At 46.7% G+C, this 127,752-nt stretch overlaps 2 protein-coding genes and 1 long non-coding RNA gene across 9 annotated transcripts; 1 reads left to right on the forward strand and 2 right to left on the reverse strand.

Moving 5' to 3' along the window:
• Window positions 1-2,991: 2,991 nt before the first annotated feature.
• On the reverse strand, window positions 2,992-37,529 carry LOC144158598 (uncharacterized). Of its 4 annotated transcripts, none has more exons than XR_013320143.1 (6): window positions 37,098-37,529; window positions 33,060-33,107; window positions 25,513-25,654; window positions 25,384-25,446; window positions 15,820-15,943; window positions 2,992-3,847 (listed from the first exon to the last, which is right to left on the reverse strand). It is a non-coding gene; the product is annotated as an uncharacterized LOC144158598 (long non-coding RNA). The 4 variants fall into 4 exon arrangements; XR_013320142.1 differs by lacking the exons at window positions 33,060-33,107; window positions 37,098-37,529 and adding exons at window positions 25,873-25,966; window positions 36,912-37,083; XR_013320140.1 differs by lacking the exon at window positions 33,060-33,107 and having other exon boundaries at window positions 37,098-37,526.
• A 627-nt stretch (window positions 37,530-38,156) lies between these two features.
• On the forward strand, window positions 38,157-94,858 carry LOC144158584 (uncharacterized). Of its 3 annotated transcripts, none has more exons than XM_077689569.1 (6): window positions 38,157-38,565; window positions 73,061-73,151; window positions 73,920-74,066; window positions 74,131-74,193; window positions 80,612-80,732; window positions 92,976-94,858. In XM_077689569.1, exons 3-6 carry the CDS (start codon window positions 73,979-73,981, stop codon window positions 94,441-94,443), a joined length of 1,740 nt encoding a protein of 579 aa, XP_077545695.1. In that variant the 5' UTR covers window positions 38,157-38,565; window positions 73,061-73,151; window positions 73,920-73,978; the 3' UTR covers window positions 94,444-94,858. The 3 variants fall into 3 exon arrangements, with proteins under 3 accessions (XP_077545695.1, XP_077545694.1, XP_077545696.1); XM_077689568.1 differs by lacking the exon at window positions 38,157-38,565 and adding an exon at window positions 71,130-71,414; XM_077689570.1 differs by lacking the exons at window positions 38,157-38,565; window positions 73,061-73,151 and adding an exon at window positions 71,130-71,414.
• LOC144158589 (uncharacterized) lies at window positions 42,181-70,915 on the reverse strand. 2 transcript variants are annotated; one of them, XM_077689590.1, is made up of 6 exons: window positions 69,768-70,915; window positions 68,665-68,787; window positions 62,854-62,995; window positions 62,731-62,793; window positions 53,109-53,232; window positions 42,181-47,735 (listed from the first exon to the last, which is right to left on the reverse strand). In XM_077689590.1, the coding sequence occupies exons 3-6, from the start codon at window positions 62,936-62,938 to the stop codon at window positions 46,532-46,534; spliced, it is 1,476 nt and encodes a 491-aa protein (XP_077545716.1). In that variant the 5' UTR covers window positions 62,939-62,995; window positions 68,665-68,787; window positions 69,768-70,915; the 3' UTR covers window positions 42,181-46,531. The 2 variants fall into 2 exon arrangements, 1 of the variants encoding a protein (XP_077545716.1); XR_013320132.1 differs by lacking the exon at window positions 42,181-47,735 and adding an exon at window positions 49,754-50,359 and having other exon boundaries at window positions 69,768-70,317.
• Window positions 94,859-127,752: the final 32,894 nt, after the last annotated feature.

Below are 127,752 nucleotides of genomic sequence, written 5' to 3' on the forward strand. Positions count from 1 at the left end.
CATCTGCTTTGTGCACCGGCATGTGGAAACCTTGTTGCTGGCATATTTGTGGCACCATCTCTTACAATGACATTGATTCTGTGCATAGGAACAAGATACTGCTGAAAATCCCTCCAATTGACTTTTTCGCGACTCTAACTGGCCGGTGTAGGAATTGCTTCTCTTCTATCGATAAAGTTGTACTATTGTGCATCTGCATATTACATTTTTACCAATGCAGTGTTCACGGCTGCAGCTAGCCACTTCTTAGAGTGCAGCTCTTAAGCGCTGCTCCTGTAATTTCATGTCGTTTCTCACAAATTTACCGTGCTGCAATCGCAAGAATGAAAAGGAAACCAAAGATAGAGTGAGTTGGAAAGCAGGGAGGAAAGAAGGGAAAAGTGTAATGGGGAGGGCAGTATGCAGAGAGTGGCATCGAAACGTGCCTCCGTGGTGGCGACAAGCTACGAAATAACGTCAGAGTAGCGTGCAACATTGCGCGTTCGTGATGACACGATGACTTTCCGAGACGAAGGGCTACCTGCGCCGATGCTCAGTACCACCAATGCCAGAATCCAGAGGTGTGCAATGCCAAATGGGCAGCTATGTGCCGTTGCTGAGAAGACTGCAGTTTGTGTTGCACTCATATAGGGAGTATCGTAATCGTTGGCGAACGTTTTTGGAACTATTTGAACTTTTGCTTGAAAAGGTAAAATCCCCATTTGCACATGCCTGTTTGTCGCCTTCAGAAAGAGCATTGTGAAGACTAACACTGAACAGATGAGCACTGCAGTTCACATAGAAAAATGCCGATTAAAATACTTGCCTTTTTTCATCGTACATGTTCGAACATTCAATTAGTGTATTTTCATGCTTGACCAGTTTTACTTACTAAAACGGTACTGTGCAAACGGATGGAGTACAGGATGGGTGCTGTTGGAACCCATTCTGCAATTTCTTTCTCTATCCCTACCCTTTGTGCTGTGCCACTTTAACATTCAAGCCCAGCAACTCACCCAACCTTCCATATATATACTTTATGTATACCCTTTTCAGGCAACTGCTGCAGGCAGCTTTTCACTCATGTCCACTCTTCTATGAATAAGTATTTTTAAGCGAAATTTTCTATGCCTCACTGGTTCACTGGTGGTGTTCAATGCAAAAACACTGCAGGAAAGCCCATTTTACACTATGGAAGGGCACATAACGATGATGATAATAACCGTCTTCGGAAACAAAAAAAATGCTTCCTACAGTTGCAGACAAACCCAAGTTCTTTGTGTTACGAAGCTGGCGTCTACCTAATTACAACAGTTGACACAGTCGAAACAGTTTGGATTTTAAACCAATGCTTTAGAGTCTTCAACAATGCCGTTGTGTGCCAATACACACTGGAAGAAAGCCAACTTGTTCTGACAATGACTATGATTGATCGTGGGTGAATTAAAAAAAAAACACCTTTTCCGTGGCCGGACTCGAAGCGGGTGGATCCATCGCATTATGAAGCCAGCATCTATTCGATTGCTCCACTTCGACATGGTCGAAGGGAACGCCAGGCAGCAGGTTCCGATTCCCGCCGTACACCCCAAACCGAAACTCTAGGCCTACGGAGTGCACACCCAAGAGTTGCCGTGCCTATTCTACAAAAGCGGTGCGTACCTCCAGAGTAGCACATACTTGCAGTGTGGGATTGGCCAACCAATGAATCCACCACGGGCAAGCTTCGCGTTTAACCATTGTTTTCGTTAGACTGAGGGGTGCAAGATTGTTTTTGAACTTTGACTTTAGCTCAGGTTGCATAGGAGAAAGCTTCACCTTTTAACCAACCTTCTTTTAATGTAAAAAGGTGGCTTGGATTTCAGGTTTATGAATTTTTGCGGTCTTGCAGATTTTGCCTACAGAAGGCATTTTACGAGTGTCTGTAATTGTTCCCACTTAGTTATAGCTTTAGTAGCTCTGCTTTTTTAACTAATGACACAGACCTAAAGTCTGCTGCTGGAGTGTAGTCTTTCATGATAGGCTTGCCCAGTTTGTAAGCATAGCACTTTGAGGCGATACCACAAAGACCATCATTGTTCAAGGTCAAGTATGGCTAGGGTAGGCATTTGAGTAAATCATTTGTGAAAAAAGCACTGGTTTCATAGCAGTGTGCATTGTTTGTAAGAGTGCAATCTGTGTGCCAGCACGCATTGTCAGTTTTTTTATGCAATTGCACAGTCTATCTTTATTTACCAATCACTTTCTGGCAAACACTTTTTGATAGATTATGAGCAGGACAAATGCAGTTTCACGTTTAACAAAAGATTGTGAAGAAAGGTTTTCTGGCAGACACATGAAACATGAGGCCCTTAGCAGCCTGCAGTCTTTGATGATTAACAAGCTGTGCAAAAAAAAAGAAAAAGCTGTTTTGACAAATGTGGCACACGTGGAATGTTTCTGAAGAGCAATATCCCAGGGCAAAGTGCACTTCCGGACAGACCTTATAACTGACCGGCAGCTTTTCACTATACAATGTCTTAGGATTCACTGGCGTTCATCCCAAAGTAAAACCTTTTCCAACAGACATCACAGAGATAGGGATTTTACTAGCATGGGATTGCTCATGCCCAATCAAGTTGTGTTTTCCAACAAAGGTTTTCTGTCCAGCATTGCTGATGACAGGTTTCTCACTTAAGTGCAACCGCTCATGCCTACTAGGCTGGCTCTCTGAGTAAAGCTTTTCTGACAAATGCTACACATGTAAGGCTTCTCACCACAGTGCACTCTCTCATGAGCAACTAGGTTGCTCTTCTTCGTAAAGCTCCTCTGACAAGTGCTACACACGTAGGCACATTTGCCAGAGTGCAACCGTTCATGTCTAACCAGCCTGGCTTCATGAGTAAAGCTCTTCTGACAAATGCTTCAGACGTAAGGCCTCTCGCCAAAGTGCACTCTTTCATGAGTAACCAGGTGACTTTTTTTCATGAAGTTTTCCTGACAGATGCTACAAGTATAGGGGCAATTGCCAGAGTGCAATCTTTCATGCCTAACCAGGCTGTCTCTTCGAGTAAAGCTCTTGTCACAGGCACCACATACGTAGGGCCTCTCATCAGTGTGCAACCTTTCATGACCAACCAAAAGGCCTTTTTTGTTAAAGCTCTTCTGACAGAAGCGACACAAGTAAGGCCTCTCGCCAGAGTGCAATCTTTCATGACTAACCAGATGCGCCTTTTGAGTAAACCTCTTCTGACAGGTGCCACACACATAGGGCAGGACACCAGAGTGCAATCTTTTATGAGTAACCAGGTTGCCCCTACAAGTACAGCTTTTTTCACAGGTGCTACACACGGGGCTTTCACCTGAGTGCAATCTTCCATGTCTAACCAAGTGGGTTCTACCAGTAAACCTTTTTTGACAGGTGCTACACACATAGGGGCTCTCGCCAGAGTGCAATCTTTCATGAACAACCAAATTGTGCTTTCTAGTAAACCCCTTGTGACAAATGTTACAGACGTAAGGCCTCTCTCCAGAGTGCAGCCGTTCATGAGAAACCAAGTGGGCTTTTTGAGTAAAGCTTTTTTGACATATGCTACACATGTAGGGCATTTTGCCAGAGTGCAATCTTTTATGAATAAACAGGTGACCTCTTTGAGCAAAGCTCTTTTGACAGATGGTACAAAGGTAGGGCCTCTCGCCAGTGTGCACTCTCATGTGGATGTTTAGGTCATGTTTTTTACGGAAGGCTTTTTGGCAAACAGTACAGACATTAGGCTTCTTGCTGGCACATACTTTTAGGTGAGCAGTCTGGTCGTCGTTGCATTGTCGACAGGACAAGTAAGAATAAATGTGGCCTTGTAACTTGCTTTCTTTGCTGCCATTGAAGAAGCTCCTGAGTGAAGAGAACAAAACACAACACTAGTCAAAATACAAAAAACTTTTGCTAGCAACAATCCAAGTGGTGACTGCACGACTTCACCAATCAGTTTTCTGCCCAATCATTACATTGATTGAAGGGTTTAACACACCGATGCAGCGCAGGTGATGAGTTGCGCCATAGTGGAGGGCTCCGGATTAATTTTGACCACCTGGGGATCTTAACGTGCATCGAAATCTCATACATGCGGGCGTTTTTGCTTCTTGCCTGGCAACTATTCTACATTGCTATTGCAAACACCCTCAGATGCCAGATGAGCAAATGACTAAATGACTGCAAATGACTAAAATGTCTGCAAAGTAAGTTTTTTCCATACCATCTTTACTATAATTTCCTCACAGACAATTTCAAAAAACTGCTTTAGCGGGTGGTTGGGTATAAATATATCTCTTCCAACAAATTTACTGCCACCCTATTATGTATTGGAAGTCCAGTCTCCAGAACTTAAAAAACGTTTTCGAGTAATCAAGTTTAGTGTTGACATTAAATTGTACTCTAACGATCACTCCGCATACCTATGATGTACAAGAGGGTATAAGTGCAATAAAAATGTATCAGTGCACTCTTCTACTGAGCCTTTTCGGATCTCAATAAATAAGAGGAACATCGCTTTATTATATTGATCTGACAAAAGATACCTCATACAAAATAGAGCATTGGAACACATGCGACTAGTAAAAATTCCAGTTAATTATTATAGCAAAAAAAATTGTAATCTGGTTGCTGGCTACCCATGCTAGTGGAAATTGTGAAGGCAGCTTATTAAGGCATTAATATGCAGACCCCAAAAGTGATTAGTGGTTATTGGCTGCCAGTCAGTGTCACCTGACCCAAGCAGAAAGAAGGGACATCAGCTGGCACATGAAACTCATTAATCATTCATTCACAATACGAGACACAAGCACAAAAAGCTAACATGACCAATAAGCACTTAAAGACTGAAACTAACCAAACCCAGTAGCCTGACTGCACGCACATAACTAACCAAGTACAATTGTCTTTGAAACGTATATGGGCCAGCCCACATAAAAAAGTCATGTAGATCCTCCATACTTGTCTAGTTGGCTTCTGGTATGGCATTGCCATGCCACGCTGTCAGTGCTCTGTTGGACAAGGTGATGCACCATCATCGCACAAAGAGCGGAGACAGCACAAGGGTTGTTGCGGTTGCCATCGTGTATAGGTTTGCACAGATCGTATGAACATTGCCCATCTTTGAGCCCTCGTCACGGAAGCTGACACAGATGTATGTATGTATGTTTGTGTTTATTGGCGCAAGGGTAACTAGGACCAAAGAGCGCCAAACTATGTTAAGTGGTCCGTCAATAGTCAGGTTTGAGCTTAAAATATGTATGAAATGAGTATGATATATCCTAAAATACTGTATATATGGGTGTAGAGGGCCCATAGACTAAAAAATGGAGATGTTCATAATGGCGGATGAAAGGGATTGTGAATGGAACGCGACTGTAGCTCGAGCCGAAGAGCACGCTACGGCAGCGGGCCCCTCGTGCGAACAATGAAAACATGAAGGCTTTGCTCAATGCTTGTAGGCTCTGAGGTCACGCACTGTACGAAATGAGCTTTAAAAACTTGACATCTGCAAGATAACTTAAAAGGGACTTGTTTGTGAACATAGGTTCATCTCCTAAGAACAGTGACGGGTGTAGCGGAATGTTGAAAGTATAGATTTTAGGGAAATGCCGTTTTCTGGCCTCATTGCAGGATGCGCACTCAATTAATACATGGAGGACGGAGAGCCGGTCCCCACACTTATCACAAACCGGTGGGGGTGTGCCATTTAAAAGATATGCGTGCGTAGCGTAAGTGTGGCCGATGCGTAGTCTGCAAATCGATACTTCAATGAATCTGTTTTGTTTTTCTGTTGTGTATCTTCCTAGGTGGGGTTTTATTGAGTGGAGCTTGTTTTCTGTGTGTGTGTCCCACGTGTCCTGCCAGCGTTTACGGATTCCCCTTCGGATCACTGGCTTCAGATCGAGGTAAGGGATTTCCGCGACGTCAACACCACTATGGAGGGCCGCCAAAGTGGCGTTCTGGTCGGCAATTTCATTGCCTAGAATGCCACTGTGTCCAGGGATCCAGCAAACAAGTATTTTTAGTTGTAATTTATGAGCAGTCACGAGAGCTTTAAAAAGGTGATTGAGGACAACATTTTTTGTAGGTTTAAAGGAACCTAGTGCCGTAACGACACTTAAGGAGTCTGTGTAGATAACTGATTCTTGTATTTTGTTCTGTGTAATGTGCTCCACTGTGATTTATATATAATAAGCTTCTGCTGTAAAGATACTGGTATTTTTGTTCAAGGTCCTCGTGCTGGCGAAATCCGGGCCATGTGCAGCACACGACACAGCGGAAGCACACTTCGAGGCATCCGTGTAAAATGAGGTGTATGGATATGTGTGTTGTAGTTGTAAAAAATGCTGGGAGATCAGCTCACGAGGTGCACGGCGCTTATCAATGCGTTTAAAGGATGTGTCACAACGAATCGTTGACATTTCCCAAGGCGGGACTTCGTCGGCGATGGAAGTCTTCATGCCCTCATCGAAAGACACCCCTATTTCCTCTGCAAGGCCTTTGACACGTAAGGATAAAGGGGCAAGGATCGAAGAGCGCGCTAAATACAAATGGGCAGATGAGACGTCATTCAGAAATGAACTGCACGGGTGATTCTTCACAGACATTGTCCTAGTAGCATAGAGCAGTGCTGTATAAGCACGCTGGTGCTCTAGGCACCAGTGGTCACATTCTACATAGAGACTTTGAATTGGACTTGTCCTGAAGGCTCCCGAGGCAAGGCGAAGGCCCAAATGTAGCACTGGGTCCAACATTTTTAGGGCAGTTTTAGATGCAGACCCGTATGTTACGCTTCCGTAGTCTATACGGGACCTAACTAAACTGATAAAGAGGCGTAAAAGGCAATCTTTATCAGCACCGTAAGACTGATGCGACAAAACTTTTAAAATGTTTATGGTGTTTAGGCATTTCTGTTTGAGTGTTTTTATGTGCCGTATGAATGTTAGCTTTTCGTCAAGTATAACACCTAAAAACTTGTGTTCTTTTTTGACGGGAATCCGTTCTCCGTTCAGCGTAATGTCAGGTTCCGGATGGATTCCACGCTGTCTTGTGAATAAAACACATGTACTTTTCTGAGGATTCAGTTTAAAACCATTTTCCTCTGTCCATTTCCGGAGCCTGTTTACACCTAACTGTATTTGCCTTTCACAGATGGACAGGTTGGAAGACCTAAAGCTAATATGAACATCATCAACATACAGTGAGTAGGAGATTGTGGGTGGCAAGGATTTTCCAAGCGAATTCATTTTAACTACAAATAGAGTACAGCTTAATACTCCACCTTGGGGAACACCATTTTCTTGTATGTACGTTCTGGATACAACTGTCCCTATTCTTACCTTAAACATTCGCTGTGACAAATAACTTTCAATAGTGTTTAACATACGCCCAGACACACCGAAAGCCTTGAGATCAAGCAGTATGCCGTGGCGCCAAGTTGTGTCATATGCTTTTTCTATGTCAAAGAAAACAGAAAGACAGTGCTGTTTGTGGATGAAAGCATCTTTGACATATGACTCGAAGGCTACCAGCTGGTCAGTTGTGCTTCGACCTGATCGAAAACCCGCCTGACAACTGTCCAGGATGCCATTATATTCAAGAAAATACATTAGCCTCTTATTTACCATTTTTTCAAAAAGCTTTCCCAAGCAACTTGTTAAAGCTATTGGTCGGTAACTGGCAGGTAGTGAGGCATCTTTCCCTTCTTTCAGTACGGCAACTACAACAGCTTCTCTCCAAGCTCTCGGAAAGTATCCTGCCGCCCAAATTTTATTGAAAAAGTGCAAAAGTGTTTGGAGAGTTTCTGTGTGCAGATGTTGTATCATTGCATAGGATATCCTATCTGCCCCCGGTGCTGAAGCCTTACATGTTCCTAGGGCAACCAAAAGCTCTGTTGAAGAAAAATCCGAGTTGTATGGTTCATCGGATGTTCTGTTATCTCTAATCGGTTTTTTCTCCATGGATGATTTGTGTCGTAAAAAAGTATTCGTGTAGTGAGTAGAACTCGAAATATATTGAAAGTGTTTTGCAAGTGCGTTGGCCTGGTCCTCCAGGGTGTCGCCCACACTGCTAATCAAGGGTAGGCTGTGTGTTTTATGTCCATTAAGCTTTTTAATTCTATTCCATACCTTGCCTGTATCTGTGTATGAATTGATAGAAGTCACAAAAGAGCGCCAGCTCTCCCTTTTGGCTTGCTGGCGAATGCGCCTTCCTTGTGCTTTCGCGCGTTTGAAGGAAATTAGGTTTTCAGAAGTGGGATACCTGCGGAGGACACCCCATGCCTTATTTTGCGCCTTCCGTGCATGCCGACACTCGTCATTCCACCACGGCCTCCTAGCGTTAGGTGTGGCACCAGATGTTTGTGGAATTGAGCACTCAGCGGCATGAAGTATATGGGCCGTAATCAGTTCACAGGCTTCATCAATGCCCAAATGGCTTAAAGATGTGTATGAAAGCTGAGATAGTTGTTTAAATTTCAGCCAATCTGCAGCAGATTCCCTAAACCTTTTATAGGAGTTGAAGCTGTTAGGGATTTTGTCAATGCTTTTCAGGATGACTGGGAAGTGGTCGCTCCCATAAGGATTATTGTCAACTCCCCATTCAACAGATGGAAAGAGGACAGAAGAGCCGATTGCCAGGTCTATGTGTGAGTATGTGTTGTGTGTAGTGTTGTAGTATGTCGGCTGTTTTTTATTGAGTAGACAAGCTCCGGAAGAAAATAAAAACTTTTCTAGCAAGCGGCCCGGGCATCTGTCCGTTGAGACCCCCAGAGTTCACTGTGAGCATTAAAGTCGCCTACCAATAAGAAGGGTTCCGGGAGCTCATCTATGAGGGACTCGAATTCTGAGCTCGATAGACGGTAATCCGGGGGAACGTATAAAGAGCAAACTGTTATTAACCTATTAAAGAGGATTGCTCGGACTGCCACAGCTTCGAGGGCAGTGAGCAACTGAAGAGGTGAGCAGGGGACAGACTTTTGCAAGACAATCGCTACACCACCAGAGGAGTGAGTGTAGCAGTCCCTGTCTCTCCTGAATACCGAGTATTGTTTGAGAAAGTTGGTTTGTGTAGGTTTTAAGTGTGTTTCTTGTAGGCATAGGATATTTGGATGGTACTTATTAAGGATTTCGTAGACATCATCGAGGTTTCTAATTAATCCCCTACAGTTCCATTGGATAATGCTTTGAACTGCCATAAAAGGTTAGAAGAAAGGTGCTGAGCATACATTTTGTTTAGATGGAGATCCCTATGTCACTGAGCCCGAATCAGGGCCAATGACTCGGGGAGCTTGTGATTTTTTGCCGCGGCCAAAACTACCGCGCTGGTCTTTAGATGACTGCGATGCAGGCCGGGATGGCGTGACATCCATGTCCTCGTCCGGGTTTTGGGGCATTGACGGGAGGGAGGTTTTACGACGCCCATCCCGCAACGCGTTTGATGGGATGGCAGAAGATTCAGCCACCACCTTTTTTGATGTGTTGGACATGGCTGCAAAAGAGGCGCCTCCTGTACCCACATCCATTGCCACCGCAGTTTCGGCGGTCGGGGTCTGTCGAGGAGCGACAGCAACGCCACTCCCAGAGCAATTCTGGTCAGGTGCAACGCCTGCGGGCACTGCTGGCGATGCACGAGTTGTTTGGCCTGCCAGGGGCAGCACCTCGAGGGGTGTGTGCGCCACTAAGTCAGTTTCACTATACTGAGTGGCCGCAGAAACCAGACGCCGCCCCACCCCCCGGCGGGCAGCGCTGGCGTAGCTCCCTGAAGGAAGCAGAGCGTAACGCTTACGGGCTTCTGGAAATGAAAGATTTTGCGTCACTTTTAGGTTGATGATTTCTTTTTCTTTCTTAAACTCCTGGCAAGAGCGAGAGTATGCTCCATGGGGTCCTCCACAGTTGCTGCACTTTAGTTGTGTGCTTTTGCAGTCGTCAGCATAATGGTCCTGCTCAGAGCACTTTGCACACGTTTGTTTTCCTCGGCACGAATTGCTGCCGTGCCCATACCTCTGGCAGATGAAACAACGTCGCGGGTTTGGTATGTATACTCTGGTCTTACAGCGCAGAAACCCTGCGTTTACGTACTCTGGCAAAGTGCATCGATCAAAGGTCAGTATTATGTGCTTCGTCTTAATTTCGTTTCCGTCCCGTCTAATGGTGATGCGTCGCACAGCGGTTACCCCCTGCTCGCGCAAACCTTCGAGCAGGTCAAAGTCTGTTTCGTTGATCAGTTCTGATTCGGAGATGACACCCTGGCAGCTGTTAAGGGTACGGTGGGGAGTTACTGTGATCTCAAGGTCGGCTAGCTTGGTTTGCTTCAAAAGAGTGTTGGACTGCTCTCTACTCTTGACTTCGATCATCAGGTCTCCAGAACTGAGCTTTTTCGCTTCATAGTTTTTTCCTATCAAACCTTCAATAAATTTTGCAACCAAAAATACAGATTTGCTGGTAACGGGAGTTTCTTTATCAGCTGACTGCATCACTAGGAAGCGTGGGAAGTTGTCAGGGTTGTTGAAGGCGAGGTTAGAAATCGGTTTGAAAATTTCTTCGGTGCGGCCTCGTTTCGGAGGCCGATCAGTTCGTTTGGATGGAATGGAGAAGGAAGCCATAAACTATGGAATGAATTCGGTGGCAAGGCCAGTCACCCACCACGGAGCCCAACAAGGGAACGTGGCTTTGCAGCGCACGCTAACTGTACGTTGCCACTATAACCCTATGCTCGGGATCTAGGTTGAAGCCTTCGCACAGGGTTAACCCTCGCCGCCTGGGGAAAACGTAGAAATGAAGAAAAGAGAAGATGACAGGACAGGGTTAGGAAGGACAATAGGAAAGCAAAAGAATGGAGAGGAGGACAGGAAAAGGCGACTGGCTGATTTCCCCCAGGTCGGGTCAGACTGGGGGCACCGTCTACGGGAAGCGGGGGCCGAAGTGGTGTGTTGCCTCTGCCAGGGGGCCATAAAGGTCCAAAACAACCCTGGCTTTGGCTCAACCACCAGGATGCCCTTTTCCCCGGACACGGCAAAGCCACGCACAGCCAAGGGCGTGGGTGGGTCCAACCCACATGGGCTCGGGGTCCGCGGTGTCGCCACTACCGTCACCTTGAATAGACAAGGCGCCCCTGCGGGCAAGCTGACACAGAGGCGTGAACGCCTCGGCACTCTTCATGGCATGGGTTTGCAAGCCTTGTGTAATGAAACAGGTGGGCATGGCACCGAAGACAAGAGACCGCAGCGGTGACAGATAAAAAAACGGAATAAAGGAAGAAGAGGAAGAAGCTGGAGATTAAGATGAAGAAGATGGCACACAACACATAGGGGAAAGCACGGAACACAAGAAAAAAAAATCGGCCATCGGAATTCCACTCACAAGAACACTGCGGCAGTCGCATGAACTGCCAGTGCTCAGGGCTGAAGCCACCGCCACTCATCAAGTACAGCCTGCGTAAATGGGGATGGGGCATCAACCCAGTCCTCCGTGTCTGCACGTCAGACATGGCTGCAGCACCGTTGCTGTTGCCAGCTGCTGCTGTTCTGCCACAGTTATGCTGCCTGCTCTCGGTCACCGCTGCCATCACCCACCAAGTCTGTGCCTTTCCGCAAAGAACTGTGAGACTTTTTTTCTACCCTTCCTTTAATTTCAAGTGACATAAACCGTTTGACGCATTTCACCCATGGTCCATCTCACTTGAAGATCTCGCGACATGATGAAGGTCCAAGGATCCTGCTGATAACATCTCATTTGGCGTCCATGACCAGATGGCAGGATTCTGTGTTAACAATTAGAAGAGTTGGACCTGAGCAATGACAGCAGATCTAAGAGTGGAAAGCGACATGGGGATCAAGAAATTGGTAAAATTTATTGCTGACGGAATTGAATCAGGATTGAAGTTTGGAACTTCACTAGTGGGTTGACAGCGAGGGTGCCATATTGAAAGAGCAGCGTGAAGCAGGAGAAAAATTAGAAGCATAGAGCAAGGTGGCTGAAGGGCAGCCATCAAGGGGTGCTCACGAAAAGGAGCTTGAAGAGCTGAAGAAGCAGTTAGGAGGCCTGGAGAACTTGTTTAAGACAAGGGAGGCATAGGCACCTTTAGTTACCGACGCTAAGGCATGATGTAACAACGCAGAGGGTCTTGGCCTAAGAACAAGGTGGCTTCATCTACCCAGATGGGACGTCATTGGGAGCGCATCCCACAGAGCCTTTCCAAGTGACTTCCGACTGGAGAGCTGAATAATGCCCAATGAGGATCGTTTAAGAACAGAAAACAGAGTTAGGAGTTCCGAAGCAAAATAACACCTCAAAACATTGAAGCACAGCTTGCTGAAAGCAGTTGCTGCTTGTTGGTGGCTCAGTTCCATCGGATATCATGGTGAAAGAAGCTGAAGGTCTAGGCGCACCCAGCACCCAATCCGAAATGTCGCCTTTCAGTGCTTACAAAGAAAATGAAGATACCAGAAATGAGTACTATGAGCTGGAATCAAAAGGGGCCCAGAGGGGGCCCAAACTTTCTCCAGAGGTGAGAAAAATGCACAAGCGCAAACACAAGCCCAAGAAAGAGAAGAGGCCTTGCTTGACCACGGGTACCAAAAATTGAAAGACATTTGAAGGAAAGCCCGATTCCATGATAACGGACAGCTAAAAGACGCCTGGTTAGAAGTTTCAGGCCATTCGGTAACCAATCGCTCTGATGCCAGAGGAAACCAGATGCAGAAGAACCAAAGAACTGCCCCGAACTACAGAAATTTTATTATGGCCAAAAATGTATGTATCCGGGGAACCCACAGTACCAAAAAGACAGACAGGTTACGGATGAGTTCGTGACGTCTCAAGCTTCCTTTTCAGCTCCATTGGAAGTACAGAAGGAAGGAAGAACGCAAACTTTTCTCACCCTGGCCTCGTATGCTCTCATCTGTTTATTCACTATTTAACGACCGCTATATGAAGATACACAAACTTATCTGCTGTTTCTTCCATATGTGGATGAACTTTAGTTTTTATTGCACTGACTTGAACATTTTAGTTCCTATACTTCCTAATGACTGTAATGTAATAGTGTTTAGTGTAACTGTGTGTGTGTCTCTTTTTTTGCCTTCTCAGGTATAGTTCTATGCTTATTCTTCCCTTTTTTTCAGTGTGCGTTCCCGCTCATGCAACTTTCTTGTGTGGGGGTAGTGTAATAAACAGGTGGGCATGGCGCCGAAGACAAGAGACAGCAGCGGCGACAGATAAAAAAAAGACAACCAAAGGAAGAAGAGAAAGATGAAGGTGGAGATGAAGATGAAACACAGCACATAGGGGAAGGCACGGAAGAGGAGAAAGAAGACATGGGTCGTTGAAATTCCGGTCCCTGTCGGACGCCCAATTCGAGGGACAAGAACACTGCAGCAGTCGAACAGACTGCCAGTGCTCAAGGCCGATGCCACTGCCACTTATCAAGTACAGCCTTTGCGAATAGGGCATCGACACAGTCCTCCGTGTCTGCATGTGAGGCACGGCTGAAGCACGGCTGAAGCGTTGCTGTCGCCGGCTGCTGCTGTTGTGCCGCACTGATGCTGCCTGCTCTTGGTCGTCGCTGCCATCATCCACCAAGTCTGTGCCTTTCCACAAGGAACTGTGAGACTGTCTTTCGACCGTTCCTTGAATTTTGTGTAACAAACCGTTTGACGCATTTCACCCATGGTTCATCTTACATCAAGATCTCGCGACACCATGAATGTCCAAAAATCCTGGCAATAACATCACACCTTGTAATCCTGATTTGTGTTATCAGTATCATGTGGACAGCTTCTGTCATTTTAGCAGGACTGGGTGAGTCTAACATAAACCCTTGTCCTGAACTATGGGAGCACGGGCCCACGATGAGCCAACGAGCCAGGAAGGACCGGACTAGATTCTACGGATGCCACTGTTGAGACCGTGAGAACAGTAGCCCACAATGCACTGAAGATTTCGGAATACAGAGCGCTGGCAGCCCGTTTTCATTCCTCCAAATAACTGCTTTTGAACCTTCAGCTTTCCAGATGACTTTAATGGTGCAACCGACCACCTCAGCACCATCCAAATTTGTTGATCACTCACTTCTTTAACTAAGCACTGCCATTTTAGTTATATTTTCTTCGTTGTGGGACGTTATCTATTTGGAAGGACTAGCCCAACAACCTACAGCTCCCTCCAATGGGGAGGAGTTCGCGATAAGTCAAAAATGGAAAACATAGTGGAACATTTCTGCAGTTTTTATGAAATTACTGGGTTCTGCAGGGTCCTTTTGATAGCTAAATATAGCATTGTAAAGTGTACTAGATAAGGAGCGATGACAAACTCGTCTAGGTTTCCACACAGATAAAACTTTCTCCACTTGAAGGCACCAATACCACACCCTTGGTGGAGACAGTTCCTAAACAGCTTACCGTATAATGCGGAATATAGGTCGAGATTGTTTACAGAAACATTTGCCGAAATGTCACCCCTCGACCTATATTGCAGTCACTGGCAGTTGTCATCTGGCGACCGGACAGCCCATCGAGCCCATCCAAACCCCAAAGGCACCATCGCCACCACCATCAATCGGACGCGACGCCATCTTTGTTTTGTTGCTTCTCTCGCTGTCGGCGAATGTGTGCGTGCAATTTTCTTCTTGCTCAAAATAAGTTTAGGCACTTGGTGCCAGGTTACAGCAGCATTTAAAAAAAAGTTGGGGGTTTTCCAAGGCCAATGACGTGTCCGCCTTGCGCCAGTTCGGTATCAGCAAAAGAAGTTTTGCTAGCGGCGTTAGCTTAAGGGGCAGCTCTCGGTATGCAACGCCCGGAAGGCCTCGTTTCATGGGCGCTGCTCTGTGCACCTGGGCTGCTGTACAAAGGGGCAAATTTTGTCCGCTACCGTTTTGCGATGTCTCTACGAATGGATACCCCAAGATGTTTGCTGACCGCCTGCACAGACTGGCTGTCGCTTCGATCTGCACACGATTGTCCCTTGCTTTGCGCTCGCTTCACGATGACATCGTATTGCGCATGTTGAAAAAGTGCTGCATAAGCAATTCCCTGGACTGCACCGAGGACAACCTGCTGTGTGGGCGACAGCGAGCCAGAAGCGGTTTTAAATGAGTAATCTGAGATGAAACAAGTTATAGTCTCAATAAAACAATGGTTGGTACCTAATTATTCTTTTTGCATTTTTCGGCTACAAGGTAAGAGGGCCGACCTTTATTCTGCATTATACGGTACATTGATCCCGCACTTGCGAGTAGCAATCTTATCATCCTCATACATTTATGACACACATGCCTCAGCAAAACCTAGCATCTCAATTTTTAAAATATGGGCAGTCTTAGGGCAGTTAGAAATAGAACTGGTGCAATGTCATTACATGTGAGGTGCCCCTGTGCAGAAGGTTGGAAGTGACTGCTCTATAATAGCACTGTCAGTGTTGTAAGAAAGGTTCAGAGGCTTAAAAGTGGAACTAATTTTTCATTACTTCTTTCTGAGGTGTTAATGACATTTATAAAAGTACGACTCATGGTTTTCCCTTTTTCTTGTTCTTTGCTCCAAGAGGTCACTTTGCAGACATTTTGATAGAAACTTTTATATGCAGAAAAAATCAGTTTTTTTTATTTTGTCCTGTAAAAATCTTGGTTGGGATTAGTTATATCTGTATTTGGTTGTACATAGGATCTTCCTGTATTCCGCAGGCAACTGCCACTCTAATTCTACAGAAAAACCCTTGACAAGATTTCCTGCACCATATCTCTCAATGAATTGAACAAAATAAGCTCCTTTTTTGAGCCTGGGATCTGCAGCATTTGTGCTCTACAAGTAACAGAATTGCAAGCATTGCCTTCAAACCTACCCAGTGTTGCTCGACTGTGCGTGGCAGGAGCAGGTGTGAGGAGCAGCCTCTGCTCTAACGTCTGTTCCATCTTGTGAAGGGCATTTTTTCAAGGCACCAGCTTGGCTATCATCCACCTCCACAACTGAAAAAAAATCAAAGGTCCGGGCAGCTAAAGGCAATGTGTTACAGAAATCCTCAGACACGAATTTAAAATTGCATGCACATAGTGCTTTTGCCTCCAAGTCCATCTTGGTGATGCCTGAAGCATTAAAAACACTTAGGGAAAGCTTAATGATACAGCATTAAAGGGATTTGCTGGCTGGAGACATTTTGTGATATATATAACCTAGCAGAATGAAGCTCTGGTTGGTAACAATTTTTTGTGCCAGTCTCAAATGTCTAATACCGATTTCAAATATATAATTACATTTGATGTGTGTTGCCTAGTTTTCCTGTGGCACTAAGGCATGTAATTCAGGCATTTTCCCTTTTCGCTACTAAGCAGAAACCGCACACAAAACTTTCTACCGGAGCTACATAAGTAGTATCCTGAGACTGTTCCGACCCCAGGAAATGCTACTTGAAATTTGTATCAATATCTAAGCAATACTGAGGTTTTATAGAGATAAAGGTAGTGCTCCTGCCTTGAAGGATCCCATGTGGGCAAAATTTCATCAAGATATAAGCATGAAAACTAATACAAGTTCGTCTAGCTCGAAAAGTTGAAAAAAAAAGAAGGCACTTGTAAAGTTCAAAGTTCTGTTTTTACAAAATGGGCTGAACTGCATTAAAATGCACCCAAAGAAAAAGCGTCCATTAAGCAGCCACTGAAAACGGCCGGGCAATAAGTTTGCTTCTCAGACTTCTTTCAAGTGCACTCCTCTATACAGCGCAGCTCCCATGTGTATTAAACAGAAGATCCAGGTGTCTAGAATTGACGGAAACCACTGTTGATGAGAGAAGTTGAGGACGCGAATATTATGGTAGCACGCCCATCAATGGGTGATGCTAAATTGATGTTGAAATGTATTGGCTAATCCCACCTTGAAATTCAGAGGTGTTTACCGGCAAGGATAACAGAAAGAACTCACAGCTTCCATGAGAAAAAGCAACCGGAGTGGCAGCGCGTTTAGAGAATTCTAGGGGTTTCAGGCTAGGTGGCAGTAGCGAAGTTCATTGCAGTAGTTAACTGTCCGCCTTGGGGTTAACCCTAGTTTAACAAAAATAACAGAATAAGATACCAAAATGTTTTTTCCACAGTTTAGAAACTGGCTCGGACAGCTTCAAGGTCAGCCGTGGCAGCTTTCACACAAAGGCTGAAAACAAGAGTGGTTCTATGACAGCTTCAAGACCACCCTCGGCGGCTGATGCGAAGACCAAAAACAAATGTAGCAACCGTGGAGGCATGATTGTGCCATCCAAACGTGGAATGTGTGGTAGCCACGTCTTAAACAAAAGTGGATGGTGGAGCGCCATCCAGTTAAATTTCGCTGTTTTTGCAGTCAGTCAACTGTCACGCGAGACTGTTTCAAGTCAAGAACAAAATAACATGCATAAAATGCGGGAGCACAGTGAACTCTGGCCTAAACATTTGGCTACCAAAGAAGACATCGATTGAACAGACACAGACTAGCCAGTGACAGCAAAAAAAGTTGTCATCTTGTCCCATTTAAACATCACCTCAAGACAACAGGTGACCGGTAAAAAGCACGAAGGCTCATGGGTACATTGTCTGCTCCCGCGGAGTCTCGCCATTTCTGGTTCAAGAGCTCTCCTGGCATCCCATACACCTGTCGGCTTTCGCGTACGTGTGAGTGTTGTTTACCTGCTTCCACCAACAAAAAACGCTCATGCATCGCGCATTCAATGAATAAAAATGATCAATCCTATTAGGGGCTTCCCTGAAAGGTAAGCACTCTGTGATAAACAAAGAACACGCACACATGCACGTGGAAGCTGCCGGTGTACAGAAGGGCAGGAGCTATCTTGAACTGGAAGCGGTGGGAGCACACGACGTACCCATAAGCCTTTGTGCATTTTATCGGTCACCTATTTGAAATCAAGGCTTATCACAGAAAATGTTGCACCAACATCAACCAGGGCCATTCATGGAATACCATTGGTTAACACTTCCACTTTGTTTCATACCATAAACACAAGCGAAGCGAGTTCTATTTGAGGCTGTCGGTAAGAGGTATGCTAAACGGCGTTTGTCTTGGAGCCTAACCTCTGTTGTCTGCACATGATAGTGTCCTAGCGGCTGTAACTGATGCCATGGTGCGGGTGAACATCAGTGGCCTCCAGTAGGCTTTGCAAGACTGCAGTCTGAAGCTGGTCGAATCACGGCTATTATGGCTGCTCTTTGGAAGAGCCAGTGAGCCTCGCAGCATGGCCAGCGAGCCTCGCAGCGAAAATTGCGAGTGGTGGAGAGGTGCCGTATGGGCTACTGTTGCTCACATCGTGCTGCTTCACAACGATGGTGGCAGAAAAGAGAAATTTGTCCCGGAAGACCACAACTGTAGCAGACGAGGCCTTTTTGCTCACTGACAGTGGAGTGCTCATCGTAGACATCGCCAGAGCATCTGAAACACTCAGGATGGTGACAAAACTGCTCAAAGTCGATTCGGTCTTTTGTTGTTCTGCAGACGGCAACAAGCTGAGGCTTTTCATCAAAGGATGAAAAGCTCCTTTCCAGAAGTGAGCACTCAAAGTTAAAACGACGTCGGCCCATACATCTTCCAGCCGGTAACAGTCAGGAATGTGCATGACCCTACCAGCATGACGAAAAGGCTGCCAATGCTGGCTACAATGTTTACACTAGACAAACGTTGCAATATTGTTGTGGTGCGGCGAATATCCAGTGACTGAAAAGGAACGGCAGTGCTGGATGATGTCTCCTGACTCGTGAGACTTATTAAGAAATGGTAGATATCTTCTGCGATCTTTTAACAATTTGATGACTTCATCCTCTTCTGCCATGCTCAAATCAATAAACCTACACAGCTTTTGCGCCTATGTAAGTGATTTCGTTTCACCTGGGTCTGGTGTACATTGTAGCAAAGTCTGTAGTGCCTACTTTGTGGTGGAATCACCAAAGCCACTTGAAATTCCATCTCCGAAAAGATTCCATGTTGTACACATCTCCGTGCTTCTTGAACCACATTAGTCCCCACTAAAAATATGACAGCAAGTTAAGCAGCACCGTTCCAGTGATTGTAGCGGCTTAACCACTGGCAGTGAGTCGACCGTCCATAGCAGTGTTTCCAGCAAAAGTCTAGGGCTCTTGTACACGGTGGCTCCCAACAATGGTTGTTGCTTGCACAGGATGATCGTCCTCGGGCATCGTGGGGCAAAAGACCTGCTATACATCAGCTCTGCCGAAAATATTTCGATATCCGTTGTTGGCAATACCCTGGCTCCTCAAACAAACTTGCATGACAGTTTTATTATTTACAGGATGAGGCAAAATGGTAAAGGCCAAAAATGAAATGACAGTTCGCTGGCTGACAGACAGCGCATAGAACAGCCTCGTCCTCTTGTTTCCTTCAGTCTCGCTGATAAAGTGGTCAGCCAAGCTATTGCGGGTGGACCATTGGGTGTGTAACGGTGTTTCACTGGCACTTTTATCAGAGTTCCGTGTCTGAGATATCTTTTCACAGAAAATCACTTGAGGCACCGTCAAGAGGATTTGAGATTCCAAATTCTCAGAAAAACAATTGATGAGCTCTTCCTGCTGGCTCAACGGGGAAACGTCCAGCTATATTGTCTGAGATATCCCTTTATAGAAAATCACCTGAAGCACCGGCTTTGAGATGCGAATTTTTTTTAAAAAGAGCCAGTGATTCCTGCCACCTCAAATGGGCCCAATCCAGCTATAAATAACCTCTGGAGAATTGTGTTACAGCGGTCTGTGCACCCATACTTTTGAGTCTTTCAATCAAATTTGATCCAATCTTTAAAAGGCTTGTTATGCAGACCTCTAGCATTTACAACCAGAATATCCTTCAAGCATGACGACATTGGTTTGTTATCCACGCAGCAGCTGGCCATGTGACTGTAAAAAGCATGCACTGGTAGTGGTGGCAGAAACTCCAGCAGTGGTCGAGGCTGCTGACGCAAGACAAAGTTAACATCTAACATTAGTGCTCCATCTATCACCTTTGGTTCTTGCACTGCACATTTTTGTATCCTCGATTTTTGGACCCATATTCATTAAATGCTATGCAGAATGACAGTTTGCAACCATCCGCCATAGAAGGCAACACTACAATAACCCACGTGTTCTTGTTACCACTTCAGTTCATGCCAACTGGTTGGTTGGAGCATGTTTTCTAAACTCTGAGTGCCAAAAACAGGTCAGAGTGCACTAGCATTTCATCAGCTTTGCAATCTGGCACAGCAAAAAGTCAACAATCTTTATTACCCATCCAATGCAACTTAAAATCCTCAAGCTGTTTTTAATAGTTCTGGGAGAATCTGCTGATATTAACATCAACTACCATAAAAATTGTGCATTATGCATATGACGTCAACCCGTTTTTTTGTCTTTCTGTCGTTTGACGGAATGCCTTCCACAAGAGATTTCTCGTGCCTTTGCTCGTAGCGACTTGAGTGTCACAGCCAGGTGTGAAGCCAATTGACATCAAAGAAAGGTAGTGAGCTGCTGTTCAATCTCGCCTCTAGAAAACTTCCAAGGCTGCTGGCAAACAAAAATGTCCCCTTTTTCTTCCTTTCACTGTGAACGCTGACATCAGTGACACAAAACTACTCCCTGCAGAATGCTTTGCGATGGTCTTGGCAGATATAACTTATAATTTAATGCAGCTGGATGCTGCTTTCACGGGCCCAAGATAGTGCAGACGAACTTTTGGCGAACGTGCCATTGCTGATGCAAGTGCATTGCAAAGTTGGCACGACAAAACGGCACGGACGAACACGCAGTCTGCTTGCACCACCAATAGAAGATGCTTCCTCACATATGCGTCTTCTGAATCATGGCAGCACTGAGCTACAATAAAATTGGAACTACAAATTTTGGGGATCAAAACATTGGGACCTCAATATTGCAACCAGGGGACAAAAAAGCAAGCAGTGGGACGTGATCCTGAGGTTCCAGCCCCAATGACAACGAAGAAGGTAAGGGTGGCTGCTGCCTGCACCAACTCTCTTATGGTTGCCTTGTAAATAATGTATAAAAAAATGAAGAGGGGTTCACAATAACGTGCCAGACTGGAAGGTGGCTTAGCTGTACACAACCTTCACAACCATTACAAAGGTCTAAGTCCGCGACTGCAGCCGATATGCTTCTTCGCAGTCGCAATGTCCTTTACTCCATCATTGTTGCTATAAGTCTGAGCTTCCTTTATTTTTTGGACGTGATAATCATTGGACATCACCTTGAGCGACGTACGCTATGACGTATCTTGCTTGTTCCCAGCAAGTGTTGCCACGTTTACGGAGAATGCTGGAGTTCTTTCTTTTTTTTCGGCCAATCTTGGACAATATCCCAAGTGGGTATGCTTGGCTTGACAAACATGTGCCGGTCACACTAGGTGGTCGTGATGAGGCATGCACACACGAGCGCTCGGCATTGTCTTGGTTTTTAAAACTGCCAGGCAGTCGCAGCAATCAAGGCCAATCCCCCTAATGCTTGGCTTGACAAATGTGTGCAGGGGATGCTGAGTGGTTGCCCCGCACAAGCGAGCACTCGGCATTTTATTGGTTTTTTAACTGGAGGCGGTCGCCACAGTCGTGGCAAATCTCCCGAAGTGGGTATGCTTGGCTTGAGAAATGTGCACAGGGAATGCTGGGCAATCGTTGTGTGATACGCACACACTAGCGCAAGGTACCTTCTTGGTTTTGTTAACTGCCAAGCGGTCGCCACGAGGCCCTCTCTCACGTACGCGTGCTTGGCAATATCTTGGTATTTTTAAATGCGGACACGAAAAATTATGATTTGCTAACCAGCTTCACTATAAAAATTGATCATCCTCAACTATAGTTCATCTCATCTGTTGTGCCACCGCATACAATATACCACCAGGCAGAAATTTCATGTGGCAAAGCCTAGAACAACTTCATTTTATACACGTGGGTTTTCGTGGTAATTCAAGGTTACCAGAGAGAAATTTCACCTCGCAGTGACTAAGAAAAGCACAGACATAAATATGGTCACAGTGGGGTGTTGGCAAACTGAATGCTATAGCATTTACTCTGCATACATTTATCTTCTGCAGTGCTCTACAAAGGTACAAACCAATTGCAGATCGGGATAACTGCTGATAAAACTAGAACAGCCGAGGTAAGTAATGAACAAATTACTCTCTCTCCCGCCAACCACATAGTTGGGTGTGGCTACTTTGGACGTTACTTTAAGGGGGCACTGACACAAAAATTTTACTTCTCGGTTTTTTTGTTGGGATAAGTAGTTAATGACCTACTCATCATGTGGGGAAACCTCATTTGCTTCAGCATGCGACAGTGGTTTAATTAGAGGCATTATTAATGCGGCGAGTTGCAGTTTCGGTTTCAGCGGGTGCAGTGAAACATCGGATTTGTATATACAAAGCTGTCCACGTGACCTTTGGATGAATATCAGACAGCAGAGCTGTCGTGGCAATCTCGATTCCGCGTCATTGGCAGTTTCTGTAAATATCCCTAAGTACTGATCTGGTCAGCCGCTTAATTGAATATAAAGCACTTCCACTCAACGTAAAAGCTGTTGGAAGTGCAGAGCAGTGATTCGCCATAATGGGCTGTACCGCCGTTATCTGTCACTACTACCACCCAATGCAACTCAAATTTCCTGCCTTCGCAGTGCTCGCGTGACCCCTGCCTGAAACAGCGCGAGCGGGAGTTCTGTTCTTTTTGTGCTTCTTTTGCTCTCACACGTGCCAGCGTTGCACTGCCGCTTTTCTTCAGTTACTATCATAAAAACCAACCCAATGAGCGTTCCTGACTAAATGAACGCAGGCACTGCCGGTTAATTACGTATATTTTGCCTCACATGTGCCCACAGTTTTCTTTGCGCTAAGCAACGGGGAGATGTATGACAAGCGCTAGCGGTTCACGAGTTTTGAAGGCTTATGACTATATACCGCTTGGATTTCAAAGCCTATGGGTTATGCCGCGACGACACCCGCTACGACGGAAAAGTATGTGGCTCTACTTGGGTCCACCGAGTGAGCTACGACGACAAGGTGAGCCCATAAAGTGCTTTGCACTTAAAAGCGGCCGTGGACGTGACGCAGGCGCTGCGAGTGCAAATTGCTGCCGCGGCTACAGAACGACACGTGATGCTCGAGACAGTGGGTGGGGAGACACGCTGGGAGCAGCCGGCTGGTCTGCCTACAGGTCCGTCTAGAAATGTGTTAGGCTTAACACTGCGGCGGATTTTCGATTGCCGCTTTCGTAAGCGGTGCAGATGACGATTTTTAATGCAATTCGCTCTCGCATAACTAACTCGTTTTTCGTATGTGCTGCCTTGTTTGGGACTTAAGTCCAATTTCGTTGAGTGGTAGTAAGCTGCCTGCACCAACCTGCACCACACTTCACGGCCATGGCTGCTGCCTGCACAGCAGCCAAGCGGGTTGCTCAGTGCACTTTTCGTGTCCCCGGCACATTTTCGCATCCGGTGTAATAAAAAGCAATAAGAAAAGAGTGCCTCGAATCCCTGTAGAACTTAGGTCGCGGCCAGCTGCCCGATGAGCCAATGAATGAATTGTTCGTTGAGCTGGCGAGACATGCCAGCAGTGCGGAACCGGCCAGCACAAACTCGTGACGTGTTTGGATGTTTATTCAGTCAACATCCAGGGAATGTCCATTGCACCAAGTTCTCCGCTGGCTAATCGGTTGGCGTTTTCCTCACTTTAAAATTGATAATAAATATGTTCTAGGCTGTATTTGCAGCTGATATTATGCAGATGATGTATCTGTGTTCACACCAATCCATCTCTGAAGTTACCTCGCCTTCAAAATTTTGTGTCAGTACCCCTTTAAATAAGATCCAATTTGAGAAAATCACTGCAGCTAGGCACTGACAATAAAAAAAACAGTGGCTCACAAAGGATGGTTTGTTGCAATATCTTAATACAGATTTTCCATTCAGAAAAAGCAAGGTAAAGTAGACGTAAATTTCCTTTCACATCATGAAATGGCAGGCCGAAAGCCTCACATAACAAAGGCAAATAGCAACAGATTGTAAAATCCAGCAAGTCCACGGAAAGTCTTACACTGGCAAATGGTTGACTTTTACGTGTGTCCACAAGTAAAAAAACAATGTTTCAGAATTCAAACACAAAGGCTCTAAAACCTATATAAATCTGTTATACATTTCGATACAAAATTTATAATATTAGAAATCCTGATTAATGATCGAGCACAATATTATTTGGGAAAGATAAAAAATGCGGCCTTTGAAACACTGGCACAGCCACAATGCAGTCAGTGTTCCCGCCAGACTTAGAAACACTGGCACAGCCACAATGCAGTCAGTGTTCCCGCCAGACTTAGAAACACTGGCACAGCCACAATGCAGTCAGTGTTCCTGCCAGACTTAGTTTCTTTACCCGCATGCTAGATAAAGCCTCAGGCTAGATAAATATATTGGCTGTAACTCAATGTCAGCATAGCAAAAACAAAAACTCTTATGGCTTCAGAGTACCACAACAGTCAAACGCCACTACAATGAATGCTCCTACTACGAAATAGCCGGTACAACGAAGCATGCCATATGGCCTGGCCAAATCCCTCTTTCCTATGTATTGTGAATGCCACTATAGTGAAAGCCACTACAGTGAATTTGCCTGTTTAACGAAGAAGTTAATGCTATTGCAATCACAGAATTGTTGTTTGATAACGAACTCGCCTAGCTGCACACGTGGTAATGCACAGGTGGTAGGTATGCCAATGAACGTGAATCAACCAGTTTGGCCACGCAGCTGCAGGAATCGATTAACATGTACAGTGTGTGTTGAAGCGCAGCATAGGTTGTGACAGCAGACGATTATGTCTCAGCATACGACCAGGTACTAGTGCGTTCTGACCTGACAATTGACGACATCGTAGAAGCCATAATAAAGAGAGACGCCACAAATAATCAGGCGAGCAGTAATGATGAGCTTGCAGAGGAGCTAAACACTAGACCACCCCGAAGCTGTAGTGGCACTTGACACGCTACAGATATATAATTCATCTCTCCGTGACCTGGCACCGTAGCAAGCCATGAACCTCGACAGCATCAGGTGGGTGGTGGTTGCACATTCAGTAGGTGATACTACTATGCAAAAGAAAATTGTAGACTTTTTTTGCCTGTTGCAGTTTAGGTCTGATGATAGTTTCTATCAGTATGCCTATATGCTATAAAGGGGGTAATTAAGGTGAGCGACGCATATAATGAAGTGACCTGTATAACGAACAATAATCGCGGTGCTACACACTTCCTTATACAGGCGTCTCTGCAAAGCAAAAGAAAAGTATGTCAAAAATGATTTGCAATGCATGTTGCAATAATGACTGCTTTTTTCGGCAGTATTAACCTCTTCATTCCAAAATGCTGAGACAAAAAAAAACCTGAATTCGAACCTGGAATTTTCTCTTCTGTTTGGGAGCTTGTGCTGATGACTGACAGAAGCGCGCACTGAGTACCTGCAAAAAAATTGCATACTTAGTAATGTAGAAGGACAACCACTCAGAATAGAAGGATGGGATTACCTATGGTACTAGTGATAATGGATGTCTGTGTTTTTTGGCTGCAGGATAACTTCCAGCTGCAAACCACACCCGTACACATGGTCATGACGCAGCCCTCAGGAGTGCTGTTGTTGGTTGCTTGCTGTCACTGGTGTAGTGCCTTCTGAAAGTGGAAAAGAAATACTACAGAAAACTTGTACAACCATGCTGTATACCAAAAAAACTAGTAAACGCCAATTTCCAGTCTTATACAGAGCACAAAATGGCCCACAGAATATTTATTCACCAGACATGCCTTCTGAGACCAGGCAAACGGTTAAGGGATTAGACCAGATTATGGGGATTAATGTGCTGAGGCTACACCCAGGCTACGAGACATACCATGGTGGAGGGTCCCGGATTAATTTTCACCCCCTGGGAATCTATACATGCGCTGAAAACGCCACAGATGGCTGTTTTCACTTTTCGCCTCCATCTGAAATGTAACCACCATGGCCGTGATCAAACCGATGTCCTAGGGCCCAGCAGAAGAACGCCTCAGTCACTGAGCCACCGCGATTGACAGGCCAAGGGAGTAGCTTCCCTGCTGTGCAAAGCAACTCATTGTGGACTAGACTGGTTTGCAGAAGCTACCAGAAAGTATTGGTCTCTGAGTGCAGACACATTTTGCCTGTTTTGTTTTCTCGCAGGCATAGACTATTTATTTTTCTCGGTACCTTTACGATTATAACACAACTAATACCCGTGCCACACGTACACAAAAAATGGCATTAAAGGGGTCCTGAAATACCTTCCGCCGATGCATGGATGTACATGTAACCAAATAAGACAATGTATTAGCAATCTCATCCCGCAAGAATTTTGTTAAAGCGATGAGTATTAGCTGAGATCGTAAATCAAAAACTGCGCATGACCGTCGCGCCGCGTTTCCTCCTCCTTTCAACTTACTCTCCGCTGTTGACGGCGCGCGAGCCTTCCCTCCCATGATGCTGTGCTCCTCGGCGGTGACGTACTTCCGCGCTGCTCATACTGCCGTCTGCTACGGGCAAGCTTTGTTGACACCTTGAATCCCTCACTCCGCTCAAGGCTTGAAAAGCGAACGAAAAATCTGGCCGCATTTGTGTGGCGGCCTGGCCTTGCCCTTTCGCGGTGTGCGTTGCTGCAGGGCAGCACGTGACTTTTAATCGGCGGCGAACTCGCAGCCGCTCGGGGAGGATCGTGCGCTCGGTCCCTCATGCACCGCGCACTGTTTATCCAAAAAGCGCCGTATCAGATGTGGCCCCACTGGTGCCGGGTGTTATTTTGCGGTGGTGGTAATTCCTGGCGGCGGCATGTGAAAAAGACATTTTAAACCGATACAGAACCCGTGCACAAAACGCTTCAATCATGTGACCAGTTCAGCTTGGGGCGACGCGTGGTGGAGACCGGCAACATTGGCAAAACATGCTCCGGCGTGGCTCTGAGCTTTCTAGCGCTGGAGCGAGCACTATTTCTTTGACAATCTCAAACATCGGTTGCCTTGGCAACAAGGCACAAACCGCCCCAGAAGTCAGTTACGGTTGCGTGATCCCGGTTCAGCTCGGGGCCCCACCTCGCGACATGTGGGCACTGCAGGCGTACCACTCAGTCCCATTGGAAAGTGTGAGATGCGTTTGGCATTACAGGAGGCGATGGTGTGTGTGTTGTGAACGCCTTTGTTTCCCGATGAAATGCGACGTTGTGCTTCTGCGGGTGGATAGTGCTTCCCATGGTCTGGATTATCTTTCTCGAGCGACGTACGACTCAACCTCGCATGGGGTATGTGCAGTGTGCGTGGCTAAAAGCCATCTCGGCTTGTGCGCCATAGTTGACTTGCTGTTCGTCCCCGCAAACTGCGCGCGAGGTGAGTGCCGAATTTACGACGGGCAGGAGGAGGCGACCCATCGTCTGTCAATCACTGTTCAGACTTGCAACGCATGTTGTGACAGTGTGTTTGTTCGAAACGCATCTCTGGATTGTTTTGAAGTTGAATAAAAAGGTGTGCGTCAAATCCGGGCATTCGGCTCAGGGCATTCTCTGCGATTGCACGAAAGAAGTGCCACGGGGCTTCAACGCTTTCTTTATGGAACGTACTCAGGTAAGAGAATATCCATGTCGTGTTATGGCCCTATTACATTCAATACAAATGGTTAAGCGTTTGTTTACACTTGTTTCGTTTGTCGTGAAATGTCCAAGCACTCCGGCACTCCGCTGGCAGATCAGCCGGCGAGCCGACGCTGAGCAGACGACTCATCTCTTTGCCGGAAGTGCGTGAAAAAGCCGCCCAATAGCAGGATGTCTAGCTCATGACGAACATCTGGGAATCGTTGACGTAGACATGTGAAGATGGCGGCGTCCAAAAACACGAAGGAAAGGGTGAGAAAAAAGCGACAAACTTTGCAACAAAAGTGTGAGCTTTCTGCTGCGCGTAAAAGAGTAATACTTGGTCCAGATGACCTTGACAACTCAATCTAACGATTGCGCTACTTCATTTAGTGTGCTCAAAACGCCTTTCAGGGCCCCTTTAAGTGCTGAAGGCCTTATGATGCCAAATGACATTAACTGGTCAGGCCGTGCTACACGCGAAACCACAAAGGCATTAAATGTGTTAGGTATGATGGTGATCATGACCAAAAAGAGAAATTCACTCGTATTTTAGAAGTCTTTAACGTAGAAAAAAACATCTTACAAGAGTTACAAATGTTCGTTTGTGAAAGAAAACCTTATGAGAAACAGTTTTTTCTCAAAAATGGTGTGAGCCATTTCTAAAAGTGGCTTCATCAGCTGCCATCGCCTGCCAGTGGTAGCCAAATCCGAAAAATTTAGCACGAGTGATACGATGTTTTGTTTTTTGCCGCTGTTTTAGTGAACTTCGTCTTCTTCAAAACTTCGCCACCAAGGGTGCACAAAAAAAATCGCCTTATTTCGAAGTTCAGCTACGTTTCCGCATCAACACTCTGGTGCTGACAGTTTCGTTGGTTTCATTTGGTGCTCATCGTGTTACAAACATGCTGATTTTAATTTACGCGTTTCCCCTAAAACACAAGTCAATGAAATTTTACTGTAAATCATTCTTTCACTATTATTTCCTGTTTCAAGGGCCTGCCGATGTGGCTACCACACAAGGTGCAATACATCAGAACAGTTGATGCGGGCGCATGATTTGCAGCACAAACATGCACTCTTCATATTGGCAATAACGGATAATACTCATCCTCTGCCTTGGAGCTCGTGGCAGGCATCTAATAATCACCAAATAAACCACGCACAATGGCTCGGCGGTGCATCATGCTTTTCCGTTCTATTAATGTGTGTGAAAACACCACTTCCACGAATGTCTCTCCTTGACCGGTCACCAAGGGGCAGAAACCTGCTTTTCAGAGTGAACACACACATTTACAAGGAGTTGCCCGGGTGGTTTCTTTCGAAGAAGCTTGAAGTTTTGACTGCAAGGGCCAACCCTTTCACCTCGGTCTTCATGCTTGATCTATGCCCCGCACCCAAACACGAGCCGACATGCTGCGGGAGAGAACTCTACATTGTAACAGTGATGTTCGGCGTGGGGAATTTTCCTTTTTTTGGGGGGAATTTTCGGCTGCAATTTTAGTCAAAATGGAACCTTTACTAGATGCAGGGAATTCTAGGAGTCGTGGAGTAAAATAGAAAAATAATGTCGTTAAAGTGGACCTCGCATCATTCATTACTTTGTTTTTCTTTAAAAAGGTTCCCCTAATACTTCGTTGGATCCATGTTCAAAATTCAGAGTTGTCGTATTCTTTAAAAAGGTTCCCGTAACACATTGTCAGAATTACGTCCAAAAATTCGCAGCCGTATTCCCCCAAGCGACAAGCTTCCAAGACCGCTTCTAACCAGTTCGAAAAGCAGGAGAGCATAGAGGAAAGAATACTCCACGAGTCAGAGCTAGCAAAGTGCGGAACGGTGGCGGCTGAAGAGCTGAAGCCTGTTCACATGAATCCCTGCGCAATATACAAAACCTTATTGTTGGTGCCTTTAGTCCATGTGCTGCAACAAGAGATTGCTTCAGCAGTCCCAACGCTGAGCTAAAACCGCCCCAATTACCCAACAATTCCTTCTTTTTCCTACGAGCAGTTTTAACTAGAGCTTTAGTTTACGAAGTAAGCATGCTGTTTGGTAAAAAACTTGAAATGCATCGTCAAATGTTCCTGAACAGCAGATGTAGTAAAAATTAGTTCACACTGAAACTCTGATACTCTGAACGGCATCTGTGTCCGAAAGGCCCCATAAAGTAGACATAGGTGGCGCTGGATAATGCCCAAAAACAAACAACAATCCATGAAAAAATCCACCAGCTGCAAAAGGAGAACACAGGAAAATTTGCGTGAAATTTTCGACAAACCTGCGGGGAAAAAGTGCTAAAAATAGGGACTTTTTGAACCTTCAAATGGGGATTTTTCTTCCCAGTACATAACATCACTGCATGCTTATCTTTCGATGCCTCGCGTCTGCTCACTTTCTTTGAACACCACACAGACAGAAATAACTACTGCGGCCTAGTGCTCTTGAGCTCTCTACTTTGCCACCTTTTTTGAGAACAAAAATTTCAGTCACTTTAGTTTGCTCACATGACCTGAAGGCAAAAGCCAAAAAGCCAGAGATTATTAGACTTCGCTGCTGCATCCTGTTTGCTTCTCTTTCATATTACTATGTTTTGACGCGAGGTGAATAGCCGCAGCAAGCAGACTAGCCACACTTCCTGCAGCAGCTTCCCTACAGTGAGAGCTCTCCTCTTCTAACTACGCCTGTTCTATGCACCTCCTCTACGTACACGTGTTCTATGCTCATGCCATCACGTTCACCTGTCACGAGGCACGCATCTGGGTGATTCTTGTTCCATTCTGGCATGGTGCCAGTTTAGCTCTGTGGTTAGCACACTTTGCTGCCACGCCGGTAACATGGCTTCGAATCCCACATGACCGAAAATGTGCATTTATTTATTTTTCTCTTCACAGCAGTGGCCATTTTGCTGCCATTTGTGTTGGGTGAAGACAACTACATTCACTTTTGCGTTTGCTGAGACAAGTCCCACTGCATATGGAAGACTTGCGCCTGTCCCCTCTGGCTTGAATTCGCTAGCAGAGCTACCCCACGCTCAGTGGGATGGGTCACAGCCATCTCTGGTACGTGTGTGCCTGCAGAAGAGTGCCAGCGATAAACAGCTGGCATATTACTTCGCTTCCCAGTTAAAGGGAAATAAGAGACCCTATGGGATCAAGGAAAACTATTTTCGGTGCATGCCTATGCATGACAGCGGCTAAGATTCCGAAGCCAAAAAATGCTGCACATTTAAAGGCAGCCACCGGGGATGGGTTCTGCCTATCATTTTTCTTCATGATTTCCATTGCCTGAGTTCATTGATTGATTGATTGGGGGGTTTAATGCGCCGACGCAACGCAGGCGATGAGGCGCGCCGTAGTGGAGGGCTCCGGATTAATTTTGACCACCTGGGGATCTTTAACGTGCGCCGAAATCTCGTACACACGGGCGTTTTTGCTTTTCGCCTCCATCAGAAAAGCGGCCACCGCGGCCAGGAATCGAACCCGCGACCTCGTGCTCAGCAGCGCAACGCCTTAGCCACTGAGCCACCACGGCGGGTCATTGCCTGAGTTCATAGGTGCGGCTAAAATGCGAGTACTTACAGTATGTTGTGATTTGCCAGTGATGACGAGGGGCCCAGCCAATAAGTGAACATCCAGTGTTAATAAACAGATTGTTTAAGCTCTTGCTCTCAATTCTTTTCTGGTCGTCCAAATCAGCTGCACACCCAAATCAATATGGTAAGCAAGACAAACAGTTGACAGACACGTACAAATGTCTGTGTGGCAACCCAGATGTGTGTGCCACCTCTTACAAGAGACGTCACAGCTAAACTTGCCGCTGGCTGATGACGATAAAGATTAGGTGTAATTCCACTCCATGAAGGTGGAAGACCAGCAAAGCTTGTGTAGCACACCTCTGGCGAAAAGCATGAGCAAATTTTACTTCTCTCCAGCATTGATGGAATTCACCCCTAAGAAAGAGTTTGGCGTCTCGGACAAAGTGCACGCATAAAACTGTGCCTATAAATTTTGCCTTGTGTTAACGGAGTTATTAAAACAAGTAGGCTTATGTATCTTCATTTTGGCCCGTCACAGTACATGCTGCACCAAGGGATAGTTTTTACGGGAAAATTGTTTTACTCAAACACATAAATCAACAGGGCTCTACAAGCCCACTGCATCTGACAAATCCCTCCTATTTGTTTTCTAAATAAGCAGGTAAGTGCTGTTCTCGCTCTTGAAGTTACAGAAAATACACCACACAACGGAACCTTCGAGTAATGTTTCAGAGCGAACGAAGGATTGGTTTGCCCAGGAAAATTGTTTGAAAACGCTTGTTTATCGAGTCACGCTCGCCAAAATGGTTACCCCGGACAAACACGAGCGACAGCGACGGCCCGTCGGTCTCGGCGCTCAGGCGGCCTGCGTATAATTTTTGGGAGTGGATATATTGCTGGCTGCCGGCATGTTATTGTCACCGGATAAGTTGCCGCCACTCGCGTCCCATTGGCTGTCGCTACTGCGGCACTGCTGCCAAGAAATTCTTTCTTTCTTATATCAGGTTTCTGTACTTAAAAACAGCTTAGTTTACTACCATTAGTTTTATTATTTTGTAGGTAAAATTTACGGTATCCTTGCTTGTATAAAATTAGTAGCATCCACCTCTCACCGGAGCTAAGCTGCGTCCGGGAAGTCCGGCCGCCATTTCCCAGTGCGCGCGCATAGCCTGTCGTTTCTCCGTTCCCTATTCGTGCATATGTTTTTCACGTGTTGGTGGTGAGGCGTGCTCAGAAACGCATTTTGTCGGCACTGTAGTGGCGCCTGATAGACAATGTCGGACGACGACGATTTCGTAGAGACACCGCCGTCATCGGAGCAGGAAGGGCCCTCGTCGACGCAACAAGCAGCACCCTCCCCGGCATGGACTGGGCTCACGGATACCCCAGAGCTTACTTTCCGCTTAGGCGATCAGTTCTCAAGCTTTGCTGAACTCGAGAAGAAGGTGACAGCATATAGTTCTGCCCATTTTGTTCAGCTGTGGAAGAGAGATGCGCGCACGATTGAAGCCGCAAAAATGCGAGTCGGAAAGATCACCAGCAAGATGTCGGACGAGCTCAAATATCACAGCGTGAAGTACTGCTGCGTTAACGGAGGAAAAAAGTTCGCGACGAAAGCATCAACAAGAACGTCCCCGTGAGTAAAACTGGTGTCTTTGCAAGCAGTGAAAGCGAGTGAATTGTATTCGGGAAATTCTAATGCTTATTGCGCTTGGTCGCGATCGAAAGTTCCTCGTCTGATCCGGCTATAATGTCGCGCGCTATGTCGTATTAAGTCTGTAGGGAGCCTAAATCGCAGCTCTAAATTTTTAGAAAATTCGGCATCCACTACTAAGTGCTATTAATGCTCACACCCCATTTCATATCTCATTGCAGGACCCTCAAACACAAACAAGACTGTGGGTTCCACATGTACCTTGTGGCCACCCAAGATGGTAGCAGTCTGGAGGTCCGGAGCTTGCCTCTGGAACATAACAACCACACCACATCAGAGGCACTTTTCCGGCATCTGCCTCAGCAACGAAGGCTGCCACCTGAACTGCAAGCAGAAGCTGTGGCCATGCTACGGCTTCACCCTGATAAGAAACTTCTGAGGGAGCCCTTGGAGAGCTGCACCAGGAAGGTCGTGACACTGCGGGACCTTTCAAACCTTGCAGCCAAGAGTAAAAAGGACAACCCGAGGAATAACCTGCAAGCCGCTGTTAAAATGCTTCAGGACAATTATAAAGCCACAGTGAGGCTGCTAAGTGATGAAAATAATGAGCTCAGGGCACTGTTTCTTCAAGATGAAGCAATGAAGAAATCTTTTGGGGATTACCCTGAAATCATCTTTATTGATACAACATACAAACTTCTAGAGACGCGAATGTCATGTTTCCTAGTAATAGTAGAAGACGGAAACGGTGAAAGCGAAATAGTTGCAGCTGGGTTGTTTGCGACTGAGGATGGAGACAGCCTCCGGTGGTTCTTTGATATTTTTAAGGAACTGAATCCAAGCTGGGATGCCATCAGAATTGTCATGGCCGACAAAGACTGGAAGGAGCGGAAAGTTGCGAATGAGCTTCTCCCGCAAGCTTCTCTGCACATCTGTGCATTCCATATGTTACAAACGTTTCGACGGGAGGTCAGCGTGCGAAAGCTTGGGATATCGAAACCAGAGCAAGAGATGGCATTGGATCTTCTGCAGCGCATGGTCTACGCTCAAAATGAGGATGAATATCTGCAGCTGTATGAAGTTTTTAAGTCGTCAGCACCGAAGCAAGTTCTTGACTACTTTGATTTGAACTGGCACAATATCCGCCATGAATGGGTCATGCGATTGAAGTGGTCTTGCAGTAACTTTCTTAATTCTACAAATAACCGGGCTGAGAGCATGAACGCAAAACTGAAAGACATTGTCATGAGGTATAGCTCCTTGGAAAATTTTGTCACTGATTTTTTCTGCTTTGTGCACACGACCAGGAAAGAACGCAGCCATAAGGGTGCTACCCTTCTCCAGAAAAAAAGGATACTAAAAACAACCGATGAAGACTACAGTCGATACTGCAATTTGTTGACACCTTACGCTTTTCAGGACGTGAAGCGCCAGCTTGATCGCTCCGCTGATATGACTGTAGACACCAGCAATGGTGCACTTGTGACAGGTGCCTGTACCTGTGCCTTCAGAGTGGCAATGCTGCTGCCATGCTGCCACGTACTTGCTGCTCGGCGTCAGCTTGGATTAAGCAGTTTGATGGTAGTCTTTGTGCACCACGGTGGTTGCTGGAGCACTACATGGAAAGCCGAGAAGAGCTACTTCTGCAAGAAAGTAGACAACCAGAAGCAGTCCGTGTTGACCGAAGAGAACAGCAGCCAGCCCTGTCAAGCCACCAAAAATTCCGCAAGGCCTCGGTTCTCACAGGGAGAATTGCTGGGGTTCTCTCGGAAGTGTCGACAGCAAAGTTTCACAACAGAATGGCAGTGCTTGAAGCCCTTCTGCAGCACTGGATGAATGATGAAGAGGTGCAGCTGACTACAGAAGAGTACTCACTTGCCCCCCAAGAGAAAACTGGCAGTGCCATGGGTAATGGTGAAAGTGGCATACTCTGTGCTTTGACACCAATTGGGTTCAAAGAAGCTGCTGTAATTCCGTCTAGTGCTCTGCCAAGCAACAGTGCTGCTGCCTGTGCTTCTGCACAAATGCTGGAAAGCATATCACAAGCACAAATAGCTGTGTCTATTGCACCTGACAATGCAGACTGCACTGTTACTAACAGCGAGTTTCAAGTGAAAGCAACTGAAGCTACATGTGGGGACTGTCCAAACCCACCGCCCGCTACACTATCCATTGCTGATGTAAAAGATATCAAGCTGCCCCAACCTATGCGGAAATGTGGGCGCCCGAAAGGCCACAGCCTAACGGTGATAGGCGTGCCTAAAAAACGAAAGCGAAATGCTGACCGTGGACCTTTCAGATCTCTCCCAATTTCAGAGAAAAAGAATGCTGTCCTGACTTGGTTGGTGGGATCGGCAGCTGCAGCTAGTGCACTGAATGGGCGGCTGCTTGAAGAACATGAAGTAGAAGTAAACCCTGCACTGCTTCACTGTGCGATTCTAGACGAGAGTGTAGATATAAATATTGCACAAAGCTACTTCACGGATGACGGATGGCTTGCCGTGTGTAACACAGTAAGCATGAAAAGGGCTGGCCACCAGTGGCAGTGTGAGGCATGTCATGTTGATTTGGAGGAATTAGACTCCATCTTGTGTGACTGGTGTCTTGCCTGGTTCCATCTCCCATGCGTGTCCCTTCAAAGGCAACCAAAAAAGAAGCTGTGGAAGTGCCCTTCATGTCAGTAGCTCATGCCTACTTCTGTAAGCTCAAAATCATCCATTTGCAGAATATACCTAGCTGCAACAAAGAACGTGACATGTTTAATAAAGTCCTGTTTGTACTTATTTCTATACATCCAAGGTGTGTCATGTCCTAGTACATCCAGTTGCCTGCTGCGCAGTGATTTTGATCTTTGGTATGATTCGCGCTATATGCCTGGTAAAATTACGGCTAAGTTGAATAGCACATAAGTTTCACCTGTCTGCAGTTTGGCTGCCAGCTGTTGGATATGTGCACGAGAATCATCTGCTCGGTTTTTGTGCGCTTGCATTATTCAGGAAAAAATCGAGACGCCGAAGTGTTACATGAACAATGCCAAGAGCCTGTAATGGACAAGCAACAGTTTTTATGGGTGATTGGCCCATGCACAGGGTCACAGTAACAAGGTATGCCGCTGTGGCTACTCACGAGTTTAGAAATAAAGTTGTAGCGTGCAAACATGCGAATTACTATAATACAGAAGTATTTTCCAAGAAAAATAGTACTGAGCATGAAAGTTGAACTAACACCTTGGGGCGATCAAGAAGGAATTTTTTACACCACCACCAAAGGAAGTCTGGCGTTTTGAGGCCCCACAAGGTTGCTCAAGGATAAAAACCTATGTGAAAAACACTGCGTAGGATGAAGCATGTGTATGCTGTTGATAAAGTACAGCTATGGAATGCCAAGTTATCAATCCAAATTAAATGGAAAAGTCCACCCTCCAGGGTGGGGTTTCACCGGTGAGGAAAGCTGTATTTGGTTTTCTGTGGATATTAGTAAAAAGCGACTAGAGTATTGGTGGAAAAAAGGCAGGTAAGGGCCGATCAGAGGCCGTCCCAATAACCACAGGAACCCTTTTAGTCTTCTCCATCGCAGCCATAGCACAATCATTTGGACGGCACCACGAAACAAAAATTTCCTCTGCCGGCCTATCGTCGGTTATGAAATTTGGTGGAAGAAAGGAAAGGAAAGTGCACTGGGGATATTATTGAGCTCATTAGGGAGCTCACCTGCACCAGCAAACTGTTTGGAAATGGTAAAATGCCGCTTGTCGGCACAAAAAGCTAAAATGCCGGCTGCCGGCAAAATATTCAGGAGAAATAAGTGGCCGGCTGCCGGCACAATATCAGCGACAGATGAAGTGCCGGTTGCCGGCACAATATCCGGGAGGGGGTAAATTGCCGGCTGCCGGCACAATATCCACGCCCAATAATTTTTTTCGCTCGTCGCCCACACTGCTGCTTACTGTACCTATTGAGTAACATGTTTCGCGTCACTCGTCGCTGCCTGTGTTCACCCCTTAAAAGTGTGCGACGAACAACTGTCATGACGCAAGCAAACTTTCCAGCCTTGATCTTTTCCCGCTTCATTTAAACGGAACGGATCATTCGTTACTTTCGAATCCCCACTTACCTCGCCTACTTTTGTCACGTACTGATCAGTGTGTCTACAGTTCTATTCCGGCGTCGCTTGTAGTCCTAACTCTTGGTCTAATCCGGTTACCGCGCTGACCACTTCACGAACGCTCAGTGTATCAGTCCCGAAAGCGAACGTCAATAAATTGCAGCCGGTTTTGTGGCAACGAGCGCGCTAACTCACTTGAACACTTCTCGGACGTGAGTTCGGATGGAACAGGCGACAGCGTTCTCCAAACAGGGCTCGTAGGGTGCTGCTGACAGGCACTGCTACAAACCCGACCGAAAACAACTGCGAGCGTCAGGTAGAAGGCGAAGCACAGACCGCAGACCAGAAGACACGCTAACGACGACGACCGAAGACGGAGGCGTCCTTCTCAAAAGCAGCGGTGAGGCTACCCACGAGATATCCCGAACTTTTCCCCAGCCACACACGCATTTCAATGCAGTTTGGTGCGCACACAACGTTCGTCAGCACGAAAATGACACGCGCAGTAGAACGATGCAGTACGGCAGCGAGAATTCCTCATTTAACAAAAGGCAGAGTCCAGGTTTCGAGCCCAGGCTCTTTGTGCTACACAGAGAGCCTCTTGTGCAGTATGTGAACCAGCGGAGGATTTTATTATTAGGCATTGGAGTGCCGTCTAAGACCGGAGGCGCTGAGAGCGGGTAGCCTACTGCAATTAGACGGTGATTTACCTAGCCGTTATAGCGACGTCTAAGAACATTCTGTTGCGTTTTGCGAGGGGGGCATCTGGATAAACATGGGATAAACCACACCGTGGTGCACCAGGGCGCGTTTTCATCCTCGATAAACCTTTAGATGCATCATCTATGACAGTGGGCAGCGCTCTAGTACATTAGAACAGCTTTTCGAATCACATACAACCTTACGAAAACGGAGGAAAGTACAGAGGCGGACCACCAAACCACGGGTTATATCTCAATATAAACTGTGCGTAATACATGTCAAGTTACTTTACATGTCAAGTTACTTTACAGCGCGGCCGTTCGCGCACGCGGGAGGCATGAAGATGGCATGAAGGTTGTAACTCCATGCAACTGCGGCGGACGTCACTATTGCAGTGACCCCTATATACACGTGAGGCATCTTTAAACATACGCTTGCGGCGCCTCAGAGCGGGGTTAATATTCCGCAACCCCGCAAGGCGACCATCGTGAGGCTCTCCACACCAAGCTCTCTCTTGTCTGAAATCGCAGTCGTGGTTCTGCTCTAGTTCTGCTGTGCATTGCGCTATTCTGTGCACTGTTTTGATTGATTGTGAGGTTTAACGTGCCGACGCAACCCAGGCGATGAGGCGCGCCGCAGTGGAGGGCTCCGGATTAATTTTGACTACCTGGGGATCTTTAACGTGCGCCGAAATCTCGCACACACGGGCGTTGTGCATTGTTTTCATGCTGACGATCAGGCGCGCTTGGTCAGTGCAGCTCGTGCCAGCGCGGAGGCGATCGTTGTGGCAGTCAAGACGTGCTGGGGATCTCGTGGGCTTCGGCGGAAACGTCTGCCCAGCAGCTTCCCAAAAGATCTGTCTGCTTTCGACCGTTGTGTCTGCCGTGTCTGTCCCCGACCGTTGTTCACGGACCGGGCTGTCGTGCTCTGCTTCAATCAGACGACCGGCTGGCTTTGTTAGGTGGGCGGACATTTCCTCTGCTGGCCGTCCTCCGACGTTATCTCATAGAAGTCGGTTGCGCAGTGGTGTAGCCTATTCGGTTTGCACTCTCTTCCGCGGAGTCAGGCGAGTTTACTTGAACCGTGTTCATAAACCCAGAGCAGTTGTTTTGACGACCGCTGTCGCAAAATACCTCTCAGCGCGTCCCGATGTTACCGGCGGATAGAACTTCCACCGTTAGGCTACAATGCAGACGGAACCGTGCTTGCGCGCCTACTAGCAGAACTGCGCGATCTCGTAGCTCCCCTAAAATCATTGGTGCCCCTTGCGGTTTTGACGATTTCGGGAGGCGTTTGGCAGTGGCGCGAAGCAGCCGGGCTGCAGTCTGTTCAGAAGCTCTTACCCGACATCTCCATTGAAGTCTAGCCAGCAGTTACAAGCATAGAGCGAGCGCATCTTATACCTGCGCGACAAGATTGTTTGAAAGTACATTTCAGCCCAATGACCTCCGAAATTTCAAATGCCATTCGAACTAGGAGTTTCGCCGATCTACACGACAATTCTCAAAGGCAGTTGAAAGTTTCCGCATTTGCCCGCCATGGCCCATTCACACTTGCGACGAAGCAATGCGACAAAACGACGAAGGCGAAAGCGAGCGCCACCCTTTCTGTTCACACTTGCACGCGACATCGAGTGACCGGCGACGACTATTTTTTGCTTTTCTTGTTATTGTCTCGCGCTTGGAGTGAGACTTCACGGGAGCTTTGCCGCTTGTGGAGACAGCTGCATCCGGGTGCTTTGGCAGGATATGACGTCAGGAAGTCTCGCCTCCTGCTTCCGCTTCAAAAGCGATGGCGCGACGGAGGCGACAAAATTTGGTCGAGACCGATCGCTTTCGTCGCGTGACGAAAGCGATGAAAGGCAACGAAAGCGACAGAAATTTCCGTCGCTTTCATCGCTTTTGCTCGCTTTCGTCGCTAGTGTGAACGGGCCTTTAGAGTCGCCACTGCTGTCCTGTTTCATTCTTGACAAAAATTGAATTTTAGAGTTAAAATGAGCAAAAAAAAAAAAAACAGTGATTAGCGAACAATTTGATAACAATCTGCAAACATCCGCTGACAGCCAGTTGTTTTCTTTTTTTTCGCAGCGCCGGTGTTGTGAGTACAAGTTACGTTGTGATAGTAGAGGGAGTGATAGAAAACAAGAACGATTGAGACATTATGAAGATTGTGCACTTTAAACTGCTATGTTTACTCGTAAAGTACTTTTTGTAATTATGGCATTAGAACTGCCTCCGAGAGTACGACCATTAGCGTTTCAAAGCCCTTTGAGGACCTCAAAGGTCATTGGTGGTGCTTTTGACTGAAATGGCATTTTAATCAAATGCCTTTGAAAAACGTCGCATAGCAGCTCAAAGGTATCATTTGGGTCAAGTGACATTCGACTCAAAAGCGTCAGAAACTCTCGTGTAGCACGGACATCATTGCCCCCAGAATGTGCTCCCCTTCACTGGGAGGACCAGTTGCGATTGGGGCACACTAACCAGCATAGGTTTATTAACCGGTCGCTGTTCGATTCTGGACTCCATTCGAGAAATGGCGGTGAACCTTCTCACGGCCCCATTGACCAGACAAAGCCAGAAAAGTTTTCATCATGGAACAACCTGTTTATTGGCACCGGATCTTTACTTTTTGGCCTGGACACCTCTTCATCACTCGCGAATCAAAACAAGCTGTATGCACTCGCATGTGAGACATGCCTTTTAACCTAGCTCACGAAGGCCTCGTATGCACTGTGAAATCCCCTTCCACCCCCCGCACTTACACTTACAATTCCACTGACACGAAATCAGTGAAGCATCATAACACCAATATACTGTTTGCATAAGCGCTAATGTTGAGTTATTATCGCTGCACAAATTAAAAAAAATGGAGTCACAGTCTTCAAGACACAGATATTGCTTCAGATTGAGCTCTAATTCGTGATCGACCTCTGATGCCCCGTTTGCGGTTCGGTGAGCCGCAAAGTAGCTGTAGTCAAATGAATCCACAAAACTAAGCATTATAAGAATTGTTAGAGGAAATTCGCAAGGAGAAGGTGGAAGTGGAACAGCCTTTTTGAATTTATTTTTCTGTTAAATAAATTCACGTGAATGCACCCAGAATACCGTATTTACTCGCATAATGAACCCACTGCGTAATGAACCGTCCCCCCACTTTTTTTTGTTGAGAATTTACTTTTTTGTCACTGAATAAAAAATGTGGTGGTAATATGTTTTTATTTTAAGCTTGGTTGCTGATGCTGTAGGCGATCGCAGTAACTTGATATCGTGCTACAGTTCGCGCAGAAATGCTAAAAATGCAATCCAAGAAAAACAATCTCATCAGTAGCCAGAGACATGAGCGCGAGTGCCGTGGATTAGAATTTAAAAATTGCGCGTTTGCGGTGCGCCACTTGATGAATGCAAAACAAACGTTGCGCCATAAAAACGTTGCAGCGTGCAAACAAAGCACCAAACGTACTCCGCACTCCTGTGCTCTTGCTGTTACGCAACTTTGCCATTACGCTCTGTGGTTTTGTTGTTCAGCTGTGTTCCAACCTTTTTTTGTGGTCCTGCTGCACGCCGTTTCAAACTACGGTGGCGGAACATGCGCTGCACATGGAAGTGGTGCAGCTGTGTGGCACTTCAGTGTTGACCCAGTGCGTGTAGGCTACGGGCGAAAACGAGCGTGATGACTCATACCCGTGCCACACGTACACGAAAAATGACTTTAAATGCTTAATGCCTTAAGTTTTAATGCCATTAATTTGCTGCCACACGCAAAAATCTAATGCCATTCGCTTTAATGTCATTTTGGTTTAAGGAGTTCCGCACAACTCATTTACCTTCGCGAACACCTTAAATCTGCCTACTCTCGAACGCGATGAGCACCAAATGAAGCCACCGAAACTCTCAGCACCAGAGTGTTGACGCGAAAATGTCGCTAAACTTCGAAATATGGCGATTTTTTGTGCACAATTTGTGGCGAAGTTTTGAAGAAGACGAAGTTCACTAGAACAGAGGCAAAAGTAAGAACATCGCGTTACTCTTCGTGTTAAATTTTTCGGATTTGGCTACCGCTGGCCGGCGACGGCATGCTGAAGCCACTTTTAGAAACGGCTCCCACCATTTTTAAGAAAACACCATTTCTCATTATATTTTCTTTCCTAAAATACAGTTTTAACGCTTCTAAGGCGTTTTTCTCTACATTAAAGACTTCTAAAATATGAGTGAATTTGATCTTTTTGGTCATGATCACCATCATGCCTAACACATTTAATGCCTTTGCGTTTTCGCGTGTAGCACGGCCCGCCCAATTAATGACATTTGTGATATTAAGGCCTTAAACACTTAATGTCATTTTTTGTGTACGTGTGGCACGGGTATCATTCATGGTGGCACTCAAGGGATGCAGGAAATTTGTGGAGCGAATAGACTCCGCACTTGCAGGCGCTTCTTTTGTCGTGGTGCACTTCAGACGTTTGTTGTATGAGCACTTTGCGCTTATGATGATTGTTGTTGCAGCCAACAATGGCGTAGTGAAACCCGGACGAGTAGATTCTTTACATCGAAAGTAAAGGCAATGACGGCAACCTGGCCAGATTTAAGAAAACAAACATCCATTGGTGATAAAAAGTCGTGCGTCCGCGTGGCGCAGCAAAACGTAGCGAGGACAAAGCATGCGTAGGCTGGCATGCCGCCTTAGCGGGTTGAGAACGGAATTTATGGGCAAACCTGACAGCTCTTGGACACTTTGAACGTTCTCCTTAAAGCACTGTTAAACTTCGCGCTGCTGACATAAAGAATAAATGACACTTACCGATTTTTGATGCTGCTGAGATGTCTGACATCCACGCACAGCACCGAACAACAGCATGTGACTGTAGTGTAAGTTGTAAGTGTATGACAGTAATGTAAAAGTCTAGCCTCCTTTGCTGCAAAAAATGATTTCACGTGCATTTTTATGCCTGTCTTTACTGTTTTAGTGATATCTGTATTCCCTCTTGCATGTGCTGTACATGGCTCCCAAAAATGGCCTCAGCAAAGTCATGTGTGCATGCCCTGACTACCACTGACATGATCGAAGCATTATAAAATCAGCGACCAATATTTTTACATTTTGCAGGCACTACTAGGTATCTTTTAATATGGCTAGGCAGATGTGGAAACTTTATTATTCACAGATGGTGCATTACGGCAATTCCCACAGCTCTGCTTTGCCTCTGTTGCCAGTCAACTTATGCAGTTCGAAAGTTCACTATGCTGGTGATGGGAACATACAAGGAGATAACTGGTGTAGTGCCTGCAATCTGCGGCAGTGCGTTTTACGACATGGCAGCTAACTGTGGAAATCGGCAGCACACGTACCATTATATAAACGTTTTGAGGGCATTTGTCTTGTAGAAACAAGTGGTGTATACATAACAAGTGAGGAAAAAACAAAATTTTGATGACCAGCATGACAAGTCCATTTATTATGCAAACAAGTTCAAACAGAAGAGCATGAGAGCAAATACCATACCAGCTAACATTAAGGTCGGCTTCCATATATATAGTTTATGTATACTCTTTTCAGGCAACTGCTGCTGACAGCTTTTCACTCATGTCCACTCTTCTATGAATAACAAGTATTTTTAAGCAAAATTTTCTATGCCTCACTGGTTCACGGGTGGTGCTCAGTGCAAAAACACTGCAGGAAAGCCCATTTTACACTATGGAAGGGCACATAACGATGATAATAACCGTCTTCGGAAACAAAAAAAATGCTTCCTACAGTTGCAGCCAAACCCAAGTTCTTTGTGTTACGAAGCTGGTGTCTACCTAATTACAACAGTTGACAAAGTCGAAACAGTTTAGATTTTTAAAGCAATGCTTTAGAATCTTCACCAATGCTGTTGTATGCCAATGCACCCTGCAGGAAAGCCAACTTGTTCTGACAATGACCATGATTGATCGTTGGTGAATTAAAAGAAAAACACCCTTTCTGTGGCCGGACTCGAAGCGGGGTTCATCGCATTATGAAGCCAGCATCTATTCGATTGCTCCACTTCGACATGGTTGAAGGGAACGCCAGGCAGCAGGTTCCGATTCCCGCCGTACACCCCAAACCGAAACTCTAGGCCTACGGAGTGCACACCCAAGAGTTGCCGTGCCTATTCTACAAAAGCGGTGCGTACCTCCAGAGTAGCACACACTCGCAGTGTGGGATTGGCCAATCAACGAATCCATCACGGGCAAGCTTCACGTTCAACCATTGTTTTCGTTAGACAGAGGGTGGCAAGATTGTTTTTGAACTTTGACTTTAGCTCAGGTTGCATGGGAGAAAGCTTCACGTTTTTACCACCTTTCTTTTAATGTAAAAAGGGGCTTGGATTTCAGGTTTATGAATTTTTGCGGTCTTGCAGATTTTGCCTACAGTAGGCATTTTACGAGTTTCTGTAATTGTTCCCACTTAGTTATAGCTTAGTAGCTCAGCTTTTTTAACTAATGACACAGACCTAAAGTCTGATGTTGGAGTGTAGTCTCTCATGATAGGCTTGCCCAGTTTGTAAGCATAGCACTTTGAGGAGATACCGCAAAGACCATCATTGTTCAAGGTCAAGTATGGCTAGGGTAGGCATTTGAGTAAATCATTTGTGAAAAAAGCACTGGTTTTATAGCAGTGTGCATTGTTTGTAAGAGTACAATCTGTGTGCCAGCACGCAATGTCAGTTGTTTTATGCAATTGCACAGTCTATCATTATTTACCAATCACTTTCTGGTAAACACTTTTTGATAGATTATGAGCAGGGCATATGCAGTTTCACAGTTAACAAAAGATTGTGAAGAAAGTTTTTCTGGCACACACTTCAAACACGAGGCCCTCAGCAGCCTGCAATCTTTGATGATTAACAAGCCATGCTTCAAAAAAAAAAAGAAAGCTGTTTTGACAAATGCGGCACACGTGGAATGCTTCTCAAGAGCAATATCCCAGGGCAAAGTGCACTTCCCGACAGACCTTATAACTGACCGGCAGCTTTTCACTATACAATGTCTCATGATTCACTGGTCTTCATCCCAAAGTATACCTTTTCCAACAGACATCACAGAGATAGGGATTTTACTAGCATGCGATTGCTCATGCCCAATCAAGTTGTGTTTCCTAACAAAGGTTTTCTGTCCAGCATTGCTGATGACAGGTTTCTCACTTAAAGGGGCCCTGAAAGGCATTTTGAGCACACTAAATTGACTAGCGCAATCGTTAGATTGGGTCGTCAACATCATATGTGCCAAGTATTACTCTTTTACGCGCAGCGGAAAGCTCACACTTTTGTTGCAAAGTTTGTCGCTTTTTTCTCACCCTTTCCTTCGTGTTTTTGGACGCCGCCATCTTCACATGTCTACATCATCGATTCCCAGATGTTCGTCATGAGCTAGACATCCTGCTATTGGGCGGCTTTTTCACGCACTTCCGGCAAAGAGATGAGTCGTCTGCTCAGCGTCGGCTCGCCGGCTGATCTGCCAGCGGAGTGCCGGAGTGCTTGGACATTTTACGACAAACGAAACAAGTGTAAACAAACGCTTAACCGTTTGTATTGAATGCAACAGGGCCATAACACGACATGAATATTCTCTTACTTGAGTACGTTCCATAAAGAAAGCGTTGAAGCCCCGTGGCACTTCTTTCTTGCAATCACAGAGAACGCCCTGAGCCGAATGCCCGGGTTTGACGCATACATTTTATTCAACTTCCAAACAATCCAGAGATGCGTTTCGAATGAACACAACGTCACAACATGCGTTGCAAGTCCGAACCGCGATTGACAGACGATGGGTTGCCTCCTCCTGCCCCTCGTAAATTCGGCACTCACCTCGCGCGCGGTTTGCGGGGACGAACAGCAAGTCACTCAACTCTGGCACACAAGCCGAGATGGCTTTTAGCCACGCACACTGCACATACCCCATGCGAGGTTGAGTCGTACGCCGCTTGAGAAAGATAATCCAGACCATGGGAAGCACTATCCACCCGCAGAAGCACAACGTCGCATTTCATCGCAAAACAAAGGCGTCCACAACACACACACCATCGCCTCCTGTAATGCCAAACGCATCTCGCACTTCCAAATGGGAGTGAGTAGTATGCCTGCAGTGCCCATATGCCCCGAGGTGGGGCCCCAAGCTGAACCGGGATCACGCAACCGTAACTGACTTCTAGAGAAGTTTGTGCCTTGTTGCCAGGCCAACCGATGTTTGATATTGTCAAAGAAATGGTGCTCGCTCCAGCGCTAGAAAGTTCAGAGCCGTGGCGGAGAATGTTTTGCCAACGTTGCCGCTCTCCACCACGCGTCGCCCCAAGCTGAACTGGCGTTTTGCGCACGGGTTCTGTATCAGTTTAAAATGTCTTTTTCACATGCCGCCGGCAGGAATTACCACCGCCACAAAATAAGACCCGGCACCAGCGGGGCCACATCTGATACGGCGCTTTTTGGATAAACAGTGCGCTGTGCATCCAAGGGAGCCAGCGCAGGATCCTCCCCGTGCGGCTGCGAGTTCGCCACCGATAAAAAGTCACGTGAGTTCTGCAGCTACGTACACCGCGAAAGGGCAAGGCGAGGCCGCCGCACACATGGGGCCAGATTTTTCGTTCGCTTTTCCAGCCTTGAGCGGAGTGCGAGATTCATGGTGTCAACAAAGCTTGCCCGTAGCAGACGGCTGTGTGAGCAGCGCAATAGCGGAAGTACGTCACCGCCGGGGAGCGCAGCATCATGGGAGGGAAGGCTCGCTCGCCGTCAACAGTGGAGAGTAAGTTGAAAGGAGGAGGAAACGCGGCGCGACGATAATGCGTGGTTTTTGATTTACGATTTCTCAGCTAATACTCATGGCTTCAACAAAATTCTTGCGGGAGGAGATTGCTAATACATTGCTTTATTTGGTTACATGTACATCCACGCATCGGCGGAAGGTATTTCAGGACCCCTTTAAGTGCAACCGCTCGTGTCTACTCAGGCTGGCTCTCTGAGTAAAGCTTTTCTGACAAATGCAACACATGTAAGGCTTCTCACCAGAGTGCACTCTCTCATGAGCAACTAGGTTGCTCTTCTTCGTAAAGCTCATCCGACAAGTGCTACAACATTTACCAGAGTGCAACCGTTCATGTCTAACCAGCCTGGCTTCTTGAGTAAAGCTCTTCTGACATAAGCTACATACGTAAGGCCTCTCGCCAAAGTGCACTCTTTCATGAGTAACCAGGTGGCTTTTTTTCATGAAGCTTTCCTGACAGACCCTACAAGTATAGGGGCAATTGCCAGAGTGCAATTTTTCATGCCTAACCAGGCTGGCTCTTTGAGTAAAGCTCTTGTCACAGGCACCACATACGTAGGGCTTCTCATCAGTGTGCAACCTTTCATGACCAACCAAAAGGCTTTTTCTGTTAAAGCTCTTCTGACAGAAGCGACACAAGTAAGGCCTCTCGCCAGAGTGCAATCTTTCATGACTAACCAGATGCGCCTTTTGAGTAAACCTCTTCTGACAGGTGCCACACACATAGGGCAGGACACCAGAGTGCAATCTTTTATGAGTAATCAGGTTGGCCCTACAAGTACAGCTTTTTTCACAGGTGCTACACACGTAGGGGCCTTCACCTGAGTGCAATCTTCCATGTCTAACCAAGTGGGTTCTACAAGTAAACCTTTTTTGACAGGTGCTACACACATAGGGGCTCTCGCCAGAGTGCAATCTTTCATGAACAACCAAATTGTGCTTTCTAGTAAACCCCTTGTGACAAATGTTACAGATGTAAGGCCTCTCTCCAGAGTGCAGCCGTTCATGAGAAACCAAGTGGGCTTTTTGAGTAAAGCTTTTTTGACAAATGCTACACATGTAGGGCATTTTGCCAGAGTGCAATCTTTTATGAATAAACAGGTGACCTCGTTGAGCAAAGCTCTTTTGACAGATGCTACAAAGGTAGGGCCTCTCGCCAGTGTGCACTCTCATGTGGATGTCCAGGTCATGTTTTTTACGGAAGCCTTTTTGGCAAACAGTACAGACATTAGGCTTCTTGCTGGCACATACTTTTAGGTGAGCAGTCTGGTCGTTGTTGCATTGTCGACAAGACAAGTAAGAATAAATGTTGCCTTGTAACTTGCTTTCTTTGCTGCCATTAATGAAGCTCCTGAGTGGAGAGAACAAAACACAACACTAGTCAAAATATAAAAAAAATTTGCTAGCAACAATCCAAGTGGTGACTGCATGACTTCACCAATCAGTTTTGTGGCGAATCATTGTATTGGTTGATTAATTGTGGGGTTTAACACACCCATGCAGCGCAGGCGATGAGTTGCGCCATAGTGGAGGGCTCCAGATTAATTTTGACCACCTGGGGATCTTTAACGTGCACCAAAATCTCATACACGCGGGCGTTTTTGCTTTTTGCCAGGCAACTATTCTACATTGCTATTGCAAACACCCTCAGATGGCAGATGAGCAAATGACTAAAATGTCTGCAAAGTAAGCTTTTTCCATACCATCTTTACTATAATTTCCTCACAGACAATTTCAAAAAACTGCTTTAGCGGGTGGGTGGGTATAAATATCTCTCTTCCAATAAATTTACTGCCACCCTATTATGTATTGGAAGTCCAGTATCCAGAACTTAAAAAAACATTTTCCGAGTAATTCAGTTTAGTGTTGACATTAAACTGTACTCTAACCATCACTCCGCATACCTATGATGTACAAGAGTGTATAAGTGCAATAAAAAGGTGTCAGTGCAATGATCTACTGAGCCTTTTGGGATCTCAATAAATAAGGGGAACATCCCATCATTATACTCATCTGACAAAAGATACCTCATACAAAATGTGAGCATGGAAACACATGCGACTAGTAAAAATTCCAGTACATTAATACAGCCGAAAAAATTGCAATCTGGCTGCTGGCTGCCCATGCTAGCGGAAATTGTGAAGGCAGCTTATTAAGGCATTAATTAATATGCAGACCCCAAAAGTGATTACTGGTTACTGGCTGTCAGTCAGTGTCATCAGTATCACCTGACCCAAGCAGAAAGAAGGGACATCAGCTGGGACATGAAACTCATTAACCATTCATTCACAATACGAGACACGAGCACAAAAAGTTAACACGACCAATAAGCACTTAAAGACTGAAACTAACCAAACCCAGTAAGTAGCCTGACTGCACACACATAACTAACCAAGTACAATTGTCTTTGAATTGTATATGGGCCCAGCCCACGTAAAAAAGTCATGTAGATCCTCCATACTGGTCTAGTTGACTTCTGCTATGGCATTGCCATGTCACGCTGTCAGTGCTCTGTTGGCCAAGGTGATGCACCATCACTGCACTTAGAGCGGAGACAGCTCAAAGGCTGTTGCGGTTGCCGTCGTGTATAGGTTTGCGCAGATCGTTCGGACGTTGCCCATCTTTGAGCCCTCGTCACGGAAGCTGACACGGAGGCGTGAACGCCTCGGCACTCTTCATGGCATGGGTTTGCAAGCCTTGTGTAATGAAACAGGTGGGCATGGCACCGAAGACAAGAGACCGCAGCGGTGACAGATAAAAAAACCGACTAAAGGAAGAAGAGGAAGAAGCTGGAGATTAAGATGAAGAAGATGGCACACCACACATAGGGGAAAGCACGGAAGACAAGAAAGAAAAAAATCAGTCGGAAATCCACTCCCCATCGGACGCCCGGTTCGAGGGACAAGAACACTGCGGCAGTCGCATGAACTGCCAGTGCACAGGGCTGACGCCACTGCCACTCATCAAGTACAGCCTGCATAAATGGGGATGGGGCATCAATCCAGTCCTCCGTGTCTGCATGTCAGACATGGCTACAGCACCGTTGCTGTTGCCAGCTGCTGCTGTTCTGCCAGTTATGCTGCCTGCTCTCAGTTGCCACTGCCATCACCCACCAAGTCTGTGCCTTTCCGCAAAAAACTGTGAGACTTTTTTTCTACCCTTCCTTTAATTTCATGTGACATAAACCGTTTGACGCATTTCGACCATGGTCCATCTCACTTGAAAATCTCACGACATGATGAAGGTCCAAGGATCCTACTGATAACATCTCATTTGGCATCCGTGACAAGATGGCAGGATTCTGCGTTAATAACTAGAAAACTAGAAGAGTTGGACCTGAGCAGTGACAGCAGATCTAAGAGTGGAAAGAGACAACATGGGGATCAAGAAATTGGTAAAATTTATTGCTGACGGAATTGAATCAGGATTGAAGTTTGGAACTTCACTTGTGGGTTGACAGCGAGGGTGCCATATTGAAAGTGCAGCGTGAAGCAGAAAGAGAAAAATTAGAAGCATAGAGCAAGGTGGCTAAAGGGCAGCCATTAAGGGGTGCTTATGAAAAGGAGCTTGAAGAGCTGAAGAAGCAGTTGGGAGGCCTGGAGAACTTGTTTAAGACAAGGGAGGCTGCGGCACCTTTAGTTATCGACGCTAAGGCATGTTGTAACATCGCAGAGGGTCTTGGGCTAAGAACAAGGTGCTTCATCTTCCTAGATGGGACGTCATTGGGAGCGCGTCCCACAGAGCCTTTTCAAGTGACTTCCGACTGGACAGCTGAATAATGCCCAATGAGGATCGTTTAAGAACAGAAAAACAGAGTTACGAATTACGAAGCGAAATAACACCTCAAAACGTTGAAGCTCAGCTTGCTGAAAGCAGTTGCCGTTGTTGGTGGCTCAGTTCCATCGGATATCATGGTGAAAAAAGCTGAAGGTCTAGGCGCAGCCAGCAGCCAATCCAAAATGTTGCCTTTCAGTGCTAACAAAGAAAATGAAGAGACCAGAAATGAATACTATGAGCTGGAATCAAAAGGGGGCCCAGAGGGAGCCCAAACTTTATCCAGAGGTGAGAAAAATGCACAAGCGCAAACACAAGCCCAAAAAAGAGAAGAGGACTTGCTTGACCACGGGTACCAAAAATCGAAAGACATAAAAAAGAGCGCAGCCAGAAATGCCCCTGGAGGAATTTGAGCTTCCCCTTTTTTCTAGAAGCTACGGCTACACAAGCGCAAAGCTGGCATGCTGAAGGGACGGAAAACTTGTTCAGTCCATTTCAAGGAAAGTCCGATTCCAAGATAACGGACAGCTAAAAGACGCCTGGTTAGAAGTTCCAAGCCGTTCGGTAACCAATCGCTTTTATGCCAGAGGAAACCAGATGCGGAAGAACCAAAGAACTGCCCCGAACTACAGAAATTTTATTATGGCCAAAAATGTATGTATCCGGGGAAGCCACAGTAACAAGAAGACAGAGGGGTTACGGATGAGCTCGTGGCGTCTGAAGCTTTCTTTTCAGCTCCATTGGAAGTACAGAAGGAAGGAAGAACGCAAACTTTTCTCACCCTGGCCTCGTATGCTCTCATCTGTTTAATCACTAGTTAACGACCGCTATATGAAGATGCACAAACTTATCCACTTGTTCTTCCGTTTGTGGATGAACTTTAGTTTTTATAGCACTGACTTGAACATTTTAGTTCCTATATTTCGTAATGACTGTGATGTGACGGTGTTTAGTGTAACTGTGTGTGTGTCTTTTTTTGCCTTCTAAGATATACTTCTATGCTTATTCTTTCCTTTTTTTCAGTGTGCGTTCCTGCTCATGCAACTTCCTTGTGTGGGGGTAGTGTAATAAACAGGTGGTCATGTCGCCGAAGACAAGAGACAGCAGCGGCGACAGATAAAAAAAAGACGACCAAAGGAAGAGAAAGATGAAGGTGGAGATGAAGATGAAACACAGCAAATAAGAGAAAGCACGGAAGACGAGAAAGAAGACATGGGTCGTCGAAATTCAGGTCCCTGTCGGACTACCAATTCGAGGGACGAGAACACTGCGGCAGTCGACCAGACTGCCAATGCTCAAGGCTGATGCCACTGCCACTTATCAAGTACAGCCTTTGCGAATAGGGCATTGACACAGTCCTCCGTGTCTGCATGTCAGGCACGGCTGAAGCACCGTTGCTGTCGCTGGCTGCTGCTGTTGCACCGCACTGATGCTGCCTGCTCTCGGTCGCCGCTGCCATCATCCAAGTATGTGCCTTTCCACAAGGAACTGTGAGACTTTTTTCCACCCTTCCTTGAATTTTGTGTGACAAACCGTTTGACACATTTCACCCATGGTCTATCTTACTTCAAGATCTCGCGACACCATGAATGTCCAAAAATCCTGGCGATAACATCACACCTTGTAATCCTCATTTGTGTTCTCAGTATCATGTGGACAACTTCTATCATTTTAGCAGGACTGGGTGAGTCCAACATAAACCACTGCCAGAACTATAGGAACACGGGCCCACGATGAGCTAATGAGCCGGGAAGGACCGGGCTAGATTCTACGGATGCCACTGTTGAGACCGTGATAATAGTAGCCCACAATGCACTGAAGATTTCGGAATACAGAGCGCTGCCAGCCCGTTTTCATCCCTCCAAATGACCGCTTTTCAACCTTCAGCTTTTCGGATGACTTTATTGGTGCAACCGACCACCTCAGCAACATCCAAATTTGTTCATCACTCACTTCTTTAACTAAGCACCGCCATTTTAGTTCAATTTTCTCCGTGGTGGGATATTATTTATTTGGAAGGACTAGCCCAACAACCTACACCTCCCTCCAATGGGGAGGGGTTCACGATAAGTCAAAAATGAGAAACATGGTGGAACATTGCTGCAGTTTTTATGAAAGTACTGGGTTCTAATGGGTCCTTTTGATGGCTTAAATATAGCATTGTAACGTCTACTAGATAAAGAGCGATGACAAACTTGTGTAGCTTTCCACACAGATAAAACTTTCTCCACACGAAGGCACCGATACCACAGCCTTGGCGGAGACAGTTCCTAAACAGCTTACATTGATCCCGCACTTGTGAGTAGAAATCTTATGATCCTCATACAATTATGAGACACATGCCTCAGCAGAACCCAGCGTCTCAATTTTTCAAATATGGGCAGTGTTAGGGCAATTAGAAATAGAACTGGTGCAATGTCATTACATGTGAGGTGCCTCTGTGCAGAAGGTTGGAAGTGACTGCTCTATAATAGCACTGTCAGTATTGTAAGAAAGATTTAGAGGCTTAAAAGTGGAACTAATTTTTCATTACTTCTTTCTGAGATGTCAATGACATTTATCAAAGTACGACTCATGTACAACCCTCATGTACAACAACTCATGTACGACTCATGTACAAAGTACAACCTTTTTTCTTGTTCCTTTGCTCCAAAAGGTCACTTTGCAGACATTTTGGTAGAAACATTTATATACAGAAGAAATCATTTTTTTAATTTTGTCATGTAAAAATCTTGGTTGGGATTAGTTATATCTGTATTTCGTTGTACATTGCATCTTAACATATTTCGCAGGCAAGTGCCACTCTATTTCTACAGAAGCACCCTTGACGAGATTTCCTGCACCATCTCTCTCAATGAATTGAAAAAAATGAGTTCCTTTTTTGAGCCTGGGCTCTGCAGCATTTGTGCTCTACAAGTAATAGAATTGCAAGCATTGCCTTCAAACCTACCCAGTGTTGCTCGACTGTGCGTGGCAGGAGCAGGTGTGAGGAGCAGCCTCTGCTCTAACGTCTGTTCCATCTTGTGAAGGGCATTTTTTCAAGGCACCGGCTTGGCTATCATCCACCTCCACAACTGAAAAAAAATCAAAGGTCCGGTCAGCTAAAGGCAACGTTTTACAGAAATTCTCAGACACGAATTTAAAATTGCACGCACATAGTGCATTTGCCTCCAAGTCCAACTTGGTGATGTCTGAAGCAATAAAAAGCACTTAGGGAAAGCTTAATGATACAGCATTAAAGGGATTTGCTGGTTGGGGACATTTTGTGATATATATAACCTAGCAGAATGAAGCTCTGGTTGGTAACAATTTTTTGTGCCAATCTCAAATGTCTAATACCGATTTCAAATATATAATTACATTTTATGTGTGTTGCCTAGTTTTCCTGTGGCACTAAGGCATGTAATTCAGGCATTGTCCCTTTTTGCTACTAAGCAGAAAGCGCACACAAAACTTTCTACCGGAGCTACATAAGTAGTATCCTGAGAATTACAGACTGTTCCGACCCCAGGAAATGCTACTTGAAATTTGTATCAATATCTAAGTAATACTGAGGTTTTATAGAGATAAAGGTAGTGCTCCTGCCTTGAAGGATCCCATGTGGGCAAAATTTCATCAAGATATGAGCATGAGAACTAATACAAGTTCGGCAAGCTCAAAAAGTTGAAAAAAAAAATAAGAAGGCACTTGTAAAGTTCAAAGTTCTGTTTTTACAAAATGGGCTGAACTGTATTAAAATGCACCCAAAAAAAAAGCGTCCATTAAGCAGCCACTGAAAACGGCCGGGCAATAAGTTTGCTTCTCAGACTTCTTTCAAGTGCACTCCTCTATACAGTGCAGCTCCCATGTGTATTAAACAGAGGATCCAGGTGTCTAGAATTGATGGCAACCACTGTTGATGAGAGAAGTTGAGGACGCGAATATTATGGTAGCACGCCTATCAATGGGTGATGTTGAATTGATGTTGAAATGTATTGGCTAATCCCACCTTGAAATTTAGAGGTGTTTACCGGCAAGGATAACAGGAAGAACCCACAGCTTCCCTAAAAAAAGGAACCGGAGTGGTAGCGCATTTACAGAATTCTAGGGGTTTCAGGCTAGGTGGCAGTAGCAGGGGTTCATTGCAGTAGTTAACTGTCCACATTGGGGTTAACCCTAGTTTAACAAAAATAACAGAACGAGATACCAAAATGTTTTTTCCGCAGTTTAGAAACTGGTTCTATGACAGCTTCAAGGTCAGCCGTGGCCGCTTTCACACAAAGGCTGAAAGCAAGAGTGGTTCTATGACAGCTCCAAGGTCATCCTCGGCGGCTCATTCAAAGACCAAAAACAAATGTAGCAACCGTGGAGGTGTGATTGTGCCATCCAAACGTGGAATGTGTGGTAGCCACGTCTTCAACAAGGGTGGATGGTGGAGCGCCATCCAGTTAAATTTCGCTGTTTTCGCAGTCAGTCAACTGTCATACCAGACTGTTTCAAGTCAAGACCAAAATAACATGCATAGGGAGCACAGTGAACACTGGCCTAAACATTTGGCCACCAAAGGAGACATCGATTGAACAGACACAGACAAGCCACTGACAGCAAAAAAAAGTTGTCATCTTGTCCCATTTAAACATCAGCTCAAGACAACAGGTGACCGGTAAAAAGCGCGAAGGCTCACGGGTACATTGTCTGCTCCCGCGGAATCTCCCCACTTCTGGTTCAAGAGCTCTCCTGGCCTCCCATACACCTGTCGGCTTTCGCATACATGTGAGTGTTGTTTACCTGCTTCCACCAACAAAAAACGCTCATGCATCGCGCATTCAATGAATAACAATGATCAATCCTATTAGGGGCTTCCCTGAAAGGTAAGCACTCTGTGATAAACAAAGAACACGCACACAAGCACGTGAAAGCTGCCGGTGTACGCAAGGGCAGGAGCTATCTCGAATTGGAAGTGCTGGGAGCAGACGACGTACTCATAAGCCTTTGCGCTTTTTATCGGCCACCTATTTGAAATCAAGGCTTATCACAGAAAATGTTGCACCAATATCAACCACAGCCATTCATGGAATTCCATTGGTTAACACTTCGACTTTGTTTCGTAACATAAACACAAGCGAAGCGAGTTTTATTTCAGGCTGTCGGCAAGAGGTATGCTGCACGGCATTTGTCTTGGAGCCTAACCTCTGTTGTGTGCACATGATAGTGTTCTGGCGGCGGTAACTGATGCCACGGTGAGGGTGAACATCAGTGGCCTCCGGTAGGCGGTGTCAGACTGCAGTCTGAAGCTGGTCGAATCACGGCTATGATGGCTGCTCTTTGGAAGAGCCAGTGAGTCTTGCAGCATGGCCAGCGAGCGTCCCAGCGAAAATTGCGAGTGGTGTAGAGGTGCCATACGGGCTACTGTTGCTCACATCGTGCTGCTTGACAGTGATGGTGGCACAAGCGAAAAATTTGTCCCGGAAGACGACAACTGTAGCAGACGAGGCCTTTTTGCTCATTGACAGTGAAGTACTCATCGTAGACATCGCCAAAGCATCTGAAACACTCAGGTTGGTGACAAAACTGCTCAAAGTCGATTCTGTCTTTTGTTGTTCTGCAGACGGCAACAAGCTATGAAAAGCTCCTTTCCAGAAGTAAGCACTCAAAGTTAAAACGACGTTGGCCCGCACATTTTCCAGCCGGTAACAGTCAGGAATGTGCATGACCCTACCAGCATGACGAAAAGGCTGCCAATGCTGGCTACAATGTTTACACTAGACAAACGTTGCAATATTGGTGTGGTGCGGCGGATATCCAACGCCTGAAAAGGAATGGCAGTGCTGGATGACGTCTCCTGACTCGTGAGACCTATTAAGAAATGGTAGACATCTGCGATTTTTTAACAATTTGACGACTTCATCCTTTTCCGTCATGCTCAAATCAATAAACCTACACAGCTTTTGCGCCTCTTATGTAAGTGGTTTCGTTTCACCTGGGTCTGGTGTACATTGTAGCAAAGTTTGTAGCGCCTACTTTGTGGTGGAATCACCAAAGCTACTTGAAATTCCCTCTCCAAAAAGATTCCATGTTTTACACATCTCCGTGCTTCTGAACCACATTATTCCCCACCAAAAAGTATGACAGCGAGTTAAGCAGCAGCGTTCCAGTGATTCTAGCGGTTTAACCACCGGCAGTGAGTCAGCCGTCCTTAGCAGTGTTTCCAGCAAAAGTCTAGGGCTCTTGTACATGGTGGCTCCCAACAATGGTTGTTGCTTGCACAGGATGATCATCCTCGGGCATCGTGGGGCAAAAGACCCGCTATACATCAGCTCTGCCGAAAAAATTTCGATATCCGTTGCTGGCAATACCCTGGCTCCTCAAACAAACTTGCATGACAGTTTTATTATTTACAGGATGAGGCAAAATGGTAAACAAGGCCAAAAATGAAATGGCAGTTCGCTGGCTGACAGACAGCGCATAGAACAGCCTTGTCCTCCTCTCGTTTCCTTCAGTCTCGCTGATTAAGTGGTCAGCCAAGCTATTGCGGGTGGACCATTGGGTGTGTAACGGTGCTACACTGGCACTTTTATCAGAGTTCCGCGTCTGAGATATCTTTTCACAGAAAATCACTTGAGGCACCGTCAGGTGGATTTGAGATTCCAAATTCTTAGAAAAACAAGTGACGAGCTCTTCTTGCTAGCTCAAAGGGGAAAGATCCAGCTATATTGTCCGAGATATCCTTTTACAGAAAATCACTTGAGGCACCGGGTTTGAGATGCGAATTCTTTTTAAAACGAATAAGTGATTCTTGCCAGCTCCACTGGCCCAATCCAGCTATAAATAACCTCTGGAGAATAGTGTTACAGCGGTCTGTGCACCCATACTTTCGAGTCTGTCAATTAAATTTGATCCAATCTTTAAAAGGCTAGTTATGCAGACCTCTCGCATTTACAACCAGAATATCCTTCAAGCATTACGACATTGGTTTGTTATCCGCACAGCAATTTTTTCAGCTGGCTATGTGACTGTCAAAAGCATGCACTGGTAGTGGTGGCAGAAACTCCAGCAGTGGTCCAGGCTGCTGACACAAGACAAAGTTAACATCTAACATTAGTGCTCCATCTATCACCTTTGGTTCTTGCACTGCACAATTTTGTATCGATTTTTGGACCCATATTCATTAAATGCTATGCAGAATGATAGTTTGCAACCATCCGCCATAGAAGGCAACACTACAATAACCCACGTGTTCTTGTTACCACTTCAATTCATGCCAACTGGTTGGTTGGAGCATTTTTTCTACTCTGAGTGCCAAAAACAGGTCAGAGTGCACTAGCATTTCATCAGCTTTGCAATCTGGCCCAGCAAAAAGTCAACAATCTTTATTACTCATCCAATGCAACTTCAAATCCTCAAGCTGTTTTTAATAGTTTTGGGGGGAATCTGCTGATATTAACATCAACTAAAATAAAAATTGTGCATGATGCATGTGACGTAAACCCCTTTTTTTTTCTTGTCTTTCTGTCGTTTGGCGGAATGCCTTCCTCTCAAGAGATTTCTTGTGCCTTTGCTTGTAGCAACTTGAGTGTCAGCCAGGCGTAAAGCCAATTGGAATCAAAGAAAGGTAGTGAGCTGCTGTTCAATCTCGCCTCTAGAAAACTTCCAAGGCCGCTGGCAAACAAAAATGTCCTCTTTTCTTCCTTCCATTGTGAATGCTGACATCAGTGACACCAAACTACCCCTTCAGAACGCTTTGCGATGGTCTTGGCAAATTTAACTTTTATTTTAATGCAGCTGGATGCTGCTTTCATGGGCCCAACATAGTGCAAGACGCACTTTTGGCGAACCTCTCAATTGCTGATGCAAGTGCATTGCAAAGTTGGCACGACAAAATGGCACGGACGAACACGCAGTCTGCTTGCACCACCAACAGAAGATGCTTCCTTACATATGCGTCTTATGAATCATGGCAGCACTGAGCTACAACAAAATTGGAACTACAAATTTTGGGGATCAAAACATTGGGACCTCAATATTGCAACCAGGGGACAAAAAAGCAAGGAGTGGGATGTGATCCTGAGGTTCCAGCCCCAATGACAACGAAGAAGGTAAGGGTGGCTGCCGCCTGCACCAGCTCTCTTATGGTTGCCTTGTAAATAATGTATAAAAAAATGAAGGGGGGTTCACATTAACGTGCAAGACTGGAAGGTGGCAAAGCTGTACACAACCTTCACAACCATTACAAAGGTCTAAGTCCGCGATTGCAGCCGATATGCTTCTTCTTCGCAGTCGCAATGACCTTTACTCCATCATTGTTGTTATAAGTCTGAGCTTCCTTCATTTTTTGGACGTGATAATCATTGGACATCACCTTGAGCGACGTACGCTATGACGTATCTTTCTTGTTCCCAGCAAGTGTTGCCACGATTACGGAGAATGCTGGAGTTCTTTCTTTTTTTTCGGCCAATCTTGGACAATATCCCAAGTGGGTATGCTTGGCTTGACAAACATGTGCCGGGCACACTAGGTGGTCGTGATGAGGCATGCACACACGAACGCTCGGCATTGTCTTGGTTTTTAAAACTGCCAGGCAGTCGCAGCAATCAAGGCCAATCCCCCTAATGCTTGGCTTGACAAATGTGTGCAGGGGATGCTGGGTGGTTGCCCCGCACAAGCGAGCACTCGGCATTTTATTGGTTTTTTAACTGGAGGCGGTCGCCACAGTCGTGGCAAATCTCCCGAAGTGGGTATGCTTGGCTTGAGAAATGTGCACAGGGGATGCTGGGCAATCGTTGTGTGATACGCACACACTAGCGCAAGGTACTTTCTTGGTTTTGTTAACTGCCAAACGGTCGCCACGAGGCCCTCTCTCACGTACGCGTGCTTGGCAATATCTTGGTATTTTTAAATGCGGACACGAAAAATTATGATTTGCTAACCAGCTCCGCTATTAAAAATTGATCATCCTCAACTATAGTTCATCTTATCTGTTGTGCCACCGCATACAATATACCACCAGGCAGAAATTTCATGTGGCAAAGCCTAGAACAACTTCATGTTATACACGTGGGTTTTCGTGGTAATTCAAGGTTACCAGAGAGAAATTTCACCTCGCAGTGACTAAGAAAAGCACAGACATAAATATGGTCACAGTGGGGTTTTGGCGAACTGAATGCTATAGCATTTACTCTGCACACATTTATCTTCAGCAGTGCTCTCCAAAAGGTACAAACCAATCCCAGATTGGGATAACTGCTGATAAAAGTAGAACAGCCGAGGTAAGTGATGAACAAATTACTTTCTCTCCGGCCAACCACATAGTTCGGTGTGGCTACCTTGGACGTTACTTTAAGGAGGCACTGAAAAAAAATTTAGGCTCTCGTTTTTTTTTGTTGGGATAAATAGTTAATCACCTATTTCATGTGGGGAAACCTTATTTGCTTCAGCGTGCAACAGTTGTTTAATTAGAGACATTATTAATGTGAGTTGCAGTTTCAGTTTTAGCAGGTGCAGTGAAATGTGGGATTTTGTACAGACAAAGCTGTCCACGTCACCTTTGGATGAATATAACAGAGCAGAGCTGCCGTGGCAATCTTGATTCTGTGTCGCCGGCAGTTTCTGCAAATATCCCTATGTACTGACCTCGTAAGTCGCTTAATTAAAATTAAAGCCGTTCCACTCAATGTGAAAGCTGTCGGAAAAGCAGAGCAGTAATTCGCCATATAGGGCTGTAGCGCGGTTATCCGTCACTACTACCACCCAATGCAATTCAAATTTCCCGCTTTTGCAGTGCTCGTGCACCCCCTGCCTGAAATTGCGCCAGAGGGAGTTGTGTTCTTTTTGTCCTTCCTTTTTCGCCCGCACATGCCGGCATTGCGCTGCCACTTTTTTCAGTTACTATCGTAAAAACCAACCCAACGAGCGTTTCTAACTAAATGAACGGAGGCGCTGCCGGTTAATTACGTATATTTTGCCTCAAATGTACCTACAGTGTTTTTTACGCTAAACAACAGGGAGATGCCAGCGGTTCACAAGTTTCGAAGGCTTGTGATTATATACTGCCTGGCTTTTGAAGCCTCTGGGTTATGCTGCGGCGACAGCCGCTGCGACGGAATGGTATGTGGCTCTAGTTGGGTCCAGCAAACGAGCTACGACGATAACGCGAGCCGATAAAGTGCTCTGCACTTAAAAGCGGCCATGGACGTGACGCAGGCACTGCGAGTGTAAATTGCTGCCACAGCTAGAGAACAACCCGCGACGCTCAAGACAATGGGTGGGAAAACGCGCACCTGAGAGCAGCCGGCCAGTCTGCTTACAGGTCCACCTACAGATGTGTAAGGCTTAACACTGAGGCGGATAATCGATTGCCGCTCTGGTAAGTGGTGCAGATGATTTTTAATGCAATTTGCTCTCGCATCAGTAACTCGTTTCCCATATGTGTTGCCTTGTTTCGGACTTGTGTCCATTTTTGTGCAGTGGTAGCAAGCTGCCTGCACCAACCTGCACCACCGCCTGCACAGCGACCAAGCGGCTCGCTCAGTGCATTATTCGCATCCCCGGCGTGTTTTCGTGTCCGGTATAATAAAACGAAATAAAGGAAGAGTGCCTGGAATCACTGTAGAACTTAGGTCGTGGCCAACTGCCCGATGGGCCAACAAATGGATCGTTCATTGATCGAGAGAAGAAGTTCCGACCTCCGATCGGAGTGGCGAGCTGGCGAGGCATGCCAGCAGTGCGGGAGCAGCCAGCACAAACTCGTGAGGTGTTTGGATGTTTATTTAGTCAACATCCAGGGAATGTCGATTGTGTTAAGTTCTCCGATGGCTGCTCGGCTGGCGTTTCACTCACTTTAAAATTGACAATAAATATGTTCTAGGCTGTTTTCGCCGCTGATATTTTGCACATGATGTATGTGTGTTTACACCAATCTATCTCCGAAGTTATCTCGCCTTCAAAATTTTGCGTCAGTACCCCTTTAAATAAGGTTCAATTTGAGAAAACCACCGCAGCTAGGCACCGACACTGAAAACAAAAGTGGCTCGCAAAGGATGGTTTGTGGCAATATCTTGATTCAGATTTCTAATCAGAAAAATCAAGGTTAAGTACACGTTGTAAATTTCCTTTCACAACATGAAATGGCAGGCCGAAAGCCTCACATAACAAAGGCAAACAGCAAGATTGTAAAATCCAGCAAGTCCACAGAAAGTCTTACACTGACAAATGGTTGCCTTTTATCTGTGTCTACAAGTAAAAAAAACATGATGTTTCAAAACTCAGACACCAAAGCTCTAAAAACCTATTAAAATTATTGTACATTTCGATACAAAATTTAGAAAACAATAAATCGTGATCGTTAAACTAGAAATCGAGCACACTATTATTTTAGAAAGATAAGAAATGTGACCTTTGCAATACTAGAACAGCCACAATGCCGTCAAAGTATTCACGCCAGACTTAGTTTTTTTACCTGCATGCTCGATAAAGCCTATTGGCTGTAACTTAATGTCAGCATAGTAAAAAGAAAAACTCTTATGGCTTCGGAGTACCACAACAGTCAAACGCCACTACAATGAATGCTTCTACTACGAAATAGCCGGTACAACGAAGCATGCCATATGCCATATGGTCTGACCAAATCTCTCTTTCCTATGTATTGTGGATGCATGCCACTGCAGCGAAGGCCACTACAGCGAATTTGCCTAAAGAGTTAAACAAAGCAATTCATGCATTCTTATCACAGAATTGTTGTTTGATAACGAACACACCTAGCCGCACACGTGGCAACACACAGGTGATAGGTGTGCCAATGAACGTGAATCATCGAGTTTGGCCACGCAGCTGCAGGAATCGATAAACATGTACAGTGTGTGTTGAAGCGCAGCATAGGTTGTGACGGCCAACGATTATGTCTCAACGTACGACCAATTACTGGTTCGTTCTGACCTGACAACTGACATCGTAGAAGCCATAACGAAAAGAGATGCCACAAATTATCAGGTAGGCAGTAATGATGAGCTTGCAGAGGAGCTAAACACTAAGACTACCCCCGAAGCGGTAGCAGCACTTGACGCGCTGCAGATATATAATTCGTCTCTCAATTACCTGGCGCCGTAGCATGCCATGAACCTCGACAGCATCAGGTGGACAGTGGTTGTGCATTCAGTACGTGATACCACTGTACAAAAAAAAAATTGTACACTTTTTTTTCCTGTTGCAGTTTAGGTCTGACGACAGTTTCTATCAGTATGCTAATATGCTTTAAAGGGAATAAGTAAGGTGCGTGACGCATATAATGAAGCTATCGTCAGACCTAAACTGCAACAGGAAAAAAAATTGTACACTTTTTTTTCCTGTTGCAGTTTAGGTCTGACGATAGTTTCTATCAGTATGCTAATATGCTTTAAAGGGAATAAGTAAGGTGCGTGACGCATATAATGAAGTGACCTGTATAACGAACAATTATCGCGGTGCTACGCGCTTCCTCATACAGGCGTCTGACTGTACATGCAAAGCAAAAGAAAAGTACGTCAAAAATGATTACTGCTTTTTTCGGCAGTGCTGATCTCTTCATTCCAAAATGCTTAGACAAAAAGAAAAATTCTAACCTGGAATTTTCTCTTCTGTCTGGGAGCTTGTGCTGATGAGTGACAGAAGCGCGCACTGAGTACCTGCAAAAAAATTGCATACTTAGTAATGTACAAGGACAACCACTCAAATAGAGGAAGTACCTATGGCACTAGTGATAATGGATGTCTGTGTTTTTTGGCTGCAGGATAACTTCCAGCCACAAACCACACCCGTACACATGGTCATGACGCAGCCCTCAGGAGTGCTGTTGCTGGTTGCTTGCTGTCACTGGTGTTGTGCCTTCTGAAAGTGGAAAACAAGTACTAGAGAAAACTCCTACAGCTTCACTGAATAACAAAAGCACTAGTAAAAGCCAATTGCTAGTCTTATACCCCTGCTACACTGGGGTCCAAATGTCATTTGAACCAAATGTCATTTGACTCAAATGGGTTGCTTCAAATGCCATTCAGAATCCGCCGTGCTACACTACAATTTCGAAAGGCATTGGAAAGCTTTCACAACTGTTCGCTGTGCTGTAGTGGCGCTGTTGTTGCCGCGTTCCGTTTTCGTACACTAATACAACAATCAAACTTAGGAGCAGTCCGAGGCAGTAAAATGATATCAAATTAGAAGAGACACCAGTTTTGACTCTAAATATGGCTGTCTTGCGTTGTTTTTGTTTGTGTTTTTTGCAACTGACCCACTGGTTTTGAGGGTATGAAAATTAAATATGTCGATTTCGTATTTTAAGTAAATAAACAGTGAACAAAGTTTCACAAACAACAATATTTTGTTTGTTTTACGTACGGAAGTATTATATTTTTTATTGCCGATCGAAGACGCTGCGTTCGAGAGTGCTGGAAATGGCATTTGAAATCTCAAATGTCTCTCTCGGTGCTCATTTGGCTCAAATGTCATTTGAGCCAAATGACATTTAAAAACCTAGTGTAGCAGCACAACTTGGCAATTTGAGCCAAATGACATTTGGTTCAAATGACATTTAGACCCCAGTGTAGCAGGGGTATTATACAGAGCAGAAAATGGCCCACAGAATATTTAGTCCACCAGACACGCCTTCTGAGGCCAGATAAAAAGTTAAGGGATTAGACCAGATTATGGGGTTTAGTGCGCTGAGGGTACACACCCGTGCTACACGGCATCTTGACCACCTGGGGATCTATACAGGCGCTGAAAACTCTACAGAGGGGTGTTTTCATTTTTAGCCTCCATCTGAAATGTAACTGCCACGGCCGTGATCGAACCCATGTCCTGGGGCTCAGCAGCACAACGCCTTAGTCACAGAGCCACTGTGGTGGGTAGGTTAAGGGAGTAGCTTCCCTGTTGTGCAAAGCAACTCATTGTGGACTAGACTGGTTTGCAGAAGCTGCCAGAAACTATCGCTTTCTGAGTGAAGACACATTTTGCTGTTTTTGGTTTCTCGCAGGCATAAACTCTTTCTTTACCTCGGCACCTTTACTACGATGAGGCAACAAACACATTAAACTTACTTTTATTAAAAATCTCCGGTGCAGGAGTAACAAACATGCTGATTTCAATCTACATGTGTCCCCTAAAACACACGTCGATGAAATCTGAATGTTTACCATTTTTTTCACTATTAATTCCTGTTTCAAGGGCCTCCCAATCTGGCTACCGCACGAGGTGCAATACATCATAAACAGTTAATGAAAGCGCACGATTTGCAGCACAAAGAGGCACTATACTCACACTGCAGGATTCCCTCGTATTAGCAATAACAGGGATAACACTCATCCCCTGCCTTGCAGCTCGTGGCAGGCATCTAATAATCACCAAATAAACCACGTACAATGCAAATATGGGGCTATGGCTCGGAGGTGCATCATGCTTTTCCGTTCTATTAATCTGTGTGAGGACACCACTTCTGGATGTCCCTTCCTGACCGGTCAGCAATGGAAAGAAACCTGCTTTCCACAGTGAATACGCACAGTAGCAAGGAGAGCCCCGAGTTCTTAAAATCGAAGAAGCTTGAAAGACCACCTTGACTGCAGTAGCCAACCCCTTCCACCGGAAAAAATAATGTCAGTAAAGCGGACCTTGCGTCATTCATTACATTGTTTTCTTTAAAAAAGTTTCCATAACACTGCGTCGGATTTATGTTCAAATATTCGAAGTCGTCTTCCCCCAGCCACAAACATCCAAGACCGCTTCTAATCCAGTTCGTAAAACAGGAGGGAGCACAGAGGAAAGGATACTCCATGAGACAGAGCTAGCAAAGTATGAAACGGTGTCGGCTGAAGCCTGTTCACACGAATCCCTGCGCAATATACAAAACCTTATTGCGGGGGTGCCTTAGTCCACATGCAGCAACAAGAGATTGCTCCACCTGTCCCGACGCTGAGCTAAAATTACCCAATCACCCAACAATTCCTTCTTTTTCCTACGCGCAGTTTTAACTTTGACCTTTAGCTTCCAAAGTAAGAACGCTGTTTGGTACAAAACGTGAAATGCATCATCAAATGTTCCTGAGCAACAGATGTAGTAGAAATTAGTTCACGCTGAAGCTCTGACCAGTGTCTGCGCCTGGAAGGCCACATAAATTAGACATAGGTGGTGCTGGCTAACGCCCAAAACCAAACAAGAATCCACGAAAAAAATCCATCAGCTGCAAAAGGTGAACGCAGGGAAATTTGTGGGAAATTTTTGAAACACCTGCGCGGAAAAAGTGCTAGAAACGGAATTTTCTAACCTTTAAATGGGGATTTTTCTCCCCAGTACAGAACATAACTGCATCCTAATCTATCTTTTGATGTGTCGCACCGGCTCACTTTCTTTTAACACTGCACTGACAGAAATAACTCTACTGCGGCTTAGCGTTGTTGAGCTCTCTACTTTGCCACCCTTTTTTGAGAACAAAAATTTCACGGGCACTTCAGTCGGCTTACATTATTTGAAAGCGCAAAGCAGAGATTATTGGACTTCACCACTGCTGCATCCGGTTCGTTTTTTTCCTCCCTTTCTTATTTTTGTGTATTGACGCGAGGTAAATAATTGCGGCAAGCCGACTGGCCACAACTCATGCGGCAGCTTCTCCACAGTGAGAGCTCTCCTCTTCTGACTATGCCTGCTCTACGCCTGTTCTATGCACATGCAGTCACATTGACCTGTCACGGGGATGCATCTGGATGATTCTTGTTCCATTCTGGCATGGTGCCAGGTTAGCTCTGTGGTTAGCGCACTTGGCTGCCACGCTGGCAATGTGGCTTCGAATCCCACATAAACGAAAATGTGCATTTATTTCCTTTTCACAGCAGTGGCAATTTTGGTACCATTCGTTTTGGGTGACAACTACGTACACTTTTGCATTTGATGAGACACGTCCCACTGTATATGGAAGACTTGAGCCTGTCCCCTCTGCTTGAACTCGCTAGCAGGGCTACTCTTTGCTCAGTGAGTTGGGTCACAGCCGTCTCTGGCAGGTGTGAGCAGTGAAGAATAGACCCTTTGCAAAAAGGCGGTCAACACTGAGAATTCAGCGGTGGTAACACTGGTGGTGAACGCGACGACGCCATTAGAAAGGAAGCAGGTCGTAGCAACGCCGTTGCCGTTGCACGTTTTCACCCACGGATTCACGAGTCTGTTGCCCCACGACGCGTATGCAATTACGTGGACGGTGGACGGTAGCTACTCCATAGAAACTGTGCGCGCAGCCTTTTCGCTTCCTTTCTAATGGCGGCGCAGCGGGTGCACAGTGTTGCCACAGTGGCTTGCTGCTTTTCCGCCAACGATTTGGCAATTTTGCAAACGGTCTATTGGCGGTGAGATCTTTGAGTGGCGCCCCCTGGCTCTGACGTCGGCTTAGGGATTCGCGCTGCTGTCGTCTGCTACACTCCGCTTGTGAGGGCCAACAGTGCCTGGGCTAGAAATCACCCGCTTCGTTGCTGTAGTGCGTTAAAAAGCGTATTTCTAGCGACTCAGTTATTTTGCCAGCTTCTGATGCATCTGAATAATTTGAAGCTGTATCCCCCACAAGTTTGGAACATACGAAGAGCTAGAGAACCATTTTTTTCAGAGTATCGGTGAGAAAATCGTGTGTAACTCGTCCTTTCTTGCTTATTCGCGATGATCAGCGATCAGAGCTTCTCGATAAGTATTCAAAATGCGTAGGCTTCCCTGCAGTATTTTTGAGATGCTCCTATGAAGACTCAACTGTCTAATACTACGTACCAAGCAGCGGCCTCTACACGCTCATCGCACAGCAGGAAATAAAGCGACTTTCTTCTGTTTCTTTCGTTGTTGTGTTGTATCGGATTAACGTTTCTTGCTTTTTTTTCTTCTCAACGCATTAATTTTTCTGCGCCATCACCACTTCTTATTAGGAGGTTTGGGAGCCTCACAAAGGTCGTGGGGATATTTCCTTCATTTTGCATGACATACATTCCCTTCTTCACAAATTGGCTTTCATTACGGCTGCGTGCAAGAAGGTGCATATCCTCAGCGTGCTTTGTTTATTCACATGCAAATACAATGAGAAGGTTTGTCCTACGCCACCGCGATCGCGCCCTAAACAACGTGGTCCACAGTACTCGAGGGCGGCTTTTGTGCTCTGAATTTATATCGTAATTATGTCGTTATCATAACGAACTGTCTCGCAACTCGAACAATGATGACATGGTTACGGTGTTGAAGGCATGATATACTCGCTAACTAACGTAATAAATAGTATACCCGCATATATTACAAGACTCGAAACCGAAGAACTCCAAGTAGCTCTTTATTGCTTTTCAACCCTTCCATGCGCGAAGAAGAAATCCCATTCTACTCTGGATGGCGTTCTATGATTTGAAGGAAATTACTTTTACTCTCTTGTCCTGCACTGAGGACCCGGCCCACTAACCAGATCGATTTAATTGTTAAACAAAGTTTTCCCCTCCTCCTCCTCTTGAGTGCAGTTTTCCTATAACGCATATCCGAATATCGGGAAAATATGGCTGTGCAAAATGTTCCGAAATATCCCTCCAGGTCTTAACAAACATATATGTGTTACTATAAATTTAACGAAGACGTGACTCGTTTTGCTCAATAAATTTCCATACTGGTTAGATGCCTGGTATAGAATCAGCACGCGCGTATATACACACTGGGTTATTTGGAACTGAACCTACAGTTTTTGCAGTCTATAGTGCATGTCGGCAAACTTTCATGCCTTGACAATGTAAAGTGATGTGACAATTAAAACGCGTTCCAGCGTTCGAAAAGGTTGCAAAAACTGTTTTACCTTACATATGATTACCGGTAATCGTGATGCCTTCTGCCAAAGCCGACAGGCCTGAAGGCCTAGAATTTGTTTTGGTCTTCCATTTTCGCTGTTGTCGGTTATTAGCAGCTGACTGTTCCTTTTGTTCGAATGCTTACATGAGAAGCTGACGCCTAGCGCCGACTGTTCGCGCTCCGCACAGGACCGGCTTCGCAGCAAGGAATGGGGTGGCGCCGGCAATGTTTCTCCCGTAGCGGTATCCAAAACTATACTTTGACACCATGAGCTAGTCTATGCGATTTTAAGCCTATTATTATGATAAAAAGTTACGCACACGGCAATTCTGGTGCGGACAAGCACCAGACATTGACCGAGCGCAAAGAAACAGCAGGGACAGCGATCCTGAGTGAAGGAGACGACAAATGCGAGAATCCCTAAGCTGACGTCACGGAAGCGCGCTTCGCAGCACCGCCTGTGTTCGCGCTCACCGCCAATAGTGCCGCAATAAAGAGCTGGCTTATTACATTGCTTCCCAGTTAAAGGAAAATAAGAGACCCCATTGGATCAAGGAACACTCTTTTCAGTGAATGCCTACGCACAACGGCGCGTAAGTTTCTCAAAGCTGAAAAATACTTCGCATTTAAAGGCAGCCACCGTGGATGGGCTTTGCCTATAATTTTTGTTAATAATTGCCATTTCCTGAGTTCATAGATGTGGCCGACATGCAAGTACTTACACTGTTGTGATTTGCCAGTGACGACGAGGTGCCCAGCCAGTAAGTGAAGATGCAGCGTTAATAAACAGATTGTCCTGTAGTGGAAGTTCTCACTCTCAATTCTTCTCTTGTCATCCAAAGCAGCTGCACATCCAAATTAATATGGTAAGCAATATAAACAGTTGACAGACACGTACAAACGTTTGTGTGGCAACCCAGATGTGGGTGCCACCTCTTACCAGAGACGTCACAGATTTATAGCACTTCGCACGTAGTGTCTTTGATCGGCAATAAAAAGTATAACTTCCGTACGTAAAACCAGAGACGTCACAGATTTATAGCACTCTCGCACGCAGCGTCTTCGATCAGCCATAAAAAGTATAACTTCCGTACGTAAAACAAAATATTTTAGTTTGTGTAACTTTGTTCACTGTTCATTTACTTAAAATATGAAATCAACATGTTTAATTTTCATACTCTTAAAACCAGTGGGTCAGTCGCAAAAAAATAAAATGAAACTACGCAAGACAGCCACTACATTGCAGTGAAAACTGGTGTCTCTTTTAATTTGATATCATTTTACTGCCTTAGAATGCTCCTAAATTTGATTGTTGTAGTGTTGTACGAAAACAGAACGGAGCGACAACAGCGCCACTACAGCACGACGAGCAATTGTGAAATCTTTCAAATGCCATCTAAATTCTAGCACCGCACGGCGGATTATGAATGGCATACGAAACACCCCATTTGAGTCAATGACATTTGGTGCAAATGACATTCGGACCCTACTAGTTTGGCGGGTTATAACATGTTTCGCGTCGCTGCATGTGTTCACCCTTTAAAAGGGTGCGACGAACAACTGTCACGACGCACGCCAACTTCCAGCCTTGCTCCCCCCCGCTTCATTTAAATGAGCCGGATCATTCTTTACTTTCGATTCCACAACCATCTCGCTACTTTGCCGCGTACTATCTTGCACTGATAAGGTCTATAGTACTATTCCGGCGTGGCTTTTTCGAATCGGTTGACCGCGCTGACCACTGCACGAACGCTCAGTGAACAGTGTCGGTAGCGAACGTCAATAAATTGCAGCCGGTTTTGTGGCAACAAGCGCGCTAACTCACTTGAACACTCCTCGGACGTGAGAGTTCGGATGGAACAGGAGTCGGCGCTCTCCAAACAGGGCTCGTAGGGGGCTGCTGACAGGCACCCGACCCAAAACAACTGCGAGCGTCAGGTAGAAGGCGAAGCACAGACCGCAGAGCACAAGACACGCTAACCGAAGACGGAGGCGTCCTTCTCAAAGGCAGCGGTGGGGCTACCCACGATATCCCGAGCTCTTCACCAGCCACACACGCATTTCAATGCAGTTTGGTGCGCACACAACGTTCGTCAGCACGAAAAGGACACGCGCAGACGCAGTAGAACGGTGCAATACGGCAGCGGGAATTCCTCATTTAACAAAAGGCAGAGTTCAGGATTTGTGAACCAGCGGAGGATTGTATTATTAGGCGTTGGATTTTCCCTCTAGGACCTGCGGCGCTGCAAGCGGGTAGCTTACTTCCATTAGACGGCAATTTACCTGGGCGTTATAGCGACGTCTAAGAAAATTGGAATTCGCACGCAGTTTTTGATTCCGAGAACACAAATAATCCTCCCTGTTCTGTGAGAACACAACATTGCGAAGCTCGTCTACCTGCAGTCTGTGAAAGGCCCAAGTTGTGGACGGAAGCTCAACGCATGCTGGGCTTCCAAACAGTTCACCAAAAGTTGACACCGTTGCCAGGGGTGCCGAGGTACAATCATCCAAGAGCATGTCCAACGCAGTAGCACCACTTTCGGGAGGATCCAACAAAAGCGAGTCACCGAGTTCCTGGCGTTGCTTACGGTGCTTCTTGAAAGGCCCGTTGATGTCATGTCAGCTGGCCTCTTGCGTTGCTTTTTTTTCTTTCGAGAGATAGCTTGGGCAGTCTGGAAAAATAGTAGGCACTGCATCTTTGGAGAGGGACGCTTTCCGGGGTGCTCGACACAAAACATTGCCGTTGTAGACCGCTTCCCAGGATTTGCTTATCAAATGAGGCTCGAAGTGCCGTTCGCAGAGGTGGTCGGTAGACTGTAGGATGCGATCCTTGCGCGGAATGGCATTCCTCCACACCTGAAGGCGTTCTTCTTTTCTCGGCGCAGAAAACTGCGAAAGTTTTTCGGTACAGGACTTGTACCCTGTCTTGCAGCGTTCCCCATCGCTTTTACATGGCTCACAGGGTCAACCACTTTCAATGATCGCGGATAGTTCACAAAAAACAGAGACGGCCTCGTGGCGGAGCGAACTGATGTGGCCCCTAGCAGCTTTCCTATAATATAATAAAATAATAATAATATAAATAATTACCTCTAATAATTAAAATACAAAATAATGACAAAATAAAAAGGAAATACTTTTAGTTTGGCGGCATGCAGCGTCCGTCGTGTCCGACACGTCTGGGGACACAATATACGCTTGCTGCGCCGCACGGCGGGGTTTACAATCCGCAACCCCGCAAGGCGACCATCGTGAGGCTCTCCACACCAAGTTCTGTATTGCCTGAAATCGCAAATGGGTCGTGGTACTGCTGTGCATCGCGCTATTCTGTGCATTGTATTCATGCTGACCATCAGGCGCGCTTTGTCAGCGTAGCTCCGTGCCAGCGCGGAGGCGAACGTTGTGGCGGTCAAGACGTGCTGAGGATCTCGTGAGCTTCGGCGGAAACGTCCGCCCAGCAGCTTCCCAAAAGGTCTGTCTGCTTTCGACCGTTGTGTCTGGCGTGTCTGTCCCCGACCGTTGTTCATGTACCGCGGAGTCGGGCGAGTTTACTTGAACCGTGCTCATAAACCCAGACCAGTTGTTTTGACGACCGCTGTCGCGAAATACCTCTCAGCGCGTCCCGATGTTACCGGCGGATAGAACTTCCACCGTTAGGCTACAATGCAGACGGAACCGTGCTTGCGCGCCTACCAGCTGAACCGCGCGATCTCGTAGCTCCCCTAAAATCATTGGTGCCCCTTGCGGTTTTGACGATTTCGGGAGGCGTTTGGCTGTGGTGCGAAGCAGCCGGGCTGCAGTCTGTTCAGACGCTCTTACCCGACATCTCCATTGAAGTGTACCCAGCAGCTACAAGCATAGAGCGAGCGCATCTTATACCTGCGCGACAAGATTGTTTGAAAGGACATTTCAGCCCAATGACCTCCGAAAGTTCAAATGCCATTCGAACTAGGAGTTTCGCCGATCTACAGGACAATTCTCAAAGGCAGTTCCCGCCGCTGCTGTCCTGTTTCGTTCTTGACAAAAATTTATTTTGAAGTTAAAATGAGCAAAAAAAAAAAGCAGTTATTAGCAATCAATCTGGTAACAATCTGCAAACATCCGCTGACAGCCAGTTTTTTTTCTTTTTTTTTCGCAGCGCCGGTGTTGTGAGTAAAAGTTACGTTGTGATAGTAGAGGGAGTGATAGAAAACAAGAACGATTGAGACATTATGAAGCTTGTGCACTTTAAACTGCTATGTTTACTCGTAAAGTACTTTTTGTAATTATGGCATTAGAACTGCCTCCGAGAGTACGACCATTAGTGTTTCAAAGCCCTTTGAGGACCTCAAAGGTCATTCGTGGTGCTTCTTCGACTGAAATGGCATTTTAATCAAAGGCCTTTGAAAAACGTCGCGTAGCAGCTCAAAGGTATCATTTGGGTCAAGTGACATTCGACTCAAAAGCGTCAAACTCTCGTGTAGCACGGACATCATTGCCCCCAGAATGTGCTACCCTTCACTGGGAGGACCAGTTGCGATTGGGGCACACTAACCAGCATAGGTTTATTAACCGGTCGCTGTTCGATTCTGGACTCCATCCGAGAAATGGCGGTGAACCTTCTCACGGCCCCATTGACCAGACAAAGCCAGAGAAGTTTTATCAAGGAACAACCTGTTTATTGGCACGGATCTTTACTTTTTGGCCTGGACACGTCTTCATCACTCGCGAATCAAAACAAGCTGTATGCACTTGCATGTGAGACATGCCTTTTAACCTAGCTCGCGAAGGCCTCATATGCTTTGTGAAATCCCCTTCCACCCCCCGCCCCTAGACTATTAATTCCCTACGAGGCCACATGCGCGCATTTCACGTCAATGTCCACGTATGGGAACTCTATGCCTCTATGAACCCTACGTGAACTCTAAGACAGGCGTCGTGATATGCGTGCCGTACTCGTGAAGCTCGGCAACAAATGCAGGTGTCGTGAAATTACCGTACTCGCTCACCAGCGCGCGGTCTGAACTCTCTCACCGTTTCCTGCCCTTGAATACTATTTTCTCCCCCCTGCACTTTGTAAATTCTCATCTGTTTAACTACACCTCCTGCATCCTCATCTCTTGCCTACTTTTCTTCCAGCACAACTCTGCCAGCACCTGGTCGACACGTACACTGAAGTTCTGTTGATAAAGGGAGACATCTGTAGATAAGGTTTCTTAGTTCATTACAGGTAAGAAATGCTGTAGTAGCGGTAGTGTTGCTGCATGCCTTATGTTAATGTCACAGCACTTTTGATGTTTTTGTTCTCACTTGTGGAAATCCGCCAATGAGACAGGCAGGCAAACCTCCGAAACCAAAATGGGAAGTGGGAAATTTCTTTAGGGGCTTACAACGAAGTTGTTCCAGAACAGTTTCACGTGTAAGTTCGTCTTCATTGCTCCAGAACTAGCCTTGCTGATGAGAGTCTCATGTGTTTGTCGTTGGTTTAATGGCAATGCTTGTGGTGCTTATGCTTGGGAGGAACTTGAAATAGGAATGCATGCATGACAGACTCAGAAGAGAACTGGGTGATACCTCCTGCAAACCAGTGTAGCATGAAAGGAATTGAAGAAGGCATGCATGGCCTATGACTCGTTTCGCATAGCAGCAAAGCTTATCTTTTTAACCATTTGTGTTCTTGAACCGCGTTGTATTAAAACTTCAACAAACAAGGGAAGAGCACACAAGGACAGAACGAAGCTCGAACTATCAACTTCCGTCCTGGTGTGCTCTTCCCCTGTTTGCTGAAGTTTTAATACAGCGCGGTTCAAGATGTATAACCAACTAGCCCCCGTTTTAGCCTTGCTTAACCATTTGGCTGTTTCAAGAAAGCTTTTTGTAGCAGGCTGAATTTTTCGCTTGTGGTTTTCGGTAGGAAAGTAAAACGAGCGATGAGCTTATTACTGGTCTTTTTGATATTATTGGGATTGTGTAACTTTTACTGGTTTTTCTCATTCAGACGACTCCAAAGCAGAGAGCAGGCCTGCCACGTCATCAACGCTTGAGAAGGGCTGTGACATGGCGACGTGCACAGTAGCAGCTGTTGACAGGGATGTGTTTTTCCTGAGCCAAGAAACACAGGCGGCCATAACCAGCAGTTCCATAGGTACTGTCCCTGTTCTATACAACTGCTATTCTGTATGCGTTACCATTTATGAATCTTCTTGCAGCTACACAGTGTGCTCTCGTGTTGTTCACCAGCGCAAGCTCCCAAACAAAAGGCAAAGCTTCAGGTTAGAATTTTGGCATGTTTTTTTATATAAACATTGTAGTATGGGGCCATCAGCACAAACAATATCCACACCAGACCACGGGTCAGCTGTTTGGGATCTGTGTTTGCGAGTGGTGGGTCCTTATGTCAATCAACACCATAGCAACAAGAACTCTCCCATATGTCAACATCTGCATGCAGTTTGCCAACCCTGTCATAAAGCTACAAAAATCTCAGCACAAAATGGTGATTGTGGAATAGAGAGCACTGCCTAAATAAACAAATCAACTAAAACAAAATTCCTCCCAATATTCGAACCTGCTCACTAGGACCCACTACATCAAGTGCTTTAGACCACTCGTCCAAAACACATTGGCTCCTGGAGAGTAAATATGAAGCATATAAATCTGACAACTAACCCTTCATGTTGTACAGGCTGTTTATTTCTGCCAAGCAGCTTAGATGAGCATTTTGTAAAGATTCTGCAGTAAGCTTCATCCAAGCATCCACAAATACCTTATCACTAGCAACTGTACTTCTTGGATAGGAAAAGCGATTGCAAGTATGTGTCCATACTGCTGACCGCTATGCTAGTTTAAAACTACCCTGCACAAAAAGTTCTTCTCGTACTTTGATATTGAAGTCGAGGGTTTGACGGAAACCCGTCTGGTCGGGAAACATGTTGGAGTAGAAGCGGAGACACCGACCAAAAGAAACTTAAAAACTTTAAAGCAACAACAAGACGTTTTGGCTTCGTTACTGAAGCGTTGTTCACAATGAGGCAGCGAGGCAGCCTCATTGTGAGCACGTGACGTAGGCAGCGAGTGTAACTCGCTGCCTGCGGCACGTGCTCAAGAAAAATAAGCGTGCATGAACTTTTATTCGCCTCATTGTGAACAAGGCTTCAGTAACGAAGCCGAAACGTCTTGTTGTTGTTTTTAAGTTTCTTTTGGTCGGTGTCTGCTTCTACTCGTACTTTGATATTACACTTCACAAGGAAATCTTTGGTTGCTTTCAATTCTTTATTACCTATATTACATTATTGGTCTCTTCTGCCTTTACTGGCTTTAGATTTTTTACAAGTGTATTGCCGCACAGGAATACGAAGCTTACAATTCCACTGACGCGAAATCAGTGAAGCATCATAACACCAATATACTGTTTGCATCAGCACTAATGTTTAGTTATTTTGACATCATCGACATTACCAAACTCAATCGCTGTACAAATTAAAAAAAAATGGAGTCACGGTCTTCAAGACACAGATATTGCTGCAGATTAAGCTCTAATTCGTGATCGACCTCTGATGCCCCGTTTGCGATTCGGTGAGCCGCAAAGTAGCTGTAGTCAAATGAATCCACAAAACTAAGCATCATAAGAATTGTCAGAGGAAATTCGCAAGGAGAAGGCGGAAGTGGAACAGCGTTTTTGAATTGATTGTTCTGTTAAATAAATTCACGTGAATGCACCCAGAATACCGTATTTACTTGCATAATGAACCCACTGCGTAATGAACCGTCCCCCCACTTTTTTTTGTTGATAATTTACTTTTTTGTCACTGAATAAAAAATGCGCTGGTAATATGTTTTCATTTCAAGCATGGTTGCTGATGCTGTAGGCCATCGCAGTAACTTGATATCGTGCTACAGTACACGCAGAAATGCTAAAAATGCATTCCAAGAAAAACAATCTCATCAGTAGCCGGAGACGTGAGTGCGATGCCGTGGCTTAGAATTTAAAAATTGCGCGTTTGCGGTGCACTACCTGTTGAATGCAAAACAAACCTTTCGCCATAAAAACGTTGCAGCGTGCGAAAAAAGCACCAAACGTGCTCCGCACTCCTCTGCTCTTGCTGTTACGCAACTTCGCCATTACGCTCCGTGGTTTTGTTGTTCAACTGTGTTCCAACCTTTTTTTGTGGTCCTGCTGCACGACGTTTTAAACTACGGTGGCGCAGCGTGCGCTGCACATGGAAATGGTGCAGCTGTGTGGCACTTGAGTGTTGACTCAGTGCGTGTAGGCTACGGGCGAAAACGAGAGGTTTTCGGGTGGTGAACAGGGGTCGCCGTGTGTTTCGTGGGCCCAAAGGAAGTTTGCCGGTGTGGGAAAAGAAATTTTGGAGTGCCTTGATGGCAGGGAAGATGGTGCCGACAACAAAAGTGCGGCTGCAAGCGACTTCAGTGAGGAGGGAAGCTCCATGGCGAAGGGGGGCGATAGTGAGTTGCAAATAAATTAATTTCATTACATAATTACCTACATGTTTTTTCGAAAATGGTAAGGCTGTGACAGTGCTTCTCTTAGCAACTTTATTGTATGAAATTTCAACTTTTAAAAATCTCTTGCAATTTTTTTCCCGCATAATGAACCATCCCCAAAATTCATGCCGAATTTTCCGGAAGAACATGGGTTCATTACGCGAGTTAATACGGTAGTCACGACATGCTCTCGGGATTCCAGACTTTAATCTGCACGAGTAATATGACAATGTTTGCATATCGCATCAGTATCCTTTTAGGCAAATGGCTTTCCCTTTGTGCAAGTAAATTTGGCGCTCTCTTAATGTCTGTCAAGTCTTTAAAACAATGAAGTTGGCCCTTTTGGGCTCACTTTTTCAGCGATGGCATTGGTGGAGAATAGCATTGGCTCGGCTTGGATAGTGGGTTTGCTGAATGAGGGTATGTGAACATTTGAAGCACATAGGTATCTTGCAGCGTCGTGTGCCCATGGTAGATTATTCAGAAAAGGCTATGTCTTTGGCTGCGAGATGCTTTCCTTCACGATTGTAGAGCTGATTAGAAGCACATAGCAGTGGAGTTCCATACCCAAACAGATTGAATGCCACAGGCGGTTGGTTGGATTGACCAATTCATTGGAGGCTGTGTTTATCCTGAATTCTACAAAGCGGCCGTGCACCAGGAGGGTCATCTTGCATGCCGATGTATATGAAGCCGAGACAGTTCTGAAGGATTCCCCTTCGTTTTCGAATCCTGCTGGCTTAAAAATGTCGACATGGCGTGCTGTAATGAAACTGGTTGGCATGGCGCCGTAGACAGTAGGCAGCAGCAACAACAAGCTAAAAAACGACTAAAGGAAGAAGAGATAGGCGAAGATGGAGGTGAAGATGAAGAAGAAGGCACATAGCGCATAGGAAGAAAGCGCTGAAGACTAGAAGAGAACCTAGGCAGAGCGTTGGAAGAGGATGATTATAGGAGGTTGGGGGGCTTGAGCATGAAAAAGGAGAGATTGGTCCTTGGAATTCTGCTCCCAGTCGGACGCCCAGTTCGAGGTATGGGAACACTGCGGCAGGAGGCGGTCTCTTAGCCTTCAACCCAGCATCCGGGCTAATTGAGACTCGTGCGGCATATTCTCCCCTGGTGAGCCTGGGGAAATATTACTGCGTTGTTGTTGCCCTAACAACGCCACCGCCATGTTGGCCTTGAAGGCGTATATAATTGCCATGGCAACAATGCGAGGGCGCGCAGCATGCGTGGGGGAGAGGTAATGCTTTCCCCTCTCATGCCGGTTGGATTCCTTCCCCCCTCCCCGTGTCCCCCCATTCCCACCCGGCAACTGCCGCCGCCACCCCGCTGCCTCCAACGGGCAAGCCTCGCTCCGACGGCACGAAGCCACGCCGCTTGAGCAGTAACGACGCCAGCTCGAATATCACTTGAACACTTTATTCGCGTTACGTGCGCGAACGCGACGTGCGGTGAGAAACACCGATGACCAATACAACACAGACAAGGTTGTCTGTCTTCAAGCACAGCACACGCACGGCACAAGTCCTATCCTTCGGCTCAGCTTCACGTACGGCATACAAACGACGTTCTCACCTTTTGCTAACAGCACTCAAAGAGACTTCACGTTACGATTCATCCTGGTGTTCTTGGCGTCCCTTTTGGAGGCAGCAACTGTGGTGACCGTTATCGCGCATGCGCGCCCCCTGTCGTGCCGGAGAGAAGCGGAAAGAAAAAAAAGAGAGGAGGAGTGTTTCCCCAGCGCCACTGCTTCTAGGCACGCAATAATAGAACCGAAACTAGAAAAAGTAGTATTGGCCTGACTGCGGCAGTCGACTGGATTGCCAGTGCAAAAGGCCGACACCACTGCCAGTCATCAAGTCCAGCCTGTGCAAAGGAAGCATCGACACATTCCTCCATGTCTGCAGGTCAGGTGTGGCTGCAGCAGCATCGCTGTTGCCGGCTGCGGATGTTCCGCTGCAATTACGCTGCCTGCTCTCGGTCGTCACTGCCGTCACCCACCTTGTCTGTGCCTTTCCGCCACTCATGGGCACAACGAGCAAAAAGTAACAGTGTTACAATTACACTTAACTGAGCCAAAAAAGAAACTCTATTACAGCTACAGTTACCGAGTTTCCAAAAGTAACTTGTTACAGTTATAGTTACTGTGCAAAAAGTAACGTCGTTACTTTTTACGTTACTGTGAAAAACCAAATAATTGAGTTTATTTGATAGAAGTGCACGAAGGTATGCGGGTAGTCAAAAGTGGTAAAACCCTAAACAAAGGGAACCTGAGAGAGGGCACACTCAAGTCCAACACCAACAATCGTGCACTCCTCAGTTGCAACTTTTTTGTTGACGTACCCTTAGTGTTGGACAACTGTTTTGCAAAACCTATTGTAACTTAGGATAAGTTTCTTTCAAAAAGTTGGCTTAGTTGTCCCTTTTTCAGACGTGTAATTGCCAGTTTCTTGTTTTTTGTTGTTTCTGCTCCACTCAATAAGATAGAATAGATTCAAGAAATAACCTTCTAAACCGACCTCCGACCTCGGTCTTCTGCAAGGAAAATAATTCTCTTCGCGGCCTGCTGTCCATAATGGCAAGGGGTGCTGTGTTGTGGAAAAGTGAAAGGTGGACAGGATATGAGAAAGAAGAACATTTGAAAAAGTGGAGAGAACGTACTGTAAATTGGTGTTTACGAGTGTTGCTGTTGGATATTTTTCATAAAAACAGCCAGAAACTGTAACAGTATTTCCAACTGTACTTACTGTGTAAGAAATTAAGTGTTACAGTTACAAGTTCCTCCAGTGTAAGAGTGGCTAGATACAATTACAAGTTACAAAAAGTAACTAGTTACTAGTAATTAGTTACTGCCTAAGACTGGCTTCCGCAAAGAACTGTGAGTTGATTTTTCTATCCCTTCCTTGAGTTTGCGGTGATACAAACCATTTGATGCATTTCACCCATTGTACGTCTCATTTGAGGATCTCGCGGCACCCCGAAGGTCCAAAGAACCTTCTAATAACATCACATGTGCACACAGACAGTAATGGCCCTTCCTCTGACGACTTGCAACCTGTAATTGGGCTCAAGAGAGCTACGTTGGTTGTCGATTGTTCGTGCACCAGCGACACTGTTTTAGAAAGTTGTCACCAGCAGTATGGGGATGGGCCCGCATTCACCGTGCAATCAGCGATCGGCTATGGATGTGACCTTTGCTGGCGGGCCGACTTGCTGACTGCCGATGAAACTGGGCTGTCAGCTTGTTGATGTGAAGCTCTCCCTGCTTCTGACGTGTGTTTTCGAGCTGTTGGCGGACCCGAGTGCTTTCCGAGGCTTTAAACGAGGAACAAGTTGCAGTCATGCTTACAGTTTCTGATATTGAAGGCAGGCAAACAGGCTATCATGTACCATTTCTTCTCATAGGATGCTGTACTGGTAATGGTTGGAGAGCATGTAAAAAACAGTGACAGTCTTGCATGGACTTGTCTTGTTGAACATTCATTTTAAATTGATCTCGTGCCGTACAATGAAGTCACTGTTGAACTGGTGCACTGTGGTTCCAATGTCCTTGGTATTGTTGGAGGGGTTTAAGGTGTTCTGAAAATGTCCTTTACTTAGTGTGAGCCTCGTTTGTTGTAAAGACTGGAATTCAAGGAAGTGCTTGAGTGGTATTCACGCTTTAACCACTAAGCAGAGGTCTGCAAGCAGAAGGCCTCGAGTGGTCTCATGACGAATGAAGCTGTATGCAACTCGAGCAGTCCGTGTCAGTGACACTGCTGTGACGTGTGCCGCTGTGGAACGGTGAGCCGTGTGAGAGCGACAGGTTCCGGGCAGGCTCACCGGGAAAATTGTGTTCCTTCTGACACCACCTGTAAAGTCAACACACAGGGTAGACTTATTGGAACCAGGCGAATGATGGCCTCCTTAGCTCCAGACTTCCTCCCATTGGGATCCTGCCTCATGCAGCTCTTTACGCAAGTGTACAAGCTGGGTTTCGGCCTAGCCACTCTATATAGCTTTTGCCTGCTGCAGTCTGCTTTTGCTAGTGAAACAAATTCCAAGCAGTTGCTTGAGGCAGGTGACGAACTTATTCACTTTGATAATTCTTGTAATCCTAAATCATCGACATTGAAATAAAAACTCTGTAGGTTTGTACAACAGTGATTGCCTTTAGCTGCTCTGGCTGGTTGTTTTTTTCAGTTTGGGATGTGGACGACACTCGAGCTTGTCCCTCGGAGAAAGTCTCTGCTTCAGGAGGTGGTGCTGACGTGGCAGCGAAATCTACTCCATGCATCTGCCCTTGCCGATCACGTAACTCAAGGTTGGTTCTAATGCTTGCAATGTTGTTGCTTGTAGAACATCGACACTGTGGAAAGCACAGGCTTACAACAGTTATTTGTTTTGCTGAGTGGAGGTTGTCTCATACAGCAATATAGTTAGTATTCTCCTGTACGATTGAATATAGTAGCGTGCAAACCACCTGTTAGTATACAGGAATCTACATTTAGCATGATCAATATGATCATAGGCAAGAATTTGAACAAAAAATTAACAAAAAGTTATACAGCCCACGCTCGTTACAACGGACCCTCTTAATCCGGAAAAAAACGTCCGGTGTAGCTGAAGTATGCAGTATCCGACCGGGGTTGGGGTTGGGGGGGAGGAGGTATACGAGTGCAAAAGTGCGAACTTTCACCAGTACTGCACATACATGCTAGACACTATTCTTTCTATGTGCCTGCAGCACCTCTGCACAGCGTTCACGCAGTGGAAAGAATCGCCTCAAAACCCTGTTTCCGAAGCTTAGCACCGGCACTTGGAAAAGGCCTAGCATATGCGGTCGAATGCGTAAAGACGCACGCTAAGCTGAGCAAAGAAAGCAAGAATATAACAAGAAGCAATTACTAACCTGCTATAAAATCAGTCGTGGACAGCAGAATTAGCTAGGCTCTTATAAAACCCTTCGTGACGAGGCACCGTTCGTCAAGCAAATCGGATCGCTGCTTGACGTTCCCCCAAGGAAGCTTCTGCATTTCTTATAATTATAGTGTGGGCATTAAAACAGCTGATACGATATAATCTTATGGACAGCTGTAAATGTCCAAAGTTCTACCAGTTGGACTGTGCACGGCCACTGGCAGATTGCACACAAAGGATGGGAGCAAACATCTTACTTCTGGAATTTCTTACCTTTTAAGTGCGAATGCACTTTATAAGCGACCCCAAACCTTCCACCGCCGGCGGCGGCGGCGGCGGCGTCCGCAGTCCTCCTCTCCCTAGCAACGGCGTGGAGCGGAGAGGAGCGTCGGTAGCAACGGCGCGGTGACGTCACTTCACCACGTGACCGCGCTCGCTCCGCCTCCTCGCCGTGGCTGCGCGGGTGCGCGCCGCTCCCCGCACCGCTCCTCGCGCCGTGACGTCATGGTATACGTCACAGCGCGCCTCCTCTCCCCAGCAGCTGCCGCGCGCCTCTCTCTCCACCGTGACGTCACACTCTCTCCTCTCCCCCTCGCTCGGCTGCAGCTGCCGTGCGCCGCTGTCCCTCTCCCCTTGCGCTCGCCTCCTCTCTCAGCCACCTGGCTCGGCGCGCTCGGTGCGGCGTACCCCCCTATATATGCAGCGATAAACTGCCAGACCTCCGTGGGTCGGCTCGCGCGCGCTCACGGGCGAATGCCAACGGATTTCAACTTTACTCCCCCTCATAGCATCACCCCGTGCATTCGCACTTAACCATGTTCACCCTCGGGGAAATGCTTGGGAGTTTTTTCATCAGACAACGCGAACGATGCATGGGTGGGAATAATGAATGTCGAGCTTCACTGAACCTGAGTTCTTTATTACACACAAAAAAAACCTGTGAATATGGAAGGCAGACTCAACTCTGAGTGCACTGTTGTTCAATCCCACCAGCAGCGTTTATCGGCAGCGGCCTTGTTCTTAACGGTCGAACGGACCGTCTGCTTAGATAGGCCTGTACTTTTGGCGGTGTCGGTCTGTTTTTCGCCGTGCTCGACAGCGTTAATGATATTTAGTTCATCCATCAGTGAAATCAGCTAGCCTGCCACTCATGCCGCCGGTTGCACAAAAACATGGAGGTCCATGCACAAAAAAAAGGCCAGTGGCACTGGCTTGGCTTGGCTGCGCCAACGGCCCGGCTGCCGACAATGTTGCCAGACATAACAGTTTCTTTGCCAAAATAAACAAAGAAAAAGCATATCGGGTGCCGGCACCGCGGAAGTCGGCTATAAGCATTCAGTCAAAACAATTTTCACCTAAAATTTAGTCTGTTGTAGCCGATAGTCCGCTATAGCCGGGTCCGTTATGAGTGGAGTGGACTTCACTTAAAATGCATGGGGACCAAACAAACCAACAGAAATGGTCTGTTGTAACCGAAAGTCCGTTGTAGCCAGATCCGCTGTAACGAGCGTAGACTATCTTCGTATACAGTTTCCACCGCATCATATCTTAGTGGGGACTAAGCAAGTGATTTGAGCAGTTGGTTCCCAATCATAATAAGGCAGTCCTGTTAATATGGAAAAAAGGAGTGATGCAGTGCATAACAGTATATTGCACAAGTTGTGCAGTATGCCAAGAAAGGAGAGAAGCAAAGAGAAAAATAATAATTACAGAATATGAAGCGATGCAAGTGACAACGAATGTTGGGCGAGAGCTGAAGTCAGTCACTCACATGGGCAAAAAAGCTGTCAAGTTCCAATGTATAGAATTGTGTTCTGTAAGCTTCTGGGCACCCTGGTTATGCAGTTTTGTATTGCATACATTGCATCTGTTTGTTTTTCATGCTGCCCTTTGTGAGATTTTGCAACTCCCATGTCTGAACAATTTGAAGACCACCTCCATTCATGGCAATGGATGGCAACAGTACTGTCTGCACGTGTATTGAAGGAGTTCAGTGCTCACAAAAATGGGTATTTAGGCGGCTCCTGTGTGACATCTTCGTTTTACATGTTAACGGAAGGTCATAAGCAACACCACACTGACACGGTGCATTTTTTTTGTGTGTTAAAATGGCACCCATCAGCTCTTCTGAGTTGTGCAGCGACTGAGACGGATAATCATACCCAACTATATTAAACTGTTTACACTGCAATATTCTGTATACAGTCGAAGCCCACTACAATGAACTCCGCTTCAACAAAATTTCTGCTTCAATGAAATATTTCCAATTCCTCCATCAGTTAGTCCTAGAGGTCAATGCAACAAAGTCCTCGCTACAACAAACCATTTGTCTGGCTTGCTTTCTCTTCAGCGAAATTTTTGCGCATTGGGGCTGGGTTTGGACAATTCTTTTACAATAAAATAAGCATAACACCAGATATCTGTAACTTTTTAATTCAAGGCGCTTAGTTTCTCTGAAAACGTGCACCGCACGCCCACACTACCACCCATCAACAAAAACAAAGTCATAGATGGATGCCATTGTTTGCTGGTGATAACGATGTGGCTGGCCATATTCACATGAAACGCCGGTATGGTTCGCCAAGCTGGAGCTACAGCCAATACGTATGCAGTTGAAATTGCGCGAATGTGCTTTGCTGCTGGCACAGCGCCATCATGTATGCATTGTGAGTGACTGTCATTGCACTTTTCCTTCTACAATTCTTAAAAGTCAAAGGCAAAACTAATGTTTGCGTGTTTAGTCTTGAACCCGCGTCATCCCATCTTAGTCATGAGCGCACGGCTTGCTCCAAGGTCAGTTGCTGCTGTGCCTAGTGAGAGGATAATCCATGGAGGACAATGCACGTCTCTTGGCTTACACAAGCGAGGGGGGGTTCCCGACTGCCAAGAAGCTATCTGCAAGTAATCAGCTTGGTAGATATGCCTTGTTGTGCTGTAATATGTTTTGCAATGGCATTTATGTAATATCTTTTGCGTTGCGTGTCCGCGACTCAGTGGTAGCCGTCCTCGTCTCGTTTCGGTGCCGGCGTTCGATGCGCACGGTCATCCCTTCGGCGGCGCGCTTCCTCGGTGGCTACCCCCTGGTAGCCGCTGCCGCTGGAGGTCTCAGGTAGGCTTGGCACGAACGTCGCCTTTCGGGGGCGTCGAGACGAACGTCGACGGAGCGTGGCCGCTCTCCGCTGGTGCCCGACCGATGCCGCTGGGGCCACGAAGACACAGGCTCGTGGTGCACCTAGGATGACGGTGCCGATGCGAAGTCGGCCCGCTCCCGCCCAGGCTCGGATGGTGTGGTCGATGGCCTGGCCGCGTCCCCCTGGCTCGTTCCGCGAAGCTCACGTGCTCCGGCCGCCTCCTGGTTTCTTCGGTTTCTTGCCTCCCCCTTCTCTTTGTGCACCCCGCTTTTATACCCTCTGGGCTCTCTCGTGGCGCACTCCCATTGGCTTCTTGCTTCTTCCCTGCCCTTATATAGTAATCTCACCACTTGTCCCATGCGTGGCCTTCCCTGATTGGCCGACCAGTGTGCTGCCACCTTTGCCCATGATTCCTCGGTGCGTCGGCGCTGGCGCTTGCTTATTGGCGCGCTCCTGCCTCGCACTTCAAATGGCTGTTCCTTTGTTTTTTTTCCTTGTTTTTTCGGGGGTTTTGATGCGTCCACCTCTCAGGGGGTGCCCTGACACATGACAATTACCCCTCGCTTTAAGAGTTTTTTCTAAAAAAACTGCTTCCTTTTTGACGCTGATGTTCACTTGTTCCACGCGGTTGGTGGTTGAGGAGATGTTTTGCCCATCGATGTCCTGTTGTTCCGCCCCCATCACTCACTTCTCATGAGTCCACACTGTTCACCACCACTGCTCACTTCTTTCGACGCACTTTTCACTTCACACTTCACCACACCAGTTTTTTTTTTCACCCTTGTCTGTAGTTCACTCGTGTACCGAACACACACACTTGGTTCACACAACGTTCCCGGTCTGTCATCAATACACCATTTTCTCAAATCCCTGGATATTCAAACCCATCATTATGAACAGATCACTGCAATCAACCAATCCAATGAACTGTTATTCGACAACACTCTTTCAATCCGCACAAACTAACTTTTAAATGCACAGCATTTCTTAGCCTCACCTGTTCCTGCGTCGGACGGTGTCAACAGTTTCGCATCCGCAGCAGGTGCGCCTCTCCTTCTCTCCTCTTTCTCAACAGCAGCTGGCGCACACATGCGTCGTAATCAGCCCGTTCGCTCTCCCGTACTGCTCTCCCTCTACTGCGCGCGCTGCAAATATAGCGGCTAGCGGTCGCTCGTGTTTCAGTCACTGCGTTGCTCCTTCCTCCCTTGGTTGACGCTCGTGCCCATGTTTACTCGTGTCTGCTACTCCAGCATCACGGAAGAAGCGATGGAAGCAACACTGCCTTCAATCAGTACTGAGGCCTCAATGCTCTGCATTTACTCGTGTTCCCCTCGCGGGAAGGCGCGGGAATTTTTTTTCCTCCTCCCACTCCTCAATCACACTTTGCAACCACTTTTATATTTACACGTCATGCCCCTACACCACTCTACTCATACTATCTGTTCGATGGCATCACCAAATCAAACACATCAATTTTCTACTATTCGACACCCCTATTTTCAATCCGAGGTTCATCACTAACTCATTCAGTTCACTAATGCTGCACCGCAATACAAAACCTATTTCATCACCATTATGGGTCCTATTTCTGTCGACTTCACGATTTCAACCAGTGTATTGTTTTTTTACTTTATCTTCACTCTTCCGCAAACACACCACTGGGCCGCATTGGTTTTACCATAGTTTAGTAGTTGAAGGCACATTTTGTTTCCCTTACGCCCACGCCAACACCCTGAGCATACTGCCTCATTGTGTTGGTTGTTTAGGCTAAGCCGCCTTTGCGTCTCACCAGCGATTCTCCCCTTAGCGACGGCCCTCCCACATTCTCCGCATGCTCTCACATATCTCCGGACGTCACGGTGTATACGCGGCCAAAAGAATTCTTCAGTAATTTTGGCAGCCGTCTTCCGTGCTCCTAGATGTCCACCTCTAGTATTGACATGTCCTAGCCTTAAAACGGAACTTCAGAGACTCTTTGGAACTACTACCTGATTCACTTGTCTGCCCCCGCCAAAGGTGCAATGGCGAACCAAAACTCCCTCCACTATCTGAAACTTGTATATACTGGGGTTGCACGTTCGCCTAACCTCCTTTCCTACCTTTCGAAAGCACTCTTTCAGTGAGGCATCTTTCTTTTGCTCTTACGCTAATTCGCTTAAGGTCACCCTCAACCCTCGCGACACAGCACCCTCTACTATTGTCCTCCTTCTGTCCTCTTCAGATTTCACTGTTGCGTGCACTGCTGCTATTATTCCCACTGTCGTATCCCCTGTCTCATCTACCGGCTGTGTATCAACCCAGTCCGCTAGCTTTTTACTCCCCTCCAACTTGCGCCTCCAATTGGGATCTGGATTATCTACTTTCCTGGCACCAGGTATATTGCCTAAGATAATATCGTACAGTGGGTCCTCCATACACTTGGCTTTTAATTTTCCTGAGTAGTACGGGGCCTGAACTTCAGTTATTGCCTCTGGCAGCGATCTCTTAGTGCTGTCAGCCATGATGATAACCGCCTTACTTCCAGTTAAATCCTGGTCTCTGACCAAGCTCCTCCTGACGAGCACCGTAGTTGAACCGCTGTCCTTCAACACCGACACCCGCTGCCCCCTTCTCCGTACACGACCGGCATTTGCGAATCTGTGTCCATCGCTGTGACCTCATTATGCTCTGCCGCCTCCTCCTCTACCTGGACCTCTTTGTCTTTCTGCTTAGGAAGCGCTCTAGGGCTAGCTCTGGGGCACACCATGCAAGCCACTTTGTCTTGGCTGCGCGACCGGCAGTCCTCTGTGCGGTGTTTCTTTTTATTACATGCCTGGCACACTGCATGTTGAGTGGCACCCCGGGTGAATCCCATACGACAATCGGTGGCCTTATGCCCTGCGCGGTTGCATAGAAAACATGTCGGTGGGGCCCGATACCCTGCACCTTGTCCATTTTGGTTCTGGTTGTCTCGCAACTGCATCGGTTCTTTCATTTTACTCCAGTTCTTCAAGCCTTGCGCTTCGACAAACCTGTCTGCTAGCTCTATGGTTTCGGCGAGCGATTTCGGTTTTCTTTCCTTAAGGAACACAGTCAAGTTGGGGTTACAACAATCCAAAAATTGCTCAGCAACCATATGCTTCCTGAGCACCTCGAAGGATTTCTCTGTCCCCGACAGCTCTACCCACCGGTCAAAATAATTTGCCAATCGTGCAGCAAACTGGCTTGCTGTCTCTGAGTCTTCTGGTTTCGAACTTCGGAACTTTTCACAAAAACCTTCGGTCGTTAGCCGAAACCTCCGAAGCAAAGCTACTTTGACCTTGTCATAGTCACTGGATTCGTCCGCGGGCATTCTACCAAACTATAGTGAACTAGAATAGGGGTAGTGTGCTCAGAGGTGCAGCCAGAGTGAAGCCGCCGCTGTCGACAACGGCGGCCGCTTGCGGTGGCGCTGCTGTCGTAACCACGGTAGGGACGCTACAAACGAGCTTGCTCGTACGTAGTCGCGTAGGCTCGCAGGGAAACACCGCACGTATTACCGCAAACGACTGGGCCAGCTTGTAATGAAAAGCGTGGATGTGCATTCAGTAGAAGCCTCACACGAGTGAATACGAGGTGAAGAGTGCAGTGCGTGATGTGCAATTGTGGCGCGAGTCAGGCTGCTTTCTTGCGAGCTTCTTGATGAATTCCAAACAAACACAACCTGCATTCTTGCCGTTCAAAAACGTTGATTGCAGTCCGTGTTCTCGGTTCTTAACAATAGCTTAATGCTTTTTATAGATGCATACCCGCCTGAAGGGAAGAGGCATAACCGGCTGTTGCGTGCTGCAGAGCAATTTTGTAATAAATGAGAAAGCGTTATAAAATTTGATTTCTTGTTTAGCTGATGTTGTACTAACCTCATTAAGTCAGCACGCAAAATCTACGGAGGATTACTCGGCCCGCAGTGCCGGAGTTCATTCCAATACAATAAGTTTTTTTTCCTTCTAGAAATTTTTTTTTCTTCCTTCGCTTGTTGTTTTTGAGAGCGAACAGGTGTAGTGGATAACTGATGAGAGCAAATACCCGTTAAGCATACGTGCACTCTCCTCCCGTACCGAAGAAAATTTCAAATACTCAAGCCCTTAATATCTGCCCAAGGCAGCAGAAGCAAACATTTATTTTTTAAGGCCGGGCTGATCATGAAGGCAAAATAACCGCCTTATTTGCTCAGTTACATCTCATCTTAAGGTGCTTGGATCATTCCCGCGGGCCAGACTTGTCCATGTTTACTCTAACAAAGAAGTGAAGCCGTACGACAGTATAAATTTCACAATATCCTTGCATAAGAGTCACAATCGCGACCTCCTTAGACAGCCTGATGCGAATGAACATCACACCTTCTCAGATACTAGTTCCATGGTACAGTTCAATACAGATGTGCAGCAAAATGTTGTGTCGTTTTCTCCACGAAGTGTATGCTTCGTCCAGAATACTGAAGGTGTGTGCTCGGCGTTTCCAAAAAGTCATTTGGCTGTAGAGATTAATCTATCGCAGAAGATACGGCCTCGGGTCGTGCAGCTTCGCCAGTGGAAGTCTCCTCTTGTGAGTGCTCATTCAGCGCAACCTCGTCTTCACTGCTACCACATTAGGTACTTTCGAAACGCCCTTTACGCCTTGCATTGGGTGACGATTTTGCTTCTTCCCCAGCTGATCGGTTCCACTTTCTCGGCAGCCTCCCCCACGGTACTTTCTTCGATGCGTACTCGGGTAGGTTAGGTAGAATAGTCGACACAGCAGCTGGTGCCAAGCGTGGCTTTCCACGAAAATTACGGGCCCCTCGTCCCTGCACGACATGCGCGTAATAGCTCGCGGATGATGGAGCGCCGCTCGTACACAGCGCAGTCGTCGTTCAGTGCTTTATTTGCACGTCGGAGGTTCCCCTCCCAATGCTCTGTTCGAGAAGCCTCTCTTGGTACCCTAAAAAGGGCCACCTTAGGGCCACTTTTCTTTGTTTACATAGCCGGTCTTGCAGCCCGGCGCGTAGCAATGGTTCTGCCTACTACCGGGCTTATTTGTTTCCTTCGTGAAGGAGACTTACAGGCCAACTAATACGCGCCGCACGCTACATTGATGACTTCCCAGTTCAATGAAAACAAAATAACCAAACGCGCACCAGGAACGGAATCACAGGTGCAAAATGAACTCGCCGCAACCATCAAACCACCACGCCGGAATGCACGCAGATCGAGGAACGCCCGCGCAGCTCCTCTACCGTGGTTTTTGAACCGTGGCGACACCAAGCGGAGCGGGCGAAAACTATGAAATGTCGACGCCGCCGGCCTCATCGCGCCTCGTTCGGGTGCTCTGCAGTGAGCACACTACCCCTATTATAGTTCACTGTAATCAAACACACTGAGTGCCTCTCCCACCAAGCACATGCTTAGGGCCGTAGCCCACTCGCTCCGATTCCACCCTTGCCCTACAGCAACCCTTTCAAAGTGATGCAAGTAAGCGTCCAAATCATCACGCTTATAATCGAAAGGGGCCATCAGTTTCCTAGGACATATGCTTTTATCACGCGGTGTAGCCGCCCCTGACAAAGTATGCTCCAAGTCCCCGCAGGAATCCTCTTCACTAGTAGTCTCCGCCAAGCGTAATTTTATTTCTAGCAGCTCCTTTTCCCTAGCAGCCTTTTTCCCATCTTCCTGTGCTATTCTGTCTATCATAACCATCGCCTCTTCTTTTGTCAAACTTAACGTGTTACACAGCGCCATTAACCTTTCCAAATACATTCTCCAAGCTGGTTAGACACGTGACTGGGCCCGATGGAAATACCCTGGGTGAGGATAAATCAATCCTGGCAGGCTCGCCAAATATTTGTCACGTGAACGGATGGTGGGGTGGTCTTTACCAGCTTGGAGCAATAGGCACAGGGAAGCCGTTGATGTGTTTAACAATATACATTTAATAATGCACACCCAAAAAAAAACCCTCAGGCAAAGCACTCAATATTTAAACTACACACACACGATAGACACTCAAACCTCTACAATCCCAAAATACAACTCACATACAAACCCCTAACTCAACAGCTCAATATACAATTCAAATCAAACCCCAAAAGCCTCTACAATAAAGTCCTACACTAAGTACCCTTTAAATACACTCATACAGTTCTAGTTCATTCCTCTCGTACCACAACTCCTCAGTTTTGTCCTACAACTATGTCCCTGTAATGGACTGGCCTACCCCACTTTCGTCGGTGCAGGCGTGTCGCACCCGTTGCGTGTCCGCGACTCGGTAGTAGCCGTCCTCGTCTCATTTCGGTGCCGGCGTTCGATGCGCGCGGTCACTCTGTGGACGGCGTGGCCTCCGCGCGTCCTGACGTTCCCTGTGCGGCTACTTCCTGGTAGCCGCTCCCGCTGGATGTCCTTGATACCGGCGTTCGATGTGCGCGGTCATCCCTTCGGCGGCGCACTTTCTCGGTGGCTACCCCTGGTAGCCGCTGCCGCTGGAGGTCTCAGGTAGGCTTGGCACGAACGTCGCCTTTCGGGGCCGTTGAGACGAACGTCGACGGAGCGTGGATGCTGGCCGCTGGTGCCCGACCGATGCCTCTGGGGCCACGAAGACACAGGTTCGTGGTGCACCTAGGATGACGGTGCCGATGCGAAGTCGGCCCGCTCCCGCCCAGGCTCGGATGGCGTGGTCGATGGCCTGGCCGTGTCCCGCTGGCTCATTCCCCGAAGCTCACGTGCTCCGGCCACCTCCTGGATTTCTTCGGTTTCTTGCCTCTCCCTTCTCTCTGTGCGCCCCGCTTTTATACCCTCTGGGCTCTCTCGTGGCGCACTCCCATTGGCTTCTTGCTTCTTCCCCGCCCTTATATGGTCATCTCGCCACTTGTCCCATGCGTAGCCTTCCCTGATTGGCCGACCAGTGCGCTGCCACCTTTGCCCATGATTCCTCGGTGCGTCGGCGCTGGCGCTTGCTGATTGGCGCGCTCCTGGCACGCACTTCAAATGGCCGTTCCTTTGTTCTTTTTCCTCGTTTTTTCGGGGGTTTTGATGCGTCCACTTCTCAGGGGGTGCCCTGACACATGACAATATGGATTCCCAGCTGTGGCAGCCCTTATTCCGATGGAGGCGAAAGTGGAAATGCCTGTGTCTTCAGACTTCGGCGTGCATTAAAGATCCCCAGGTGGTTAAAATTTTCACCTGTGCTGCATTGGCGCATTAACCACATAAATTATCAATCAAGATTTGGTGGCTTAAGCCATGTTGACACAGAATACTGCACCACTTCAGAGATTTATGGTGAAGTGCTCCACAGTCTTTGCAAATTAGAACTCAATGTGGGACGTTGGCGATGGTTAGCAACCTTCACCAAGATGTTACAAAGAAAAAAAACCTGAAAAAAATCTCTGGAAATTAGAACTCAAGCTAAGATGTGGGCGATGGTTAACCATAGACATGATGTTACGGAGAGAAAAGCGTGGAGCACAAATGTATTTGCAAGGCATATTTAGATGATGGAAGGCACCAGACAGGTCATGGACACGAAGATTTTCTTTTTCTCTCTGCACTTTAGTGTGAGCATGCCTAGCATCATGTTTTGGCTACGATTTAGCTCATCCTTTTAAGGTGTTATCCAGGGTATGTACTGGTGTCCTCTCTTTCGTCTGTTGCTGAGGCATCGTAACAACATATTTCTGTTTGCCCTTACATTTAAAAACCTCACACTCATATAGTAGGATTGCTTGTAATTTTCGTGTTTGTGGTTGTCATCTAAATAAAGCTTACTTCTTCTTCATGAAAATTTAAACACTGAACTTGGTGGAATATCAGCCACTGTAAATATGAGTATGAAATGTACAGTAAATTGTAGGGGCAAAGCGTTTTAGAGGCTCGGGCTGTCGACATGTCCTGTCGGTGGTAGTCGCAGTACTAAAATTAGGACACTCGTTTACCAATGACACATACTAGAACGTAACATGTACTAAAAGGACACACCAGGACACTCGTTTTCGGATCTGTCGCACTAGCACATTTCATCTACATGAGCAAAAATGCATTCTAAAAGAACACACCAGGACACTCATTTTCCAACACCTCGCGCTATAACGCTTCACCCTTTAAAGACGACTTTTACAGCAAAGCTGTATACCTCTACCCCCAAATGGTTTCATCAAAGTTGGCAAAAACGTCAAGGCTTAAGACACCGAGACGGACCACCGCCTCAGCAAGCACGTGATTGCTCCTCCCACTAGTGCCTGTATAGCGGCCAATCAGCGCATGTCTTGAGGCAAGAGAGAGACATACAATCTTTGAATACATTTGTTCACTTGCATGCTTCGCCCCTTTCCAGGTTTCAAATTAGTAGAGGTGGCCCAGTTTTTTTGAGACCCTGTGTCTTCTCTGCTTTGTGAAGCTGGAAGTGTTCGCGCGAACCCCGAATTTCTGAGCACAAAACTGTTTTTTTGGTCAAGCACTTGCAATCTAGCTTGTTTTTGTGTCATAGTATTGCATTGTTAGTCATCTTGTCTCATTTTTCCCACATAGGACTTTTGTAACCGACAGCAAGAAAATTCCATTTGGAGGGAAGCGGCATTGCTGCCTGTCCTGGGAACATCGCAACCGCCAGACTATTCATGAGGAAATGTGTGCCACTAAGGCACACCACAGCGGCGCTGTTTGCAAAGAACCTTTCTGCGAAAAACGCAGCCTTAACAACCCAATGAGGATGCGCACCAACGGGAAGCCCTACGTGTGTGGCACCTGTAACAAGAGCTTCATTAACAGTTCCGCGCTTGTTCGGCATGAAAAATTGCATTTTGGTGGGAGGCCCCACGTGTGTAGATTCTGTCATAAGGGTTTCACTGAAAAACGGGGCCTGGTTGCTCATGAAAAATATCACTCTGGCGAGAGGCCCTACGTGTGTCGCGTCTGTCAGAAGAGCTTCGTTGAAAAATGTAACCTGGTTGTTCATGAGAGAGTGCACTCTGGTGAAAGACCTTTTGTGTGTGTCAAATGTCAGAAGAGCTTTTGCAGGAAAGCTAACCTAGTTTGTCATGAAAAATTGCATTCTGCTGAGAGGCCGTACATATGTAGCATCTGTCAGAAGAGCTTTACTCGAAAGGATAGCCTCGTTGCTCATGAAAGATTGCATTCTGCTGAGAGGCCGTACATATGTAGCATCTGTCAGAAGAGCTTTACTCGAAAGCATAGCCTGGTTGCTCATGAAAGATTGCATTCTGCTGAGAGGCCGTACATATGTAGCATCTGTCAGAAGAGCTTTACTCGAAAGGATAGCCTGGTTGCTCATGAAAGATCGCACTCTGGTGAGAAGCCTTATCAGTGTAGCGTTTGTGAGAAAAGTTTCATGAGGAAATCCACGCTAGCCAACCATGAAATATTGCACTCTCGGGAGAGTCTCTACACGGCCACTGCGGGTCAGAAAACCTTGACCACACAAACAACCCTGGCTATTCATGATAAAAGGCACTCCGGCGAAAAACCCTATGTGTGTGGAGTTTGTCAGAAGGGCTTTAGTTACAGATATGGCCTGGATAAACATGAAAAATTGCACTCTGGAAAAAAGCCTTATGTGTGTAGCATCTGTCATAAGAGCTTCAGTCTAAGAGGAAACCTTGTTGCTCACGAAAGATTGCACTCTGGTGACAGGCCCTATATATGTAGCACCTGTCAAAAGAGCTTTACTCGAAAAGACCATTTGAATACTCACGAAAAACTGCACTCTGGTGAGAGGCCCTATCTGTGTAGCATCTGTAGGAAGAGCTTTACTCGAAAAACTCATGTTGTTGCTCATGAAAGATTGCACTCTGCTGAGAAGCCCTACATATGCAGCATCTGCCAGAAGAGATTTAATTTCAAATGTGGCCTGGTCGTCCATAAAAGATTGCACTCTGGAGAGAAGCCCTACAAATGTAGCACCTGTCAGAAAAGCTTTTCTCGAAAGGACAGCCTGGTTGCTCATGAAAGATTGCACTCTGGCCAGAGGCGTGTGTAGCATCTTTCATGAAAGCTTTACTCTGAGGAGTTCACTTGCTACACACCAAAGATTGCAATGTGTTGCGAGGCTCTACAGATGTAAAACTTTCGGAAGAAGTTTACTGTAAGAGGCAACATGTTACCTGTGAAACATGCACTCCGCAGAAAGGCCTACATGTGCAGCATCTGTCATTAGGGCTCTACTGTAGGTAGCAAACTGGTTGCTTATGAAGAGTGCGTCCTGGTGAGACGCGTGATGTGTTTAGCTGCTTCTGTTCAGATATCATTGTATGAAAAGCTAACTTGTACAAGTATGGCAGATTGCTCTGGCAAGGGGCCTTATCAGTGTAGCATTCGCAGAAAAGCTTTATGGGAAGATACTAGCTGGTCAGCCATGAGGTAGTGGAATCTGGCGAAAGGCCCTACATGTACCATATCTCTCAGAAAGCCTTTATACAAAGAGGAACCTGGTTTTTTGTGAGAATGTGCACGTTGTTGAGAAGCCCCGCATGTGGCATCTGCCAGAAGAGTTGTGCTAGGTGATAGTGTGCTTAAGCATGCAAGATGGCATCCTAGTGTAAATCCCTGTGTGTTTAGCATGTCAAAGACCTTTAATAATATGTGTAACCTTTCTTATGAAAAACTGCCTTCTCAAGAGGCCCTATGTATGTGGCCCTTCTATAAGTGCTTTACTGACAATCACTGGAGAAACAAGAAAATGCACGCCTGCAAAATGCCTGAATTTCACAATGTCTGAAAAGTTGTCCGGACGGGAACTCAGTCACAATGAATCTGCTGTCGCAAAAAAACATTGCAAATTTTCTGCTCACTTATTACACTGCCAAAGAGATTTCACACTGGTGTGACACCAGTGCACTTGATACATTTAAAAAAAATTGCAAGCACCCATACGTTGGTTATGCATAACGTGCAATAATGACATGGTTCCCCAAGTCACCAGCGTATCTCAGAGGAGCATTTAAGGACTTAACAGATCTATTATGAGTAGCTTCACTTCAGCATAGCCACTATCAGTGTCCTTAATCATCTATGCTACAAGTGCTTGGCTGATCCAGAGCATTCACTACACTGCAAAGAAACCTCTGTATGAGGAACCTTTGAAAAACACTAACCCAATAAATGAAAACTTCTTGCATAATAAAGGATGGACATGGGTAGAATGCTCAAAGGTGAGGCAGATGAGCATATTGCACAGTTCTGATACAAAACACTTTTTCTGTGCGAAGCTGCTCGAGAAGCTTGAAAATTGAAATTGTACCAAATACCAAACTGTTTCGAAACAGTGAAAAACAGCAATTTTTATGTGCACGTCAGCTTGAGTGGGGAGAAATGCCAACATCACAGCATAACTCTCGAGCACACCCAAGGTGACACTTTTTAGTGGCTTGATTGATTGATCAATAAAAAAAACGTGCATCAAGCAAAAATGTAGTAGCTTTTTCAAACCTCACATTGGCAAATTGCATGTTATTTTTTGTGCGTTTGTCAAGTTTTCTTATCGAAGACCACTGCAAAGTGCCTTAAAATATACCTAGTCAGCTGAGCCGAAATTTAATTGGTGCAAGATGATGCAAAAACCGCAATTTTCAGAGTGCCATATCTCCGCAACAGCGCCACTGATCATTGCCATCTTGGTATGGAGAATTAAAAACATTGCGCCGAGTGAAGCGGCCGCTCGTTGTTCAGGCACTCTGTTCATTTCACCGATCTCTCCTCTGGTTTAGATTAAGCAGGTTGTTGGGTTTATAATTAGTCAGATGATCTGTTTCGGGAACTTGCGCAGCTCAAAAGACGGTGTTTGTTGAAAACAACGTGGCGCCTATGCTTCGCCATAGTTCCTTCTTGTGTAAGGCGCGGTGCATGCTTAAAATAAACTTTCGTACCTATTGCAGTGTTAAAATGCCGAGTTATTACTGAGTTTGGCCGCGAGCTCGCGAGCAGCGGGAATAGTACTATCGACACGACAGACATTGCGGCAATCGCCGTGAAATGTTCAAGCAGCATCCGATAATGAGACCGGTTATTATTGGACACTAGTAATAGTAAATTATCTCTGAAGTGAAATTTATTGGCAAAAGCAAGGTGGCTGAACATACCAACGTTACTCGAATCGATTGATTGATTATGAGGTTTAGCGTGCCAACACTACACAGGCGATGAGACGTAGGGGAGGGCTCCGGATTAATTTTGACCACCTGGGAGCCTAACATGCGCCGAAATCGTGAACACACGGGCGTTTTCGCCTCCATCAGAAAAGCGGCCGCCACTATTAGTCGAATTACGACCGTGGTGAACGTGCTTCTGAATGATTAAATGAAAGGGGAGGGGGCTGTTAGTGACACAACTCTCACCTTGCCGACCTTGCTTTTCACACCTTTTGCCATGGCCTGGGGTTGCAAAAATAATATTTTTAGCATTGAAATGATAATAAAAACGCCTTGCGGTTGCTTAGTTTTTCTGTTTGATATTTTAATGGAACTCTGTGCTGTCTATAATTATAGCCTCAGAATTTAAGAAGTTTGTAAAAGGGTAGTGCAGTTCGTACCATGTGATACTGTTAGAAAAAAAACCTTTCTTCGAATGCTGTTGCAGTGTTATGTACCTTCAAAAGCGAATTAAAAGTGCACTTCTTACCCAGACTTTCCATAAATTTTATTTTTGTCGCTCAAGATGACATACTAAGTGTCGTTAACTGCTCCATATCAAGGTTCTTCTGCTCCAAAACGCACTTCTTACCCAGACTTTCCATAAATTTTATTTTTGTCGCTCAAGATGACATACTAAGTGTCGTTAACTGCTCCAAATCAAGGTTCTTCTGCTCCAAAATCGAAATTCCGCTGCTCCAAAAAGTGCTCCCACATCTGTTTATGCTGTCTTGCCCCTTGTTGCTGCATGCAGTGCCAATTTAGAAATATTTGGGAGGCGAAATCTCATTGGGCATGGTAAATCATACCCATGACAACCCTCGTGTACAACCAAGAACACCATTCCGAAAGCCAGAAATATTTATCTTTGTCAAGGTAGTGATCACTTGTTCTGTTTTTGGTGTCTGAGATACACTTTAAAGGTGAGGATTATGCAATGCGTCAAATGCAATTCTGATCTTCAAATCAAATAAACATTTGCTGAGAATAATAACAGCATCAGTAATTTCGAGAAGGAGGGTTTGGAAACTTGGGGAAAAGTTCAGGTGCCAAATCTTGCGTGGTACAGTAGTCTTTACTCAAGTGAAATTTTTAGAAAAAAATTGAAACTTAAAAATGGTGCCACAATTGGAAATTACGCCTTTTAATTGTTTTAAACCATAACAATGTCTAGGCACGACTCCAAATATGCGAAACATGCACAATGATGGTAATGAAATGTAGTATAGGGTGCAGCCACTTAACAGTACTGGCTGCAAGCAGTTGCCATGTTTGCCAAAGCTAGCTTCCTTGTCCAAGCCAGTTTCATTGGCTGCATTTACAAAAATAATGCCTATTGCCGTGGATGTAGCCTAGTGATATCGCAAGGTTTTCTTGAGTACATGAGTTTGCCGGAAGATAGAGAGTGTGCTGCGACAGAAAAAGCAAGTTGTGTGGAGGTGACCTCTCAGTACTGTGCAGTGTACAAGACGAGATGCGAGTTGGCAGGCCTGGTCGTTGGTGCACATATTCACAAAATTGTGCTCCAGTGGCTTTATTGGGAAAAAAACTAGTAATAGAAGGAATTATCCAGCCAGATTCAAGCACATTTTTGTATCGTACAACAACAAATGTGGAAGGAATAGGCCTTACATGAATAATATTTCTATTTAAAAAGTGCAACTACATGTTCTTGATATTGAGGATTGCTAACTTGTTTCATGATCTCTTTTTCAGAAGTGCCGCCACGATTTTATCATTTTTGTTGACCCTGGCAAACACAACCTGTAACAATGCTTCAGGGTATTGTGCAACTCAGAGCAGAAAGACATTTAAAAATCATCAGAGAAAAAAATGTATTTATTAAAATTCGCAGTATTCTTAGAAATGTAAGGGGGCAGAGCTTTTTGTCTAAAAAAATTGCTGGATTTGCTTGATCCAGGTAACGAGGTGCTGGCTTATTTAATTTTCTCAAATGCTTTCATTGTGGAGCATTGTGAGATACCCCGTAGCTATAACTTTGTAATGTCATGCATTTGTGTAACATTGTTGAATCGGCGGAATTGCCACATTTATAATTAGTCCAACAAAACTTTGAAAATATAAGAAAGTAAATAAATAAGACAAAATAAAATTAACCAAAGAGATAAAAATATGCTCTAGTGTGCTGTCCTGAAAACGGAAACAAAAATAAGAATGCACGGAAAGAAATAACATAAGCAGGAAATTAAACACTGTTGAATCAGACCGACAGTGTAATGGCCTGTACACGGTTTGCACAAGAACGCTTAATATGCTGAGTTAATAGAGAGTTTTAGCAGTTCATCCGGTCCGTCACGTACGTTGCTACCGGGTTGACAGGGACCCGTCTGCGCCTGCGCGCGCAGAAGGGCGGGGTTGGCGCGGACATGGCGAAGGCAGGCCAGCGGAACTAATCCCCCTACCGTGACGAATGCCCGAGTGCCCAGACGGGTCCCGGTCAACACGCTAGCTACGTACCGGACGGAACAGATGGACTGCTAAAACTCTCTAATGTGTCCAACCATTTTAATAGCGGAAATGGAATGATTGAATGAAATTTTGGGAAACCAAGCATGCGGAAATTGAAAAATGAAAAATGGCTGCGGCTTAGCTCGGCTAAGCCTGGATATGTTAGCCGGCATCAAGGACCTCCAGTGGCAGCGACTACCAGGGGGTAGCCACAGAGGAAACAAGTCAGGACGCGCGGAGCCCACGCCGTCCAAGGAGTGGCCGCGCGCATCGAACGCAGGCACCGAAGCGAGACGAGGACGGCTACCACTGAGTCGCGGCCACGCAAGGATGCGACACGTCAGCGCTGACGACTGGGGTAGGCTAGTTCAATAGAGACAGTATGATTAGACACAACTAAGGACTAGTTGTTATAGAGTACCAGAGTCACGGTGATTAATTAATGACAGGGGTCCTTGGATTGGACTGTATATGAACTTTATTGTAGAGACTTTTGGGTTTAGTTTTTAATTGTGGTTTGGGATTGTTAGAGGTTTGAGTGCTTATCATTTGTGTGTAGTTTGAGTGCTTTGCATTAGGGTGTTTCAAGTGTGCATTAAATGGGTGTTAAACCTGTCAACAACTGTGTCGTTGTGGGTTCTGATACAAAACACTGGACTTCGGTTATATGGGGTTAACTGGGTTTGTTATAAAGTAGGAAAGGAAAGCGTATACAAGCGACTACATGGCTGCAGCACAGAAGAGAAAGTGACGTGGCGGACAGGGCAAGGTAAATATAACTGGTAGCGAAGCTTCCATAGAAGCCCATACGTTCAGAAAATGGCGGCTCTTTAGCTGCTCATGGGGCTTAGCGCCATCTGTGTGAAGAGGGAACACTTCCGGCGGAACAAAAATAAACAGGATGTGACGCAAGATCCGGTCAAAAAGTGACGTCATTTTGGTGGCATTAGCGGGAAAATTTGAATTCAAAATAGCCTTAGCAGGCCTCTGATTGCTGAGGGCTCATGTCATTGCCATCTGACGCAAGTTGGCGAGCCCTTGGCGTGTGTGCGTCAAGTCAACGCCAGCTTATACTCGTGACTAGAGAATCGTACTTTAGCATACTGTCGTATGATTCGACTCGCTGTTTATAAAAACATCTTGCATCTTCTCTGAACCTTTATTCTGTATTCATGCCTTCCACTGCTGTATAAAAGCAATCAGTTGCTTATTTTAATTGCAGTGGGTGGCAAACGTACCCCCCCCCCCACCGGAATTTTTTTCTGCCTTGGGATACAAGAGCACAAAATGACACTTGCCCCCTTTGATATAAAAAACGTGCCCACTCCTTACCCCGATACCAATTTATACCAACGCCACTGCTGGGTTTAATTGCGTCGCACATACGCAGGTTGCGTGCGTGCCTTAAGCATAGATCAAGGTTATATAATGCTTGCTCAGTTTGTGTACTTCTGTTCTAAGAGAAGAAATAACGCATAGTCATGCTATAATCAAGACATTTGAATTTTATTCCAGGATAAACATAAAACAAATTTACCACACTGCACAAAATCAGCACGTATACAATAAGTACAAAATGTTCGTGGGCACTACATGCATTATGATTTTCCTTACGCGCCAAAAAATTGACTTTACCCGTAACACATAGCATTATGAGCAATGAAAGCGTCAACAGCAGAACTACTTCGAAACAAGAGAAAAGAACTAGGCACTGCATCTTGACACGGAAAACCGGGCCGCAGGAATGCCGATTCACGAAAGTGCAGCGAGCACACCGCAGCTGCACCGGCGTCTTATCAAGTAGACATGGGTTCCTACAGAAGTTCACTCAGCATTCACGCCTGCAATTTCCTGGTTGCATTATTAGGAAAGTGTCGCAACAGATAAGTAAAAAGAGGAAAAAGGGATCAATTCAAACGAAAGAGACGGCAGTATGTAAAAGCACATAGCAGGAAAGATCTGGCAGCAGCGCAACACGGAGCAGCACAACACAGTACTGCGATGTAAATAATGCTTGCGCATACATGTGCGGGAAGCTTACTACAGGCGTTGTAATGCAATAGAGAAGACACTGAGATAGACAATTAAAGCAACTCGTTTAAATTCGAGTGGTACTACGCTGAGAAGTCCTAGAAAAATTGACACCACTTGCTGCGAGCCAGCCTGAGGTGAAATCAAGAGATAACTGTGACATAAGAAAGCTTTAGACCCATTTTTTTTCGAAGCACCACCACGCCCCCTTACACAACCCCCGTGCACGTATTAACAGTACTATAGTTTCGCGTTACCTGTGGAAATGAGAGGAAAATGGTGCAGTAAAACGCCAGGCGTACGGGAGTTGCTGTTGCAACCTTTTGCAGCACATCGTTTCCGTAGGTACCGAGGAAAGCGCTCCGCTCCAACCGTTGGCAGCATCGTCCCGTAGTTCGCTGTGCTCGCCGGGCACGGTACTAGACATGTTCACCGACGATACAACGCACCTTGCAAGTCCACGCACAGCAAAAATTAAGGGCACATCAAATTAACAAGGAAGAACGAATGCAAATGCGCACCACCAAAACACGCGAGGGGCGTTTCCCAGCAGACGAACTTTAGGAGCGCCTTTGTTTCCGAACACTACAAGGACTGCATCACAGAGCAATGACATGTGCCATTCTTCAGAGGGCGCTACAAAAAAGGTTTTTAAGAATGAACAGCATTTTCATAAATTATTTGCACACTGGGCCTAAATAATGTGATTCAGAAATAAATATTGTTCGTAAAATATAAATGTTTTGTTGTAGAACAAAAGTTGGTTTTTTGTTACTAGTGTTTGTTCCCTCCTCACATAGTCGCGCTTCAATCGCCACTCCCATAAGCCCCCATGCTGATGTCGCTGGCAACAGGTTCCGAACCGCTTTTCGCCCGAAGCTTCGCTACCATTTATATGCCGTCGCTACCATTTACTCGATGCCGTCGTCTGCTCAAGGTTCGCCGCGCTCCGCCGCTGGGAGGTAGAGAGGAATCAAACTCGTGGGGCCTCGTGTTGGTGCATGGAGGAAAAAAAAAGGTTAGGAGAGGCCCCCACCTATCACCGCGCATTGGAAAAAGTGTGGAGGAAGTCACGTGTTTTCGGCAGCCATTGGAAGTCGCGTTAGCAACGGCGTCCCAGAAACGGCCCGCTCGCCGTCCGCCAGTCATGGAGGAAAGGCAGCGCCTGCCTTGTCGTCCGATTGCGAAGATTGCTGGGGCGGTATTCTCGTAACTGTCCCTTTTGAAAACGTCCCTTTTGCGTCCCTTTCATCGTGACGTACTTCCGGTTAAGCAGTGGGCGTTGGCAGCAGGTTTGGCGCGCTTGCGCTACGTCACTTCCGGTTGTTTGCTTTTAGCCAATCAGGGCTCGCCAAAAGGGACACTTTTGAAAGGGACGCAAAAGGGACAAAACTCGAGAATACCGCCCCAGCTTCGCTTTGCTGCGCTGTGGTCTTGCGGAACTCGAAAAGGATGCAGCGAGTTGCGACAGCTGCGCCGATGTGAATATGTCATTTAATTTCTACTTGCAAGTGCACCTTGTACCGCGTCAAGCTTTTGCTCCGGTCGCGATCACGACGCGCCTATTGAAGTGCAGATATCGTGAACGCGCCGTCCCGTCGTACGCGCGGACACCCGTCAGGTGGATCTTCGGGAAGTGATACATGGTGTGGAGTACGTAGGCGACTTGCAACCGAACGATTCGCAACTCAATTTTTGGTTATCGCCGCTGCATGTAGTTGCTAGGCCGGCAATGCGCGGCAGTGGCCTTGCAATTGTTACAAGTTAGATTCCCAGTTGGTATAATTCGATCGTCCTATTACCTTAGTTAGTGTCCGTCTGTTGACTGGAAGAGTGCTGGATCTGGAATCTGGATCTTTTTGTGGTCTCGCTCTGCATTTCGCTTTTCAACGCTTCAGACTGCGATCGAGGTTAACGTTTGAACTAATATCACCTTGAATTTATTGAAACTGAGACAAGTTGAAACTTGGCGAAAAAAAGTTTATTGACGCCACCCACCCTCTCCTTTTTGTTGGTCAATAAAACGTTTTGCCTCCTGCTTCTCCTCCTCCTCCTCCTTCGCAAAAAAATTTATCGAAGGCATGCGAACAACGGTAAAAACATTCCGCAATTTTTTAGCTTGAAATCTGCATGAAGTGCTGCTTACCTATATATATAGAACGGCCGTTTAATTGACTAGTCATCTCTGGGATTGCCAGTGAAACTGCAACGCACACTTGGGCACTTTCCACTCCGGTAGCCGCACGGCGTTCGCCCACTGTATGCGGCGTTCTCCATCGCTTGGGAACCTATAATCGGCGGCGATTGCAAACAAAGGATGAATGCACACCAATGCACAGCAATACTAGTCAGCGGAATGATGCACTAACCGGTGGAAAGTGACGCCTATGCAATTCCTTGGGTACCGATCGCGACTTGCAACCTGGCACCGAGCATTGCGGCATGTTAGAGCGAGCCGCTTCGCAAAACTGCTGCGGCCACACTGAAGGCCGTGTAACGGTGTAACCGCGCGTTTAGGTTCACGGTCACGTGCTGCAAAACATCCTTCTACCTGCCTATCAGCTGATTTCCGCCGGCTCGGCGCTGGCAGTGCTACGACAAGAGAGGCGATACAGGACGGAGGAGGCGGAGAAGGTGCACCGAGAGAGAGGTAAAAAGAGTCCGCCATTCGACTTACAAAAATGGCGTTTCCGGCTGCGCTGGGTGTGACGTCAGGGCCTCTTCTAAGCTTTTTTTCCCTCCATGTGTTGGTGGCTGTTGGTGACCAATAGCAATCATCATCAGCATCAGTTCTGAAGAAGGTCAAAATAGTCAACCTGGTAATGTTTATTTAAATACACAGACAAAATGAAAAAGAGAGAAACATACATGGGCTCTGCAGCAATGACGCTGGGTGGGCTGCTTTGGTGTACCATGCCCGGGCTTGAACCTTCAAGATGGGCATATGAAAATTAAAAAAAAACTTCACATGAGCGCAACCATGTTTTTTATGTTTTTTTCTTCAAGTTGAAATGAAACTTCCCTCTCAAGGATCTTGCTTTCAGGTTTGGTATCTCCGTCTCTACTGTAAGCAGGATCCTGGAGGAGTGGTTGCACGTAATATTCTGGAGGCTGCAGTCACAGATTGTGTGACCATGTAGATGCGATATTCACCGTAAAATGCTGCAGGCATTCGTTGATTCCATTGGAACGGACATAGCTGTCGTAATAGACTGCTTCGAGGTCAAGATTGAGCGGCCATCGTCTTTGTTGCCGAGATGCGAGAGTTGGTCGCAATGCAAGGGCAGCAACACTGCAAAATTTTTATTCGGCATTTCACCCCCGGGCGTGATAGCATTTATATCTAGAGGCTGGGGTGGCAGAAGTAGTGACCAGCACATAACAGAGCAGTGTCGAATTCTCGACAAGTTGATGCATGGAGATGTAGTCCTTGCAGATAGGGGCTTCAACATTGCCGACAGTGTAGGTTTGTACTGTGCCACACTGCATATTCCCCCGTTCACCAAAGGAAAAGCACAGTTGTCGGCAATTGATGTGGCCCGCACCCGAAAGCTGGCTAATGTGCGCATGCATGTCGAATTAGTAATAGGGTTAGTGCGCAACAAGTTTATCATCATAGACTCGGTCCAGCCGATAGATTTTTTTCCACTTGCTGGCCGGCAGACGAACACACAACATTGGATAAAGTGGTTGCAGTATGTTGCGCACTGACCAACTTGTGCCCTTCTCTAGTCCCTGCAAACAGCCATAACAGCTACACGTGCTGCTCAGATGGCAAACGATTCAGAGCTACACTAGCTCTGTGCTTGTTAGCCTTCTGTTTTCCTGTGATTGTTTTAGTTAATTGTTTGCATATTCATTATTGTTTGTTGTTTCTTTTTTGTTACCCCTTTTTTATATTATTACTGTATGTTGTCTGTGTCATGCTGTAAATAATGTGCAATATGTCAGTTTCATTTGTTTCTAGTTTAAATTTTTTTGTATTTTGTGCATGTTTGGCTGTAAAAAGTTCGTGTCATGCTTGTAAAGTGCTGCATGCTCCAGAGTTTTTGTATTGCCTCTTTCCTCAAAATTGGTTTCAATTACTTTAATGCCTAGTTACTGTTTATAGCCCTTGCATGCTACTTTCTGTGAATTGTAAACTGCACAGTTTCCTTTGCCGTGTTTTTATTGTTGCACAGATGGGCACAAACACTGGTGCTCAAGACCTTGCACGCGGACTAGAAGTCACAAATATTTAGAACAGAACCGCAATCACAATTTCGGGTGTGTTGTCAGTTCACTTTTGGCTCCTGTTTTGTGCCGCACAATCTCGACAAAGCCACACCTTTTGCTTTGGTGCTCACTTGATTCCAAGACGTGTAGTGAAACCACTTGTAGATGCACTGATCTCCATCACAAGCTGGCATTTTCCCCGATTATGGACCCTGGCAGTAGCAGAAGGAGTCTTTGTCACTGTCGCTTGTAGGCTTCACGGTATCTTTCATATTAAAGCACTCTAAATAGTTAAGGCAGAATCACATGGGTGAAGAGCTTTCTCGCTGATGCTAGCATCTTCTGGACAAAGGTATCATCCCTAAACACTCTTTCAATGTGTAATTCCATAAGCGTCCAGACGACAAAGTCACAGTACGTGACACCGCACACCCCCATCTGGGTTTGTACTTGGTAGAAGTACACGTGTGCCCATTTTAAGTGCAGGCTGCCATCAACGAACTGGAGGCAAAATTCCTAAGTTTGGCTTGCTGTTAGCATTCCTTTAGTAGCAGCAGAATGGGGACATTTGACTTTAAGCGCGCCTTTACCACAACACGCGCATTGGACAGAAGCATCTGGGCTTGCTGCAATGTACGGGTGGTCACTGCAGAGCCACAAGCCAGATTTTGAATGAGAAAAACTGGCATGCTGCTCTTTAATTTCTTGGACGAAGCTGTTTATCGCATCAGCTTCGTGATCTAGACCCCCACGTTGTGGCAATAGTGGAAAACTTTTGCATTTCTGGGTGCCAGATTTCCTTCAGCAAGGAAATAGAAGGTGTTTCGGTACTAGTGCAGCACACACTTTTCATGAAGAAGGCAGTGCAGCGTCCAACCCAGTACGCAAACCACATTGTGCATTTCGACTGCTCTCGTGTGCTGCTTTCAACATGCTGTACCATCTCTGGGCTGATGATCAGTTCTTTCAGAAACTTCTCGGCACGGTGAACGAGGGAACCGAGATCTGACGCTTCTTGGCATGAGAATTTGCGAAGCAGCTGCGGGTCCTTGTTTTGTTGTGCCTGAAACAGTGCACTCTAGTGTGGGTGCACCACAAGAATTGCCAGCTTAACGCCAGAGGCAGCAACTATCGAGTAAAAAAGGTTTTGTTCCTCTTCTGTAGGAGCATGAGAAATAGGCAGTACGGCTTGTGGCTGGCTTTCACACCTATCTTGGCCATTGGCCTCAGGCTGTCTTTGGTCCATCTGTTTTTTTCTTCCTTTTTGAAGAAGAAAAGTCGATTTCTCTGAGGCGCTTGAATGGGGCACGAGGGTTAAAGGCTGGCAGCCACATACTACTGTGTTCCGTGCTCGTCCTGGCATCCTGTATTCTTACTGCAGTCTCAACAGTGAACAGCATTGCTCGGACGTGAGAGCAAGCTTCACCTTGACCTGCCGTGCACGCGCAGTGAGCTGTGATGACCGTTCCATCGGCGATGGCTAAGATCCATGCTTTGAGTGGTGGCTCTCTAAGCCGTTGTGAATGGTTCACCTAAAAATAAAAATAAAAATGTTTGAAGCATAGTCAGAGTGATAGCTTTTTTGCAGAAAGAGTTTGTCCACCCAGTGGTGTGCACGGCTTAACAGTAAAGTGGATACCTTTGCGCTAGTGCACCTGCTTGCCCGCCACTGGATGTACTATTTACATGGCATGTTTACACAGCCAAAATGCTGCACGAATAACGCAGGCGGATAGTTACTTCATTAGCAAATCGACCGCACGCTGATGAGACGTGCCGCCACATTAGGATTGTTTGCCGGTACTGACAACACAAATGAGCGAGTGCAGTCGCGATGATGCGGCGCCAGTCTGCCGGCACTGGCTTGCGCGCAGTACCGCTAATAGCACCAGTTTTTGCACCTCTCGTGAAGGCTTCTAATGCAAGAACGAAGAACGAATTTTCTGTGTTCTTACCTCACTCGACACGATGACACGTTTCGACGGCAGCTGCGTTGCTGCCAAGCACTTCACAAATCCAGTCGCAAAAAAATTGTGCGCCTCCAGGGACTTGAACATTCTCATATCCTCCTGATTTGCATAGTTGGTAGTTATAGATGTCCGGGTACACAGTGAACGGTAGCAGCTCCGCATTCGCGACGGCACCAGCTCATACGGGTCAACACCCTCGCACATCTCAATCTTAGATTTGTAACGCGCAAGTGCCGGACCCACCAGGTTTGCGAATTACGATGAATGAAAGCCAGCCATCGCGCTGCACAGGCGACTATCGCGCCCACGGATCGCGACTATCACGAGACATGAGTTTCCGGGGAGGTCTTATCTCGACGGCGAACTTCGGCCCACTAAAGAGATGCAAGCAACCCAGGCACAGGATTTCTGTCAAATGTGTGGCCTCTTTTCTCGTGGACGATTCGCTTTTCCCTTTGTCGCCCGTCCGTGGGCTGAGCCGCATCGCTTTCGTCGTGACCGAGCGAACGATGGCTGGACCGACGAGTGAAAAAACAGCAACCGATGAAAGAAAGCAAAGGAGGAGAGTGTCACGAAATTGGGAGGGGAGGGCGGTTCGCCATGGCGGCGCCAGCCAGCACTCTCCAAATGTGTGCGGTGGGGAGTATGCTGTGCCTGCACGAGGCGCTCGACGGTCCGACACTTGGCGAAAACGTGAGGGGGGCGTGCGCGTGACTATGATGTGCGTTCGACTAAGGCGCAGTTCGCGGTCCCTTCCTGAGACGCACTTCGCGCCGCCAACGCACAGCATCACCGTCGAGAGAAACCACGAGTGAGTGCTGCCTCAGCGCACTATTGCTGCGCCCAAATATCGCATTAGGAAGTATAGTAATCGCCAGCCATTTTTTTGTTCTTCCTGCCGATCAGGAAAGGGGTTTGGCGTGTTCCCAGTAGGTGATTTTAACCACAAGACTCTTAAAGCGATCAGTGCTGTTTTTAGCTGCCATAAATATGTGCCCTGTCTAAAGCAAAAACACAAGCAAAGTGATCGTGCCACCGAACCACTTAACCACCGAAAACTGTCCAAGGACACTGGAGAGAGTAGACGATATTACCTGCAGGTTTTCTTTGGTGCCGAAACCCGCACGCCCGACAACCCGTTTCGGGTGACTGTTTCAGAAAGTGATGATTGGCAAAAGCCTTTAGCCTTGTTTTTACAGGCCAATTGACTCGGCCTTTTATCTGTCAGAGACCCCTTTTTTGTTACAAACTCGGGCTCTGTAATTCACTTTTTGAAATGTGATCCGGAGTGGTGCCTGCAGGCGTTTTCAACTGACGTTTAGGACCGGTATTAATGCTTTACCACACGAAAGCGTACTCTGTTGTATCCAACAAACTATCGACGAGATGGCGTTGCCCCCTTCCAGAACGAGGTCAGTATGTCTAGCTGTCAGTTTTTAGAGCTGTTACAGTTTTCTCTCAAGTGCACTTTTATCACATGGGACAGGGAGTGCTATTTGCAAAACACTGGTGTCTGTATCGACTCCTGCATCGAGCTCATTCTTTTGACCTGTTTTAGCCTCTTTAGTCCATGAAAGTTGAAGCCAGGTGCGGGGTAGTACTGTTTGTATAGTTTTCGGGTATGTTGATGATTTTTTAATTTTTCTTGACTTCCCTTCTGGCCTGTTTGCTTTGGAGACGAACAAAGCCTTCTCCACGTTTGAACACCGCTTACTTCACCTTGAAGCTACTCGTGAGTTTACGGTGAAGGGGTCCATCCGGTTTCTTGACCTTCGCCTCATTTTCAGTAAAAGCCACAGCTGTTGGTCCTATGAGCCGCCAGCAACAAGCCACTATTCCCATTTACGTCAACCCGTTGTAAACTTGTACAGCAGGCCGTTGTTAATTCCTGCTTTAAAAATGCTCGAGAAAGTCTAGCTGCCGCTTAACTGGCGTGAGCCTGGAGCAACAAAGTCAACGTCTATCTTCGGCAGGGTATCCTAAGCCTGTGCTGGTATCATCAGCGGAACGGATTTTGAGAGAGGCGAGACCCATAGAGTTTCTCACAATATACACTAGAGAGGAATTTGGCGCTAGCGTCTATGCGGCTCACACCAAGGCCCTCTGTGTGGTCATGGACCGCCATTATAAATCGCGCTCGACTTAGTTTCATCTTTGGCTTGGATTGAAACGTTTTAGTGACCGCAAATTTAAACAAGGACCACAAAAACGCGAAGAATAGTGTGCAATTATGTAAGTGGAAAATAAAAACAGGCTGTTTTAAAACTAAGGAAAAGGAAGTAAAGCGCATTTTTGCCAGAACGGTTGTGCCTGCTATTCCGAAGGCCAAGGTTGTAGTTACGGACAAGGTTAATATTTGGGAGAAACTCATTAGAGACTCTGATTTTATTATTTTACCATTATTCCAAATAATATGTTGCTTGAAGAGTTTGGAAAGTTTTTTGAGCGTGCCTTCCTGGTGAACCGGTGCACCAACCGCCAACAAGAAAAAAGAAAACGTGGCGTTAAACAGTCGTGCACGATGACAAGATAGGATGCATACAAACTCCCGTATCTGTCGCATTGCCGTGGTCGTATCTTGTCTACGTCGAAGTACGTTTTGTTTCTTCTTTTCGTCGGCTACAAATTTCGCGGCGGCATATTACCCGCTCAGTCATGCGTACTTCGACTGCGGCATAAGCAACGTCAGGTGCGATCACGCACTGCCCGCTGTTTCACCGAACACGGCTACCACAGAACAGGAAGGATTTCGGCTTCCTTGTAGCTCGTAAACGTGTGAATGCATAGTGAAGAAAGCAAATCCCAAAAAACCGCTTAAGAATCCAGTCGTCATGCCAAGCCCAAACCAAAAAGGGGTGTCTTTCCATGAACCCCCACGACGAAATGGCTTACAAGGCGCAGTTTCCTCTCTAGTATACTTACTAAGAAACTCTATGGCGAGACCCAGCACACAACCAGCTGCAGATGCCGCTTCCGGCAATCGCCCGAAGTTTGCGTAGTTCCCTAGGATACCGCAATACCTGAGGAATATAGAAAAGAAGGCGAATAATAAGGTGGTTTTTTTCGGCTTCCAACAAGCTTGGGAAACTGCGCAAACTGACGAACCCCAACCGCCCATCCCCCGAGAAGTGCAAGAAGAGGCACCGGAAGAAGTTTGTTGCTTGTGCGGGCCGGGTGGTGCACAGCCTCTCGTTGACTTGTAGAAGACATTTCATTGGGTAGATCGGGCGTTGCCTGATTTATCGGTAACGCGAGCCCAGCAATAACGTTAAACCTGGCTCTGGCGGGTTGTTTGCTGCACATTGTTTAAAATGCAGCTGTTCAGCTATGTTTGACAAGGTTCCCTATTCTGGACCCACTAAATTCACCGTGCACATTGAATACGTCGGAAGTCTTTTAGTATTTTCTGATTGGCTTCCTGTTTTGGTCACATGCTTCCGGTTGACAAAACCATTTGGTGTGATTTCGTCATTTCGACGTTTCATGACATCTACTGGCACCAGTTTTAGTTTGCCTTATTTCTCTCCCCAGAAAGCGCTTAATTATTCGCCTTCAATGAAAAGCGAGACGAAATGCAGCGGACATGACAACGTAAGCCTGTCTTTGCTGTTCAACAACACTATGGCTTGTATGCATATCACGCCCTGTCTGTGATTGGTTGAGGAGACGTGACATATTATAAAGAGTTGGCGGGAACGCTTACGTCACACATTGGAAATTTCAGCCTGCGTAAAAGTGGCGTGATGTGACGTAACAGCTTGAAAATGGCGGCTGTGGTCGCCATGAAATAGGGCAAAAAACTTCGCAGACCTTCGATGCCGCGAAATGCCCGTGGGTTTGCAACAGGCGCACTTTTGAATGGCGTGCGGTTTAAGACTGTTCTATAGCGAAACAAAAAAATAGTTTTGATTGTTTCCGAATCGGCGATCACAGACCATACAAATAATGTGCCGTATTTTGTTTTTGTGTTCGGCAAGAAAATAAAACTTTTTGTTTTGGCATAGCAGCAAAATAAGGGGGCACTACAAGCTTCTCCGTTACAAGGAATTCAACACATGACAATTGTCAACACTCCTCATAGTAACCTGGTGGGCCACATGATCAAATTCAAGTGAAGAATAACAATGTAAGCTGTCTGTTTTATTCATTACTGCACCGATTGAGATCGAAATTGACGAATGAGTGAATAAGCGGCATCAGTACGCTCGGCCGTTGTCAGGCGTAGCGTTTCGCTGTCCTTACCGCGCCATAAAACGGATTGACACGGCCGTCTTTTTCTGTGATCACGTCATAAACTTGTAACCTGGCAGCAGACGATAGCGTGGTGGCGGTGGTGGCTGGGAAGGCCATAACACAACAAAGCTTGCATTGAAGCAGAGAGCTCAATTATGATCCTCAAAGCGATTGAAATAAAGAAATAGGTACGGTAAAAAGGAATGTGTCATGTTCTTTCGCTCAACATTAGCCTTATGTTCGCTTTTGGATCAACGTTACCTGATCACCTTGTGGTGTTGACGCAAATTTTAACAAGAAAATTTGCGCCTCCCTTGGCAGCCTCAGTTGCCTTCCCAATTTTTATAATACATGTCACGTGTTTTATATCTTTTATGAGCAATATTCGATAGCTTGGTTGTGATCTTTATGAGATAAGCGTCAAAAAACACTACATGTCATACTTTACGCGTGTCACGTGAGTGATTGCTCAAAATTTGCCTACGCGAAAAACATAGCGAATCCACTGTGAACTTATGGAGTCGAGAAGGGCCAAAGTTCACAATTTTATCCCCTGGCAAGACGCAGCATATACGAGAAATTACGGAAGCTGAGACAATTGCAAGACTCGGACATAAGTGTGCCAGCTGGCCCTCCCTTGCGCTTAACGAGAAGGAATTGACTTTCTTGGCTCACGCATCGTCGGTCATTTATTCTTACTTTATGCATACGCATGCGCAGACTATCCTGATGCTTATGTCACGCAGTGGCACAATAAAATCTAGTTGGAAGTTTGCTCTGTGCGTGTCCGTCCTCATTTCGACCGTGTCTCCCGTTTGCGCAATTATTTGATGTGATTACGGAGCACCGACACGCCCCGAACGCTACTTTTATCAAGTTCATTTACATTGAAACACGAAAACATTCAGACATACTTAGCGGTACATATCTAACTGGCGAGGGTATTCCGGTGTCTGCTAGCCCCTTACCCTCGTCCCCTCAAACACCAAGCACGTTAGTTTAATTTAAAAACCAGCCTTCTTGAGAGACGGCACAAATAGTGAAGAGGGCCTTACCATTATTGAGTTAGGAAAGTCTAAATGCAATGCAGTCAGAACACGCACTGAATTCCCCTTTTATTCATTTTTACGAGTTTCCTTGTACCGAGCATGATTCCCGCCACAGGTGCGTGCAACAAACTCCCAATCAACCGAATCGCGAACCACGGCCGGCATGAATAGTCAAAGAGGTAGCATTTCTGACAAAGTAGACAGCGGCTGAAGACTACAGTTTTCTTCCCGTTTCGGTCAAACAGACTAGTACATCAAGCATTAGAAGCGCCCCTGGCGAGCAGGGATGGGCAGAGCGGGGCTCTTTTTGAGCCGGCGGCGAGGTGACAGTCGGAACATCGTTAGAGGCCAGCCGGAGGCGCACGCACACTCTCGCTATCTGCGAGGTATCTATTCGTACATGGCGCTGGCATGCCGTTTCGCGAGGGCCGGCCAGAGCTCTCCTGCTAAGTGTAACGGTCTGACCTCTTGTACACTATCTACCTGTACACCGCTAGTTTTAATGGTCCTAGCAGCTGCCAAGGCTGCCTTATTGACGGAAACACATTTTAGCTACAGAAAAGGAATGAGATATTAAAACTGCGAACAAAGAAGGGCAGTTGAACGCTACTGCAGCATCACAAGGCTATTCCCGGACGACAATGGAAACAAATTTGCAAGGAGACGTGCATGTAAAATTCATTTATGCCATAGAATATAAGAAAGCAGCTACAAAAGCTGGCTAAAAATACATACAAAAACATTTATAGCAGAGCTCTCATTTAGGACACTTCAACTACAAAGCAGGCAAGTCCGAAAAGGCCACTCTGTTGTAAGAGCTGCAAGTCCACTGGCTCAGTGACACCAATGGTCACCCACCCATCTTTGTCCGGCACCACCGCACCTTTTCCACCACGGAGATTTCTTTTCGCCAGCCAGGCGCCGCTGCTCATCGCTTGCAGTGGCTCCAAACCCATGCCGCCGGAACCTCCGAGGAACAACTTCAGTTTCCCGTCGAACCACAGATCTGTCTCGTCAGCCCCGACCCGCATGCGGATCTCGAACATCAGCGCTTTGTCACCGTCGTTCTGCACACTAAAGTACCTCAACTGAAAACAGCGCCCACACGCGGTGAAGTGCTGTACTGCCCCCTCGGGGTTCCAGCGCACGGTTACGTCATCGTCGCCCAGAGGGAACGGTCCCGGAAGGCTGAGGACCAAAAAGATACGCTCTACGCTTGCGTCCTGCGTACCTTGATCTCGAGACGCCGGCGACTGAGAGCCGGACAGGGTCGTGTTCAGTAGATCCGCAGCCAACGCAGCGATACGGTCCTGCGTACGCATCAACAAGTCGTGGTCACGCATGTTGGAGATTAAAAACTCGCGTAGACAGATTTCAAGCACGTTGCCCTCGACGATGTCGTCGGCTTCATTTCCGGTAAGACGTCCTCCCTTGCAGAGCGACGCGGCGCGTGAACCATCGCATTCCCGGAACCAGTGGTCCACGACCTCGTTGTGCACCAAGAGCGTGTCACAGCGGGAGCAGGCGACCTCGCCGTAGCCGCAGTGTTGCAGAAAGTGGACCCGAACTTTGTCTATGTTCGCCTCGAACGGGCAGCCATGTACAGCGTTTGGGCAGTGGACGTCGAGTCGAAGTAGGAGCCTCTTGCAGATGCCGGGGACGGGAGACTCGGGCCTCGGCTCGCAGCTGGCGCCGTCTTTGAAGGGACAGAAACTGCTGTTCCGAGTCACTTCCTGGTAGCAGACGTCGCACAGGACGTGCTTGCAGCTCAGCGCTTTCGGCACGGGCGACACGATGCTGCAGATAGAGCAGACGAAGACCTTCATGGGGCGTCCCGAAGAGAAGGCCAATGGCCGACGGTCCCAAAAGCCGCCGAAGCTGGTGAGGGTCACGGGCGTGTCGGTAGGCAGGGCCCGGCAGTGGAGCGGCAAGCGGGGCTCAGGGAGAGCGGGCACGGAGTCGCCGTTGTCGGCCATGATGACTGTTCTACTGGTTCTTCCAGGTTTCTGAGTTTCCGCGGGCTATTGCACGCAAATGAACGAATAAAGCGGGCGCAAGGCGTTTTATAAGGGCACATATACGCGCAGAGGCGTTCACTATCTGAAAGCGCGGGTCGTGACGTCCCTGTATTTGTAGGAGCTATCGTTCACACCTAATAATCTTGCCGATTTTAAAACGTGTCAACAAAACTCGCTCGATGTAAGTCACAGCGTGAGGCCATCGAAAAGATAGCCTTTCACCCTTTTTAGGATTCTTTATCGGGTGAGTTGATTAGCATAAAAAACGAAGGGATCGGCCGACTTAGATCTGAATTTTTTTGGTGTAATATGCTTGCACCAGGCTGCGTTATTAACGGTGTGTAGTTACTGGGGGCATAATTGTACGAAGAATTTTGGTCACCTTTTGTATCGCTGAGCTGCACAACACGCGGACATGCGCTCGCGTATGGGCATGCGACATCAATATGCCATTAGGAACTCACGGAGTAATAAGTAAATTTTACAATTTTGAATCACGTGCGCAAAAAAGCATAAGGCCAGCACGTGTGAAACTTTTTCAAGCGCATGAATTTATTGCCGTTTCACAAATCTGTAGCTCAATGTCACGTGCTGCTTGCCCTGAATTCCTGTCATCGGCCTTTACTTGTGCAATAGCAGCTTTGGCCAGCCCTCAAAAAATGAACTGCGGCTCCCTATCATACTTGCACTGAAAAGATCACGCAGACCTCCCTCCATAACCATGTTATCTAAACGGCATCTCCTCTGGCTGCGTTTGAGCGCTCTCCTTACGTTGTTTTGTTTGGCAGCCTATGTTCTTTGCCCTGATCCCCCGTTAAGATTAGCGCTGGTCTACCTACAAGCGGTGTTCCAATGCCACCCGCTGAGGTGGCTTAGTGGCGAAGCTGTTGTGGTGCTGAGTTCACACTGTTGCTTAAATATGTAAAGGCCTGCCACGCCATTTGCTCCAGAATCAAATACACAAGCGGAGTATAGGATTGAGCAAATGGAAAAGCTAAAATGCGAAAGCACGCGATGTAGAGCTGTGTATTTTAGAAGATTTTATTATTGGCGCGTATCGTTCCAAATGGATGTAGGCATATTTATCTCTGCCGCCTAATTACAGGGGACTTATCGGTCCCTAAAGCTTCGGCCCTCCGTGAAGGTGGCGCCGTGTCGATGGCCCAACTTTCACCCGTGTACGAGCGGCCATGTTTCCCGCTGGAAGACCCATGACTATTCCCGGCCGCTGCGGCATGCGACGGAAGCATCACTGCTGGTACCAGCTTCCAGGCGACAGCGATGACGATGACGACCAGCCACGCAGCACAGGACGACCACTATTCGGAAACTCATCCCGGATGTCGACTTTGGCACCAACAACAGCTTGCTTCTACAGGAAATCTGCGGGGAGAGAAGAGCCACTGCGTTACTTGTTATAATCTTTAATACGGTAGCATGACAGCCGTATCGGTGACATTAGGGCGCAGAGGCCAAGACTGCCAGTGTTCTATAGATGTACAAGTAATGGAGCGATTAAAAGCGTGTAGGCTGTCTCCTTCCACGTGTTCTTCTCTGTGACGGTTAAGTGCACAATGTAACGCATTTTTTAAATGCAGAGCATGTCTTAGTCCGTGTCTTAGTAGTAGTAGCATGTCTTAGTAGTAGTCCGCATCGCTCGCAGCTGCGCCCTCTCCCCCGCTCCTCCTCGCCTACTCTCCGTTCGCATCGCGCGCTCTCTCCGCGGTCGGTTCGCGCCCAACAGGTGGGGGCGCGCGCGTCGCGGGATCAACAACATCTGTGGCGTGATCGTGACGTCAGAATCGCGCGCGCGTGGCGCGATCGTGGCGTGATAAAGGCGGGTGTAAGCGAGGCTGGAACGCACTCATCGCCGCGCTCTCTCGTCAGCAGTTGCCGTCGTCGAGTCTCCGTTGTACGAGATGGAATCAAGACCTTCAACCAGTGGTGCTACGAAATGGAAGAATAACGTAACGCAAACTACTTAACGTCGTGCGCCCACGGAAATGCTCTGCATGTGATCGTGCCCCTCGCGAGAGGGATGTTTACATTTTTTTATCTTTCATCTTTTATCTTTATATTTCGCGCTGACAAAAGACAAATGTTTTACTGACTGTACTTTTGAACGGCCCCTTGCTCAATGCCCTAGCCAAGGGCCTCTAAGGTACTTTTAAGTATATAAATAAATAAACAAACAAACAAATAAATAAATAAATAAATACAGTCGAGTCCACTTATAAGAATATTGAGGTGCCATGAAAATATCATTGTTATAACCGAATATGGTTATAAGTGGGTTATGCCGAAAATAACAAAGAAAACGTGACAAACAAGAGCATTTAATGAGGGGAACATGAGGGGAGGTCGGCATAGTGCACACAGCGCTGCTGCTGCGGCGGCTTAGGCGCCCCGGTGCTTTTTCTACCGGCGGCGCACCCTCAGAATGGACTGCCCCACTGCCCGTAGAGGCGCCCATCCAGTCCTCCTCCCCCTCCTCCGCGTCGCCGCGGCAGGCGAAAGCAGCGGTGGCATGCGAGCCTCTTCGGCGCGCACTCGCCGAGTACGAGGCAGAGTGCGCTATCGCCTAGCCGCCGCGCGTACGCTCTCATGCCCTTTTGCGTAATAGGCGGGGTTGGGGTGGCATTGTCGCAGCGTTTTTGCATTTTTGTTTCGTTCAGGGTTGGTTCCAGTGCCCACATTTAATTGTTATAACCGATATTGCATCATGACAGCATTGTTATAAGCGGTTTATTTTGCCATAGAATACAATGAAATGCTGACGATGCCGCGGCTGTCCATTGTTATATCCGATATATTGTTAAAACCGGTATTGTTATAAGTGGACTCGACTGTAAATAAATAATAAATAAATAAATAAATGTCCAATAAACGAGTTGCATAGTTTAAAGAATATGCTGGCGATTACGATAAAACCTAATGCGATATTTGGGCGCAGCACCAGTGCGCTCTTCTGCGTCGCGTCGCGAAGTGCGTCTCAGGAAGAGACCGCGACCAGCGTCCTAGGCCGGGAACGCACACTATCGTCACCCGCACGCCCCCTCAGGTTTCGCCAGCGTCGCGCTGATGAAAGTCTCGTGCGGGCACAGAATGCTGCCCCACCTCCCTTACCGCACACTTTCGGAAGGCGCTCGCACCGTCACGGCGAACCTGCCTCCCCTCTCAATTTCGCGTAATCACTCTCCTTTTTTGCATTCTTTCACTACTCGGTCTTTCCATCGTTCACTTGGTTACGACGGCGACGCGGCTCAGCCCAGAGACGGGCGCCAAAGGGCTGCGCCCTAAAATATAAAACTGGGATTGAACGGTTGACATAGGTTTTCTCAGTTCTTCGAAGATTGTTAATTAAGCTGATCTATCTATGTAAACTATAAACTGCCGCATAGAAACTACAAAGGTCGTTCTAAATTACGCCTCGCGGCCACTTTTTTTTCTAGGCCAGGGGTCAACTCTTAATTCCTCATGTAAGGACCCAACTGGGGTGCATTCATTCTTCCTCTGCACCGTCGCTATCGTCTTGCCCGCAAGCAGTCCAATGCTAATCAGCCAGTCCGGTCCTGTCTTTGACTGCCCCGTCAGAGTAGCGAACTAGGTTGCTATCTCACTTTATTTCCTTGGTTCGATTGTGACGATTCGCTTTTCTCAAACCGTGCGACTTCTCTTATGAAGGCATTTGAAGTGAATCAGTCGGAATTAAGGCGGTTCGCCGCAGGGTACGTTGACAAGAGCTTAGCTGTGTGCGGTTTGGTGGCAAACCCTCTAATCTCGTTCCATAGGTTTTTCCCTGGAAGGAGTCCCAAAGGAGCAATTATCGACTGCAGTTGAAGGTGTTAGCGCCCCGATATGTTGAAGAACTTCCGAAAGGTGTCCTAAAAAATATTTTCGAGGTTGTCATTTTACATACACTGGGTGTGGACTAGGTAGTTTTACATTACTGGACCCGAAGTATTGGACGATATTGCTCGGCCTATGTGTGTGGTACTGCAAACGTGCTTCTACGAGCTTGCACAACGTTCTGGTACAAATATAGCTGCAGATGTGTGCTTACTTGGGATTATAAAGACAATTACGGGGTTTTATAACAAGGACAAGAGCACGAGCCCCAGCAATGGGTATCCTCGGTGTTTCATATCCTGTGTAAAATATCAGTCTGTCTACACGAATCGTTCGATTCTGAGCAGCCGTTACTTTCAATGTTGCTTTTAGAGTAAAGGGCTTTGGAGCGAATACGAAGGTGGTGCGGCGTGCGCTTTCGATAACTACGTATTCGCAAACGAGAAAGGCAAACGCGTGCCGACGAAAAAGCGCAATAAACCCACCATTTGTTTCATCAATCGAAGACTGTGGCGTTAGGAGGATAGCTACCTCTGTTTCAATTCACCCTGTCGTGGCTGGGGGGAGTAGACGGAAGGGATCAGGAAGAAGTCAATTCATTTCGTTAACGCGTATGTGTCAAGCAACCAGAACTGCTCAGCAAGCGCAGATCAGAGAGCCTATGTCCGAATTATGGCATAAAAGATTCTTCCAACTGCATTGAGAAAACTTACACAATTATCACCGACCAGGCACAATTCCCGCATCAGTGAGCTTTGATTCAGTAGCTAGAACGCCCGGAAAATTATGGCATAAAAGATTCTTCCAACTGCATTGAGAAAAATTACACAATTATCACCGATCAGGCAAAATTCCCGCATCAGTGAGCTTTGATTCAGTAGCTAGAACGGCCGGAAAAAGCCATGTGCCAGGTTATGTCTATGGTGTAAAATGAAGCCAGCTGACGTAACCGCACCTCAACTACAGCGTTGATGATGCGGTGTAAGTACATTCAAGCAATCTGATTTGCTATCAAGGTAAATTACAGCCTAGTGAATTTTTTTATCATCTCCGGTCGATATAGTTTTTCCAGTTTGGAACCCACAGGTGTACGAGTGCCGTATGTTTAGGTAAAATAGACTGAAGTGCCTTACGCGCAATGTACAATCCCCCCCCCCCCCGGCAAAATATGGGCGGGAACGACGCTGGATTCCTAAGGAAATATTTTATTTCGAAATTAGTCTTCAGGGCAGTTATGTCCACCGCACTATTGCACTAGCCACAAAGGCGTTATTTCACGGAGTTGTGCCGACCACCGGTTGGACCAGCTGACCTAGCCTCCTTTCTCTATAAGGGCAACAGTCTTTCTGAACTATTGTGCAACAGAGACATGTGCTTCCAGTGTGACGTCCTTCAGAAAAATGTGGCGTACCCACACCCACACCAATAGCTGCCGTTATTAAAGCAAATGTTGTCGTTTTGTGGAAGTTCAATAATAGTTTACCAGAAAAGTCTGACAGACGGTCTCCTGACCAACCACGAAGTATCGTACGAAGCGTACTTGAATACCCCAGACAATATATGTGTTGCTCTGTGGATGTGTACCGCTTCGGTTGGCATTAAAGTGCCAGACAGACTACCAGGGGTAAACCATTTTTATGCTTGCGCTCTAGTGAATAGATGGACTGATTGACTTCTTCGTGCACGCGTGCACCAAGCTTATAAAACGCTAACCACTCCGCACTGAGGAGATCTGCTACTATGAGGCTATTTATTACTGTGTCAGAAGAGAAGCAACTGTCCCGTAGGCGGCGGCATATGCCCAACGTTTGGGTGTGAGGTCTATGACGTCAACCGGCACCGCCACCTACGTGCAGTAAGTACGATCAGTACTTTTCGCAATGGTGACCGGTGACGTCACAACTCAAAAAGAGACGTTCGGCCTAACACCCTCTTTGCAGGGATAACGTTATCTAGCCTTATAATTATACCTTGCGGCATTCTAGGCAATGTCATACTTATTGTGTCCTGAGCTGTAGGTTCCAGTTGCTGACGTTATTCCTCAAAGCGTGACGTCAGGCCAAATACTGGACCTTCGGGTGCCGGCGCAACCGCTCTCTCTTCTGTGTATCAACCTACGTATCAAACTGACGACATAAGCCAACTCGTGAAAGGTTTTTCGTAATTCCAAAGCTATTAAAGGGGTCCTGAAATACCTTCCGCCGATGCATGTATGTACATGTACCCAAATAAAGCAATGTATGTGCAATATCCTCCCGCAAGAATTTTGTTAAAGCGATGAGTATTAGCTGAGAAATCGTAAATCAAAAACCGCGCATTATCGTCGCTCCGCGTTTCCTCCTCCTTTCGACTTACTCTCCGGTGTTGACGGTGCGCGAGCCTTGCCTCCCATGATGCTGCGCTCCGCAGCGGTGACGTACTTCCGCTATTGCGCTGCTCAGACTGTCGTCTGCTACGGGCAAGCTCTGTGGACACCATGAATCCCGCACTCCGCTCAAGGCTGGAAAAGCGAACGAAAAATCTGGCCGCATGTATGCGGCGGCCTGGCCTTGCCCTTTCGCGGTGTACGTTGCTGGCGGCACATGACTTTTTATCGGCGGCGAACTCGCAGCCGCACGGGGAGGGTCGTGCGCTCGTTCCCTTGATGCACCGCGCACTGTTTATCCAAAAAGCGCCGTATCAGATGTAACCCGCTGGTGCAGGGTCTTATTTTGTGGCGCTGGTAATTCCTGCCGGCGGCAAGTGAAAAAGTCATATTAAACCGATACAGAGCCCGTGCACGAAACGCTTTAATCATGTGACCAGTTCAGCTTGGGGCGAAGTGTGGTTAAGAGCGGCAACGTTGGCAAAACATGCTCCGCCGCGGCTCTGAGCTTTCTAGCGCTGGAGCGAGCGCCATTTCTTTGAAAATCTCAAAAATAGGTTGCCTTGGCAACAAGGCACAAACCGCTCCAGAAGTCAGTTACGGTTTCGTGATCCCGGTTCAGCTTGGGGCCCACTTCGCGGCATGTGGGCACTGCAGGCGTACCACTCACTCCCATTGGGAAGTGCAAGATGCGTTTGGCATTACAGGAGGCGATGGTGTGTGTGTTGTGGACGCCTTTGTTTCGCGATGAAATGCGACGTTGTGCTTCTGCGGGTGGATAGTGCTTCCCATTGTCTGGATTATCTTTCTCGAGCGACGTACGACTCAACCTCGCATGGGGTATGTGCAGTGTGCGTGGCTAAAAGCCATCGGCTTGTGCGCCAGAGAATTAAGTGACTTGCTGTTCGCCCCCGCAAAGCGCGCGCGAGGTGAGTACCGAATTTACGACGGGCAGGAGGCAACCCATCCTCTGTCAATCGTGGTTCAGACTTTCAACGCATGTCGTGACGTTGTGTTCGTTGGAAAGGCATCTCTGGATTGTTTTGAAGTTGAATAAAATGTATGCGTCAAACCTGGGCATTCAGCTCAGGGAATTCTCTGCGATTGCACGAAAGAAGTGCCACGGGGCTTCGACGCTTTCTTTATGAAACGTACTCAGGTAACAGAATATCCATGTCGTGTTATGGCCGTGTTGCATTCAATACAAGCGGTTAAGCGTTTGGTTTACACTTGTTTCGTTTATCGTAAAATGCACAAGCACTCCGGCACTCCGTCGGCAGATCAGCCGGCGAGCCGATGCTGAGCAGACGACTCATCTCTTTGCCGGAAGTGCGTGAACAAGCCGCCCAATAGCAGGATGTCTAGCTCATGACGAACATCTGGGAATCGATGATGTAGACACGTGAAGATTGCGGCGTGCAAAAACACGAAGGGAAGGGTGAGAAAAAAATGGCAAACTTTGCAACAAAAGTGTGCGCGTTCCGCTGCGTGTAAAAGAGAATACTTGGCACAGAGGACGTTGACGACCCAATCTAACGGTTGCGCTAGCTCATTTAGTGTGCTCAAAATGCCTTTCAGGGCCCCTTTAAATAAGTACCATTGTTGTACCCCTCTCGTTTTAGAGAGTTCACACTGAGCAGTGGCCAGTGCTTTGTCGCTCCGCGCTCAGGCTCATCCCTCTATCTAGCGAAAACTTTGAATGGCCATTTCCTATTCTGAAATCATAAATTGAAAGGAGCGCGCTTGCATCAGCGACAAAAATGTAGTGAAATATGCTAGCATGTGTGGCAACAAGCTGTAAGGCTGTAATAGGAGAAACATGCATGTTTGGTCTTCAACTATTTGTGCCTGTCCACCGTTATGAACAAAAGAAATGCGAACACGATAATATGAATGGGAACACACAAATAGCGCGGATTTTTTTTCCATGCAGGTCAAATTGGTGCATGGTTTTAATACAGTATCAAAGTTGGGAAATCTGGCTTGCAAAATATTCCAGTAGCGCGTCCTTACGTTACCTCCGCGAACTGTAGTTTTCAATTTGGCGTGTTCTGGTTCATTTTTCTATTTTTGCATCTCAATCGGCCATGACTGTTTTCGTATATGTGTGTCTGCCTGTGAAATTTTTGAAGCAATAAAAATATACTCCGAACGTTCGGAGGTGTTCGTGTTCAGACATCATTTCACCTATGATCTGGAGTATTAAAAATAAAGCGAAATAAAATCCGAATTTCGGAGAATTGGTATTAACAAGATATTAACTGCGAAAAACATCGAAATTTCGCTACACAATCAACATCGAAAAACACCCACCGAATTTTACCAAAAATAAACTATGAAAACCCGGAGCCCTAGATATCGGCAAAAAAAAAGGAAAACAACAAGCCCAGTGAGGAGAGGGAACATCAATTTTTCTGCGCTATTCCTGACCCTTTTTGCGTTTTTTCCAGAATTTCATCATGCACATTTCCCACAAGCCATCAAAATTTGCTTGCAGAAGGCAATATTCATACAGAGGAAGAAGTGATTTCCTTTTCGTGTATTGTCAAATCATCAAACATGGTGGTATCGCGAAATAGGTACAGGTTTTAAGCCTGCTTGATACAGACCCAACCGAGTTGCTGTTTTGAGACGATTATAATTCCCAGTTGTAATGATCTAAAATATCAATGCGAAATCGGTGCACCAAAAACCAAATACCAGTACGGACGCTTCTAACGCCAGGAGATATCTGTCTTGCGCTTAAAATATTGCCTGAATTTGATGCACGTGCCCGATCCTAGAACTCCACCGAAACCCGCCAAATCGCCAAAAATATTTGTTTAGCCAAACAAAAGCGAAAGTCGCCCACTTCAGCGCTTTCTCGCCAAATCTGGTAACCCTGCTAAATTCACGCTCGTCTGCAGCAAGGGTGGAGACACGTATACGTTGTCACCACCATTTTGGGTCCCTCGCTTGCCGCCGCAGCAAGTCACTGTAGCAAGTCCGCGCTCTAATTTTCGGCGGAACACGGTTTACTCGCGAAGTTTGAATCATCTTATCTATTTCGCGTTGTTGTGTCTTGTGAGAAACGAAAACACCTAAGTGTAGAGCACTTTGACCCAATAGCGATGGCACGGACGGTTCGAAGGGTGTCTCCACCCTGTACAGGGAATCTGTTCTCTCTTCATCTCCGCATTGTACTATCGTTCATTGCACTTTGCCTTCGGAGTTTCACACTCGCTTTTTCCCATTTCGATTTGCTCGACCACGTTGGCCTTATTTCGCGGGCGCAAGGCACGCGGCCGGGTCGCATGGGTGTTGCGTAGCGCGCGGCGCTTGGCTGGTGGGCTACTTCAGACGCTGTGGAGGGCAGGGGGCACAACATAGGCGTTTGTTTTTTTAAGCTTGGGATTTCAGATAAAGGTTCGCAAATCACGCAAGAACGCGCTAAATTAAATAAGTTCTTAGCTCTCTGTCACGTGAGGCGGTCTACTAGGCCAGCATTTACCCGAACCCCGGTCGTACGACAACCCGGTCATACGACGTATTCTCGCCGTCTCTTGAAAGTCGTATTATCGGGGTTTTATTGTATCTACCCGAAACAGGGGCTGAGAAAATCGCGTACCCGGCGTGCGCGGGGGTCTCGAACGATAAACTAGATCGAAACATTACGATGGCCGAGATCACGATAGCTCTGCGGCAGCTGAACACCAGGTCGGCGGCGGGACCAAACGGGGTCTGGAACAAGGCTGTCCAAATTTTGGAGGACCCGCCGATCGAGGCGCTTACGAGATACTACAACGTGTGCTAGCGGAGTGGCACGCTATCGATACAATGGAAGAACGCAAGTAGGGGTTGATCCCGAAACCGGGCAGGCCACCAGGCACCGAGAACTTGCGGCCCATCTTGCTAACTTCTTGCGTGGGGAAGGCCCTCAAGCACGTGTTGGCAAACCACTGGCAAAATTACCTAGAGCACGAGGGACTGTTTCCTGACTGGATGATTGGGTTTCTGAGAGGCCTGAGCACCCAAGACGTGATGATGCAACCGAAGGGATCATCGAGAACCACACGGTAGACAGAAGGATCAAACTGGGATTAGGCCTGCACAGTGCTTTCGATCTGGTCAAGCACCCGGCCATCCTGGCGCAGGTGACGAATCTCGGCAGAGTGTAGTATTGGGGAGTTGGTGATTCATCATAACAATAAAACGCAACAGAAACAGACTTAAGCTGAGGCACACAGGACGAGAGATAAATTCCTACTGAACATTTATTACAGAAACGTGTCATATTTATAAATACGAATGCACACACCTACGATAAATATTCGACCGGATATGTAATTTATATCAACTGTGCCTAAAAAGTGCGATGCAAAACAGAACTCAAACATGATTACCACCCCCCTCGCACTGAGCACGTGCTTGTGTGTACATTGAGATGGCTATGTTGCGTAGTTTCTAACGTGTAGATAATGGGGTTTTTTTTGTGGACACGGCTATGGATGGAGCGCTGGCACGTTCTTCTCCTAGCCTAGCGATTTCCGCAGCCTTTCGACGACTAGATATGACGGGCCTGCATGCAGTGAAGTCAGCGCTCGCCCTCTCTGCCTCAGCTTAAGATTTCGTTTCTGTTGCGCTGTATTGTTAATGACGAAGCGCAAAATGGGCGAGAAAAGTTCTGAATACATCAAGGCCTTCCTGTCGGGTCGAAACATCGAGTTGCGCGCGGTCGAGATCCAGCTACCACATCGGGATATCGGCAGCGTGGGCGCGCCCCAGGGGTCGGTTATCTAACCGCTGCTGTTCAGCATCTTCGTGATCCGGGTCGCCGAATCGGTGGCGGGAGTCAAGGACGTCCGTTACCAATCTATGCCGACGATATTTCGCTATAGGCGAATAGCGGCACGAACGCTGCTATTGAGAGGAGGCTGCAGAGAGCAGTCTGCGACATCGAGGAGCCCAAGCCTGAACTCCTGGTGTACTCGCCTCACAAGGCTTCAGTGATAAGGTTCGAGAAAACGTACGGAGGTGTTCCATCCTGACGAACGTACAGCCAGAGCACAACCGGGAGCGGAAGAGAGCAAGAGCGAAGTATACGTGGATGCAGCAGACTAAGTCGAGGCCAGATACGCAGTGGTTAGCAACAATGTGAGAACGGAGCGAGTGTGTACGTCAGCGAGTGTGTGGTGTGAGAATGCAACCGAACCAGAGGAGATGGCCATCGCCCTGGCAATGGCCTAGACTGGGTGTGACAACGTCCCAAGTGATTCGCTAGAAGCCGGCCGAAACCTGTCGAACGGTCGGATCAACTATTGTTATGTGCCCACAGACTGCAGCCCCGAACCTCCATACTGCCGCTCCGTTTGCCTGAACTCCACGGGCGCCACGACGCGACATCTCGTGTTACAGCCAGCCGTCGGCACGTTCGGGTCTTTGCCCTCATTATGTTCTTGATTCTCTCTCTTCTCTCGAGACCCACTCTCGCTTGGCTCCAATAAACAGTTTTGCCTCGGACTCCGACTCGCGAACACCTCAGTATCTATCCGAAACGGGGGCTTAGTAACATTGGGCGTACGCTGGGGTCTCGACCGAGTAACTAGATCGAGACGTCATGACGGCCGAGGTCAAGACCGCTCTTCGGAAGCTGAACACCAGGTAGGCGGTGGTACCAGACGGCGTAGTGTTTTCCTCAGAGGGTGCATACCAGCAGGTATATACGACGTTGGCGGAGTCGAGAAGAGTTGAAGTCAGGTTGATGCCCACGGACGCGGGTGAATGCTGTCCGTATACACTCAACCGGAACGAGACGGCCCGCAGGGAGGCTCGCGCTATTACACAACACGCTGCCAATGTGGAGAGTCATCCCGAGTCGGAATGGTGGTCGGAAAACAAGGATAGAGCCAGAGGCTAAGGCGAAACACTCAAGAACATGCGGCTTTCGAGACGTGCGTGCCCGACGCCACATCGGTCGCTGGGTCGCGAGGAAGCGGCGTTGCTAAAAAGAGTTTAGAAAGTGTCGGTCACATTACCGGCAGCCCTACATCGGATGTTCCTGGAGGAGTAGTCTGACACCCTGTGAAGTGTGTGTAAGAAGGGACCGGCCAACCGGTGGAACATTATGCGGGACTGTGCCACCGAAACCGGCAGCAAGTCAGATCAAGAGTGCGCCATCCAGCAGATCTTCACCGCGCTTGATAGGCTGAAAATCCGAAATGAAGCTAGTGCTCAGTAGGGCTGCGAAAGGATATGCGAGGTAGACCGCGTTGAGGCGGAGCTGTAAATCGGTTTCTGCCTACTGTAAGATCCTTGGCAGTAAAGTATTTTACAATCCAATCCAATGTTCTTGAAGAACTGCTTCGATGGGTGGCAGCGTGCAAGCAGCACGTGCTGGGATGTTTTCCTTCCGGGAGCCGCGAAGAGCGCGTACTCTCGCATCCCCGTAGCCACACCGACTACATTCACCTCTCTCACATATGGAAGCCTAAATTCTGGGAATCTCGTAAATGGGATGTGCAATCACAACATTTCGCTGCAGAATCCCCCCTTAAATTTTTATCGACACAAAGCTGGTCAGGCTTGATCTCCTCAATGCCCTTTGTGCAAGGCCCCCGAAACTATTGAACACTTTCTTTTAAATTGCCGCAGCTTTTCCTCGATGCGACGCAGGCACCTTCGGCTGAATGTCCCGTTATCTTTAACCGCTATTCTTTCCCTGGGTGCTTCCGTCCTAGGATATTGCCATACAGATGTTGTGATCGTTTTTCACTCCTTTGTTGCAGCGACTGGCTGGATGGCCTGCTAGACAGCTATGTCTTCATTAGTAATTTTTCTTCTGACAATCCTGTTCTATCCAAAGATTTCTTTTTCGTCTCTCAATCTTTTTCTCGCACACTTTTTTTTCTCTCGGAAACAAAACGGGTTACAGCCTAGTCATTACAGGCAGCTTCTTGGCAATCCCCCGCGTGGGTATGCGCCATAC

This window comes from Haemaphysalis longicornis, unplaced genomic scaffold (assembly GCF_048455015.1).
Source record: "Haemaphysalis longicornis isolate Haplotype H1 unplaced genomic scaffold, Haemaphysalis longicornis Haplotype H1 scaffold_10, whole genome shotgun sequence".
Classification (NCBI taxonomy): domain Eukaryota; kingdom Metazoa; phylum Arthropoda; class Arachnida; order Ixodida; family Ixodidae; genus Haemaphysalis; species Haemaphysalis longicornis.

Excerpts from the sequence above, each read along its gene's own strand:
- LOC144158589 (XM_077689590.1), bottom strand. The coding sequence starts at position 62,938 with ATGACCATGTGTACGGGTGTGGTTTGTGGCTGGAAGTTATCCTGCAGC. Across the intron at positions 53,233-62,730 it reads GACAGAAGAGAAAATTCCAG|TTGTGGAGGTGGATGATAGC; the intron begins GTTAGAATTTTT and ends ATTTTTTTTCAG. Across the intron at positions 47,736-53,108 it reads GCACAGTCGAGCAACACTGG|GAGCTTCATTAATGGCAGCA; the intron begins GTAGGTTTGAAG and ends CTCTCCACTCAG.
- LOC144158584 (XM_077689569.1), top strand. The coding sequence starts at position 73,979 with ATGGCGACGTGCACAGTAGCAGCTGTTGACAGGGATGTGTTTTTCCTG. Across the intron at positions 74,067-74,130 it reads CATAACCAGCAGTTCCATAG|CTACACAGTGTGCTCTCGTG; the intron begins GTACTGTCCCTG and ends ATCTTCTTGCAG. Across the intron at positions 74,194-80,611 it reads AACAAAAGGCAAAGCTTCAG|TTTGGGATGTGGACGACACT; the intron begins GTTAGAATTTTG and ends TGTTTTTTTCAG.